General features: G+C 40.6%; 5 protein-coding genes and 23 non-coding genes across 30 annotated transcripts; 24 read left to right on the forward strand and 4 right to left on the reverse strand.

Annotated features, from left to right (window-relative positions):
- Window positions 1-164: 164 nt before the first annotated feature.
- LOC139662001 (methylenetetrahydrofolate reductase (NADPH)-like) lies at window positions 165-16,830 on the reverse strand (the record flags this gene model as incomplete). The annotated part of the gene is given in 11 exon segments (XM_071540603.1): window positions 165-197; window positions 200-266; window positions 1,140-1,322; window positions 1,951-2,131; window positions 10,535-10,669; window positions 12,038-12,288; window positions 13,215-13,408; window positions 13,529-13,639; window positions 14,291-14,529; window positions 15,686-15,948; window positions 16,754-16,830. Coding segments are annotated over 10 exon segments (1,642 nt in total), but the record flags the coding sequence as incomplete, so codon positions are not given.
- Window positions 16,831-19,412: 2,582 nt separating this feature from the next.
- Window positions 19,413-59,112, forward strand: clcn6 (chloride channel 6). Of its 3 annotated transcripts, XM_071540604.1 has the most exons (23): window positions 19,413-19,507; window positions 23,756-23,815; window positions 23,949-24,014; window positions 24,422-24,487; window positions 24,598-24,664; window positions 26,256-26,362; window positions 28,715-28,841; window positions 31,089-31,156; window positions 31,509-31,567; window positions 34,929-35,061; window positions 37,617-37,730; window positions 38,211-38,377; window positions 39,997-40,081; window positions 42,272-42,452; window positions 43,758-43,911; window positions 45,312-45,468; window positions 45,706-45,812; window positions 47,992-48,178; window positions 51,449-51,609; window positions 53,369-53,525; window positions 54,873-54,980; window positions 55,514-55,639; window positions 56,821-59,112. In XM_071540604.1, exons 1-23 carry the CDS (start codon window positions 19,433-19,435, stop codon window positions 56,899-56,901), a joined length of 2,613 nt encoding a protein of 870 aa, XP_071396705.1. In that variant the 5' UTR covers window positions 19,413-19,432; the 3' UTR covers window positions 56,902-59,112. The 3 variants fall into 3 exon arrangements, with proteins under 3 accessions (XP_071396705.1, XP_071396706.1, XP_071396707.1); XM_071540605.1 differs by lacking the exon at window positions 23,949-24,014; XM_071540606.1 differs by lacking the exons at window positions 31,509-31,567; window positions 34,929-35,061 and having other exon boundaries at window positions 39,997-40,114; window positions 42,323-42,452.
- A 3,921-nt stretch (window positions 59,113-63,033) lies between these two features.
- Window positions 63,034-65,386, reverse strand: nppa (natriuretic peptide A). The gene is made up of 3 exons (XM_071540609.1): window positions 65,270-65,386; window positions 63,489-63,807; window positions 63,034-63,113 (listed from the first exon to the last, which is right to left on the reverse strand). Exons 1-3 carry the CDS (start codon window positions 65,378-65,380, stop codon window positions 63,109-63,111), a joined length of 435 nt encoding a protein of 144 aa, XP_071396710.1. The 5' UTR covers window positions 65,381-65,386; the 3' UTR covers window positions 63,034-63,108.
- Window positions 65,387-69,806: 4,420 nt separating this feature from the next.
- Window positions 69,807-75,002, reverse strand: nppb (natriuretic peptide B). The gene is made up of 3 exons (XM_071540608.1): window positions 74,988-75,002; window positions 70,880-71,008; window positions 69,807-70,175 (listed from the first exon to the last, which is right to left on the reverse strand). Exons 1-3 carry the CDS (start codon window positions 75,000-75,002, stop codon window positions 69,807-69,809), a joined length of 513 nt encoding a protein of 170 aa, XP_071396709.1.
- Window positions 75,003-76,049: 1,047 nt separating this feature from the next.
- On the reverse strand, window positions 76,050-77,152 carry nppal (natriuretic peptide A-like). Its single transcript, XM_071540610.1, has 2 exons — window positions 77,069-77,152; window positions 76,050-76,355 (listed from the first exon to the last, which is right to left on the reverse strand). The coding sequence occupies exons 1-2, from the start codon at window positions 77,150-77,152 to the stop codon at window positions 76,050-76,052; spliced, it is 390 nt and encodes a 129-aa protein (XP_071396711.1).
- Window positions 77,153-116,769: 39,617 nt separating this feature from the next.
- On the forward strand, window positions 116,770-116,888 carry LOC139662014 (5S ribosomal RNA). The gene has a single exon (XR_011696624.1). It is a non-coding gene; the product is annotated as a 5S ribosomal RNA (ribosomal RNA).
- A 182-nt stretch (window positions 116,889-117,070) lies between these two features.
- On the forward strand, window positions 117,071-117,189 carry LOC139662018 (5S ribosomal RNA). Its single transcript, XR_011696627.1, has one exon. It is a non-coding gene; the product is annotated as a 5S ribosomal RNA (ribosomal RNA).
- Window positions 117,190-117,370: 181 nt separating this feature from the next.
- Window positions 117,371-117,489, forward strand: LOC139662027 (5S ribosomal RNA). The gene has a single exon (XR_011696636.1). It is a non-coding gene; the product is annotated as a 5S ribosomal RNA (ribosomal RNA).
- A 166-nt stretch (window positions 117,490-117,655) lies between these two features.
- Window positions 117,656-117,774, forward strand: LOC139662028 (5S ribosomal RNA). Its single transcript, XR_011696637.1, has one exon. It is a non-coding gene; the product is annotated as a 5S ribosomal RNA (ribosomal RNA).
- A 166-nt stretch (window positions 117,775-117,940) lies between these two features.
- LOC139662029 (5S ribosomal RNA) lies at window positions 117,941-118,059 on the forward strand. The gene has a single exon (XR_011696638.1). It is a non-coding gene; the product is annotated as a 5S ribosomal RNA (ribosomal RNA).
- A 181-nt stretch (window positions 118,060-118,240) lies between these two features.
- Window positions 118,241-118,359, forward strand: LOC139662007 (5S ribosomal RNA). Its single transcript, XR_011696617.1, has one exon. It is a non-coding gene; the product is annotated as a 5S ribosomal RNA (ribosomal RNA).
- Window positions 118,360-118,541: 182 nt separating this feature from the next.
- On the forward strand, window positions 118,542-118,660 carry LOC139662015 (5S ribosomal RNA). The gene has a single exon (XR_011696625.1). It is a non-coding gene; the product is annotated as a 5S ribosomal RNA (ribosomal RNA).
- A 182-nt stretch (window positions 118,661-118,842) lies between these two features.
- Window positions 118,843-118,961, forward strand: LOC139662016 (5S ribosomal RNA). Its single transcript, XR_011696626.1, has one exon. It is a non-coding gene; the product is annotated as a 5S ribosomal RNA (ribosomal RNA).
- Window positions 118,962-119,143: 182 nt separating this feature from the next.
- Window positions 119,144-119,262, forward strand: LOC139662008 (5S ribosomal RNA). Its single transcript, XR_011696618.1, has one exon. It is a non-coding gene; the product is annotated as a 5S ribosomal RNA (ribosomal RNA).
- Window positions 119,263-119,428: 166 nt separating this feature from the next.
- Window positions 119,429-119,547, forward strand: LOC139662009 (5S ribosomal RNA). Its single transcript, XR_011696619.1, has one exon. It is a non-coding gene; the product is annotated as a 5S ribosomal RNA (ribosomal RNA).
- Window positions 119,548-119,728: 181 nt separating this feature from the next.
- LOC139662010 (5S ribosomal RNA) lies at window positions 119,729-119,847 on the forward strand. The gene has a single exon (XR_011696620.1). It is a non-coding gene; the product is annotated as a 5S ribosomal RNA (ribosomal RNA).
- Window positions 119,848-120,029: 182 nt separating this feature from the next.
- Window positions 120,030-120,148, forward strand: LOC139662024 (5S ribosomal RNA). The gene has a single exon (XR_011696633.1). It is a non-coding gene; the product is annotated as a 5S ribosomal RNA (ribosomal RNA).
- A 182-nt stretch (window positions 120,149-120,330) lies between these two features.
- LOC139662019 (5S ribosomal RNA) lies at window positions 120,331-120,449 on the forward strand. The gene has a single exon (XR_011696628.1). It is a non-coding gene; the product is annotated as a 5S ribosomal RNA (ribosomal RNA).
- A 182-nt stretch (window positions 120,450-120,631) lies between these two features.
- LOC139662025 (5S ribosomal RNA) lies at window positions 120,632-120,750 on the forward strand. The gene has a single exon (XR_011696634.1). It is a non-coding gene; the product is annotated as a 5S ribosomal RNA (ribosomal RNA).
- Window positions 120,751-120,932: 182 nt separating this feature from the next.
- Window positions 120,933-121,051, forward strand: LOC139662020 (5S ribosomal RNA). The gene has a single exon (XR_011696629.1). It is a non-coding gene; the product is annotated as a 5S ribosomal RNA (ribosomal RNA).
- Window positions 121,052-121,232: 181 nt separating this feature from the next.
- Window positions 121,233-121,351, forward strand: LOC139662021 (5S ribosomal RNA). The gene has a single exon (XR_011696630.1). It is a non-coding gene; the product is annotated as a 5S ribosomal RNA (ribosomal RNA).
- Window positions 121,352-121,532: 181 nt separating this feature from the next.
- On the forward strand, window positions 121,533-121,651 carry LOC139662026 (5S ribosomal RNA). The gene has a single exon (XR_011696635.1). It is a non-coding gene; the product is annotated as a 5S ribosomal RNA (ribosomal RNA).
- A 182-nt stretch (window positions 121,652-121,833) lies between these two features.
- Window positions 121,834-121,952, forward strand: LOC139662006 (5S ribosomal RNA). The gene has a single exon (XR_011696616.1). It is a non-coding gene; the product is annotated as a 5S ribosomal RNA (ribosomal RNA).
- A 174-nt stretch (window positions 121,953-122,126) lies between these two features.
- On the forward strand, window positions 122,127-122,245 carry LOC139662022 (5S ribosomal RNA). Its single transcript, XR_011696631.1, has one exon. It is a non-coding gene; the product is annotated as a 5S ribosomal RNA (ribosomal RNA).
- Window positions 122,246-122,421: 176 nt separating this feature from the next.
- Window positions 122,422-122,540, forward strand: LOC139662011 (5S ribosomal RNA). The gene has a single exon (XR_011696621.1). It is a non-coding gene; the product is annotated as a 5S ribosomal RNA (ribosomal RNA).
- Window positions 122,541-122,721: 181 nt separating this feature from the next.
- On the forward strand, window positions 122,722-122,840 carry LOC139662012 (5S ribosomal RNA). The gene has a single exon (XR_011696622.1). It is a non-coding gene; the product is annotated as a 5S ribosomal RNA (ribosomal RNA).
- Window positions 122,841-123,021: 181 nt separating this feature from the next.
- Window positions 123,022-123,140, forward strand: LOC139662023 (5S ribosomal RNA). Its single transcript, XR_011696632.1, has one exon. It is a non-coding gene; the product is annotated as a 5S ribosomal RNA (ribosomal RNA).
- Window positions 123,141-123,321: 181 nt separating this feature from the next.
- On the forward strand, window positions 123,322-123,440 carry LOC139662013 (5S ribosomal RNA). Its single transcript, XR_011696623.1, has one exon. It is a non-coding gene; the product is annotated as a 5S ribosomal RNA (ribosomal RNA).
- Window positions 123,441-123,564: the final 124 nt, after the last annotated feature.

The following is a 123,564-nucleotide window of genomic DNA, read 5'->3' on the forward strand; positions in this document are numbered from 1 at the left end:
GTCAGGTTACGGCCCTGGAGAGATTCAATAAAAGAGAACAAGATGCGTCATTCGTTATTACTGCAAAAAATAAAATCATCAAGTGGCCTACTTTAAGGAATATTTATCATCATACCATGTATATGTATACACTATATGACATGTCGTTTTCTATAAAAACTTGCCTGGTACGTTAACAATGTGGTAGTTGACACGGGCTCATACTTCTTCAGCACTTTGAGGAGAGCGTTCACATTTTCACTGGAGGTAAAGAACTCCAGATAGGCCTGTTGGATATGCAAGAAAAAGATTGAGGCTAGGTTATTAAGTAAAATCAGGCCTGTCAATTTCACCTAAAAATCAAATTAGACTGAACGGTAAACTAGCGGTAAACTTTAGGTAATACTGACACATGAAAGCAGGGCACAATGAATGGACAGTGCTTTCTAAACAGATAGAGATTGTAAGATTTTAGTTGGCGTTCTACTGATTATTGCCTTTTACTGAATCTAAATAGCTTCCAAGCATAGCTTGGAGAAGAAGTTAAAAATAAAAAAGAGAGAGAGAGAGAGAGAGAGAGAGAGAGAGAGAGAGAGAGAGAGAGAGAGAGAGAGAGAGAGAGAGAGAGAGAGAGAGAGAGAGAGAGAGAGAGAGAGAGAGAGAGAGAGAGAGAGAGAGAGAGAGAGAGAGAGAGAGAGAGAGATTTTTATTTCTGAGGTTGGCTGACAGCATTGATATGCCTCTCTTCCAAAATATATAGGGTATCCAGCATCAACACATGCAAATTAGTTGAGTGCACACATCCCAGCAGGCAATACAGCAAACCAATAGTGAAGAAGAAGACAAAATTATTTTGCTATCTCCTTTTTACTGTAATATCCTATCCTATTCACCTCTTCAACTTGGTCTAACAATGCTGTGATGCTGGGCAAAGAGCTACCTGCATTTAACATTTAGAGCTTTTACAAATATGGTCCTGGTGGCGTAATTTGGGTGCCCAACTCTTCAAACACATGTACATCTTCTGTTTTAGGATTAAATCCATTCTCTCCCCTTCTCTGTGTGTCTCTGTCAATCTTCCTATTGTCTTAATTAGGAAAAATAGTACATGGAGTGCACTAGCCACTCCCCAGAAGAAACAAAGGTAACTATGGTCCTACTTTTTGAAAGACGTAGCCTCCAGCAGGTCCCCAGCCTACTATGGCGTCTGAAGAGGGTTTGCCGTTGATATTGGGCTGGGAGTTGATGGTTAGCACCCCTCGCCTGTTGACCTTCTCCAGCTCATCTTTCAGCAGGTTAGTCTCTGGAGCCAGAGGCTCGTCGTTCCATGGCAAACACATCACCTATAAGGAGAAACCATACATCTTAGCCAGCCTGTTGGTACCAGCATGGAAAATGCCAAGGGCTTCCTAGGCGCATAAAATGACATACCAAGAAAATTTGTAGATTATTGCTTGAGAGTTCTGTGGAAATTACTACCAAATTGCAGGATATAATTGTTGGTTTGCGCTAAATAATGATAGGTCTTTCCACTAAGTCCGATCATTTGGCTTCAAAAGACTCAGATTATGCTGCATGAGCTGTATGGAGTCATTTTATGGTAATTTTTTGCTCTTTCTGGAACTCTAAAGAACTGGATCCCAATGACTTCAGTTGTTTTGGAGTTGTGCTGGCAACCTCCCTGTGGACTAACAAACTTCACTTGTGTTTCAACTGGCATGAGGGTCAGTAGATAATGAATGAAGTTTCTTTTTTGGGTGAACTATTCCTGTAAGACTGAAAAGATTGGACATCACACTCTTGAACGACTAGCATTCACAGGTTTTTTTCCATTTTGCGTTGTAAAGAGGTAAACAAAAAACGTTCAGATCTGACTCGTAAAAATAAATGTCAATGACGCCGTTTCAGGAATTATTATTCATCATCATTCTAAACCATCCAGTAGAGTATCCCCTGTTCCATCTTTCCTACCTTGTGTCCGCTGCGGTTTGGCTGGGCTGTGATGTAGCTGGTGAAGACCTCATAGACGCTGGCCTCACTGGTCAGCTCCTCACCCCACATCTGTAGCAGCGCGTCCTTGGATGACTTGCTTTTCAGGTAGAACAGGTAGTAGTCGTTCAACTCGCCAAAAGCCGGAGATGAGGAATTACCCCTGAAGAAATTAAGTGGTACACTTTTTAGTCTCCTTTTGACAAAATAAAGTATGACGCAGAATTTTACACTAGTAAATAAGGGAATAAGGCTTTCAGAACAATATTTTAATATTCAAATTTAAGTCAGATGTAAAAAAAACAAAAACCCTAACCTGCCCGGCGAATGTGTCGTCAACTGCATTTTCATTTATTTATTTATTTACACAATTGATCTGAATGCATATCTTCTACTTGCCTGCTAGTTTGCTTTTAGTGCACATATGCTTGCCATTTCATTTATGCATGGAATTATGCATGCATTCAGAGAAAATGTAAATCACCCTCCCTTCACAGTTTGGGAAAATGCACAATTTGATTAGAAAAAAAAACTACCTCACCTAGAAAAAACGCTACCTCCAAAAAATTATATAATATAACCTGAGAATAAATTAATCTAAATTAATTAATCAGCTCTCTCCTTTTTCTTGTGGTTCCACCACCTCTCTGGAATCCAAAAAGACGGAAATCCATTGTAGTGATGGAAAACTTTAATCCCTGCAGTCTGTGGGATGATGAATATCATATATGCTTCTGAAATATCACTAAAATAAAGAGACAGTCAAGACAGAGCTTGGATGCATGAGAAACTCTGAAGATAAAGTGAAGAAGATGGACAACATTAAGAAAGCATAAGTACTAGTAGCCATAACATGATAGGATATGCAGTTTCTGTCTTAGTCATAAGATAGATTTCCATGTTTCTTTACCCCAACTGGTATACTTTCTTTTCTTTTAGAGCCACTGGCAGATCTTTTTGGCTGTTTCAGAAGCAGACTTTGTGGCCTGCTGTAATTCCCTGACTATGAATCCTTAACTCCCAAAGTGAGCCCAACCCAAGTGTGACACACATAAACGTCTTGTCACAATTTGTATATTTTTATATAGTATTGGTATGTGGTATTGTTTGATTGCACTGAGCAATCCATCTTTCATTCATTCCTGTATGGCATTTATAGTGGCTAATGTATAGCAGTGTTCGTCACTAGGGGGAAATGTTGGCATATATTATCAGCGTCGGTCGGGTTCTCAGGCAGAGGGGAAGAACGCCTGAGATACGACAACGTGTCCTTTCTTATCTCTCTACTTATCCTGTTTCTACAGGTTTGTACATTTTGTGAACACAATGCCCCCTCACACATTTAGAAGAGACCCATAGCTAAGCCTGGGTGCGTTCTGTTGTAAATACGATCTCTGTAAATGTGTTTTTAAGACAGGTAAAAGTCCGATAGCATCTATGCTAACTAGCTAACGTCATTGGCTTATATTGTGGGGAAATTAATGGTCGTAGAACTTTGGTAACGGTCAAGAAAAACAGGGTAATTTGTGACCAAACATTAATGTTCTCTTTTTGCAGTAAGAGTATTCTTATTATTGTTGTTTTATTGTAAATGGATGGCTACCTGACTGGTATGATGCTAAATACTGTATATAATCATTGTTATGCTAGGTTAAGCTAGCCGGCTGGTTGCCTGGTTGCCATGATTACAGGCACAAACTAATGTCCACTCCGGTGCTTTATAGATGGACAGTGATGCAGCTTTTCTTTAGTTTCATTTTGTAATTTGGTGATTTAATTTTCGTTTTTATTTGGTGAAACCCCCAGGCATCCTCATGATTTTGTATGGTTGTAAATACAGTATAAATTATTTGCAAATCTTCATAGCTATTAGGCTCATATGTGGAGCTTATATTGTTATATGACAAAAAAGGTAATTAACTAGTGAAGCAGTCAAGTCCATGATATTCATCCTGCGGAGCAGATCCAGTGATCACTGAAACAGGGGCCAGAACAACGTGGTAGAGAAGAGCCAGGGAACTGCCTGTGAATGTCCAGAGAAAGAGGAAGGTGACCAGTGGAACAGAGGGGATCCTTGCATAAAAGGGAGCACTGCAGCACCAGGGCATCTGACTACAAACAATAGGGCCACCGGAATAAAGGACTAATCTGGAACATCAAGAAGAATTTGCATGAACTGTCTGCCACTGAGGTCTTCTTGATTGACAAGGACGTCGGTCCAGTCAACGGTCAAGATCCAGATAAGTTCAGCAAAACAGATGAAGAGAGTTGTATTGATCATATTTGTACTTTTATGCAATCTGAGGTTTTGTTAGGTTCTGAAGATGGGGGTCTGTCACAGTTGATGTATTTGAATGACATAATTTGTAATGCTGTCCAGAAACATACCGTTGATATTGTTACACCATCTGTTGTCACTGAGGCAGAGGTTAGACATCCCACATCATTTATGCCCATTAACACAGCACCCACCAATGACACCACATCATCCATTGAGCAGCTCCAGGCTATGTATAAGGAGATTGGCAGAAAATTGCATCAGTGTAGATTAAGCCCTACATCCTCTGCACCCACCACACACAGCCCACTGACACACAACCACCTATCTGAACCTACACCACACCCCAGCCATAGCACCTTGGTCTCCTTGAGATCTGTCTTACCTACAGTGATGAGAGTTCAAGATCCATGGGGGACAAGTTGATGATCAAAATTCAGACATTACCTACACCAGTCTCTACACCAGTCTTTGAAATTTCCAGGTTTGACAACCCTTAGCACGCTTCTGATGATCTCCGATTCACTGAAGCCTTCTCGAATCCCCTCATCAATCTGCTTGCAAAGACATGCTCATGAACAAAGACAACATGACAATTACTGAGCTCAAAAGGATTCCTGCAGTCTCACCTTGGAGACAAGGGCAGTGTTGAGCTGTTTCAGGAGCTTATGTGTGCCAAAAAGAGTGAGCATGAGTCACCCCAGCAGCTCCTCTACAGGCTGATTGATCTTAAACAGAAGATCGTTTTTCTTTCAAGACAGGCCAACACTGACAGGAGATATGACAGGAGATATGACCCAAAAACTATTCAGGAACTCCACCTCCATTCCATCTACCAGGGGCTTGGCTACAAATATAATGGCATCCGTAGGGAGCTAAAACCCCTCCTCACTAACAGCCAGGTTTCTGACGAGGAGATACTAAGAGAGGTCATGAAGATGACCAGTGATGAAAGTGAACGACAGTGGAGGCTAGGTCAAACTTCCTGCCGCAAAGTCACTCATGCCCACAGCGCACAGGTGAAGACTGTCATGAACAGCAAGAAATGGCGGTAAACCACAACAAGACTATCCAACAGCTTAGTGCACAGATCGAAGCCTTGACTAGCATAGTGGCCTCCATGACTGAAGGCCGGCAGCCAGTTCCCACCTGCTCAGACACTAAGGCAGCCACCAGTGGCATACGCATACTCATGTCCTGTCAGTCAGCCAACTTCCGCCAACCATCCTCCAGCCAATGGTCCTCCAACCTCCAGACGAGGAAGGTTGCCAGCTTGATCCAGATAGATTGAGCAGGATCTGCCTAACTGCGGCCATTGCTTTGTGTGTGGTGAAGTGGGGCACAGGGCAATTGGGTGTCTGAAGAGGGCCAATCGCTCGGGAAACAAGAGCCAGTCTGTGCAGAGGGGTCAGTGTCCCACCTCGCATCCCAAACTCCAGTCACACACTATTCCACAACTGAGTCCAGAAGCAAACTTAAGCCACGGGGTGCTCCTTCATCTTGTCCCTCTACAAATGTCAGAAATACACACTACACTACTGCACCTCTGGTTGGGAAGAAGTGCCTGTTGAACTGCTACATGAATGGATATACATATACTGTTGTATAATGGATATACTGTTGCCCACCTGCTAAAGAATGCAATGGCCATTGACGAGGAACAAGCAGTGGCTTACATAGGTTTCATTCAGGCCCAAGCATCCAGTCCAGACAATGACAACCTTGCAGCTACCAGAGTGGGAAAACTAGACATCACTGTCCCACCTGGTCAGGTCACTTATGTACGGTGCAGAGTTTTTCCTGACTTCACTGGATCAGATCCAGTGGTGCTGTTTGAGTCAGCAAAAGACAGCCCACTGTTGGAACAGCTAAGTGTTGGGGAGTGTCTTTTGGAAATTCAAGGTGCCCAACATCCTTACATCCAAGTGCCAATTGAAAATCATACCAAACATGAAGTCACCCTGCCAAAGAGAGCCACACTTGGCACCATCCAGCACATTGCCAAAGTCATCGAGACTGACTTACCTCAGAGTGAGACGTCCTGCACAGAGGTTAACAGCATCCAGTCCTCCATGTTATGCGCTAATGGTCCTCCCCTACAACTGTGGCATCTACCTGTTGACCCAAGTCACCTGGAAGAGAAACAGCATGAGATGGTGACCAAAATGCTATATGGAGGAGTCTACTACCTTTGCCCGCGATGCCAACAACATCAGTTGCATTCCAAGCCTGCAGATGGCAATCAACCTTAAAGATGATATTCCTGTTCAGAGAGCCTACACATCAGTGCCTAAACCATTTTACAAAGAGGTCAAAGAATACATTCAGGACTTGCTGATCAAGGGATGGATTGTCAAATCAAAGTCACCATATGCTGCGCCTGTCATCTGTGTCCGTAAAAAGGATGGGAGTCTCCATCTATGTATAGACTACAGGCTGTTTAACCAGAAGACAGTTCCTGACAGGCACCCACTCCCTCGCATACAAGACCTGACTGACACACTGGGTGGCTAGAGCTGGTTCTCCATCCTTCACCAAGGTAAAGCATACCACCCAGGCTTTATGGCAGAGGACTCCATGCACTTGAGAGCCTTCATCACTCCATGGGGACTGTATGAGTGGGTCAGGGTCCCTTTTGGCCTATTGAACACTCCAGCAGCCTTCCAGAGGAGCATGGAGGAAATGCTGGATTCCTTAAGAGACGAGTGTTGCATACCCTACCTTGATGACGTCCTGTGCTATGCCAAGTCCTTTGGAGGAGCATGTAGAGGGACTCAGAAGTGTCCTGAGGGCCCTTCAGAAGCATGGTGTCAAGCTCAGGCCAGAGAAGTGTGAGTTGTTCAAGAGGGAGGTGCGGCATGTTGGTCGCCTTGTCTCAGCTGAGGGTGTGAGGATCGACACCAGAGACCTGGAGGCAGTTCTCTCACTGAAAGAAAAGACACCTCAGACTGTCGGTGATGTCCAAAGGCTCCTTGGGTTCCTGAGCTATTACAGGACCTACATCCAGGACTTCTCGAGAATAGTCAAACCCCTCTATGAGCTACTCCAGATAAAGACTGCAGCAGGACCACATCTGAAACCACACAGAGGAAAGGTTAAAGGCCCCCAGCTGTCCTCTAGAACCCCTGTCCTGTGGGCCAGTGACCACCAAGGGATCCTAGAAAAGCTCATTAGCTCACTGACAAACCCACCAGTATTGACCTACCCTGATTTCACCCTGCCTTTCACAGTCCATACTGATGCATCAGGGAAGGGCCTAGGAGCAGTCTTATACCAGCGACAAGATGGGAAGTTGAGAGTCATTGGCTATGGTTACAGAACCCTCTCACCCGCTGAAAAGAATTACCATCTCCACTCTGGGAAGCTTGAGTTCCTCACGTTAAAGTGGGCAGTGTGCGAGAAGTTCTGGGACTATCTGTTCTATGCCCCACACTTCACTGTCTTCACTGACAACAATCCCCTGACTTATGTCATGAGTACTACAAAGCTCAATGCTGTTGGCCACTGCTGGGTTGGAGAGCTTTCTGACTTCAGGTTTGATGTCAAGTGCAGGCCCGGAAACATAAACATTGATGCCGACACCCTGTCCCGCTGTCCTCTTGATATCCATTAGTTTGTGGCTGAATGCACAGAGGGATTGTCACAGGAGGCAGAATGTGCTGGAACTAGGGTTGCCCAGAGGAAAGACGTGGCCTGGATTGCTGCTATTAACATTGCCTCACAAATGCTACTCCCAGCAGGAACACACAGACAGCATTCAGTATGCCCACAAGGAAACTTATGCATGAATGGAACAAGCTGCACCTGAAAAATGGCCTTCTGTATCGGCAGACCCATGAGAGACACCAGCTTGTCCTTCCTGATAAGTTTAAGCAGACCACCCTCAAATACCTCCACGATGACATGGGCCATGTTGGCACAGAGAGGGTGCTCACTCTGGCTAGGGAGAGGTTCTACTGGCCGTTCATGAAGAAGGAAATAGAGGAATATGTCACACGTAGATGTCCTTGCATTAAACAGAAGAAACCTGTCACTCATGTCCGAGCACCCCTGAGGAGCATAACATCAAACTCACCCATGGAGCTTGTTTGTATTGACTACCTGCACCTTGAAGCCAGCCGAGGAGGGTATGAGTACATCCTGGTAGTAGTAGATCATTTCACCAGGTTCGCTCAAGCCTATCCCACAAAGAACAAGCCTGGCAGGACAGCGGCTGAGCGGATCTTCAATGACTTTATCCCTCATTTTGGTTATCCTTCTAAGCTCCACCATGATCAAGGCAGGGAATTTGAGAATGAGCTCTTCAAGACTCTCCAACAACTGTCTGGTGTTGGCCACTCAAGGACATCACCCTACCATCCCCAAGGCAACCCTGCTGAGAGGTTTAACAGGACCCTCCTCCAGATGTTGCGGACACTGGCAGACAAGGAGAAAGAATGGTGGAAAGACCATCTTCCCCAAATCATACATGCATACAACTGCACCCAGCATGAAGCAACTGGGTTTTCACCCTTCTACCTCTTATATGGCCACCATCCCCGCCTCCCTGTTGACTTGTTGTTCGACCTCATTGAAGAAGGAGAAACAGTCTCACACCAGGGCTATGCCGAGAAGTGGGCAGGAAGAATGGCAGAGGCATATAAGATTGCCTGAGAGAACAGCAAGCAGTCCAGTTCCAGATGCAGAGCTTACTATGATCAGAAAGCCAGAGGTGTAATCCTCCAGCCAGGAGACAGAGTTCTTGTCAGAAACCTCAATGACAGGGGAGGGCCTGGAAAACTTAAATCATATTGGGAGAAGATAATCTATGTGGTCCAGCAACAGGTTGGAGATAACCCAGTGTACAAAATCAGCCCAGAGTCTGGGGAACGCAAACACCAAACTCTCCATCGTAACTTGCTTCTCTTGGTAAAGGACTTACCCGTCAATCCACCTTCATGCCCAGCAGCCACCACAGTCCCCAAGCCACCTAGGGAGAGAAATAGACAACGACCAGTCACTAGCATCAGAGACCAGTCACGCAGCTGTGACAGCAATGATTCTCCCACTGAAACACTCAGGAGGTCTAATAGAGAGAGAAGACCAAGAGAACTGTTGACCTACCATTCCCTGGGACTGCCGTCATTCCAGTCACATCCCACAGTGAACTCAGTCATGGCTACTACACACCATACACCCCATACTCACAATATCCTGTTTCGCCACCATACTTACCTTACCCACTTGCCACCCCAACACCTCCCACACTCTACCCATTTCACACATACTTACCTTTCACACATCCAATCCACGTATACTGAAGAAGGTGTAACCGAGTTTATTCCTTTCATATGCCTCATCTACTACATCTTCTCATGACAGGAGTAACTATGAAGGTAAACAGTTAATTCAGTATTGGACCCAACACTAGGTCAGGTTTTAGGCTGGTATTGGTCCCGATTTGTTCACCCTCATGTACAAAGCCAATTTGATGCTTACCGTGCGCTCACACCAAAAGCGCCTGACGCTCTGGTCTCTGGCTGCTCACTGCAGCCCATCGCCGGGAGGCGGGTCGTGGGTCGAGGTGCTGCAGATATCAAGTTTGGTTTTGCCTGTCCAATATCAATTTTGTAGTAGAGCTATTCGGCAAATTAACGACTTCCCCTGATTATTTATCAAGCAAAACGTTACCTCGTCTATATTTCCAAACAACACTTGTTTTTTTAAATGCTGTTTGACTCAGCTATTGTGCGCATGTAAGGATTCTGACCTGGTTCTTTGCTCTCAGTACACAGACAACAATGGATCATAAAGCTCCGGGAAACTGGAGACAGCAACAATCAGTTTCTACTCCTTGTCGATATGGAACAAATACCTGATATGAACTTCAGTACATAGCAAGATGTTACAGCGGGGAGAAAATCAAATCCCTATTGGCAATTGGTTGTAGATGCCTCCATATTCCAAACTACGCTCCTTCCTCGCTACACTTTCCCATTTCCTCCATTGTCGCTGCTTAGTCTGAGAAACTGCTTTGGCACATCTTGCCACTTCCTCCTGAAGATGTATTTGCTCCATTACCCGCTTCTTCTTTTCCCCAATGGTGTTGTTACAGGTTTGCTTGTAGCAAGACCAAGGCCTCCATGACCCTGTTGCCCTTATCCTACAATAGCTGTATGTCCAAAGAATCTTTTAATGTTTGGAAGGAATGTAATATAAATGATGTGGAGCTTTTGCTAGCCTAAAAAGGTAGAATCTGTTAAATTTTTTTTTACAAAATTATGTAGAGTTATGAGTAATGAAGCTTACCATCTGCCATTGGGGAAGTCGTCCCAGTCCTGGGTTCTGTAGATGTAGCTCTTGGGTCTGGAGGCCCAGAAGATGGGTCGAACATCCTCTATCTTCCGTTTGGGATGGGCACTCACTGCCCAGGGAAGAGGCCGCCTGGCAAAGAAAAACGTTAACTCCTGTCACAACTGAGAAAACAAGGTCTAAAAGTCTGGAATATTTAAACAAAGTACCAACATGCACTATTTAATAGTTTGAAAGAAAATGGTTCCAGAACAATCATCTGGAAAAGTATCCTAAGACGATGCTTTTTCTTGTGAGAGTAGCACCACAACAGCTTACAGTTTCCTGAAACTATAGCTCAATTTCTCAAAACTCTACACACAAAGCACAGCAACAGTTAACCTTTTGCCAAAACTACACAACACTGACTTTTTCCATCAAAATGATTCACACAGGCCTCATATGAATAGGTCTTATTGAACATTGATTTCACACTGGTGCGATAAATTTAAAAACACAACCATCAAAATACTGTATATACGTTTTGGCCTCATGAGGTCATGTTACATATTCAAGTGTATACTGTAAAATTTGAGTTGAGTGAAACGTTGAGTGTTGTTGTTACAGTATTGTGTATGATACAATGCACATTTACTGTATTGTCCTGCCAATGAGGTCCAGTTGGGCTGCACTCACAACACAGGTTCCATCATGAGTCATACTGAACATTGTTAGAAGTGTTTTTTCATTTTCCTTATCAGTGCAATTATGTATGAGTTTTGCCAAAATAGATAACAGTTTTGTTCTCAAAACTCTGAGAAAATGCTTAGACTGTCAGTCTGGACAATGGATGTAATGATCTGTTATCATATACGAAATCAATGAACAAATCAAAAAAGGTAACATAAAGCAAATCTTTATTTGTTATCTCTCTGTGCTGCGTGTTGCTCCATTGTTTTCCAACACAGTAGAGGTCACCTGAGGTCTCTTTTATGCTCTGACAGATACTTGAAAAGTTTAGCCAATTGAGTTTGAGCTGGTGTGGCGTGAGTGAGACCAATTGGTAATTAGAGTTTGGCATTTGAAGGCCAGTGTTTTCCATGTGAACAAACAAGGTTTGATTATGAAAATTGTGCTAAATGATGAGATTTTGTGTGTCGAGTTGTGCAAAAATGTGATTTAGAATTGCTATTTCAGTGAAAACAAAGGAATTGTGCTTAGAGTTTTGCAGAAATAGTCTTTTTTGTTGACACATGAGCTTCAAGTTTTCACCATTGTGTGCATAGTTCCAGTTTTAGTGTGTAAACAATTGAGAAAAACTGTAACAGTTTCTAGCTTCAAACGGGTGTTCAATCAAATTTTCTTTTCAGGACAATTTATTCAGATTTAAGATACTGTAAATCGAGAGGTTTTTTTGACTTTACAGAGGTTCCAATTTCTTTCCTAACACTTCATAATGGAGTAATGACTTTTTCCTGAAAAACTCAATGTCTCATAACAACTAAACAGAGGGTCACCAACCTGGGGTCTTCTATCCACAAGCCCAGCCGCCGGAGAACCTCCATGGTGGCGACCTCACGATTCAGCGTGTAGAAGTGGAGGCCGGGTACCTCGCCGCTCTCCAACAGCACACGGCACATTTCCACCGCCTGTTCGATTCCGTAGCTGCGGATGGCAGCGTCGTTGTCCTTGATGGGCTCGATGACTTCGGTGATCTCCTCTGGTACCTCAAGCTTGGACAGCTTGACAAGCTGGCGCAGAGACTGGTATCCCTGGGGCGGAGAAATTTGAACACAAGAATGGTCTATTCTAAAATCTATGATCAACAGACACAGACCTACAGAATATTGCCTTGAGTTTAAGGATACAAATGCACTAATTTGTCTGCAGATTAGAATTTCTTGAATTTACATTACTTATCCACGTGTTTCTTGGAAAACTGCCTCATGAATAAATGGCCTGCAGCAGAACTGTAATTTATCACACCACTTACTAGGCCTGGATCGATATTCGATATTATCAAATATCGTGATATTTTGTGAATATCACAATATTTCCCGCGATATCGAATATCTACGGAAGCATAATGCATTCACTTGAGAAAAAAAAATTTGCCCTGTTTTTCTGAATTAACAAGATAATTATCTCAGAATTCTGAGAAACGTTTTCATGGGGAAAAAAATAATTCTGCTCTGTTTTTCTGAATTAATGAGAGAGAAGAGAAGCTCTCATTCCTTCTTGAGAGCTCGATTTCATGGAAGCAAACATGTCCCGCCTGTTTAGTTTAATCCATTTGTATTTGTAAAAAGCAAAATAAAACTGGATTAAACTAAAAAACAGAGCAGAATTTTTTTTTTCTCCATGAAAACTTCTCTCTGAGATAATTATCTTGTTAATTCAGAAAAACAGGGCACATTTTTTTCTCAAGTGAATGCATTACACTTCCATAAATATCCAATATCCGCGATATCCGAATAATTCAACCCCCGTGATAATATCGTATATCGCGATATTTTGGCGGGACAGTATCACGATATAAAATTTGGGATATCGCCCAAGCCTACCATTTACTAGCCATCATTCATTTATTTGATTAGGCAAATATGTGTTTCTAAGCAAGGGTTTCCAAGTATGACCACACCTGCCCTTCAACCTGTGAACTTTGATCCATTTTTTCGTCCCCGAAATAGCAGCTTACCTGGATAGGAAAAATTCCAGGCAGGATGGGACACGTGATGCCAATCGCCCTGCAGTCTCGAACGAACTTGAGGAATGTGTCGGCCCTGAAGAAGAGCTGGGTGATGATGAAGTCCGCTCCGGCGTCCACCTTCTCCTTCAGGTGTCTGAGGTCGTCTTCGTAGCTCTCCGCCTCCGGGTGGCCCGTGGGGTAGCCTGGACACAGAAGATCACATACAGGACAGACAAACATATTCAAAATCGCTTCCTGATATCCTTCGAATGGAGTTCCAATGAAACGATGTCTACAGTTGTACACGGAGGCGGAGAACGTACCAGCGACACAGATGTCGAAGTAGTCGTCGAACTCAGAGCGGATGTGTTTGACGAGGTCTGTGGCAAAGTTAAAGCCTCCCTCCTCTTCCTCCCAGTCTTCTCCAATTGGGTCTACATAGATATCAGAACGACATACACATCAACTGGCATTCATATGTGACAAACAATAAAGATAAAAGTAATCATAACAATAATAATAATAGCGGTGTTATTACTATTTTTTTCCTTTCTTAATATTTCTTACATGCAGATTAGGGCTGAACGATTTTGAAAAGATATCTAATTGCGATTATTTTGACTGATATTGCAATTGCGATATGATTTGCGATATCAGAGGGAATGATCATTTTTACATCATTATTCTCATTTTCATTGAAAAACGTATTGAAATGACTATGGTGTGATTTTTGCGGGGATCTGTACCAAACAAAGATGTTTTCTGAAGTCTGTAGAACATGATGTGTAGGCCAGGACATCTCTGCAGCACCACAATATTTCATTTAAAATGGTATTTTGACACATTTCACCTTTAACAAATATTGCGCCTCCTGCGATTTGAAAATTGCAGTAGGCCATATTGCAATTTCAATAAAATTTTGATTAATTGTTCAGCCCTACTCTAAAGTTATAAAGCTGTAGAAGGCCTTGAACGAATTAATTACTAAAATGCACAAGACTGTAAGTCAGTGTCAACCCAAATCTATTAGCACCTCACTCCCAAAACAGCAGCCCTCACACCAGACTCCTGCTGGCTCCCCCTACCTCCTCTCAGGGCCATGATGTTCTTCAGACCCAGGTGCTTGGCTTTGGCCAGGTAGCCAGTGATCTTCTCTTTGGTCTGGTTGCAGCAGGTCAGGTGGAGGATGCTCTCCAGGCCGCAGTAGTTCACCGCCGTGCTTGCGATCATCATGGAGGAGGTTTCCTTGTCCGAGCCCGGGTCCCCCGCCGGGTGCCAGGTGATATCGATGAACAGGGGCCCTCCGGAGCCCATGCGGTCAAATCTGAAGAAAAACGAGGCGCTTAAAGAAATGATTTTAGACAATTCTACAGTGTTTAGGGATAATAATGTGTTAATAAATGTATGGACAACAATCCTTGGGTTTGATCCTGGCAGTCTCAAAAGGAAAATCAATTTCCCTCTTTTCCGGTCTTCCAGCTTAATCAAATGTTGCAGCAAAAGGCTTGATGATGACAAGAAAAACTGAACACATTACACATTTCTTAGATTGCTGCACTGGCTTCCAGTCAGCATTAGAGTTGACTTTAAGATTCTGCTGGTCTTTTAGCTATTCTGGTCCCAGAGGACCTGAGGTATGTACAAACGCTCCCTTCTATTAAAAGCAGCCTTAAAGCTTTTCTCTAGTCTTTGAATAGTTTTTTTTTTATCCCTGTACATGTGTGTTAAGGTTCTTGGACAGGGATTCACTATGTAATATACAGTATGTATATGCAGTGGTGGAAGAAGTATTCAGATCTTTGACTTAAGTAAAAGTAGCAATACCACAGTGTAAAAATACTTTGTTACAAGTAAAAGCCCTGCATTCAAAATCTTACTTAAGTCAAAGTACAAAAGTATTAGCATCAAAATATACTTACCGTAGCAAAAGTAAAAGTAGTCATTATGCAGAATGGCCCATTTCAGAATCATATACATCATGTTACTGGACTATAATTATTGATGCATTCATGTGTTCATCACTTTAATGTTGCAGCTGGTAAAGGTGGAGCTAATTTTAATTACTTTATATACTGCTGGGTAGCTTAACCTATAAAAAATATATCAGAATTTATTAGTTGATTTATAATTTGTATTAATAATCTAAGTCTGCAAAGTAACTAGTAACTAAAGCTGTCAAATAAATGTAGTGGAGTAAAAAGTACAATATTTCCCTCTGAAATGTAGTGGAGTAGAAGTATAAAGTAGTATGAAATGGAAATACTCAAGTAAAGTACCTCTAAATTGTACTTAAGTACAGTACTTGAGTAAATGCACTTAGTTACATTCCACCACTGTGTATGTGTATTTCCCCCCATATCATATATAATTTAGGTATGTGATATGATATGGATGATATGTATTACTTTTGTATGTGCTATGTTCTGTTTGTTTTTATGTCAAGCAAACTGAGTGTCTTGTGTCATTTTGACTGGACGTGCCTTGAGATAAGGTTCACAGCTCCACTGGCGGTGCGGGGAGGAAAGAACTCCAGGGAGAACCAGGGGTCACCGGACTCCATCCTCCGCCGCATCTTGTCCCGAAGCCTGTCGGCCCTGTCTGCGTCTAGCACCGGCGTGGAGCACCGGGAGCTCTCCTTGGAGCTCTCTCCGCCGCTGTTGCTGGCCCCGCTGGAGTCGCTCTTGCATGTCTGCCAGCTACCGTCCACTCGCTGAACCTGGTTCACCATGATGGCTAATGTGTACTAGGGAAAAAAGAAGGGAAAAAAAATCCTCATTCTTGTGCAGTTACCAAGATATCCTCGATACTCGAACACTCTTACATACTCTCCATGGGACAATGCCTCACGCCAAACTACATTAAAAAAATCCGGCAGTTTAATGTTGCCTTGCTGGCAAACGTAGAAACCGTATAAAGCATGACTTAAGACATTTTACGGATCCATATGTTCTTCTGGTAAATTCGGTCAATACATAATCCAAGAAGCAACTATTTATTTTTAAAAAGTGTCAACATTAAAACCCTCCACGCCGTTGACGTTACTGCTCTCCATGTGATCGTGGGAATAACAAGCGAACCAATTCTAAAAGTTGACTTCTTACTGAAATTACGTCCTGCATCTATATGCCGAGTCCACCAGAAGACCATAACGACTCGTTAAGAGTCTTAAATCATGTTCTACGCGGTATGTAATTTCTTTGTTTTAGCTTGGTTGCTGTTCTGTCCCAAACACAGCGATAATGTTTCGGGGCCGTTTACTTACTAGGTCTAGGACCACCTACTAACATTAGGTGTTCTTTTTTTTACCTCGCACTCACACACACGCAGGCAAAGTAGTAGCAAATGCGTTTTTTTTAGAAAAGCAACTAGCTATCCTGCTAGATCTGTTAACAAAGCAGAACTAAATAACGTGCGACGCTAGCTCGGTTGGAAATACAGTGAAAGTGAAATACAGATGCACGTTCTACCCTGTAAACTCCAGCCACGCGTACTCTGTTTATGCTGGGAGAACAAAGCTACCGAGACGCAACGTTACCGCCTCTACTCACGTTTTCCTTGGTAGTCAATGGTTGTCTTTTCGCTGCCGGTGCCACAGGATGTCTTCCCCCGACCGACTGCTACAATGCTGCAAGTTGCTATCTGATGCTCAAAAGCTACTTAAAGCGCCGATGCTGCATTCAGGTCCTATGGGAAAATCCGACGTTACGACTCAGCAAATAAGAGCAACGACTTGGAAGTGTTGACATTTTCACTTTTTCCACACTTAACACACGCGCACTTACTGATACACATGAATTCACGTTAGACCAAAAATCCAGCAAGAGTTGTGATCACACAGCGACTTATGTGATGAAAATTGTTTATTTTGTTGGTAAATACGACTAGAAAATATTGTTCATTTCAGCTTTCAGCTCGTAGCCTATTGGGAACTCAGTTTGGCAGTGGACCTCTACGTCTATGACTTTACCACAAGTACATGTTTGTGGCCACATAATGAAATATACACTTCAACTAAAGCTGAAGGCTGAAGTGAACTGTATTTTTTAGTAGCATTTACAAGCTGAAAGCTGAGGTGAACGGTATTTTTAGTAGGAACGCCGTCTTTCCAATGGCACCGGAATGCAGCAGGAGAATGTGTGAACCTCTATGGTGGGAATCTAGCCTCACTTCTCTAAAGGGGGTCAAGTCGCGCGATGTTTTACGCATAACGATGAGCTCCTTGCTAACCCGTTTTAGCTTAATCAAAATGGCTTTTCTTTGCAACTTCTTTCAATGCTAGTAGGCATTCTAACATATTCAGTGTCTTTTAATGTATTCTATTTGAGCAAATCGAGGTAGGTTTATTTTAGAAAATGGCCGCATGTGTAAATGTCACGCAGCTTTGACAGTTTTGAGTGTTTTTTGACATTTTTTTGCCTTTCGGCGTCAGGTACTCTTGTCACGTGATACTGTGGGGAGACGCTGATGCTGCATTCAGTGCCCTAGAGAAAGATGGTAGATACAAATTTCGTACTTGAGAATACCGTTCACCCCAGCTTTCAGATGGTAAATACTTGAAAATACCGTTCACCTCAGGTTCAGGTTTTGCGGTTTATGGGTTTGGAGAAGGACCCCAATAACCCAGACTTAATAAATAAAATGAATCAAATATTTTATGAATGCTGCAAAAACACTTAACAATGGAGGTAATAGCTGTGTCAAAGGCAAGTCCAAGTCAAGTCCATGTCATTAATGTCAAGTCTCAAGTCTAAATGTAGAACAGCAAGTCAAGTCAGAACAAATCAAGAGTCCAGTATCAATTTAATATCTGAAAGAAAACGACATATCTAGGACTTTTCAATGCAATATGGTTTTAATAGGATAAAAACTTGGTAAGAGCATCATGAGTTTGATTTCTAGAATCAGTTTCAACTTCAATAAATTCAATCATTCCATACAAATTCAGAAAACAGAATTTAAATTCAGTCGTCCGCTGGAACAAATCTCATCACTTTCAATCTAAGTCATTTACACAAACACAAGATCTCAAGTCAAGACTTTAGAAACCTTTTCAAGTCATCAGAGTACAAGTCAGAGTCAAGTCCCAAGTCACCAGAACCCAAGTCAAGTCAAGTCCCAAGTCTTCTCTTCATGCATCAAGTCAAGTCTCAAGCAATGAAAACTGTGACTTGAGTCTATCAAGTCCGAGTCATGTGACTTGAGTCCCCACCTCTGCAAATGCTTTATCTGAAAAAACCTCAAAAGATCTCAAGCATAAATATTAACCCTGTACTGAACTACATTTAAAAAGATCTCAGTATTCAGGGAGGAGTGCTCTTATCTAAATCTGAAGGATTGTCTAAATCTATATGCAATCATCTAGATAAACTATTATATAACTTCATAATGAAAAATAAGCCACAGAAAATTAGGAAAGATGTCATCACCAATTGATAAAAAAAAAAAAAAAAATGGTTCTGTGCTCTGTGTTTCCTCTAAAGAATACCACTATAATTTCTCCTATCCTAGATGGCATTTTGACATTAATAGGATTAAAATTTCAGATAAAGCATGTAACAATGTTTCCATAAAAGGGTTATTTTATAGATAAACAATCCCATCTCCAGTCTTTCTCCAGTCTGGAAGTACGTACAGAATTTACCCGTATAATGAATTGATTTCAGTTTATCATTTGAATATTGACAATAGCTGCAGTTTTTGCTGTAATAAAATTTTAGAGTAGTTATTCTGTGAATATCACTATCGCAGTAAATTCTGGAATGAAGTGATAAACAAACCTTTTTATTCATGAACCTTATTTTTTTTATTCATGAATAAAAAATGTCTCTCACTCTATTTTCTGTATTCCAAGTGGATTTTCTCCACTCAAAAATTCAAAAAATGCACCCCAAATATGATAGAATCTTGCCTAATTATGATATACTAGAATAATTCTCTTCATTTTTCTTGAAATGTTATGTTCGGATTTAAGTCAGAAGCTAAAGCTCTTCTATGGACAGAGATGATCAAGAGATGGCAGCAGAGCTAGGAGAGTGGAAAGAAGAGAAGGCACCTGTACAACAAGCTCCTCCAAGTCTCTACCCACACTCCAGCCCAGTAGGTGGCGCTAATACACCATTCAGTTGGATGTCAACCGCCTCAAAACTAAAGAAGAAGAAGAAGAAACGCTGAAGGGGTTTGACAGTTTTTACTACAGGACGTGAAGGCAGCACGAGACAACAACGAAGATGGCGTGTTGTGGAAACAGTTTTTGTTGCCAATGTTGCTGCCGGGAGGGAGAGACGCGTACACCCGAGGAGCTGGTAAGGAAGGGTGCAATTAATATGTAAAGTGCATTATCTCTTAGTTAAATCAAGATGGGACATGTTCGCAGAACTTGAGTCAATGATGAGCTTTCCTTACTGCTTCCTTCTGGCTTGCTCCACCCTCCTGTGTTGTGTTTTCATATTCTATGTTCTGTTGTATTGCAAGCAAACTAACGTTACACTAAATCCGTCATAAATGCATAATGCATAAATGCATACCGGACAAATGGGCATATGTTGGCCATATGCAGTTTCAACCTAGCCCTGATATGTCTCGTTCACTCTAATGAAGAGAAGGTCACGCCAAATTGATTTAAAAAATATTGCAATTTAACATTGCCTTGCTTATCAGAAAAGGTACATGCCTGATAAAACATAGTTTAAGACGTTGTACGACTTGTCATGATCCACTCTTAAATTCGGCATGCACGCTATCCACCAAGCAGCAGTTATTACAATAAATCTTCAACTTTTTAGAATTGATTCCCCTGTTACACTCGCAGTCCTCTCTGCGCCCAGATACAGACGAGAGCGGCAGCGAGCAGTGTGAACCAATTCTAAAAGTTGAGATTTTATTGGATTAAAGTGCTGCTTGGTGGACCACCTGTACGCCGAATTTACTAGAAGACCGTATCGGTTACGGTGAGTTAAGTTATGTTCTGTCAGGTATGTACATTTGCCTAGAAGCAAGGTAACATTAAAGTACCACATTTCTGAACAGACTCCGGTCTGACGTTCTCCACACACGAGAGAACGGCGCGTATAGGGGTCACACTGCCATTATTTGCTTATTACTGGGTTATTTGTGATAGCAAATGTGTAGCTTGTTCAGCTTGACCTGACAAGGTCTCTAGGTTGTGAATTTATTTATTTATTTTTATGTCATTCAATAGAAGGCCTGTATTTTTTGTCCCTTCTTGTCTGACTGTGATATGTTATTCTAGGGCTAACATAATGACATTGTTGATGACAGAAGGCCTGGTCTCTTGGGGGCTGGTGCCAGGTCATTGGGGTTGAAACCCCTTTAGCTAACAATTAACCAGCTGGTAAGAGAACAGTGAGCATGAATATTCTGTCTTTGTCAGGAGGTCCTGAGATCTTGTAGCTGGCTGCGAATCTACGAATCTACGAACAAGTGAAAATGAGCTTAGTTTCAAACTCGCCACCTGTTTTGTAGGGCTGCAACTAACGATTATTTTCACTGTCGATTGATCTGTCGATTATTTTCTCGATTAATCGATTAGTTGTTTGGTCTATAAAATGTCAGAAAGTGGTGAAAAATGTGGATCAGTGTTTCCCAAAGCCCAAGATGACGTCCTCAAATGTCTTGTTTTGTCCACAACCCAAAGATATTCAGTTTACTGTCATAGAGGAGGAAAGAAACCAGAAAATATTCACATTTAAGAAGCTGGAATCAGAGAATTTTGACTTATTTTTCTTAAAAAATTACTCAAACTGATTAATCGATTATCGAAATAGTTGGCAATTAATTTAATAGTTGACAACTAATCGATTAATCGTTGCAGCTCTACTGTTTTGTCTATGAAGCAGACAGGTTAAAGTATGAAACCCAAGTATATCAATTGTATGATCAATCATTCAAAATTTCCAATAATTCCTAACATCAAGGCGAAGCTGATGACAACATCACACAACCGCCAAAAATCAAGAAGACAAGGCAACCTGCTTACGCCTAAATGATTCTAGTCTCAGAGGGGGTAAATCTTGAAGTGTATGACATCCCAAAAAAAAAAAAAAAATCTCTCGAGCACAGACACTCAGACACACACACAGCTCCCCTTGAATGTCTCTCCACACTTATTTTAAGGCCTCCAACAGAACAGCAAGCAAGAATAACAAGTTAAACTAGACAAAACGATTTCCTTGTTCCTTCTTATACCCTAGTGAAACTCAGTGGGACATAGGGCAACATTTTCATGCTCTTGGGCTATGCTGCTGTGGCATGGAAAATGGATTGGAGTGCTCTGAATCTACACATATAGTAATTAATTTCAATAGGATTAAGTACTTGTCCTTAACTGCCCTACAGTGACAGCAGTTCTACTGGTCTACACATCGCCAAATGACAGACATGATATGATGTGTACATATTTAGTGCATTAGAGATTGATTTAGATCAATTTCTATCCATTGGCCAACTTTTGATTTTGTTGGGGCCGTGCTGATATTGCAGCGGTGCGCCACAGACAAACCTATGTATGGGACAGTGATGGAAGAAGTACTCTGATCCTTTACTTAAGTAAAAGTACCAATACAGCAATGTGAAAGTACTCCATTACAAGTAAAAGTCCTGCATGAAAAATCCTACTTAAGTAAAAGTACATAAATATTAGCAGCAAAATGTAGTTAAAGTATTAAAGTAAAAGTAGTGGTTTGGTCCCTCTGACTGATATTTTATTATATATGACATCATTAGATTATTAATACTGAAGCATCAGTGTGTAAGCAGCATGTTACTGTTGTAGCTGCTGGAGGTGGAGCTAGTTTGAACTACTTTCTATACAGTTAGCTAGTTTAGTCCAGTGGTTCCCAACCTAGGGGTCGGGCCCCTCCAAAGGGTCGCCAGATAAATCTGAGGGCTCGTGAGATGATTAATGGGAGAGGAAAGAAGAAAAAACAAAGTTCTGATACACAAATCTGTTTTCAGTTTTTGGACTTTTTCTCTAATCTTTCATTTTTTAACATTTATTGAAATGAAACCATGTGAGGTTTAGAGGGAAAAATCACTATTTGGTGGAGCTGTTAACAACTCATAGACATCTGAAATGTGACCCGACTACACACTGCTTTTTGTAAGACGTCAAAAGCCAAAAATGTTGGAAACCACTGGTTTCATCTTTAACAATGTGTTGTATTTTAAAAGCTTGTTATATTATCCATTGTGTCAAATCTCCATCTGAAAAGTAACTAAAGCTGTCAAATAAATGTAGTGGAGTAGAAAGTACAATATTTCCCTCTGAAATGTAGTGGAGTGGAAGTAGAAAGTAGTATGAAATGGAAATACTCAAGTAAAGTACAAGTATCTCAAAATTGTACTTAAGTACAGTACTTGAGTAAATGTACTTAGTTACTTTCCACCACTGGTATGGGAAAGTCATGCACGCGCATTTCAACAATGGGGAGTCAGTCAGTCAGTCAGTCAGTCAGTTAGGGACAAAGACTGTTGTTGCCTTGCTCGGCAGTCCAGCAAAAAATAAGGTGTTCTAATATCAAGTTTTGATAAACAACCTAGAATAAAAGTGAAATAAATTGCTCAGAAGCGTCAAACAAAACAAAAAAAGTATCAACACAATAGTAAAGGTAGCTTGCTTTTGAGCATTTTGAGAGCATCTTGCCTACTTACTGTGATGTATTCCCTGTTGAAACAGGGTATTGTGGTGTGACATAAGGTGGGAAGGGATCATTCATAAGTGCAAACCAATGGGATATCAGTTAAGGAGAGAAAGACACTTTTATTTGATGGGAAGGGCAGAGGGGTGGTGGTGTTCAAAAATCTATGATGGTTTTATTGGTTGAAATTTGTATCTACGCCTTCTCGTACACGATGAAGTCACCACTAAAGATTTTCCATTTTCCAGGAAGTAAAAGTAATGAGATTATGATATAAAAATTCAAGAAAATTTTTTTTTTTGGCATAATGTGAAGTAGGTGTATGATATGATGGAATGAGCTAAAAAGGTGAAAAAGCAATATTTCATTTCAGCGTAACTTTAAAGAAACGCTAGCTAACGTTAGCTAAAACTTAGCGGTAGATCATAAAAAAAGGCAAGTCAGCTCTTACACTAAACAAAGCCTAACCATAATTGTAATGTTAGTCAACATGCTTTTAACAATGTCGACTTAAACAAAAACTCACAGAGTAAACTAACTTCTAACCTTGAAATCAAACAAAGGTGAAATGAAAATGATAGCTAGCTAGCGGACCAACAAATCACAATACAAAGAAATTAAAACAGAAACAAATACAAACAAAAGAGAAAAAAAAGAGAATAGGCGCTCCAGTATCAAATTTTAAACAACTGAAAGTAAGAGTGAAATAAACCGCTCAGAAGGGCCAGCCAATTTTCCTATTGTTTCCTATTATTACCACTAGTGTCCAAAATTATCTTTTTGGCTCCTGCCAAGGGCTGGTAGACAAAAAAAAAATCCTACCACAAATAATTTTCAGTGGCCAAATTAATTCTAAACTCGCTTAATAAATTTTGAACTTTCCTTCTTTTCCAGGCAATCCTTGGGGAAATCCGAGATGAAGAAGATGAGATTCTACCCAGGAAGGATTATGAGGTGAGAAACTTGAGAGAAACCCTCATCTGGAGAGTTGCAATGAAGCTCTTCATATTTAATGGGTTAATGCGGCACCTGGGATACATTCATATTATTTGAAATTTGTGTTCAGCCTTTGTTTTTGCTTTAATAGAGCCTGGATTATGACCGCTGCATCAATGAGCCCTACGTGGAGGTTCTGGAGGTAATAGACAACAAGGTAAGATAACATGAAATTTTACTGATGCCTGTTGGGAAATTGGGTTATTGCAGCAGTAAATTGTTCTGGGATACAGCAAAGAAAAATAGAATGCAAATAACAATAAAACATATTGGGGGGAGTGTATATAAATATGGACCACTGACAATTCAAACACTGGAACATATTAAGTAAGTAAAGTTTATTGGTAACACTTAACTAACCCTTAACTTACTGTACCCTTATTGTAAAATAAGGGTACACTAAGGGTCACACGCGTGACAATATCCATACCTCATCATACGTGCATAATTAGAACTATGTGTTATCATACGTGTATTAGTCCTACAAGAAATGGATTGTGTGTTATAAGAGAGCCAATTTTACTACAGAAATGATTATATGAAGATATTCTCGTCTGCCAATAGAAAGCCAAAAAGTATGAAGCTGTGCGGTGGATACTGGTGTTCGCTATTGGAGTCACGGTTGGTCTGGTACGTGCTTTTGTGATATCTTGTTTTTTTCTTGCTAAATAAATATATACAGCTTCCGAATACGACATGCTGCAAATAAACAGGGAATTCTGTTTTCCCGTCTCTTTCAGATGGGCCTGTTTGTGGACTTTTTTGTACGCCTCTTCACCCGTCTCAAATTCACATTGGTCGGAAATTGTATCCTTTAAAACGCCTCCAGAAACTTCCCATGTGAAATGGAATTCCCCTGCACTTCAGTGTCAGTATGCCGCTACAACTCAGGATGCTCGGGTATTCTGATTTGAGTTGGCTCATGTAAATAGCACATTGTATTATATCCAATGATCTGCAGAAGCTCTTATGATCACGAGAACTCAAAATACAAAAATATAGCCGCAAGCGGCCATGAAAGGGGTTCAGGTCTTTTCTGAATGCTAGAAATGCCATTCCAGACAAGGCTATTGCATGGTTATTACACCATAGGCCCCGCCCACTTCCACCAATGATGACAAAACTTCTGGTTTTGACTAGTACATCCTCCCTGAACATATATACCAAATTTCATGCAATTTCATCATCGGGATTAGGAGATAGTTTTTTGGCATTTGTGGCGCCCCCTACTGTTCAATCTTAAAACAGGTTTGCACACATGGGTATTGATGATATCTGAACATATCCACCAAGTTTCATGATGATTGGACGATCGGTCATGAAGTTATGACAATTTAGCTGACAGGCCAGGCCCTCTCACAACTTCAAAAATTAATATTTTCAAAACTAAAGTCGATATCAAAAATCCGAAAAGAGAACTTGTAGAACTTGGTCCATACTGAGGCATGTTTATATCCTTTTTTTGTTGTTTTGTGGTCAGCATTTGCTCTGTGAGTTCACATCTTGAATGGTAATATTCAGAATATTCTGATTCTTGATGTATACAGTGATATACAGCAGTAGTTCTCAATGTGGGGCAAATTGATGAATTGTTAAACTTCAGCATTATTTCATTTACAAGACGTTAACACAATTAGAGAATGTAGAAGAATGACTGTTTTGATCACAGTTTCTCTGTTATCTCTCTACCTACAATACAGGGAGTCATGGAACATGGGCAAAATCATATCTAACAATAAAAATATTCTCAGATTTGGGTTCAAGAGACAAAACTTCATCCAATGGGGGCCCATGGCCATAATGTGGACTAAATTAGGGTCCTTGATATGAAAAAGGTTTAGAATCACTGATATAAAGTAGTAGGGCTGTGCAAAAAAATCTTGCAGTATTGCATTATTTTTTTCCATGATACTGTATCGATTTTCCCGCCCCTCATATCGATACATTAAAAAAAAATATTCATGTTTTAAACAGATTTAAAATGTCCTTAAATTTCCCTCAAATCCCTTTGAATTAAATAGTTTTTACTCAATTTGTCCGCTGAGTTATCAATATAATGTGATGTATATATTAGACTACCCAGGTGGTATACAGCAAGTTGTATTTTCAGCTCTATTTTCAAATTTTCTGTAAATTATGTAGAGTATTGCAATGTATCACAATATGTATCGTATCACAATGTATCGTGATACGTATCGTATCGTGACCCATGTATCGTGATACGTATCGTATCGTGAGGTCCTTGCCAATACCCAGCCTTATACAGTAGGTGACTGGGATATAGAGATGCATATAAACAGGGTAAGAGCAACTCTCCAGAATACTAAGTTAATACTAAATAAGTCAAAGAACTTTCCACGATGTTGGTGGTTTCTCTACCTTAACCAAAGCCTTCTAGCTGTGGAGGAGTGCAGTGAGAAAGGTTGCCTTGCTCTTTCTCTCCTGGAGCTTCTGGCGTTCAACATGACCTTCGTCTTCATCGCCAGTGTGCTCGTCCTCATCGAGGTAAGGCTGCTGAGTAGGGTTTTACAATATGCCATCATATTATGATATTTCTGAATTGAAGCTGCCAGTTCCCAAACAACACAACCAGTATGTACAGGGGAAACATGTAGGCATAGCCATTGCTTGATTATGCAACATGTTATAGGCACATCGCCAAAAGTGCTTGAGTAAGCATTTGCTGCATGGATTTCTTGGAATGTGTTTTTACGAACACACCCCTCTCACACTTCCTCTTCTATCTTGCAGTGTTACACAGTATAAATAATAATAGGAATCTTTTCTCTGAGGCACTTCCTTGGCATGGTTTGCTGAAAAAACAGGTTCAAACTTTTCTTACCAGTATCTGTCGATATCTATGTTTTTACCAATGTTTTTACATACTTTCACTTCATCCACACACATTTACGTTGGCGACAGGATCTAAATCAAACTTTTTTTTTTTTTTTTTGAAAGTTAATATGGAAGAGGAAAATTCATAAGTTGAAAAAGCATGTTGTCTCTCTCGTCCCTTTGATATCTTTGGTATAAAGCATCATAGTCTGGCCGGTTTGGTAAACATGACGTCACCTTATTTGGGGGCCATTTGGGGCCGCCAACATGTGAAGTTGCCTTGGGCAGCTTTAACCCACAAACTTTGTTAAAGGATAAGGCTGGTGTTTTTTAATGCATTTCTCACCGTCAACAAATCCTATGAAAATAACAAAATCAACAATGCGTTTGCTCTACTCCCGTTACTTTCTGATTTCCCACGTACCGTTTTTAGCCTTCAACCCGGAAGTCATTGGCTCCAATTTTAAGCTAAAAACCTTTAAATACAACTCACAAAGACATAGTTTACATGTGTAAAGTCGCTAACTGTTGCCATGAAAAGTCAGGTTGTTGTAGTTATTACCAAATCAAATTCAAATGGAAACAAATTCTTCATTACGCCGGGGACTACTTTCTGTGCTATGAAACGACTTTCCTGAGATCGCAAACGTGTTTACAGCCGGCTTATTAAGTTGTTTGAGGAAAAAGTGGGACACGGGACATAGCTTCATTGGGCATCGGCTACATGGACGAGACTCGTTGCTGATTTTGTTATTTTCATAGGATTTGTTGACGGTAAGCAATGCATTAAAAAATACCAGCCTTATCCTTTAATAACAAACTGGAGAATACAGAGTGCCAACTGTTACCTTGTGAATTTTGTGCACCAAATTGATTTTGTGGCACGAAATGCGTTTTTGTAAGTAGTAATTCTTTTCGTGCCTGAAATTCACTTTGTGAAATTTTATTTTGTGGATGAACATGAAAACTATTTTTATATTGTGGACATAATAGGCTTATATTTACAGTACTGTGTAAAAGTCAGAACCCAAACTTTTCTTTATTTAATTCCCAGTCAATCGGCCATTCAGTTATGCAGCACACATTTATTTAACAAAAAAAATTACACAAAAGGCCCCAACACTAAGAATGATATCAGGATTTATATCATCATGATTTAATTTGTCCACTCTTTACTTTTGTGCACCCTACTGCCACTTTAACTTCCATCCTTCCAATATTAAAACCAGCAAAAGTGTCTCACATTGTTAGCACACTTTCCCTTCAAAAGCATCACTAACATTCACACAAACAACTACCCAAACACACCTTAGCTGCTTTGCACATTTTATTTTTCATGTGCATCTAAAATGTCTAAAGGCGATATTTCTGATGAGATTAGATATAAACTTGAGATTAGATAATACACTATAAAATAATACAATACAGTAAGATAATATACTTGCAAAAGGAAGGTGAAAGTCAAAGGAAAATTAGTGAAAAAACATTGCAAGATGTAGAGATGAAAAAATTGATATTGTGCTTAACTGTGGAGGCTTTTGTGTAATTTTGTGCTAAATATGTGTTTCCTGCATTTTTTTTCTGACACTGAAAAATAACTTGCACTCAATGGCTGTTTTGACTGGAAATTAAACGAAAGACTGGTCTCTGAATTTTGTACTGTGAATGTATTTATTTATGTAGATTTATTCATTTTTATAACATTACCAAAGTTTATTTCGTGCTATGTCTCAAGCTAACAGTGGGTGCCCCATAAGAGAACAATAAATCTAATTCATAATCAAGTGATTCACACTCACATCTCGGGTATTTCGCATAAACGTGCCACATCTCTCCATGTGTGTTGTGAAGTCATTATAAAATGGCCTGAAACCATTTCTTCCAACTCTTAAGCATTTTCCTGGGACAAAATGGTCCTAGATCTTTTTTCAGAATGTATATGTGCTATTAGATAGTGCCATATCATACTGAAGCGTGGGATCATAACAGCATGTTATTGTCTTTTGATCTGCCGTTATTCAGCCGGTAGCTGCAGGCTCTGGGATCCCAGAAATCAAAAGCTACTTGAACGGGGTGAAGATACCCGGGATTGTCCGACTACGCACTTTCCTCTGCAAGGCTGTTGGAGTCCTATTCACTGTTGCTGGAGGTATAGTATGTAGTATACTGCTAAATGTGTACAATGAAGGCAAAAGTACTTAAAATATGACTGATATTTAGGGCTGTGCAAAAAAATCGATACAGCTGAGTATTGCAATAATTTTTTCCATGATACTGTATCGATTTTCCAGCCCCTCGTATCGATAAAAAAAAAAAATCATGTTTTAAACAGATTTAAAATGTCCTTAAATTTCCCTCAAATCCCTTTGAATTAAATAGTTTTGACTCAATTTGTCCGCTGAGTTATCAATATAATGTGATGTACATATTAGACTACCCAGGTGGTACACAGCAAGTTGTATTTTCAGCTCTATTTTAAAATTTTCAGTAAATTATGTCGAGTATTGCAATGTATCGCAAATATGTATCGTATCGCAATGTATCGTGATACAATCGTATCATGACCCATGTATCGTGATACGTCTCGTATCGTGAGGTCCTTGCCAATACCCAGCCTTACTGATATTATGATATGGTTATATATTTATCAGCTGACAGATAATTGGCGCAAAGGGCATTTGTCTGTTTTCTGTCACCTGATCAATGGGATGTACAGCCTGTCAGGGCAGTGAGAATAGTTACATTTACATGCGCACAATAATGCGATTATTGCCAATGTTCCCATTAACACAACAGTATGATTAAGCCTTTTACATGATTGTAAAGTTACAATAGTGAAGTGACGGTGTACACATGTTCTGACTGTTCCCTATTAATGCCAGTAAAGCTGAAGTGCTCTACATATTTTACTGTAACTACTGTACTCCAATGAGCATGTAAACTGAAATGGCTGGCTATAAAATGACAGGTGTAGTAGACAAAGTCAGCTTTTCAGAAATTGAGAATGTCCACATTTTTCATTGACATGTGTATATTTTGATATTTTCCAAAGCAGTCTTAGCAGGATCGACAGATATAGTATGTTTTTAAAGGCCAATACCAATATATCTGGATTGAAGTGACTGATAGCTGATAATTTGTGCCGATACTCAATATTGCTGAATTTGACCTTTTTCTTGCCAAAAACCAAGTTCAAAATGGCACAGTTGGAAATGCCAGGTTTTACCAGGACACTGATGATCATGTCGAGGGCTTGGAGCCAAAGGGGTGTAAGTGTGTTATAGTAGATTTTACAGGAGAGCCAAAACAAATTTTGATCACACTTGGATCAGCTGCCGTTACCACATACTAAGCACAATATTTTAACTTTTTGTGTTATCAGATTGAGCATTACTATAAAAACAATACTGCTACAGTTTAAGTTGAATTATATTTGTTAACTTTTTTGAAAATGGCAAAAGAGTGAAATACGCCTTTTTGGCACAAACATTGTCCCAATACAGCCATGCAGAATATGGGCGTATGTAAGTAAATAATTGTAAAACACATTAATTTTAGTACAAATCTAGCAATTACACTTCAATTAACACTGAAATATAAAACAAGATCAGAATGAATATCTTTATCTTGAAGTAATGCTCAGCAACTTTCACCAAGGCCTTTAAAATTGTAGGCTGTATGGAACATATCAAATTGATTGATACATTTTTTCTGTTAAAAACTTTTAATAAACGTCTACAGACATAAGGAACTACTTTTGATTCTAAACTACTACTTTTTTTTTCTTCTGCTAGTATAATACATTTTTGTATGTGTCCCAGGACACATCACTTATTGATGTGTCCCGGGACACATTCAAAGACCTGTAAAACTCCTCATAACACTGAGGGAGAACTTCAGCTACCAGCAGTCTTACTATCAGAGCTTATCTTGACCAGTTCACACTCCTAACATTATAAAATAACATTATGAATCTATAGGATTAAGTATTTGATGGGAATATTAGCATATTTACATCCATCTAATATTGACCTAGAATATTAATTAGGATATGAATAGGATACTAAAAATGATGTGATCATGCTGCCATGCTAGCATTACTTATGTCAGCATGCATTTTCAGTTGACCTAAGTGCTGTTAGAATCCTCTACCCACAATGCTTGTTCAGTGTCAAAAGTGGGGTTTTGCTTTGTGTCAAACAAAACCCTACTTTTACTGTTACGGCTTTCAGTTTTTGTTTAATTAAAACTTATGGGTCATGATTTCAGTTGTGTCCTTTTGGCACTGAAAAGATCTCACCGAGACCTTTCAATTGATATATAATACTCATATTCTCCCAAAATCACACTTACACCCCTTTGGACAGTGCCTCTGACTCTGTGTGTCTTCACTCAGGTCTTTTTGTGGGGAAGGAGGGTCCAATGATACACAGTGGAGCCATTGTGGGAGCCGGGCTTCCTCAGGTACAGAGCCACACATTCTGGATTGAACACCAACAAAGTGCCATGAACAGAACACATACATCTGCAGCAGTCATGTGATTATTACCACCACATGTATTCTTGTATATGCATATGATCACTATCTGAAATATCAGTATTTAGATTTAGAGTTCACTTTGAGATTCGCTTATATCAAGTGTATAATATCAAATACAGTATCACAAGTGGCATTTAGTTGATTCCGCTGTTAAATGGTCGACATCCACTGGTTGGGGATTTGTAAAGCTTACAGATTTATTGAGTGATTCATTTATTAGTGCAATAATGGTCCCATTATGGCTTGAGTGCACTCATCAGATATTACCTTCCTCAGTTTCAGAGCATCACTTTTAAGAAGATAAGATTCGATTTCCCCTACTTCCGCTGTGACAGGTATGGCTGTTGTACACACACACACCAAAATATTGTAAAACGAAATATCCACCTTAAAGTACACTGTTAAAAAAAACAGCTGTTGACGATGTACCTTGCTTTACTGGGCCCATTTTGGTCAACTATTCTTATTTCTGTGGATAACTGGCCAAATGTACTCGACATGACATCAGACAGCATACAGGCGAAGCGATTGGTCTCACTTAAGACTGCTTCCGTCTTCACTGAAAATACTTTTTTGACTGGGAGTCAATGAGTGTTTCACATTCAGACCAATATCTTTTTTCTGCGGCTTGTTTGATTTAGGCAAGATAAGGTCTTGCTGAACTACGGATACTGACATGAGATCCATACTTTAAATTAGGGATGGGGCATAATTTTTGAATTTTCGAATAGTCATTAAATTATAAAAAAAAAATCAAATAGTTTATGCGACTATCGTCTTGTCTTAAAAAGTATATTTTCATAGCTTGCTAGTAGTAAATAGCTATGGCTTGATTAGCCCCGAACCGGTCCTTCTCTTGTTTTAACGTTAAAAAGAGAGAAGCACCGGTTCGGGGCTTGATTAGCCCCTTGATTAGCCCCTTGATTAGCCCCCAAGCCACAGCTACTTAGCCGGACTAGGTAGCTGGCTTAGCTAGCTAGCTCTATGCTAACGTCTGCCTAGCTTGCTAGTTAGCCTGGCTAGCTAACGTCACATCACATTGCTAGCTTGCCTGGGAAGCTAAGCAGGTCTGGCTGTGGTTAGTCCTTGGATGGGAGACCACCTGGTGCTGGAAGTGGTGTTGGAGGACCAGTAGGAGGTGCTCTTCCCTCAGGTCTCATGAATAATATCCCCAATGCCCCAGGGCAGAGACAGGGACTCTGTCCTGTGAGTGAGCACCGTCCTTCGGAGGAGACGTTAAACCGAGGTCCTGACTCTGTGGTCAGTAAAGATCCCATCGGCACTCATCGCAGAGTAGGGGTGTAACCCTGGTGCCCTGGCAAAAATTCCCAAACAGGCCTTCCTTCCATCTTCCATCATGGCCACCTAATCATCCCTCGTTACCTAATTGACTCTTTCAGTCCTCTACTCTCCACTGAGATAGCTGATGTGTGGTGAGCGTTCTGGCGCAAACTGGCTGCTGTGCATCACCCAGGTGGGTGCTACACATCTGTGGTGGATGAGTTGAGCCCCCCCCCCCCCCCCCCCCCCAGCGCTTTGAGTACATAGAAAAGCGCTATATAAATGTAATCAATTATTATTATTATTATTATTAATATGGCTAGCCTAGTTCGCACTGTCCGTGTGTGTGTATGGGGGGTGATCTTCGAAGAATGGTCGAATAGTTCCCAGTGAATATCAAATAGTATTTTTGCTTGAAATGCCCATCCCTACTTTAAATTTGTAAGAAACATCTTTGTTTAGCAGGTGTGGTAATATGATAATATTGGAATTTTAGACAGTTGTACGCTTGTGAAAGGTGAATTCCCCACCTCTACATGTTTCTGCTTTATAGGGTTTCTATAGCTGGAATAGCATGTGCAGTATCTCTCCTTCTCCATTATCTTTGATGATGTTACATGGTATTTGCAGTGCAACTACAATGGTGTTTGATATCAAATCAGGTAAAAGTCGGGTTTTTTTTCAGTCAGAATCAAAGAGTGAGGGCTTCTTTCTAAAGCTGCCATTTTGCACCAACGTTTAACCATCATACAGGGAGAAATCCATCGTAGAAGAGGCAGAGAGGCCAATTTCTCCATCGACAGTAGCCTCAATAGACCTGCAAAAAACACATGCAAAAAAAACGGGTGTTATCTTTGATTCTGAGCTCTGTCTCGTTGAACGAATCAGTTCTGTTGTTAAAAATAGTTACTATCAGTTAAGAACCATTTCCAAACTCAAGCCAATTCTGTCTTTCAATGATATGGAAAAAGTAATTCATGCCTTCATTACATCACGACTGGACTATTGCAATTCCCTTTATTTAGGCCTTCCCCAGTCTTCATTAACTCACCTGCAGATGGTCCAAAATGCAGCTGCAAGGATGTTGACTGGTACTAAAAAGTGCGAGCACATCACCCCAGTCCTAGCCTCTCTTCATTGGCTCCCTGTTCATTTTAGAATTCAATTTAAGACCTTGCTGATTGCTTTCAAAGCTCTTAAAGGTCAGGTCCCATCTTATATCACAGACCTTATTCACTGGCACTCAGCTCCTAGGGGTCTTAGATCTGACAACAAATTTGTCTTGTATGTCCCACGGTCACGACTAAAACTAAAAGGTGACAGAGCCTTTGCAATTGCTGCTCCACGTGGAACCAGTTGCTGTTAGATATTAGATGTGCTCCCTCCATCTCTGTTTTTAAATCTAGGCTGAAGACACATTTTTGTTCCCTGGCCTTTTTGGCCCACTAATCTTTTAATCTGTTGTCATGTCTATAACTCTGTATTTTGTCCCTTGTTGTTGCTTAAATGTGCTCTAGAAATAAACTTTACTTACTTACTTACAATGCAATGCAGCCACAAGACATGTTGTGTTTAGAGGAAGGGGTGCGACTCTCACTTTTTCTCGACTGGAAAAACCCCCGCTCTGCTATTGCTATCACATGCATAACCCACAGCTAAATGCAGCAAGTTCACAGCCCTTCTTTGGGGCTGTCGAAGGGCATTCTGAGAAATGTAGGAAATTACTAACTGAAGTAGAAGTAGAACAGGCAGGCTGAGGGAAAGGGGGCACATCAAAATAGTAAAAGAACTCCTGAAACGCATTGAACTTCACAGATTGATGATATGTAACAGGAATCAGTGGACTTTTCCTTAATGCACTGCAGAATGATTGTTGGATATTAATATTAATATAAAGACAGTAGACAGACTTAGTGTTTGGCTGAAGTTTGTTGCTGTATTGCGGTTTGTGTCAGCTCAGCTTTTTTTGTGTGTGTACATAGTGAAAAAACTACCAAAGCGACACTTTGTATATTGATATACACAGTGGTTCTCAACGTGGGGTCCGGGGACCACCAGGGGTCCCTGATGGGGTTCCAGGGGGTCCCCAGCAAATTGATCAATTGTTAAACTTCACCATTATTTAATTTGCAAGAAATTAACACAATTAGAGAATGCAGAAGAATGACTGTTTTGATCAAAGTTTCACTGTTATCTCTCTACCTACAATATAGATAGTCATGGAATTCTGGACAAAATCATATCTAACAATAAAGATATTCTCAGATTTGGGTTCGAGAGTCAAAATCTCATCAAATGGGGGTCTAATGTGGCCCTAATGTGTACTAAATTTGGGGTCCTTGATATGAAAAAGGTTGAGAATCACTGCTGTACCATACTGTGCTGCCCATCATATTCTCTTAACCTGTTCTCCAGGGACAAGCGAGACTTTGTGTCGGCGGGGGCTGCCGCTGGAGTGGCTGCTGCCTTCGGTGCTCCCATAGGTGGCACTCTCTTTAGTCTGGAGGAAGGGTCCTCTTTCTGGAACCAGGCCCTCACTTGGAAAGTGGTATGTCACCTTATCCAGTGAGCTCCAAGAGGGCCCAGGACATTTCTGTTCCCCATGCAAACTCAATTTAGTTGTCAATTTTACCTCACTTTGTGTCCCTCAGTTATCTGCCGATTCATTTCCCACAGTGGCCTTGTATTGTTTGTAGTCGTAGCAAGGTGGGCCAGGCAACTACTCATTACTTATTTCAAAAGTAATGTTATTACTTTACATATGAATCTCTTGGAACAGTAATTTGTTACACTGCTATATTACTTTTCCATTACTCATCCTCTCTTCTTTCCAAAATCAGGATCAGTCAGTTTCCTCTCCTGTGAATGATCTGGATGTTGATGTCCAATGTTCTTGTTGTCTTTTTACTGGAGGAAATCAAAGTAATGGGAATACTTCCACCAGACAGACATTTTTTTTAAAATTTCTCACTAAAGTAGCGGGAATACTTACACCCAGAGAAAGTCAACTTTTTTTTACCATTACTCAGGGTTCCTACCCGGGTCTGGAAAGTCTGGAAAAGTATTAAAAATGAATTTGATCATTTCCAGGTCTTGAATAGTTTGGGAATTTGAAAAAATGTCTGGAAAAGTATGGAAAATGTTGTGGTTCAGGTCCGATACACACATAATTCTAGCTTTTATGGTGTTGTAGACCCACTTTGAGTCCACAGTTTTTGTTGATGTGAAGAATAATGTTCAGATAGAGGGACGCTCTTATTACCCAGCCCCCGTCAGCATGCATTATATCAAATACCGACCAAAATCAAATCCAGTCAAGAACATAGGGTCTGGGAAAAATGTGGAATTTTAAAATGGAAACCGTGTAGGAACCCTGCCAATCATCTCACATATTCTGATATTTGTCACTGTGAAGAACAATCTTCATCTATACAGTGATATGACCTAGTTAGCAGGGGCAAGATGTCTATCTGCGTAAATCATATTGAACACCAGACAAAATCTTCAAAATAAATCAAGGTCTGGAAAAAGTATGGAATTTTTTTAATTGAAAATGTGTAGGAACCCTGATTACTTATCAAAGCTAGCTTCGGTTGAGAGGACGATTAGAGGAGGCAATAACAAAATGAACAGCTTTTTTGGTCAGTAACTGTAATACTATTACTGAAATTTAAATTAATTAATTTGTTACATTCTTCATTAGTGGTGCAATGACATTACTGTAATGCTTTGCTGAGAAACAGGGTACCACCCAACACTGATTGTTAATGTGCTACTGTTTCAGTTTGGGAAACCTGTGTGTGGTGGGTGTGTCTGATTTTTGTACAAAACCATGTGCCAGAAACACTGTGCAGTGATCAATTTGAAGAAAAAAAATATTATTTATATAGTGCATTTCAAGTGCTTCACAACCATGGAAAATAAATAGGAATAATTGACATACGGGTAGAACAATGAGAAACAATGGCTGCATTTTAGAAACCTCGAACCGAAGATTGGAAGATCAGAAGAAGATCACAGTCTTTCACTGCATGAGGAAGACGACAGAGCAGCGGTGGATGCTAGCTATGCAGCCCCATATAGGAATGCAATGGGCACAATTCATAGAGAGCTGAGGAAATTTAGAGAAGAGCTTTTTGGTATGTTGCTCAAGGTTAAGGCTCGGTTCAAATAGGCCTCCTAAGCAGGGTTTCAGTTAGAAAAAATTGGTGCCGGTCCACATGTCCTGGAAGATTTCAATGTCCCGGACAAATGGGAGAAATTCCAGTCAAATATTATCTGTGTTTATTGAGCTTAAAAACAACTGATAGGCAGGCTATATAAAGAATGACATCATTAAGGAATGTAGATTTATAATATTTTTTATTGAAAAGTAGGCTACTTTTGCTTATTATATTCCAAATAAAGGGTTAGACTGGGAGTAGAACTCAACCTGTTGCTGTAACTGAGTCTCAGTAAAACAAGGAGTACAATGTTCCAATAATTGTGCTTAGAGGGAATTATTTTCACCGGACATTATGACCGGAGAGATTTAAATATGTCGGACTTCAACAGATTTTCACGGTAAAAAAACGGTAATTACCGGATAACGGAAACCCAGCTCCTAAAGTGTTAGAGGCAGGCTTAATTTGCAGAGTTAGAGGACCAAGGGTAGGCCAGATTAAGTGCACTCAGGGCCTATAATGAGGACTTGTGTTTTGACATTCAGTCCTACATCTTCTAAACAGTTATGCAGAGAGCCCAACTTAGTTAATTCAATCGGTTTGACTGAGAGATACAACTGGGTATCATCAGCATAGCATTGGAAAGAGATGCTCTGCCACCTAATTAAGTGACCCCGAGGAAGCGTATAGACAGGGAGAATAAAATCAGTCCAAGATTTGAGCTTTGTGGCACACCATAGGTGATCAAGGACTGTGTATATAGCTTTCAATAGACACAAGGAATTTTATATCTGTCAAATAGGAAGAGGACCAATGTAGGACAGTCCCTGAAATACCAACCAGCTGCCTCAATCTATCAGTGACAATGCCATTTTCTACAGTAATGGATAACATTAAGTATTAAGCATCAAGTATGATGAGCTGCGTTTCCCTTCCCCAGCTCTTCTGTTCCATGTCGGCCACTTTCACCCTCAACTTTTTCCGTTCGGGAATCAACTTCAACAAGTGGGGCTCCTTCCAGGTCCCCGGCCTGCTCAACTTTGGAGAGTTCAAGGTAAAAACCCACTGATTTACTGCTGATGCCATTGCTCAATTTTTTTGTGTGAAGAATATACTGTGAGATTGTGGCTCTCCATCTTGCGTACATGTTTTTATGCACGTATGCATTACACATACACACTAGGGTTCAAACAATATGGGTTTTTGAAGGCCGATACCGAAGTTTTTGAATTAGAATTGCCAATGTTCTGTGCAGGTATTCAATATCTTTAAAGTTGACTGTTTTCATGTAAAAAAAATCACAAATATTCAGTGTTTATTCATTTTCATTTAGACATGTGGACCCTTAAACTCACCACTGAAACCCAGGATCAAAATAATAATAATAAAATATATTCATGCATGTGTGGAATCTGGTGTCATATCAGTCATATTTTTTTTTTAACAAAAGGCAAACGCTGGCCTGATATATTGACACAGTGATATGTCATTTCAACCCCAATACAAAACTCCCAACACCTTGGTCAATCCCCAGTGTCCAGATGGTGATAAGAACTGCCACCTGTGGACAGTAGTGGACCTGGCCTTCTTTGTCCTGATGGGCGTGGTGGGCGGCCTCCTGGGGGCGCTCTTCAACTGCATCAACAAGAGCCTGGCCAAGTATCGCATGAGACATATCCACCCCAAGGCCAAGTTTGTTAGGTGATTACAAGCACACATACACACACACACACACACATAGGCCCTCAATTGATTAATGTATTCCATTCTTAAAAGGGTATCATCCTATTTTGTTAAAGATTCAGATCAATACCAATGAGTCACTGATTACTTGGTCAGGTACTAATAGGTCTGGCAGGTGGGGGTGGTGGTGTGGTGGATGTGTGGGATCTTTAAAGGTTATTACAGTGAAATATTCATACCATTTCTTTTCTAATCATGTCATTTTAATCATGTAATTATTCTCTTTTAATCAGGGGGTCACTTTAATTTAATTATAATTTATTTTTACCAGAAATTATCCCCATTAGAGAATGTACAAGAGTGACTGGTTATCATAGGGTTCACCCTCACCACTGTTACCTCACCATTTACAGTGTAGACGATTCAGTACTCAATCACAACATGGGTCCCTATGGGATTAAATCTGATCAAATGGGGGTCCATGACTCCTCTATTTGGGGTTCCATGACATGAAAATGTTGGAGAATCCCTGATCTAAGTTTATTAGATATGGTAAAAAAAAACTGCTTGCATTTGTTTGTAAGAATTGACCGGATCATGTGACTTAAAGGAATAGTTCACCCAAAAATAAAAATTCTGTCATCATCTACTCACCCTCATGCCAAATGAAACACAGGTGAAATTTGTTAGTCCATATAACACACAGGGAGGTTGCCAGCACAACTTGGTAGCAGCCTTTTCCAAAACAACTGAAGTCAATGGGGACCTGTTCTTTAGAGTTCCAAAACAAAAACAGCCAAACAATCACACTGTGAATAGAAAGACCTATACACCATTATTTGTTGCAAATCAATCAGCTGTAGTTAAGATTTACACTAAATTATGGTGTAAATATACTGTAGGTCTTTTTGGAACTCTGAAGAACTGGTCCCCACTGACTTCAGTTGTTTTGGAGAAGGCTGCTATGGAGTTGTGCTGGCAACCTCCCTGTGTGTTATATGGACAAACTTTACCTGTGTTTCAACTGGCATGAGGGTGAGTAGATGATGACAGAATTTTCATTTTTGGGTGAACTATTCCTTTAAATGAATGAATAACAATATATTTAATGAAGAATTCCCTTTGCATGCAACCTTCTCTTCAACATCCAAAGGGATTGTTGAAACCAAAAATATATTTTTGAATCAAGGTGCAGTGGAGCATAGTGTTGTGGGTCCTACGTTTTCTCCTTATCGTCCACTTTTTTTGAAAAAACTCACATGAAAACTTGGCACTCCTGTACATTGACTTGTTAGGCCCCCATGAGCACCTCTCAAAGGAAGTCTGCTAATGCATGTCATTTGTGCAGCATGTAGCCAAGTGGTACCAACTTTACATTAGTTGAGCATGTATCGAAAAATGTATGTAAATATTTTTTTATGAATTGTTTTTTTTTTAATATATATTGTTTGCATTATATAATACCTCTTCTGAACTTCTTTAATTATACCTGTGAAAATACCATCCCTACCAAAAATACTAAAACTAGAATGAAAACGAATTAAAAACTAAACTAAAACTAAACATCAAGCTGTATAAAAATAAAAACGAATAAAAAATCCAAAGCTATAATAACGATGATCTCTACCCTTTTCCAGGGTTCTGGAGAGCCTGTTGGTCACCATGGTGACAACAGTGGTGATATTTGTGGCATCCATGACGTTGGGCGAATGTCGTGACCTGGCCTCCCCCACAACCCATAACACCACAGCACTGGTAAGCATCTCCTCTCTCTTCTACAACATACAGTATGTAGTGGGAATGTCCATTTTCACATGGTTTACTATTCAGTGCATGTTCCAAATGACTATTTGAATATTCAAATATTCAGTGCTTACCAAAATTTACAATGGCTAAAGCAGTGGAGTGTTTACTCTTTGTTTAGCCAGTTGAGAACAATGCCATTTGAACTCAGGCGGCACCAAGTAACTGCTCAAGATTCAATTCAATTCAATTCAATTCAATTCAATTCAATTCAATTCAATTCAATTCAATTCAATTCAATTCAATTCAATTCAATTCAATTCAATTCAATTCAATTCAATTCACTTTATTTGTCCCCGAGGGCGAATTGCAGAGGCACGTAGAGTAGTACAGTTTACAAGAAACAATTATCAATTAACAAGAAACAAAGAAAAACACACACATAACATACAGTGCAACGGTGCTAATTTAGAGGTATGCATTGTATGGCATACAGTGCAAAAATAAGATATACCCATTATGATACTAATATAATATACTCATTATGATACTAATATAATACTAATAGTAGTGCAATAATAGTACAGTGCAATATACACAATATACATGATTATATACATGATTTTCAGACATGATGTCTGAAAATGCAGGTCTCAGTCCTCTTCCAAGTGAACTGCCATGCTGTTCATCAGGTATGAGAACATAATCCAAACCAACTACAGGAAACAACCCCAAAATGGAATGTTTTATGAGTATAAGGAAACTGATGTTGACATTTCACAGCAAGCAGTTCCTCATGCTTAGAAAGCCTAGCATAACAAAATGAAGTAAGGGCAAACCGCATTCTGGACTGATACTCCTGGTCGGCTATTTATTCATGTGCATGAACACCACAGAGAAGGTAAATTATCGCAAAGACCACAGACAAGTCCATCATGTGAAGTCACAGGGACTGGAGTCCAATGTAGTGGGATAACAAGCCATGGTTCAGTTGCAATTAGGCAGTGTGAACCTAAACGAACCAATACAAAAAATGTAGGCTTTCCCACTCTGGTTCAAACCAAAGAAAACTAGAAGGGCACTCGGAGAGCGCAGACCTCCGCCAAGGTTCGTGCTATTATTGCTTGTTCGTGAGTCGGATCCGGATCCGCTCCAAAATTTCATGGGTTCTTCCTTGGCCCATGCTACACCCTTCCATGAAGTTTTCATGAAAATCGGGCCAGTAGTTTTTACGTAATCCTGCTAAAAGACAAACAAACAGCACCGAAAACATAACCTCCTTGGCGGAGGTAATGAACTGTAGGCGTGACTGCACTCTCAGTTCAAATGTTGTCGTGCTAGTTTGGCTAGTTCCATCTTCCTGGTCGGAAGAAATAGCTGGATGGAGCCATGCTACCTTGTCCTTGACTTTACAGTTTGCCCATGCCAGCCTTTAGTGTGGCTTTGATAAAGACTAGCGGAAGATGAGGACAAAACAACGGCAAAGAGAGGTAAAGGGTTTTGTAAATGACACCAGAAGCCCCCTAGTGGCTGGTGTATTCCATAGCTCTTACTCAGCCATTTAAGAACTGCATTGTTACTATCAAATTATTTTAATCTCTTAATCTTCGTATCTCACTATTTAAAAAAAACAACCAAATTACAAAAGTCAACGTTGATCCCAAGCAAGCAGGTGTATATTCAGGTTTAATGACCCATTGCTAGTATTTACATTCATCAGCTCATCATATGGTCCTGCATAGCTAAATGAGTTAAGCATAGCACTAAAACTGTGAGGATTAGGGGTTCAATTGCCACTGTGGTCCGGTCATACTAAAATGACTAAAATATACATACTAAAATATGTGTTCACTCTTGGAATTGTAAGACATTTTTAATAAATGTCCATCAAATGGCATATTTCAACACCATGTTGCAAAGTTAGGATTAACGTTCCAAACCAGACCGGTTATTTCTAGTTAAATCTGGTCCCAGTTTAACTCTCCTTATTTGGATCCAACAATGATAAAAGCAGTAATGTTGAGCATTACTTGTTGCATGTTATGTGGGGAGTTGGTCATAAGTCATGATGTTTTTTTCCTTCTTTTTCTCTAGCATTGGGGGCATATTTCTTGCTGTACTGGCACACCTTGCTGAATGAAGTAGCACTGCATTGTTCTTGAAATAAAGAGCTCGAAGACATATACGGAAATTGTTGTTTTTTTGGGGGGGTTTTTTCAGATGACTAACAGTGAGGAGGTCAACTCTACCATCCGCCAGTTCTTCTGTCCCAACAAGACCTACAATGACATGGCCACGCTATTCTTCAACCCCCAGGAGGCTGCCATCTACCAGCTCTTCCACCAGGATGGTGAGATGGACTGACACACACACACACACACACACACACACACAGCTATGTTGGTTAAAGCCTGAAATTATGAAATTCCCCCTGAATTCCTCACGACTGGTACTACAAGACATTGTTTTGTGGCAATTTTTTTTTTTTTTGTTGATGCAGTTCAGCCATGGTGGCTATCGCTGCTCATGCTAACTACCCAGTTCTTCTTCTACTTATTACAAACAAACCGGAAACGTAAAACGCATCACTTCCTGTTTGCCAGAGGATTTTTCCCAAGAAAGACCTACCCAACACCGGCTGTTTAGAACAGCAAATGTAAAAGCTTTCATGAACTGAGTATAGGTTGAATCATTATTGTGTCAATTAATGATAGAGAAGAAAACTGGACAGTTATCTATATGAAAATGTTGCTGATTATTCATTTAAATCAAATTGATTTACTGAGCACTTGGTACAAGAACTGACAATATGTGAAAACAAAACCCCTGCACACGCAGCACCATCAGCCCTGGGAGGTAGAGGTCTTCATGGGTCCAAAATGACGGACCCGAACCCTAATGGACCCGGGAAATTCGTTCCAAGATCCGATTGGACCCGATAATTTAAAAAAATATATATATGTACCGACCCGTTTTTGCCCGAGATAATACAGACCCGACCCGGTGCATGTCCGAGAGTGTGATCAATTAACCACACTGAACTGGAGAAAGTGGATGTCATTAAGATCCTGGGTATCTACATTCAAGCCAATTTGCAATGGTCTGAGCAGGTGGCGCATATCTGTCAGCCAATGCCTCTTCCTCCACCGACAACTAAAGCACTCCTTCCCACCATCCCATGTCCTAGGTGATTTGACAGTTGCACAGTTGTTTATTTCCACCAGAAAGTCCTACCTTTCAAGACATATGCCCATAATTGATACGCTCAGAAAATCTCAGAATGGGGCTTTGAATCTGGTCTGACTTTCTTCGTGTCCAGTCTTTGTTATCTGGTCTACTTGAGTTGGGAATATACTACTCAGTGACTGGTCATGAAGAGTAACTAAACCCCACCCAAATCTGCGGTGAAGCCTGACACCTAATGGTGAAAAGTAGGGTACTGAACTGGCCTTCTGCTATTGGCTGGTCTTTGTGCCAGGTGATGTCACCTTCCATAGAGTACAACAGGTGGTGACATCAACTGGCACAAAGACCAGCCAATAGCAGAAGGCCAGTTCAGTACCCTACTTTTCACCATTAGGTGTCAGGCTTCACCACAAATTTGGGTTTGGGGTTTAGTTACTCTTAATGGATGGCTAACTGCCTTTCCCCATAGGTACCTTCAGCCCCGTGACTCTGTCAGTGTTCTTCGTGCTGTACTTCCTGTTGGCCTGTTGGACCTACGGTGTCTCAGTACCTAGTGGCCTCTTTGTCCCAGCACTGCTGTGTGGGGCATCGTTTGGACGTCTGGTAGCCAACCTCCTCAAAATGTAAGACAAGCATTTTCATATTGTTTTGAGACTTTTGAGACTGGAGGTGATTCCTCCATGAAATCTCTGGAATATCATGGCACATGGAGATATTCCAGACAGGGAAAGTCAGGGACTATCAGAGATTTATTTAGAGACTATTTTCCAAACACATTTATTTTATTAGATGGTGGACTTTTCCCCCCTTAAAAAATACAACATTAACAAACCAGGAATGAAGAACATTTTAGGTCATGGAAGTGCTCCAACTTAGTAATGGGTGGGGCCCCATTTAAATGTGCAATGGGAAAATGTTGGAACACAAACATACATATCTTCCACTGGGGATGTTTTCAAAATGTTGGAAGTACATTGTCGTGAAATTTCATTGTCAACAAATCTTGACTTCCTCTTCTGTGCACCGGTCATTGTTTACAGTCCGATTAGCAACTTGAGACACGAGAATGGAGTCGGAGTTGAGAGACGACGTCTCATATGCAGATATCTGTTTATAGAGATTAGCCGAAATGAAGTCTGGACCTAAAACACCTACAAAAAGTATTGATGTTTGTGTATTGTGTGGAGAAACGTTTGACTCTCGCGTCTCAAGTTGCTAATCGGACTGTACAATGACCGGCGCACGGAAGAGGAAGTCTTGGCCCGGATGTCCGCTGGCTACACCGGAAACCCCAAAATATTGGCCGTCACCCCCAGAGTCTAATTGTCGTCAGACCGATAGACGATGGTTTCCGACATTGTGACAACAGTGATCTGCGCTGTGGAGTGTGACGCAAAAACCACACGAATCTGACCAATCAGACTCAGGTATTGCCATGTATCAGATATGTATTGGATCTAGGACCACATATTACTGTAGGCCAAATCGGAATTAAAAAATATCAGATTCCATGTGTTTTTTAGTGTTCTCACTGCTCTGAAAACATCAGATCCGTCTGACATGTAGGCCAAAAAATACGATTTGGGCACCTGTAGTGTGAACGTAGCCTTTGACCCATTTCCACTGCCAACCTCTGCTGTCACAGCCATGCTTTTGAACTCTGCTCAGCCGCAAGTAATGATTGTTAGCCCTCACCATCTTGCAGCCATGCCTAATAACTGTGGGTGACAGCTTGTTGGCCCGGGTCTTTATGCACTGTAGGCACGACATTCTCACTCTGCATTCCCTCGCCCCCCGTTTGGTTTCCCTCGGCCACTTTTCTCATCATACATTCATGCAGTGGATGAATGGAAAAAATACAGGATGTAATACATGTTTGTAAACCTCCCAATTAATTTAATAGGTCATACAATGTTTTCCCCATCCGCTGTTCACCACTGACTTTGTTTTGAGTGATGGTGTAAAAAATCCAGTGACCTCCACATTCCTAACTGGTTCTTGCTGTCTGTCTGTCATATGTCAGAAACCTAGGAATGGATATCTACTCTGGGACCTTTGCTCTGATTGGTGCAGCCTCCTTCCTCGGGGGCGTGGTCAGGATGACCATCAGTCTGACTGTCATCCTCATTGAATCCACCAATGAAATCACATATGGACTGCCCATCATGATAACGCTGATGGTATAACGAGAAGTATTTATTTCAACATATTTTATAGTCATTGTCTGTTAATTCTCTCATTTAAGATGATTCCATGTTCAGATGATTCCAACAATGATAAAATGCTGTCATTATTTCTTCATTATAGCTTTCCCTTTTTGTCTTGCATCAATAGTGATAAACTTCTAGATTCATTGACAAACGTGTAGTCTATCATTCACTAATGTATTACATGCTGGGTTTATGTGATATTATCAGGTTGCCAAGTGGACAGGAGATTTCTTCAACAAAGGCATCTACGATATCCACATTGAGCTAAGAGGAGTGCCTCTGCTGGAGTGGGAGACAGAGGTGGAGATGGACAAGTAAGACATTTCAGTCAGAGACACTTGCATCAAAGGAGTTTGGAGCATTTGTAGCACAAATGGTTATGCAGTTGTATTTGGCGGAAAAGACTCTGCTGTTGAGAACGTTCCCCAAATGAATCCAAGCAGCATGCGAGCGATTCTGCGGGGAGCGTAATAAACCATAAACCCCCCAAGGCATAGTAGACATATATCATTTAATAATATGGAAACCAACATAAAACCGGACATAATTCGGAGATAGCTTGCACAAGCATCCTGTGTACAGATAATAGCAGGAGGAGGTTGAGGGAGTTTGCATTGACTTTGGTCAGCAGCAGCAGTGGCGTGAATGATCAGCAGTGTGAGCGGGGCAAGAGGCTCCAATTGCATCTGTGTGGCGGTTTGCTGCTACAAAGTGTTGAACAGGCAAATCATGTAATTTTCTGCTGCTTTTGTATTGCCTTTCATAACGTTACATTGTTGTGATGAGTTAGCATACCGTATTTCCTCTAATAGTGGCTGGTAGTCAATTTAAAGGGGGGTCACCGATAATGGCCGGGGCCGTGGTCGACACGAACAAATAAAGGCCGGCCCCAAATACAGGCCGGGGAAAAAAACAAAGGAAAAAACAACGGTGGATACCGGTAAACTCCTGGTGCCTATTACAATGTAACTGTAGTTTGTAGTAACGTACAAGTGCCACAAGATGGCAGTATGCCACAAGACGGCTCGGCCAGCGGAAGTCTCTGGAGCGTGCCGTCGTCGATTACCATAATTATCGGTAATGCATTGCAGTAACAAAAAAACGGCTACCTAACGAACCTCAACAGAAGCAGATCAGAAAACAAGGAGGCTTCATACTAAAATATGAGCAAATATACTTATGTCTGTCTCTAATATAAGCCTGCTTCTAATAAAGGCCTGGTACCCTCTGCAGTTGAGGTAAATAACGGCCCGGGCCAATATTAGAGGAAATACGGTAGCTTGCTGGCGAGCACACGTTAGGTAGCATTAATAAAAAAAACAGCAAAAACTCCTCACTCCTTACTTCAGAGCTTCAACCATCAACCAATGCAAATGTTCTCCAAGCATTGTTTATTCCTGTAGTCAAATAAAAGTTGTAGTGAGCCTTGTTGCCGTACTGATGTAGATTGACTAGACTAGATGTAAATTAAATTACATTTCACTTCTCACTCCATCTGTCAGGGGTGTTATTTGTTTTGCTGCTGCCGCCAGCTTATACAATTATGGCAGTACTCTGCGCCCTTGCCGCTGTCTGCCCATAAAGTTACTGGGAAGGTACTGGGTGCCCTGAAAAGAGTGCACCCATATACAGAAAGGTTAATTAGGTGCAGGGGCACCTCATTGTACCAATGGGCCACTCCTGGCGCCGCCTCTTGACTGAAGCTCAATTACCGTCCCACCATAATTACCACAGTAATTTAAAAAACGACAAAATGCCTTTTTTTTTTACTGCAATCACAAATGATCTTTCTATGTGTCTCTCTTTTCATACCTACATACTGTGTCTACATTGGTTTGCCAACATTGGCTTTTCCTTTGATATGGTAGATATGATGCAGCTTGTTTGATTTATTGTAAAATGTATCAGTTTTACATTGGTTGTCTATAGGAAGCCCTTAACCTCGGTTGATTCAAATTTTGATTGGATCCCACACAAGTATGCATGAATATGTTATTGTTATTAGCTTTTTCTACCCTGACAAGAATATGATTCTGGTGGAAACACTGAATTCTGAATTTTCTGGACTTTTTTGGCATGGAAATATTCAAATTTAAAGACACTCAATATCAACTCAGAAGGAGATAAATCAGATGCGCTTCTCCTAATTTTGACAGGGTGCTTTGCTACAAACCAATCACAGCCAAAGAATTACCCAAAGGGAAAGCTAGGGCAAGGACAGCACTCCAACTGTGAAAAATGGACTCAGTCACCTCCATTCTGCTGAGGAAGGCCACCATAAAAGAAAAATGGACAGAATACAAAAGAATTGAAAGAAACCAGCAAAATGAAAGTTGTTTTTTTCCCAGTTGGAGTGCCGCTCCTGCCCTAATTTTTCTTATAGGCAATCGTTTGACATTCAGCGTCAGCAGCTTCTATCCAAAGGTATTAGTCTTAACCTTCAGAAACCAATACTGGGTGAACCCTAACATCTTACTCCCACGTCCCTCAAAGGCTGACGGCCAGCGATATCATGGAGCCCAACCTTACCTACGTCTACCCCCATACCCGAGTCCAGTCTCTGGTCAGCATCTTGCGTACCACCGTCTACCACGCCTTCCCTGTGGTCACTGAAAACCGGCAGAACGAACGGGACTTCATGAAGGGCAACATCCTGGTCAGCAACAACATCCGCTTCAAGGTACGTCCCGTGCGGTTTTTACATTTTTAGGCATTTAGCTGACAGCTCATATCCAGAGGGACTTACAATGAGCGAGGAGGGGTTCAGTGTCTTGCTCAAGGACACTTCTACGGGACAAATAGCTGTTGATGGACGCACTGACATCTCTCTAGTGACTATATACACCCTGCCACCACACAGCCACATTGCAACAGTGGGCATGGGGAAAATGTATTTTTTTAAGCAGAGGTGGAGCAATCCACTCCCCTTCGATGTGTAGGCTTTTTTCCAGACAGTTGTGAAGAGGACAGGTAAGAGGGAATTTTTGAATTCCGGGTCATGCTCTGCAAGCTTGTCTTGTCTTCATAAGTACAGTATATTCTGCATCAATGGATGGAACAATTTGGTGACTTGGTGGTCAGAAACTAGCCCGGTAAGACCATCCTGATCAGGTGACCTCACATTCTGTTTCGCTCCATGAATCAGTCTGGACTTCTAGCTGCCCACATCGATTTCCTGAAATTACAATGTGACCGGGCCAATCAGGGACTGCGTTGTAGTTGATGATGTAACCGGGCCAATCAGGGACTGCGTTGTAGTTGATGACGTATAAATACCGGCCGCCGCTGGCAAAACAGTAATGGCGTCTCCCGAAGCAACGAGCGGTAACGTTAACGTAAGTAGAGTAAACACAGCCATAAGTGCAGTTATTGCAGAAACAGACTCAATAACAACAATTAAACAAGAACAAGAGTATGCACTAGCGGAGTTTCTGATTGGCTGAAGGAGTTTGTCTGCCAAGGCAAGTACTCCCGCCCACTGAAATCGATGTGGGTGGCTAGAAGTCGAGACTGATCCGTGGAGCAAAACAGAATGTGAGGTCACGTGATCAGGATGGTCTTACCAGGCTAGTCAGAAACACTGTCCTATAACCAGAAGGTCACAGGTTTGAAGGTTTGCCATTGTATCCTCCACTATCCAAGCGCCCTTCTGCAAGACACTGAAGCCCTACCTGCTCTTGGCTGAGCCCTGGCTTCTGACTACTGAAATGCGCACATGTAAACACAACTAAACTGGAAAGGCTCTATCTGTATTATTAGATGGGCTAGGATGATCGAATGATGTCAGTCCAAGGAAGCTGACGAGCTTTATACACATAATCCGTTCATTGCCACTGATCATAGCGCAGAATAGTCAGAGATGGACAAAGAAAGGGTCCAGATTAAAATATCACAGGTATTTTCTATTCTACAGACAAAACATTACGGAGGGTAGACTGATTGATTGATTGATTTTATTTGACAGATTTTAAAATGCACATAGGTTTGAAGGCCCTTAGGCCACAACCATGCACATATAATAAAATTGCCGAGGAATTCAACACACAATAAAGTCAAGAGGACTTATTTTCATTGTAGTCCTTGTACTGACACAGACAAGTTTCATGAAGATTGGACACAGTCAATTATTTATCATAGCCTATGATTGAAAGTGCTAATCACTTTATAGAACTTTGTAGCATTCTCCATTAAAACATAAATCAGTACCAAATCACATGGGTCAGAAAATTGCTGCTGCACCCCCAGGGGGCCACAAGATCATTTTGGGAGATGATTTATGGGATAGGAAAAAAACATTTCTACCATAAAAATGAATTATCATGCCTATTTCTTATACTTTTTTCTCTTTTTTTTTGTTTTATAATTTTTTTGTTTTATATTTTATAATAGTTTAAGCCTCTAGGCCTCTACTCTGATAATTAATCAAATGGAACAACCTGAAAAGGGAAAATCATTCTTTGGTTAAACTGTTCACCTCTCTCCATATGCAGCCTGTGACAGGGGTCACAAGTGGACATCACTTTGTTTTAAGCGTTCACAAGCCAAAAAGGTTGAGAACCACTGTCGTATAGGGAAGCACTTGCACCTTATCATCAGTAGAGGGATATAGAGGACCGTGTTAAGAAGGACTGACTCCAGCCTCACATAACAGAAATAAGTGACAGAAATAAGTCAGAGAGTATCACACAGGTGACTGTACCCATTACTTGAGTCAAAGTATTAATGCTCCTGGCCCCGAACGTCACACCAAACTCCATTCAATAATCTGGTAATGTAATGTTTCTCAGCAAACATCCACACTTCATAGCACATGACTTCAGACATTTATGAGTCGTTGGTATTCACTTTTCAATTTGGAATGCACCCAATACATCGAGCAGCACTTTATTTCACTAAAGTTTCAACTTTTAGGATAGGTTGGCCTGTTATACATATGTTATTCATATATTTCCATTTTTGGGTGAACTATTCCTTTAATCTTCTTCTATCCTAGTGGGTGGTAGCGAGCAGTGTGAATAAATTCCAAAAGTTGAGATTTCATTAAAATAAAGTGCTGTTCTGTGGATCACTTGTATCCCGAATTCACCACAAGACCCTTTAGATTTGCCTTTGCATTCTTTATTTCTCCTAACAGGTGATACAGCACCAAAGGCAAATTTAAGTGAAGAGGCCTAGGGTCCTTGTCTCTATAGGAACACTACACACATATTAAAGGAATAGTTCACCCAAAAATGAAAATTCTGTCATCATCTACTCACCCTCATGCCAGTTGAAACACAGGTGAAGTTTGTCCATATAACACACAGGGAGGTTGCCAGCACAACTCCATAGCAGCCTTCTCCAAAACAACTGAAGTCAGTGGGGACCAGTTCTTCAGAGTTCCAAAAAGACCTCCAGTATATTTACACCATCATTTAGTGTAAATCTTAACTACAGCTGATTGATTTGCAACAAATAATGGTGTATAGGTCTTTCTATGCACAGTGTGATTGTTTGGCTGTTTTTGTTTTGGAACTCTAAAGAACAGGTCCCCATTGACTTCAGCTGTTTTGGAGAAGGCTGCTACCACGTTGTGCTGGCAACCTCCCTGTGTGTTATATGGACTAACAAATTTCACCTGTGTTTCATTTGGCATGAGGGTGAGTAGATGATGACAGAATTTTCATTTTTGGGTGAACTACTCCTTTAAAGTGCTTATTGGTAAACTTGATATCAGCTTGCTTTCTCGAGGTTGAGAGTGACTCCTTGGAACACACAGATTTTTTTAGATGCGGAATACTGCAGGCATTTGAAACGGTAGGAATTGTTTTGCTTATCTCAAACAATGGCCTTCAGTTTGGCCGTGCGTGTTCGGGTGGGCCGGCGTCTCGTGGCTCAGTGTGAAAGTCTTTTCCGTCACAGCAAAACCGATATATCAGTCCACGCACCTGCTCCCTGCTGTTCCGTGTAGAAATCCAGTGTTGTGACGCGTGCCGGGGAGCAGCGGCGGCGCTGCCAGTCCATGAAGTCGTACCCGTCCAGCGAACTGAGGAATGTCTGCGACGACCAGGCCGCAGTGGTGGAGCCCGCTGAGGAGGGAGAGGACATGCTGCAGCAGATGTTGGAGAGGAGGTAGGGGTGACACACACACACACACGCACGCACACAATCAGTATCCATTTTATAAGGTATACCTCTCCGTTTCGGCAAACAGCTTGTGCCTCCAATTGAAAAGTCACATATAAATAAAGCACGCAGCTAGGGTAGAGAGGTTCAGTTACTGTTCACTAAACGTGGGAATGGACAAGACGCTGATTTAAGCCACTTTGAACGTTGTTTGTTGTTTGGTTTTTGGTCTACAGTTTACCAAGAATTAATCCGTAACCAAAAGATGAAACAAATCTGATTTCAGTCCCTATAATTTAAGCTAAGCATGATGGACTTGTCTGTGCTCTTTGCTGTAATTTATCATCTCTGGGGCCGTATCCACAAAGCTTCCTAGTAGTAAGAGTTGGTCCTAGTGGTGAAATTCTAAGAAAACTCTGAGAGTGATGACGTTTTCTAAGAATTTCCCCTTCAAAGTAAGACTAAATCCTAGTAAAGATAAAAGCTATTCACAAAGCATCTTAGCCCTTAAGAGAGCTCCTAAGGTGGAAAACTTCTTAAGGAGAGGAGAAAATGGCTGAAAGACGCAGAAAAGACGCATTAATGCTATTGTTATAAAGTCATCACAATGTTAAGATATTTAGCAACAGGCAAACAGTGCAGCAGTGATAATTTAAGTTTATGCAACCACATAGTAGAATAATCACACAAACAACACAGCTCCTTCACAGACTCATATTGTGACGAAACCTGTTTAATTCCCACTGGAATCCATTCGCCCATTCGCCCAAATAAAGGCATAATGCGTCAACCTGTGAGGACCGTACAAGTATTAAAAAGTACCGTTCGTATGGTTTTCAAAGATTTTGTCCTATGAGCTCTATTTTTATTTTATTTTTGATAGTATAAGCAAACCATGCGTTAATATCGAGTAAATTGTGTTTTCTCTTGTGTGATTCCTTGTGTTCATTCTGGATGACAAAAAGAGGCGTGTTGATTTTTCTTGATCAACCAATGACAGCATCCAAAGAGAGCATCACACCTAGCAACGGGGTCAACCACACCTCCTCACTGAGATAAAAGTTCTTGTCCATTCCTTGCTCAGAATTGCTCTGAGAACTTTCCTAAATCACTCCTAAGCTAGGACTCCTTGCTGAAGAATTTTAGGCTGAGATAAAACTCTCTGAGAGGATTCTCAGAATGTTTGTGGATACGGCCCCTGGTCTTCACACCAGGTGAGAACACATTAAGAAATGGCTGAATATGAGCGTCAGTACAGACTGCGGTTGTGGCCTGTTATGCTGTTATGCGAGGCTTTCCAAGTATGAGGAACTGCTGGCTATCAGATGTCAACATCCATCACGTTATACCTATAAAACATTGCATTCTGGGGTCGTTTCCTGTAGTTGGTTCAGATGAGGTTCTCACTCACTCTTGGAAGAGCACCGGAACCCGCAGTGCAGTTATTTGGTGCCGCCCAAGTTCGAATGTACAGAGCCCCGGAGGTGAAATGGACATAAACACCAATCATCATCATGGGCCAGAAAAATCAGACTCGTTCTCTGCTTAGTGTTGCATTGGCAGCATCCTCTAACAGGCCAAAGCAGCCATTGTATCGTTGTACACAGCCATTACTCACACTATATATTGTGAAGCACATGAGCAGGTCTAGTTTATGATGCGATATGTGCGTTATTCTTATTTCCACATTGCTGTATGATTTGGTGACATGTAAACCTATTTACTCTCGCTTGTTTGTTGTGTCTTTCTTGCTGTCCATGTGCAGACATGCGCCCTACCCCAACCTGTGCCCCGACCAGTCGCCCAGCGAGGAGTGGACCATGGAGGAGCGCTTCAGACCGCTCACCTTCCATGGGCTCATCCTACGATCCCAGCTGGTCAACCTGCTCATCCGGGGGGTCTGCTACGCCGAGAACCAGTCGGTCAGTCACACAAACTTAGACGTGAGGTGTGAAGCTGCCGATAGCTGATACTTTGCACTGATAGTCTACGCATGAATTAAATATTTTATTCAGGGATTCTCTTAGTTACAACAACACTGCATAACCACAGAGAAAGGGAATTGACTTCATTCGCAGTGTCACTGCGAATTGCGGCTCTTGCTTCTACAACTTGCGTTGTACTTTTATTGTACGCATCTTCCTATTTTTAAAGGAGCCACTTATAGGTGGCGGTTAGTGTACTGGCCTCGCTAGAGGTCCCTGTGCCTAGCTATCCAGTCAGCTTAAACATCTACTCAAATAACTCCAGGTGAACCAGGATTCCGTTTCTGAAGTTTACTTGTATAGTTCTTTTTTGTAAAACAACAAACACAAAATGACATGTTGAAATTACAGATATGACAAGCTAAGTATTATACAGCAAGTATAAATTATCACAGTAAATAAAGGTAAGTAGGCTATGCTAACAGGTAAGTATAAAATTAGCATAGATTATTAGCTTAGGTTAGGAAACTATCTTAAGTATGTTAGCTTAGCTGCAATCATATGTCATCAACTAATAAAATAAACAATTCACCATAAACTCTTGAAATATGCTGTTTTCTACATCAATACACTACTAATTAACAAATCCACTTACAGACAATGTGTCTAACAAGTCTCGTAACGATGGATGGAACAGGATTGTGGAGACACCATCACATGGCTGCCACATGGCAATACTGACACTAAATGAACACTACTACCTGTCTTTGTAGTAGACTGCACTACTATTAACTGCCACCAGGTGGCTCCAACAAACCAATCATGCAAGACCCACGCAGTGTCCAGAACAGTTAGACTTGTAATATCTGTGGAGAGACATTCAAGGGGAGCTGTGTGTTGCCTTGGGTCTTCTTGATTTTTGTCGTTTATGTGATGTTATTAGCTTAGCCTAGATGTTGGGAATTATTGGAAATTTTGATTGTACAATTGATATACTTGGGTTTGATACTTTAACCTGTCAGCTTCATAGACAAAACGGGTGGCGAGCTTGAAACTACCACTAAGCCAGTTTTCACTTGTTTCTGTATCTATTGCTAAAAGCTTGTGATTCATTTGCCGTGATTCGTGCTGGTTGGTTCAATTCAAAGCTTCAGTCTCTTTACACTGGGATTTTCTGAAATGTCTATGGACTAAATGAATGGAAAATTTACTTCCGGAACCAAGGCCACTGAGGAAGGGAGTGGGCACATTTCAGGGTGTGTTTGTAAAGAATCCCTGGTCTAACATATTTTAATTGTCATTCTCTCCATCCAACTGTCCGTCTCCCCATGCCTTCCAACACAGAGCGCCACTCAGCCCAGATTGTCCTTTGCAGAGATGACTGAGGATTACCCACGTTACCCTGACATCCATGACTTGGACCTGGCGCTGCTCAATCCCCGCATGATAGTGGTATGACCCATTCTGTCAAACACCCACAATGAATTATGTAGAGCAGTGATTCTCAACCTTTTTCATATCAAGGACCCTAATTTAGTCCACATTAGAGCCACACACCCCCATTTGATGAGATTTTGTCTCTCGGACCAAAATATTAAATATTTTTATTGTTGGATATGATTTTGTCCAGAATTCCAAGACGGATAACAGTGAAACTATGATCAAAATACATTCTTCTACATAATTGTATTAACTTCTTGTAAATTAAATAATGGTGAAGGTTAACAATTCATCAATTTGCTGGGGACCCCCCTGCAACCCCCTCAAGGACCCCTGGTGGTCCCCTGACCCCACGTTGAGAACCATTGATGTCGAGTACTGTCTGGATTAGAATAGGACGGAGCAATTTGAATGTCAAAATTTGATATTCAATCAAAAATACAAAATCAGTTGCTATTGTGCAGTATACATCTCTAATTTTAGGATATTTAAGTTTTCTAGTCTTTGATGTTGTTGCTATAATTCTACGATGGTCATGTTCCCAGGATGTCACGCCCTACATGAACCCGTGTCCCTATACGGTGTCGCCGAACACCCACGTTTCCCAGGTATTCAACCTGTTCAGGACCATGGGCCTGCGACACCTACCAGTGGTCAATGCTGTGGGAGAAGTAAGTATCACTTTGAAAATGAGTAGCTGCATTCCGAAATGATAAAGGTGTGGATTCGACATTGGTTTTTGAAGGCTGAAATCACAATTTTTTGATTGAAGCTGCCGATATTTTGCACTGATAATAAGTATATTTAAATTTGATTATATTCATGCCACAAATTATACAAGTATTCACTGCTTCCCCCATAATGTTATTATAGAGTGGGATCCTCTGTTTTCCTATACTGCCAATTTCTAATTTCAGAACATTCATCAAGTTCTGGAACTTGATGAACAGAAATAAACAGAAAACAGAAATAGGCTGGTTTTGCCATCTTTGTTTCTTTACTTTGGTTTCCAGATTGGTCTTAGGGCGTTTTCACAACTGCGCTTTTTGTCCGGTTAAATCGGACTCTGGTTCGTTTTCCCCCTTGGTGCGATTTGTTTAGGCAGGTGTGAACACAGTAATCGCACTCGGGTGCGGACCAAAACAACCGCACCAAGACCCTTTAGACGAGGTGGTCTCGGTCCAGTCTCAAACGAACTCTGGAGCGGTTCATTTGTGGTGGGAACGTGATCTGACCTTGATCCGACCCAACTACCAGGTGTACTCAATTTACTCTGCAAGTTTGAGCTAAACGGCTCCTGTAGCCAGATATAGCAGGTATAGCAGGTATAGCATTTTCAAGACGTTTCCTCAAAGTGCCTTCGGCATTCTGCTGGGACAGTTTTGCCTGGTATATTGCCAGTTATGAGTTAACAGTTTAACAGTTATGAGCAAATGCCAACTCTGCCGTTGCTCCATGTTGCATAGCAATGTGCACTAGTCCAGAACACAGGACCTTCTTCCTGTATTTACTTTCTTGCTCCCGCCCCAGACAGATCTGACCAATAAGCGGAGTGAACGTTCTCATGTGGTTTGTAGTGATGCATTTTGGTTCACTTGGATTTTTCTCAGTGTGAAAAGAAACCGAACCAAGGGGGAAACGCTCCAAGTTTGCAAACTCATCAACTGATTCGGACCAGAGCAAACAAACTATAGGTGTGAAAACGCCCTTACATTCAATTCCAGGTAGCATTATAAAAATGTTAAAAAGTATTAGATTTGGCTTTCTGAAACCTGCAGATTTGTATTTGTGTCTCTCTAGTGTGCAGTGGATTATGTTGTCTAATGAGACACTTGTTTGCCATCTCTTTCAGATTGTTGGGATAATCACAAGACATAATTTAACCCATGAGTTCCTTCTGGCCAAACTCCGACAGCACTACATCACTGTTTGACCTGCCTCTATAATGAAGTGTTGACGTCTTGCCGTCCTTCAAACACAAACTGTGTTTAACCTGGTCCTGAGCCTTTATCTCTGTCCATTCCCAACGCATGTATGCACTTCCAAACAGATACAATATATACATAACCATATACACATTCTTAATGGTACAAAGGGGGAACACGGCTCGCTGATAAGCGATATCTTTCCATCTTTTTATTTACTTGGGTATGAAATTTCACTTTTCAACATGCATAGCAGCATCAGTGTTCAGGAAGAGTCAGCCTTTAGCATTAGCTGCTCTGAGGATCCAATGACATAACTGGAAATCAGGTTTCTCCCTGGCTCAATATCAATAATTGTAACAGAAAAAAATACATATCAATAAGTAGACACAGAGCACATTACTCATTTATGGACACAGGAATGAGTAATAATACCTGGATTTACTTTACTTTGCTTCTATATATACACTACTATGCAAAAGTCTTAGGCATATGTCAAAGATATCCATAAAGCAAAGATGCTTTAAAAACTAATGAAATGTTTCTGAATATCAAAAATTTACAATAAACAGCTGTCTACTGACACACTAATGCAGAAGACAAATAAACATCTAAGACTTCTAAGAAATGTATGTAAAAAATCTAGGGTGCCTAAGACTTTTATATACAGTATATATATATAAGTAAGCAAGAAAGAAAGTTGATGGTCATAATTACGGACCACCGAAATGGCCAATATTGACGGTTGACGCTTCATGAACACTTACCATGCATTCACACTGTGCGCAAATTTGTGGACGGATTGTTCCATTCTGATCGATTGCGGGCGATGTGAGAGGCTTTGATAGCATCTATGTAGTGGTCTCGTGCATCGAGTACAACGTTACATTGTTTTGATGAGTAAACGTCACTAGCTAGCAAGCGCTAGTTCGATGGCATTAATCGAAACTGAACAGAAATAACTCAATAAAATCACTTTCGAGCTTACCGTCAACCCCAACGATTGATGCGGCCATTCTCCAAGCAGAATTTTGGGGACGTTTATTCCCGTAGTCCTTCAAATAAAAGTTGTAAACAACTGGGAAGCTTTGAATGGCTGTAATAAACGTCTCGTCCATTTTGCGCTAGCCACCGGAGCTATTGAAGCAAATCGCACTGATAGGGGAAACAAAGGAGTGCAGAAATCTGATTGGCTGTTGATGCCCAATGATCGCGAAGAGTTCAGCCGCAACTTTTCTCAGCCGACAAGCTTGTTGACCGTCCACACATTGGCCAAGTTTCCATGGTCTTCAAGTTCTTCACAGACTTGCTCCCAGTGTGACTGCGTGGTTATAGAGGTAGGGGTACAAAAAAAATTATGTTCTGTGCTACTAAAGTGAAATATTGCTTCAAGAGGTCACGTTCTCTTTACTACCGTCATAACTGGATCTTTCCCTTGACCTTGGCTGACTACATTTTATCATTGTTGTCACTGTAGCACTTTTATTTTTGACTTTGTCTGTACATTTTGTTTACCGGGTATCTAAGTGGAATGCACTAAAACCAGGTCGCCATCCCATTATGGCTTGCGACTACTGAGAGTTTGCTTCTTGATCATGTCAGTTCATTCAGTGTTGAGCAAAACATTTTTAAACGCCTCAAAAATCTGTAATTACCCAAATTTATTGTACTTGTAATATATAAAGGCCCATATTCATAAAAATCACCACCGTGGCAGTAGACATTTTCCCTAATCATAAATGGGGTTTATTATATTTATAGATGGGACAAGGCAGTGTAGTTCCAACTTGTGATTATCTCCATTAAAAAACTTTGATAAACAAAATATGGCTAAAAGCTATGTTCTTTGCCTATGTGACAGATCTAGTTTGCGCTCCATTGTGTTTGCACATGGGTGTGGATGATCACAAGGGTGTTTAATATGCAACACTTCATTTACATATTGATTTTCATTGGCTTTCACAATAACGCTATGGTAAAGTGTCTCCGTAGCAGTGGCGAATTACCGCGCCGCAGATTTTGCGCTGCACAATGCTGTTACTGCTGAGTTTTATGAATATGGGCCAAAGTGTGGTAGGGGAGAAATATTTTCACCGATATTCAGCCAAATCCAAGTGTTTAAAGGATTAGTTCACCTAAAAATGAAAATCCTGTCATCATCTACTCACCCTCATGCCAGTTGAAACACAGGTGAAGTTTGTCCATATAACACACAGGGAGGTTGCCAGTACAACTCCATAGCAGCCTTCTCCAAAACAACTGAAGTCAGTGGGGACCAGTTCTTCAGAGTTCCAAAAAGACCTACAGTATATTTACACCATCATTTAGTGCAAATCAGCAACAAATCATGGTGTATAGGTCTTTCTATTCACAGTGTGATTGTTTGGCTGTTTTTGTTTTAGAACTCTAAAGAACAGGTCCCCATTGACTTCAGTTGTTTTGGAGAAGGCTGCTACCAAGTTGTGCTGGCAACCTCCCTGTGTGTTATATGGACTAACAGATTTCACCTGTGTTTCATTTGGCATGTGGGTGAGTAGATGATTTTTTGGGTGAACTATTCCTTTAAAGTGTGTTTAGGGGAAGGGCAATCTTCCCTTTGACAATCTTGGGGTATGCTGACCAAGATTTTTTTGTGTAGTAATTTTGGGCATTTAAAAGCACCAACAAATGAATAAAGGACTAGATTTTGGGGGAGACAAGCTACACTACATTTTGTATCAGAAGAAACTACCTATTTCAGCTTTCAAATCCTTGCAGTCACTACTATTAATTTCTAGCAAAAGAGTATATTTCTGGTCAATTTTTCCAATGCATAATTTCATTGTGACTCCTCAAAGCAAAGGGACTAAAGATGTGACTCAAAGCAAAACTAATAAAGGATGAACAAAATAGCCAACAAACTATTATTAGTATGCAGGTAGAAGGAACTGATTTTTTTATTGATGGATATAAAACCCAGGTTAGGTTGAGCAAACATGATGGCACATATGTATACATCAAGCATTCCTTATATGTATCATGTCTCTACCTATTGTTTTATTTAAGAGATTATTTTTTATAAAATCTTTATTTTTATGATTTGCTGACTGTGCTGTGATTGTTTCAGTGACGTACGATTGCAGTTAAAAATGGACCACGGCTGTCCAGGAAAATATTATTGTTTGTAGTCTAGCCATTGCTCACCTGTTATTTTAAAAGTGATTTTTCTGTATCATCTATCCTTTATAAATACTATAAATGGCAATGTCTCTGTGCAGGTGGTATGCATCACATGAGATTAAGACAAACAATGGACAAAATTATATATGTCCTACTCTGAAGCCAGACTTGAGAGACTGTTTTGCCAAATACTTTTTGTGACATGCCTGTGTTTCATATATCTATAATGGAGATGTAGGCATTGATGTGTGCTTGTTGGGGAAATTTGTAATTACTACAAATATAAGAAGCAAGCTCATGGCAAAATACTGCTCTCATAGAACAAAAAAAAGCAGAAAGACCTCTGTCTTGTGCCTTTATTATTGTTCAAATAAAGGTCCTTCTGTTTTGTCAACCATACAAATGGTGTATGCAGCCTTTTGTTATTCAATAGCTTTTTTAAGCTTTAGAACTTGCATAACCTGTAGAATTATAATTGTCAATTGTGCTTTTAATTTGACCCATCCTGGGGTTCACCCTCACCTTCCCCACACTTATTCAGGCTCAGACTCATTCCACAGAGTGTGAGCTTGACATGCATGTTCAGGCTGGGTATCTACTTTGAAATAAAGGTGCTGAAAATGGTTCTTCGGAGTGATCAGTGGTGGAAGTACTGAGAGCTTTTACTTAAAGTAGCAATACAACAATGTAAAGATACTCCATTACAAGTAAAAGTCCTGCATTCAAAATCTTACTTAAGTAAAAGTACATAAGTATTGGCAGCAAAATGTGCTTAGAGTATCAAAGTAAACATACTCATTATGCAAACTGTCCCCATTTAGAGAGTTATATTTTTCATAAATTATTGGAATATTAATACTGTTTTATTGACATACATGTACATGTAATCAGCATTTTAAAGTTGTCAACGTGAAGCTAATCTTAACAATTTAGCTATACTTTTGGGTAGTCTAATCTATAACAATGATATTTTATAGTTATTTTATAAAGATGATCAAATGTTTTAAATATAATATATTGATCTGAAAAGTAACTAGTAACTATAGCTGTGAAATAAATGTAATGGAGTAAAAAGTACAATATTTCCCTCTAAAATGTAGTGGAGAATAAGTAGAAAGTAGCATAAAATGGAAATACTCAAGTAAAGTACAAGTACCTCAAAATTGTACTTAAGTACAGTACTTGAGTAAATGTACATAGTTACTTTTTACCACTGGGAGTGATGTTATAGAAGAACCATTTCTGGTTCCACAAAGAAGACCAAGGTTCTTTAAAGAACCATTTCATTTCACTCCTTTGCTTAGACACCTGCAATGTGTTTTTGTTTATCTGCCCTTGTATTGCCTCATTTGCAATTGCACAATATGTACTATCTATGGAGGAGTTGGGTTATTTTCCACATGTATGCCATCACCCACCATCCAATAACTAAGAATTAAGAACCTTTTACTTTTAATGAACCATATACTGTATGGTTCTTTGGGATATTAGAAGGTTTTTGAAAGGCCTAACCTGGTTCCAGTTCGCACCTTTATTTTTCTGTGTGTAGATGCAGGACTTTCTACAAGGTCCAGGTCCTAGTTTTCCACACTTGTCTGGCCCTGGGAATGTTGCCCACCTTGATAAAGTGCCCATTTAGTAATCCAGTCAATCTTAACCACAGTGGAAAGAGACCCTGCACCTGTCCTTATCACTGGGATCAGGCCATTAATGCTGGCATGGAAACGGTGTCCCACACGGCTCTATTCTGGTGTTCTATTAGTTTTCCAAGACATTATGAAGCATCGTGTGAAAAACTGAGTCAGATTATTTCAGGTTTGATTACTTTGTGTTCTGTTAAGTTGCTCCTCCCGAGGTTGGTCACCAGCTCTCTGGTTGGCTGTCGCCATCTGTTTAAATGCTTCACTGTGTGAAATGTATTACCGGAGTTTAATTGATCTCCATGATCTTCATAATCCAACTTGACAGGGCTGCGTGACATTGTTTTACTTATAACCCACAGTGACGTCTCCTTCTTGCTAGCTGTCAGAATACATTTACTGCACATACATATCACAATGGGTGCATCACTTTCATATTTTATGAATGAGTCACCGCCGCTATCTCAATATGTCTATTTTTGTCCTGCAAATACTGGTTTGGAAGCAAAGCAAAAAAAGCGTCAGTATTTTTCGCTGTCTGAGCATAGCGTTAAAATTTAAGTTTTTTCTGAAGAACACTTAGTCATGTGAGTATTTTTCCTTACTTAAAACATACAATTTAGTTCAATTAAATATTGGTTTCAGTTTCAAAGGTTTAACACTAAATCTAAGTATTTGATTCCAAGGTAATCTTTTGTTTTCTGGTTATTTCATTGTCACAGCTATTACATTGATTTTTTTTTTTTTTTTTTTTTTTGTAGCATTTTCCTTTTATTAGCGTTAAGATTTAGTTTACATTAGATTCTATAGTGAAGAAAGACCCGAAAGATTTGAGAGAGATAAGGGGATGACATGTGACAAAGGTCCCAGGCCAAATCCGAACTCATGACGTCTGAGCGTGATTATTTTTTTTGCCACCCAACATCTCTTGTTAGACAAATAGATGCTTGTACAACTGGTGTCACAGCCACTTAACTGCATGACACCAGTTGACAGTACAAGCAGGAAAGACTGAGAATAGACTGACTGATTCCTTTGTAGACAACTGTGATTTCTACCTAAAGAGAAAACAACTGAATTCTTCTAATGAAAAAAAGATATTTTATTTTTTGTTAGCAACCCACATACATGCAGTTATGTAGTCAGTTCATATCACTTGAGGTGTTAATGTTATACAGTATTATATATCACCTGTATGTACACAACAACTACTGTGTTTATTTCATCATCTTACTAAATTGGAAACAGAGTCGGCAGAGCCCATTTGTTGTTTCAAGCATAGGTATACATAGATATATACAGTTGAACTGTAAGTAATGAAAGTATACAGTGACAGTTAGACCCATCTCTTTATCCAGATCTTCATTTGGAGATGGTAAAACTGTAATCAAAGGTGTGTCCCAAGAAACTGTCGGCCTACCCTGATGGAAAAAACACAAGGAAAAAACACAGGAATTTGTAATAAATTCTTGGTCTTGAAGTAGCTTCAAATTATATTGTTATTTTGTTGTGTTAGAATTTCTAAAGGCAAAACATCAACCAAAGGAATGAAAAACACAATTGTTGAATATTAAAAACCAATATGTTTTGTCTGGAATAGCCTTCATCGGGATGGCAGGATTGCATGTGTAGTTACTATGCATTTTGACTCTGCATGCAAAAATACAACACACAAACATGCTGATTTTGTCATTCCTTTTGTTACATTTCCTAACCATGTGATCAGGATAAACTTTTTGCCTTCATGCTGCAGTATCGTACTTAATTTCCTTTTACCCCCCCCGCAGCAGTCTTACCTCTTCCGTTGTTGCATCCCAGACCGCTCGCGTTTCCGATTCGGTCCATCCTGGCTCCAAAGCACCCGGACGAGCGACTCCTGGTGGCCATCAGCAGGTCCTGCAGCCGACTCCTCTGACTCGGGATCCGACCGCGGCCCTCGGCTGGCAGTTGGGGTCTTTCTGATATCGAAGGACGTTGGCCGCCCTCCTGGTCTGGGCTCCATCCTCGGGCGGCCTGGCTGCGCTCAGGCTCTTGGTCTGTCCCTTCATAGTCGGCTTCAGGGTCCTGCTCTTGCGTTGCTTCAGCCAGAGTCTCTTCAAATCGCTCCAGTAAAGACTATTAAGGAGAGATGAAGATGGGTTTCAAGGAGAGAATGTTACAGTCACAACCCAATACTCTGTCAGCATATTTTGGACAAAGCAGACACATGGCAAGGCAAGGCAAGGCAAGGCAGCTTTATTTGTATAGCACATTTCATACACTGAGGCAATTCAAAGTGCTTTACAGAGTCATAAAAAATACAGTAAAGGTAAAAAATGTACAATTAAAAAGTGCAAAAGTACAGACAAGAGAACCACAAGATAAAAGACTTAAAAAGTAAACTAGTGCAGTTCAAATCAAGTGAAATCGAAAGATAAAAGAAAAGACTTTCTTTCTTGGCCAGGTGCTGAGATTTCTGCCCTTCAAAACTCACTTTCGGGGCCCGACTCTGATTTTGGATTCACAAGACGTTCAATACCGGAGGACAATGCTAGGAAAATTATGCACATTACGTACACGCATTTTACTACATAGGCTAAAAATATTATCTATCTATAGATGTTGCTGGGTATTGGTCGCTGATAGAGGTCGATAAAGGTCCTAGGTTACTTTATGCCCCTTTAAATCCTAATGACATGGTTCAGCTTCTCAGTGTTTTAGTTCTTGAGATGTTGGAGGCAGAGGTTGATAGTATTGTTGTTGGCACAAACTTCCCATGCACCACATTTTTAGACTCAATGTTTCAAACATGGTTTACTTCACAGGTAAACTAGGAATGATTTGTTAAATATATGTTTTTTGATAGGTATGTTGACTTGCACTAGCATTCATAACAAATTGCAAACATTTTTTTTTCCCATATCTCAATTACCAAAACACTGGTACAAGTGCTTGTTGTTTATGATAAAAGAGAAACTGGGGGCAGAGGTATCCTAATATGATAGAATATCCTAATCCTCCTTAGAGTATATTCTACTGCTGTTATTTTGCACGCCCTCATAATGCTGTAATCCATACTTTTCATTCATGCATTTCTATGTACCATGTTATAATGTTGAAATCATCGGTTGCATTTGTTTAATACCCCTGTTTGCTTTATTCTTATTTATACACTATCTTTCTTTGCTGGATCCAATTGCTATTTTGCTGCTGCAGCAGCACGATTTGTAAGTCCAAGTTAAGTCCATAACCAGGTCCAATTGAGTTCGAGTCAAGATCAGGTCCAAAGGGGGTCAAGACCAGGACCAAGATTGCCAATAAACAGTACATGTCTTTCCATGTCTTTCATGTCTTTCCTGTACTGTACCCTTCAACATCCAACTAAAGCATAGGATTTGACTGAAAAAGTTGAGTCAATGTCCAATAGCAGTTAAGACCCAGAGAAACCCAAGTCCAAGACATCAGAAAAGTGAAATCAGAAAATGCTCTTATCTTTTACGTTAGAATACACATCTTTAACTATGGAGCTATACAGCGTCTCCTGTCTTTAATGTGCAGAAAGCATCTCTCCTCTTAGGGATGATATCTTGTTTCTTACCTTAAGCTGGGCTAGATCACTGGTAGAGTAGGATCTTCCCAGTACATGGCTGGTAACCAGTGTGTGTTGACATAGCAGGGCCAGCAGGCCCCATAGGACCGCTGTCCTCATGTTGTCCTTTAGTCCTTTAGTTCGCTGTGGCTTGATCTGCTACTACTAGTGATACTACTGCTACCGAAGCAGGCTTATATACATATATATATATATACACACGCACACGCACACACACACACACACACACACACACACACCCCATTCAACAGACAGTCAGGTGTCAGTGGCTCATCATTTTGTAGATTGTCTCAAGTGCATTCTGACACCTCCACATGATAACACGGCTGGTCATATGTCCTTTTTAAGTGCTGCTTGGGTGGTGGGTGATATGTGTGTGTGTGTGTGTGTGTGTGTGTGTGTACAGTAGTGTCTGTGTATTGTCATGTTTGCCCGCCAACAGTGGCATGACCTCAGGAGCCATCTTAGAGCTCTGAGCTCAGACATGGTGTGTAGTGACAGGAATGCTTCGAAGCCTTCAAAATACCATAGTGGGCTAAAAGCGGGCTCTGCCGTTCCATGTTTAGAGGGAGGCGTTTTCCCTGAACATGTTTTCGATTAGAGCAAAAAGAAAACAACGTCAAATGTGATTGAGATTATGACTCAATCATGTGTTTTATTCTCGTTGTAGATTGTGTCTGTGATAATAGGCGATGAAATCATTCCATTAATGTGGAGCAAATATGTTATAGTTTCATTAGTTTTGGCTTGCATTTTATTTTCAAATGTGTTTTCCACAAATTCCACATTTTGAGTGATATGCTGAAGTATAGTTAGGGATAGTTTTGTTTGTTTTTAATGGTTAGGGTTAGGATTATTCCCACATTACAAGTACTACAAGTTAGCAGGATAGAAGTCTCAAGCATTTAGACCATAATAGGACACTAAAATTCTTCATTGAAAGCATGTAGTGCTGTAAGTCCTACAGCAACCATGTTTGGCAGGTGGGCTCCTGTGGCCCCCCACTACTCAGACAAGGCAGCCCACGCATATTGTCCAGATGGTGGCGCTATAACAAGCAACTTTACATTTTGGCCAACAACTTCTGAACAGTGTGTCGTAGACTGAAAATTCTTGTGTTCCTAGATTCTTTGGAAGGTGCCGAGTCCAACCCATATATCACTTTCAATGTCCACCATATTGTATTGTCCACCATTTTTAATTATTTAAAAAACACTTTTTTCGCAACTCATCCTAAGCCATTCATCCGATTCACACGAAACTTGGTGTGAATCTTGAGGCTATTGATAGGTCAAATGGTTTGGCTTTTATCGACCAATACACTTTTAACGGAACACGCCCTAACACTAAATTGGCCATAACTCATTAACCATTCATCTAATCAAGCCAAAATTTGAAACACATGTTGAGAAGTGTTGCGTGAACACAGCTACAAAAGCATTTTGAACTGTACCACTAGTGAGTGCTACAATTGCAAAAATCCATGAAATTTGGTCATTATTGATTAAAGTGGGTGTGGCTTAATGCACAAAAAAACAAATCTTCATAGGTATTAAAGTCACAACTTCAGAAATTCATAAAAAATCAGTCATGAAAAATCATGTCCTAGAGAGCTGAAATTTTCAGGACATGTCGGCCTACCCCCGATTCTGATGTCGCCCCCCTCTGTTTATAGCAAAAACTGACGGTGATCCCACAGTGTTGTCCTAATATTCTTTCTGAGGCTTTCAATATGGGACTAGCACCTATAACCTCTCACTTGTCTCTTTGTTTTATTTCCCCACTATGATACACACCAAAGTGGAAGATGACAGAGTGGTAAAGCTCAGGTCTTTGGCCCACGAGGTTGTGAGTTCAAGTCCTTGATGTACAATAACCGGTGTGAAGTTTCATGAAAAGTAAATTGACTTAGTATTGTTTTATTCGTTAATGGAGAGCTCTACAATGTTCTATAAAGTGATTAGCACTGTCAGTCTGTCAATCAATCTATTACAATACTTCTCCCTTTGGTTAGCTTCTCCTCAGTAAACCTGCGACAGCAGTTTGGCTCAGTAGGTAAAGCATCAGCCTTTCATGTGGAAGGTTGTGGGTTCAAATCCAGTCTTGTCCCTCTTGTCCTTGTCCTTGTCCTTGTCAAGAACAAGTAATAGAATGTCTGGCCATTGTGTGTAACTTTAGCAATGCAGTTGCAATGAGAAGATTAACTTGACTTGTTCTTCTTATTCTATTCTATAAAATATGAATTTGTTACAGTACTATGAGCAGCCCTCAATTTTTGCTGAGGCTATATCTGCTATATCTGATCTATTGGAAAAGTAGCAACAATTACCATTTAAAATATCTATTCTCTAAAGTTATACAATGCATTGCATATTATTATTATTATTAATAAAAAAAAGAATTCGGAAAACAGCATATTTACACACATTTTAAAAACTGAATCAGATATCTGCAGAAATGATTAAGGGCAGGGGATGCAATTCCCCTAGCTCTCAATATTCCCCTGTCTCCCCTAAATCTCTATGTATTCTATTCACTGTTAGAGCCATTTTTCAATTTTACACGTGTAAGCGTCACGCTTCCTTTGAGAATTTCATAAGACAAAATGACTGGTATAGGCTTTGAGTTGATGATGATCGACTGCTTTTTAATATGACACCCCAATCTGTCATGATAGCAGAAGTCAGACTGTTATTGCCAGCAGCAGCAGCAGCAGTGGGGCTTCCAATGTTGAAATGAAGCCTCCGACTCCAGAAGGAAAAAGATAGGAGTTTTGTTTCATGATCAGTAAGATTTTCAAGAATTAATGAACAATCCAAAACTTCTTGGCACCTTTTGCGCTCTCCAAGGTGCTGAAATCTTGAATGAATGGCTAAGTCACAGTTACATGTGCACACACAATAATGCGACTATTGCCAATACTCATTAAGACAAAAGTGCGATTAAGCCATTTACATGATTCTATAGATTGAAACCTCCCCTGCTGAAGGTGTATCCATGTTCTGACTGGTCTCTATTAATGCCAGTAAAGTCAGAGTACTCAACATGCATTTCTGCGATTACCCTTATTCTGACTATAGAGCATAATCACACATCATCATCAGAGTGTGGTGTTTCCATGGGTCCTGCCTTACTTGCATTATTGTCTTATTCCCATTACAGTCACATTTTTTGCGTGCATATAAATGTGGTCACTGCCCCCATAGAAGCCTAATAGCCATGCATGTTGATGCTAGAGGCAAATTTAATCTCTTTGTTGCCTCTTTTTGGATTGATTGGTTCTTCAATGAAAACTGAACAATTATATGCAATTGTAAACATTTATTAAATCATTCAACGGCATATAAAGAACAATCTCACATCAATTCAAATAAATATACTGGTAAGCCATGAACAAAATTCAATAAATACAAGTAAATAAATAGCCTTTCAATAAAAATATCCTTTGGTAGAGACGTTGCAGTTCCAGGTTTTAGATGGTAAGACTTCATCTTGTCTTTGAGTCTGTTAGTGAATAAAACAACAACAGCATTATTAAGACCATTCATATTTTCCCACTGATTCAAAGAACAGTTTGTCTGTCTGTGTGCAGGAATGCAGTGGAGAGTGAGTTTACCCACATTTTCATTTATAGAATAGAGTTTAGAAACTCTTTAGGCTGACATAAATGTGTGTGAGGTAAATTCGTGACCTTGGTATTATAAGGTTCTATCTGACCTTTTTGTCAAAACTGAGTTAGTCACATGAACATATTCTATGAGTGCCTGTTGACATATGTGTGGTGTTATTTTTTGAAAATAATCATTTTTGAGTCTGTAATTTCTAAAACAAAAGGACCCATCTCCATTTAACTCCATTTAACTAATGGATGCAGATAGAACCTTATAATTCTAAGCTCACAAATTGGTGGTATGCATAATCAAAACATAAAATAAATGATGTTTTTATAGTTTTTTTTTATATTGGTGGTGGCTTGACTGGAAGTCATAGTTTTCCCACCTTATTATTTAGCACTACATCACTGGCTAGATCAAATAATTTGTTTTCTTAATGGGTTTCGTATTGGTTCTCAAGCATCTTTTTGCCCTGAAAAGTAATACCAATACAATCACCTCAACTTGGAGCTACTGTAGCCTGTAACTTACTGTATTAGAGTTACTGCAACTTACTGTTTCAGTACAGTACTGTTAACTTCCTGCATTGAAGTTACTGTAGCACTGTAACTTACAGCAGTGATTCTCAACCTTTTTCATATCAAGGACCCCTCATTCAGTCCACATTAGGGCCACGGACCCCCATTTGATGAGATTTTGTGTCTCAGACCCAAATCTCAGAATATTTTTATTGTTAAATATGATTTTGTCCAGAATTCCATGATGATTTGTATTGTATTATATATTATCTGTAGAGAGATAACAGTGAATCTATGACCAAAACAGTCATTTCTACATCTCTTTTCTTGTAAATGAAATAATGGTGAAGTTTAACAATTCATCAATTTGCTGGGGACCCCCTGGAACCCCTCTCAAGGACCCCTGGTGGTCCTCGGACCCCACGTTGAGAACCACTGACTTACAGTACTGGAGTCACTGTAGCGCTGTAACTTACTGTATCTGCCGACAGTATTGCAGCCCAGAGAGCTCATGGAGCCAATCCTGTCCATCCGTCGCCCGAAGCAGCCAGAGTTTTTCCTGGAGTTGTCGTTGCGGACGGCCTTCAGGTTCTTGGCCGAGAAAAACTCCCTGATCGTGGCCTCATCCAGTCCGGTTTGGGGCTGCTCCGCTTCTGCGTTCTCTTCCATGTTCAGGTTGGGAAGCCTTTCCCTCTCAGCAGGGACTCTCTGGTCCACCTCAGTCTGCTCAGGAATGGACTCTTCTAGCCTGTGAAGGAGCACCTGCAACATCCAGATAGAGAAACGTCAGGCTACAAAAGTCTTAAAAGTCTTAACTTAAAAGTGAATATTTAATGATGGTATTCATTTAGAGCTAAAAGGGTTAAAGGGTTGTCAAACATTTGCAGTAGTAACACTTTACTTTAAGTGCATTGTGATGCATTACAAGATTAAGACCATTAGAAGCATAAACCTTCTCTTACATTATAATCATCAGATAAACATCATCAGACAAACATCAGAAATTACATTACACATACACATACACAATTTAATGTCATGTCATGAACTATACAGTTGCATCATGCTCTTACATTTATCATGCAGCTCTCACAATGTGCTTATAATGCGTTTATAATGCCATATAATGACATTTGAGCACCACTTCAAGCAAAGTATTACCATATTTTCACATCACAGACCCCCAAATGGACACATATTAAACCACAGACCCCCATTGGATCAGATTTTGTCCCTTATGGGAAAATTTTAGTTGTTGATTTAGTATTGAGTTGTACAACTGTCTACAGTCTATGAGAGGAGATAACAGGGGTTAGAGTGACACCTGTGATCATGGTAGTCATTCTTATCCATTCTCTAACTGGGATCATTTCTAGTGAACTGTAGTGAAATTCAACTATTCCTCATGTGGCTGCCACCTCAAGGACCCCTAGGTGGGTCCCTGAACCACTTCTTTAGAGACTTACCTTTAAGATGTCAACATCATCATCGGTCAAGCCGTTGCTGTTGATGGGATACCCACTGAGATGCTGCAGGTTTAAGAGCAGGAGGAGGCTGTAGAGAGGAATGGAAGAAAGATGCATGTTTCTCAGTGTCTGTCCTGGTGGTGGATGAATGTTCTTTTTGCGTCTTTGCTTGGTAGCTGTTTGTATGCTTGACCCCACAGCAGCAGCTACTGGTCTTTTATACTTCAGTTTGACACGTAGAGCTATGCCAGGAATTGGACTCGCATTCCTGACACCTGATTATGATAACGCTAGCTGTCGGAAATTACTCCTTTTAAAGCTTTGTCTCTTAGATATGGGGCATAACTATGACATAGTCGCTTCCATGGGCTACTTTGGTTTAGAAACATGCTTTGACCCCACATCCCCCCCACCCCCCCAGCGTGGGACATTGTTGTCACTGAGCTACGGGAAGTCAGCGATTAGTAAACCAACAGACACCACCGAATTTAGTAACACTAAATTCGGTGGTGTACGTGCTTGTGGCAGTGTAGTGGTAAAGAGAGCCAGCCTTCAACCAGAGCAGAGCCGGCCCAAGCCTTTATGGGGCCCTGAGCAGAATTTGATTTGGGGGCCCCGCACCGCCCCGGCGCCGCCAATACTATTGACTATTGTCAACGCTTGATCATTTGCACACCTACTGTAAATCTAACACACCCATTATCAATTTTATTAGTTGTAGCTGTGTTGCTTACATCATACCAATGTCAGCCTGGCATGTTTTTACCCGTCTATGGTTTTTAATCTTAAAAGGTAGCAAACTCATAAGAGTGGTCTGGTGTTAATTTGCACTTTAATATTCAAAGTGATACAGTACTAAGTGGCATACTGAAAGTGGTGTACTGAAAAGTAACAAAATAAACCAGCAGACAATGCCTAAATGGTCTGTTATTCTTTTTTCTTTTAGTTACCTTGTAGGGCTATATTTTATTAAATAAGGAAATTAGTTTGGTTGTACTGTTCAGTAACTTGCAAAATAGTCTTAAAAACCGACATGAAAAAGAATCCCTGGATCGTGATCCTGCCTGAAAAAAATGCCATATTTTGCCATTTTGCCATATCGCCCAGATGCCCACCTGTAATGCAAACATACCTTTATCTTTCTGTTTTTTCTCATCTTCTGTTTTCTTCTTCTTTCTTTTCTCTGCTCCAGAAGGATATGTCCTTTTTTGCAACATTACTTTTTTTTTGCATCGACGCAGAGGAGAGGACTGTAACCTGCTTTTGTATGATTACCATTGACATAATACAATATATCACAAAAAAAACCAAAATTTCAAGCGCTCTTGGGGGCCCTAAGCAGCCACTTAGTTCGCTTATGCCTTGGGCCGGCCTTGAACCAGAGGAACCAAATAAATTCAAACCCCCACCCTGCTGAAGTGTCCTTAGGCAAGACACTGAATCCCTACCTAGAGGTGCCTAGAGGTGCTGTTCTGCAGCTGATGCTGACCTGTGACCTTCCTGTGGAGGAGGGCAAGAGAAGCGACTATTTCCCTACAGGGAGCAATAAAGTATCTCATTACATTCATATTATTGTGTCACTGCATCTAGGTAGGTAGGCCTATTTTACATACAAATGGTATTTACTGTAAGAACCTTAAAGTTTTGCTCACAGACTTATCCCACATTATGTTTTTTGATAAAGTGTTAGACACTTCTTATGGTAAACTACTGTATATTTCCCTTTGCCTCCCTTTTTCATAAATCCAGTCCTTTTTTTTTTTAGTTTTAACATTATTTTCCACGTGTTTGTAATGATTTTGGTGAAGCAGTCAAATTTTGTAAGGTTTATTCATATTATTGCAATCATTGGTAACACTTTACAATAAGGGTCACTAAGTTAAGGGTTAGTTCATGCTTAATAAGCATGAACTAACCCTTAATTAACAGTTAACTAATGTGTCTGGTAATCATTTACTAATGGTGTTCATGTTAACTAAGGTATTAATTTATACATTATTTATAAACTATTAAATAATGTATAAATTAATACCTTAGTTAACATGAACACCATTAGTAAATTACACATTAGTTAACTGTTAATATTAAGCATTAACTAACCCGTATTAAGCATTAACTAACCCTTAACTTAGTGACCCTTATTGTAAAGTGTTACCCAATCACTGCATATTGAAAAGTGGCTTTATGACCAAAACATTCAGAGACATAAATTCAATAGACCTCCAACCACTGTAAATTAAGTCTTAGTCTTAGTCTTAGTCTAAGACTGGTTAACCAGAATTAAAACGGTGTGGTTTTAGGTCTTTGGAATGAAACCCAGAATTTCATTGTAATGTAATCTTTATCCTAAGTAATGTAATATTTTCACTTTTATAATTGACAGTGGTTTTTATACATTTGTATACACTCATATGGTTTCACAAAAACTATCAAGCTACATTTGTGTGTGTTAATGGAGAGAACCTTGCATCAAGATTAATTACTGTAATCCAAGCATCACTGTATAAATGATCAGTGTGAGATTAGCAGTAAAAGCAAGTGGGGCTCGTTGCAGTCTAGTTGATATCTACTATTACTTCAGTCAATGTTGGTCATGATATTTAAGGATTTTTTTTTATTAAATTACATGTTCCTAGATGTGAATGTATAATTGTGTGAATGTAAATCACTCTTGGTAAAAACTCTTGGTAAATTAAGGTTTAACAAAGATGCTGGTCTCATAATTCCCCTCATACATTTTTTGATACAATCCAAAATATACTACAGGTTGAAACGATAAATGGAACAATTCCACTCAAAAACCAACATACCATAGCCTACATAAGAAGACACAGAGCAAAACACTTACAAACTAATTTATGTAACTGCATTATCATTATCATAGAAACTGCACAGACTTGCATAGAGAACTATTTCATATATTATGCAGACAGACCAAACTTTTAGATTGTCAAACGCAAAATAATATGTATGGCTCAGAAATGCATTTTTGAAATACTGCCGTCATGCACCAGGCTCATTTCAGTCAAGACAAGATGGTCCCGTTTTACTTAATGATATGCTTGGGTGTTAGAATCCTTAGGGCTATTAATAATCTATATATTTTGTATCCATTTGGCCAAAACACATGAATAAAATAACATGTTTTTAGTAATTTGACCAAGATACATTTCGTGTCTTTGCCATAGGCACAGAAATTGTTGAATGTCATAAGCAGGACTGTGCTCACTTCCACGTTTTGTTTTGTTTTTTTCATTCTTGGTACCTGAAAGACAAGTGTATTAGCCTACAAGTGCATTAATTTATGAATAAACAACGCCAACCATTTGTGATTTATCTTTCATAAGTTATTGTGTGATGGTAAGAGTAATTTTGTCACTAGCAAAGAAATATTTGCGCTGAATGGAGCTTTATTTAACACCCGAAAGCCGCGCGTAAAAGTACTTTTACGCACGCGTTTTTACGCACGCGGGCAGCCAAAGGGACTTTGGGCACTATAGCTGTTTCGTGCAGCTGTATCATGCTTATAGAACGGGGTATGCTTTCATACGTAAAACAATAACAATACCAATAGATTAACCATGTCAATGTCAATATAATGCTTTTTTTTCTAGATGCTTTCCAATCCGGTGATGGAGCCGAACTGGATCCAGTAGTCCTTGTCCAGCCAGAACCTTCAGATGTAATGGACTGTTATTTTAGGGTTTACTCTGAGTTTTTTTTTAATAACATGTAGTCTTTTCTAAGGTGGCAACATAGACAGTTCTTACCATAACTCCTTCATGTTAAACCGACTGACATATGGATTTCCCCATATCCCAGCAGATGCCAGTATTTATCAGAGACTTCATTCCATTGTGTTTTATAGCGGGAATGCCTGGTGTCTCTTATATAGAGCCGCTGCATTGACCACAGCAGAGATGTCAGCAAGCTATAGAAACAAAGTATGTCCATTTGGAGTGATGGCAAAACTGTGCGTAATTGTCTCGCTGGAGCAAACAATACTTAGGAGTCTGCATAGCCTTATTACTGTATCATTGTCATCTAGATCAGTAGTTTTCAATCAAACTGCGACCCAAGAGTATGCAGGTTTTCATTCCAGACTAACACTACAGCAGCTCATTTCACTGATTCCCCCACTTTAAAACTGACATCAAAACTTGATTATGAAAACATGATATGTCTGTTTCAAATCTCACACATATGGACTAAGTTGCAGTGTATTGCATCGTTAAAGTTCAGCGGAGGTGATGCATTTTCAGATGATGATGATGATGATGATGGTAATAACATCCCCACCCCAAAAATAACCCTAAAGTAAAGCTGAATTCCAACCATTCATAATTAAATCCCCTTCGACACTGAAAAAGAGTCCTTCTACTTTGAAAGGTGCCATCAGCATTTATGAAACAAGAAATAAATTCAACCACAAACTCAGATGTTATGCAAAATATTTGTTTTTACTTCAATAGTCTATTTCAAGCCAAGGCTACTTTATCTTACAAGGAAATAATAAATAAATACATTTACAATAATTTAGCAACAGTTCAGCGTTTTAATGTGGGGAGAGAAAAAAATGAAATCATAGTTCTGAATATGCCCAAATGAAAAGGAGAGACTTAAATAACCCCCCGCCGCTATAACGCCCTTGTAAACTCTCAGTCAATGCTTGGTGAGTTGCAGAGGTGGAGCTCCACTGTCTGTCTGGTCACGCTGATCTGCAGGAAAAAAAAAACCCACGTCGTCCACACCTGGTGACAAAAACACAAACCTGTCACAACACCAGCAAAGATAATTTTTTTGATGCATTTCTAAATTTCATCTTAAGTGGATGTCAAAATGCGTTTCATGAGGAAATTTAACAACCTTCCCCAGAAAAAAATCATTGCAAAAGATGATAGAATTCTACCAAGAATACACTTTTTGGAATGCGTAAAACAACCCAAATGTCTCTCTTGGCTTATCTTTACATGGGTGTTTAAATAAAAAACGTAGTTAAAAGTTGCCTTACACATCTTTAAAACCAAACTAGAGACATATATGGCATCTAAGATTCCATCAAACTCCATGAATTCCCCCTGTATGCTCCAGCAATGAATGAAGTCTATGCAAACAGGAGATTAAAAAGCTATCTTTCATTTCTCTGATTTCTACCTTTTTGTTTTGCGGTTCAGCATCCCAGCCCGCTGAAGGAGCCGATCCTCTCTAACCGGACCCCGAAGCAGCTCCTCAGCCCGCCCTTCTTGTACCGGCTCCACGAGCGCTTGGAGGTCCTCATGATGTCCTTGAGGAGACGCACGAGGGCGTTCTCCTTCGCCGCCAGCGCCGAGTTGGTCGGGTCGGAGTCCCACGGGTGCTCCTCCGCGGCGCCGAACGCCGCCTTGGCCGCGCTCACGTCTCTCCCCTCGACCTCCATCTCTTCGGAGGAATAATACGGCGCCGCGTCGCTCTCCGCTTCCAAAAGTTGCTTCAAAGTCTAAGGGAAAGAGACATAAAAAAAAAATAAAAAACGTGAAAATGATCAATAAGACAGGCAGTTTATTTTCCACTGCTGTAGTGGAAAATAAAAATGATGGGTTAATTATAACCTCCGGTTACACTTCAAGATATATTTTAAGTTACGTATTTTATGTTATTTTAAATTACTTTATTAAGTTACTTTAATTAAATTACTTTATTATTACAAAGACATTGGCATCCCGTCAAATAACCACCAATAAAGTTCTAATTCATTCCTTTATTCCCCTAAAGCAGTGGTTCTCAACCTTTTTCATATCAAGGACCCCTATTTAGTCCACATTAGAGCCACAGACCCCCAGATTTTGTCTCTCGGACCCAAATCTGAGAATATTTTTATTGTCAGATATGATTTTGTCCAGAATTCCATCACTATATGTATTGTAGGTAGAGGGATAACACAGAAACTATGATCAAAATAAAGTTTAACAATTCATCAATTTGCTGGGGACCCCCCTGGAATGCCCTCAAGGACCCCTGGTGGTCTCCGGACCCCACGTTGAGAACCACTGCCCTAAAGACCCTATCTTCATATAACTTAGCCTACATCATTTATAGTCTACAATACCTACTATAAAGTTTAGTCTAAATTTACATCATAGAGATTTACATCAGGCAAAAAAGGTGGATAAAATCTATTCTGCAGATAAAAGATAAGCTAGGTAAACTTACCTGTAGATCAGAAACTGGTTTGGCTCCGACTAAATTAAGCAGTAAAAGTACAGACAAACAGTAGAAGGAGATATTTGAATTCATTTTCTTGTGCAGTTTCCTCTGTTAGGATCAAATGGCGCGCGACTCAACCTGTACCCCCTCCTCTGTCTCGTGCCCTGCCTGTGCTCGTCAACGGTCGCCAGGTGCCGCCTTTATACACGGACCTGATTCCGTCACGAGGCCTGGGAAAATTGACGAAGGGTGACTAATATGCTGCGTTCACGTCACGTGGGAGTAACCCGTCGGAACGGCTTGACGGTTAAAAACGAGGACTTGGGAGGTGTTCGCGGGTTCAAACTCGTTCGAAGCTGACTCCTGATCAGCTTTTTCACACTTGACACACGTGAACTTGGTGAGAATACACTTGAGTTTATGTTTTATAGCAAACCAAAAAATCCAGTATGTAGCTGTTTACTGTCTTGGCATTTTACGAGTTGTGCTCACAAAATGACTTATGAGATGAAAATTGTGATGAATTTTATCTGAAATTAATATATCATGACGACATAGTTCCCAAGTAATATCGACAAATAGCCTACTCTGTGTGAATGAAAATAATTTGACTCAAAGCTCCACCTGAATTGACATGTGATTAACACTGTGGCACCAAGAGAGCAACCCAATTACAGGTTAAGTGTCAAGCCTCACAGGTAGCAGTGGATAATTCCAAGTGGCTTCCAAGTGCTGAGTTGTGGTGTATGGAAGCCCATTTCCGCCAGTGTGATGAACAAAAAAAAGATCCTGTAAGTCATTATAATGAGAAACTTTCTCAAAATAATGACTTTGTATCTAAAATAATGACTTTGTATCTCAAAATAATGAGAAACTTTTTCAAAATAATGAATTAGTATCTCAAAATAATGACTTTGTATCTCAAAATAATGAGTTAGTATCCCAAAATAATGAGAAACGTTCTCAAAATAATGAATTAGTATCTCAGAATAATGAGAAACTTTACAAAGTCATTATTTTGAGAAAGTTTCTCATTATTTTGAGATACTAACTCATTGTTTTTAGATATTAAGTCGTTATTTTGAGAAAGTTTCTCACTATTTTGAGATACTAAGTCAAAATATTGAGAAAGTTTCTCATTATTTTGAGATACTAAGTCATTATTTTGAGAAAGTTTCTCATTTTGAGATACTAAGTCATTATTTTGAGATACTAAGTCATTATTTTGAGAAAGTTTCTCATTATTTTGAGATACTAAGTCATTATTTTGAGATACTAAGTCATTATTTTGAGATATTAAGTCATTATTCTGAGAAAGTTTCTCATTATTTTGACTTACAGGACCGTTTTTTTCCCCATCACACTGGCAGAAATGGGCTTCCACAGTGGTGACAAAATCATTGGACCAAATGAAGTCATTCTAGCTATTCTTGTCTGGCCCAGTCAAGGACAATGTTTACCTGCTCTTTTTACGTCATTTGAAGTTAGTGTTGTTCATATTTGCTCGGAAATCGTTAACTAGCTCTTTTTTTTAAGAAGTAAAATGTGAGGAGGAGCACTCACCGCTGTCACTGATGTTGCATGTCGCTGCCTTTTGCAGTGTCATTATTCTGACTAGCAAAAAATGTATAAAAACCACAGTGATATTCAACCATGTGTAGCAAACAGACAGACTCTAATGCATGTAGATAGACAGTGCACTCAGCCAATCACAAATAGTGACCAAGATGCAAATATGCTGTAACTACTCAAGAGTGAATGGTGAAGTGTTGAAGTCATTTATTTCAATTCAACATGCTTGCCTCCCGCGTAACAGAAATATAAGTTTGCAGAGTGACAGAGGGTACAGTGCAGTGTTGTGTTATATGCTCTCTTTCAACAAAAGCTGCTCCAAACTCTAAGGCAGCGGTTCTCAACGTGGGGTCCGGGGACCACCAGGGGTCCTTGAGGGGGTTCCAGGGGGTCCCCAACAAATTGATGAATTGTTAAACTTCAGCATCATTTCACTTACAAGAAGTTAACACAATTAGAGAATGTAGAAGAATGACTGGTTTGATCATAGTTTCACTGTTATCTCTCTACCTACAATACAGATAGTCATGGAATTCTGGACAAAATCATTTCTAACAATAAAAAATATTCTCAGATTTGGGTCCAAGAGACAAAATCTCATCAGATGGGGGTCCGTGGCTCTAATGTGGACTAAATTAGGGGTTCTTGATATGAAAAAGGTTGAGAATCACTGTTCTAAGGGATAGAAAAAAAACCTTGTGTTAATTAAAAATTTGACAACTTTAAGGTATGTCCTAACAGATTTAAGTGACTTAGTGGTAAATAAAAAAGATGGATTAACTATGACCTCTAGTTGGTGACCATCATAAGGCAAACAACAACAGTATAAACAAACATCAATCGTACTTACTGGAATTCATATTCAGATTATATAATAATTATATCCAATTATATTCTCAGAAAAGCTTTGATTCTTCTTTGCTGCGTGTTTCTTTCTTTCCTCTTAAAAAACCCCATCATCTCCGCTCACTGTCAAGTCGCCACTTTATTATTGGAGATACTTACAAATCAGTTCCAAGAATATAATTCCCACTCTCCACAACTCATTTTTCACTTTGACAACGTGTTAAAGGCACCTCTGTCTCTCTCTCTCTCTCTCCTCCCTCTCTCCCAGATCGCCTTTTCAAGTTAAATTGACTTTGGCATTTGTTTTGCATGGATACTGCGTACTGTCCTGTGATATTAATGATGAGGATAAAATCAGCAAATTGCCAATGCCATTGTAGTCATGGACACAGAGAATGATCTGTTTACCACTACTTCAGGCTACTGCTATGTAATGGTGATGGGATAAGCTCCGGGGCTTGTTGCTGAAGCTTAAAGCACAGTATGGAGCATTATGCCATAACACAACCTATCATTTTCAATACATTTTTCCAATGGTCACTATGATTCAATATAAAGGAGTGATAAGAGTTCACAGTATAGCCTTAGGTATATGGCATTGAACTGAGTGGAATTCTATTTGATTTTGTGCTGATCTAAAATGACGCAGGATTATGAGGTGTGTCATGTTAATATATTTTGGTAGCCTGCTTTTTTCATTGGCGTTTCATCATTATGATATTTGTTGAAATCACCCACTTAACCAACATATTGTCTTTGCAAAGATGATATTTTAGATCAAAAATAATATCCCAACTTGGGTTGCGGGGTTACTGATGGCAGGCGGCACTGAGTTGGGTTGAAATGCAATATTTTCTGAAATTCTCCTGCTTCCCATTAAGATGGCTCAAATGTGACAAAAGATTTGTTTTCTTCCACCCTCAAATACCCCAGTAACGATGTCAATTCTATGTTTACAACGTCAACTATGGGAGAAACAACAACAAAACTACAAAAACCCACACAGCAGGGCTTTTATTGTGAAGCGCTCATAGGAAGTGACAAACAGTGCAAACTATAGTTTTTCCGGGTGCAAGGTTACGGTTGTGAAAAGGCAAACTGCTCAATACTACAAAGATGCAATACAATCTGAACCAACAGGTTGATGTTATAAGAGGATATAATAAAAAAATTCAAATATTCAAATTCAGTTGAAATATACTTTTGTTATTGTTGTGCTATTTTGCCAGGATTTCACGTTAACTCCTGCATTCTTCTATTTAAATTATGCTTATTGTAAAGTAGAGTTTATTGAGATGCCACTGAAATAACTTGTTATATAGGTTATGAGCCAAATATATTTATTTATCTAGCAGGTGACATCAAATGTTTTTTTTTTTTTTTTCCCCCATTTGGCCTCGAAATTGATCTACAACCATACTAACCAATTTTAAAAAAAAATCAATATTAGCACCAAAGAGCTCAAGCAAAGCCGGGAATCCCTTATTTGGCCAAAAGACTATGTGTTCGGATGAGAATATCAGGCTATTATTTTGATGCTCATATCCACCGATTTCTTTGTGATCCGGATGATCCTATGCATCAAATGAATCTGTATTACATCTGTATACAAATTAGTCATTTGAATAACACTGTATCGACAGAATTACACACACCTGACCGCCTGAACATATCAAATGTATTTTCAGCAAGTATTAGTCTGTGTTATGGCAAGGTTGTATACTGGCTCAAGTAGTGCTGAAAGCAGAACTGTGGTTGATCAAACACATCTGACAGATTAAGTGTGTGGCAGGTGTAACCATGCTTTTCTCACGTCTCATAAATCTACCATGGTATCACAGACCCCCAAATATACACAGATTTGGCCATGGATCCCCATTTGATCAGATGTAGTCCTAGAGACCCATATGGGAAGATTTTAGTTGTTGCTGGTTTAGCGTTGAATTGCAGAACTGTCACTCAACACTGTACATGGGGAGATGCAAAAGACTTTGCAGTCTTTGCAATCTCCTGGAGGTCCATTGGAGATAGTAAATTATTGCTGTACTGTAGCTATAACAACTGGGCTAGAAAAAGAGAGATACCTGAAAAAGATTGTGGTGTGGATGTAGGTCAATTCTGATAAGTAAAAGTGTCTGATAAGGTAGACTTGTTCCTAGATTACTGTGACACAGTAAACTGACTTGTCTTTAGCCCTAGTCTAGGGTGACCACATTTTCAAACCCCCAAACCGGGACCCTTAAGTGTCCTGCACGTTCATGCACGCGCACATGTATGCGCTTATGCACGCACCATAGGTGTTTTCATCAGGATGGGGGACAATTATTTCAGCGCTTAGCACACCTAGTGACTGCACCTTTCAACACCATGGACAGCACCTCAGCAAACCAAAAATGATGTTTTGTCTCCAAAAATCCACCAAAACATTCAGACGTGTGGTGCATTGTTTATGTTTTTTGATTGGGTTAGGTAATAATGAGCGGGACAGAACATGATAAACATCTATGTAAGCGCTGAAAACAAGTATAATACTATTATTATTATTTTAATTGTGGTGAAAACCGGGACAATTAGGTAGTGAATGTTGAAAACCGGGACATTTTAGTGTTTTACAGATATTTGTCGGGACTAGGGACACCCATCTTGAAACCGGGACAATCCCGGACAAACCGGGACGTCTGGTCACCGTATCCTAGGTTACTGTGACACTGTAAACTGTCTTGTCTTTAGCCCTAGTCTCTACTCCAAAACACTCAGAGTTGTAGCTTGAGAAGACTCAGCTCAGTTAACCTGAACAAACTGTTAGCTAGCTAACTAGCCAGCAAGCTCATTTAGCAAAGCAACCAATATTGTGACTTCTAGCCACTGATTGATTGACTGATTGATTTTATTGGATACAGAAGACAATGAATCCAAGGGATAACATGTAAAAGTGAGAACACTTATTTCCAACATGGTCCCTGATGTCAGAAAAACAGGACAGACATACACACATACACACATAACATCCATAGAATCCTCTAAAACAAGCAACAAAAAATCCAAAGACACGATCGCATTGCATTGTGGTATACAGGAGAAATTGTAGGGCACATCGTCCGTTCATTACAATTTGCAGTATATTGTGGGTATTTCATAGTGAACTATATGGGGAACCAAATTAACCGCTGAGAACTCGGACACTCACTATGTAGTGCACTATTTCTGTACTACCATACCACCTACCATCTTAAACCATAGGGAAATTGATTGAATCCCCCTCAAGGACCCCACTTTGGGAACCACTGCTATACACGGTAATGTGTGATATACGTAAGTATGGGGTCTGACGTCAGTGTGACTTTTAACCTACTATATTCCTCTCATTTCAAAATTCTATTCCTCAGTTCAGCGAGCTCCGTCGTTTAGATGATGAGGCGCTTATGTTCTAATTAAGGCCTTTAATGAGGGGGAACCGGTGTGAAGGCGGATTACACATTCTTCATCTGAGTGACAGTTAAGTGGTTGAAATGTCAGGCGGTCTAACCGACTTGCTGGGTTGTGAAAACCACCAAATCGCATGTTTCAGTTGTAAAGCTTTAGAAACCTACAGGCAATTTGCAATAAATTGTGAACTGATGAAATACTGTTACAACCTGTCCACTTACAACAGAGCATGGTCATAATAACCCACCCGCTCAAGCTAAATTAATACGAAACAGTATTTGAGTTTGAGATTGCTTTCATGTGGATGCCAGGGGGAGGGAGGATTAGGGCTGGGCGATATGGTTGAAATCAATATCATGATAATCATAAGGATTTTTCTCGATATCAATATATATCACGATATGGTTCATGTATGCAAAATCACGTTGAATAATCAAATGAATTTTCATCTCATTGAACCGAATGATAATGTTAGGTGTGGTGTCAAACAAAACTGAAATTTTCAAATAATATTCCTACCATACCTCATTTTATGAGAGTTTTTAAGTAAAATTTGCTTGTCATCATCAATTTAGACAGAAGAAATGTGTGTCACGATCATGATATGATTCCACTGAAAGATGATAAACGATAATATTGAATTATCGCCCAGCCCTAGGGAGGATATCAACTCAGAAAAGGGTCAAATAAAATCTGCAGTTTAATAGTATGTAAAATTATCTAATACAAACAATTCTTACCAACAGAAACTGAAGTTCAGAGTTCAGGCAATTTTACTATTTTAAGACTAATACCAATACCAATATTTTTGGCTTGAATCTGCCGATAGCTGACATTTGCGTTGATATCTATTTATCTGGATATCTTTAAATTTGACCGTGTTCATGCCCAAAATTTAAAAAAAAAATCCAAATATGTTATATAAATAAATAAATATGTATATGTAGTGTTTTGTGGTGTGGAAAAGCCTCTAAAACAGCATTTAGACCATGGAACACAAACTCTACATTGAAACCCAGGTTAATAACAATACCAACAATAATAATAAAACATATTCATGCACACTTTTGTGAAATGTGATCAAAATATGTTATTAGAATCAAGACAGATTAAGGGTTTCCCATAGACAACCAGTGTAGTATTTAGGGCTGAACGATTTTGAAATAATATCTAATTGCGATTATTTTGACTGATATTGCAATTGCGATATTATTTGCGATATTAGAGAGAATGATAATTTTTACATCATTATTCTCCTTTTCATTGAAAAACGGGGATCTGTAGCAAACAAAGATGTTTTCTTAAGTCTGTAGAATATGATGTGTAGGCCAGGACATCTCTGCAGCACGACAATATTTAATTTAAAATGGTATTTTGACACACATTTTGCCTTTAACAAATATTGCGTACCTAGTAGTATTCATCGCGATATTTATGTAATCAATCAAACTGCATCATATTGGAGCTGAACAAAACTGATTGGGCCATATCTGGTTTTTAAGGAAAGTGCCAACGTAAGGCAAACCGAAATGTTGGTGTAAACCTAATTCAAATAGTCACTGGACATCAAGGCAAAAAGAACCATAAGCGAGTGGGTCACTTTCTGATCTGGTAGCTGTTATGGCCACATATGACAGTACTACAAAGTCAAGTTAGGAGAGCTCCTATTCTTGCCAGAAAAAAAAAAAAGCCTGGAATGTTCTCTATTATATTCTGCCCTGAGGCCTGAGTCAATTTGGCATGATAGCCCTTGAGTTGAGAAGCTGGTGAAATGTCAATTAGTCGCCCTCCACCTCCACGCGATGTGCTCAGCTTCACTGGGTCCAGGGCCTAATCGCTCATCATTTACCCCTGGCCCCCGTCTTGTTGGTGGCAGGGCACTCTTGGGGGGTGGGGGGGGTGGGGGGGGTGTTGGGCGAGAAAGCCGATGCATGCAAATAAGCATACAAACACACATTTGAAATGAGCACACAGACGCCTCTCAAACAAACATGGAAATATCAGATATCACAAAAGCATAGCAGCTTAATCTGGAAGTGGACAGCTGCTGAATTCACGTTGCAATGTTCACACCCACCTAAACTAGGTGCTGTAGCCTGCTTTTACTCAAGGAGTTCAACCTCCTTTTTTTTCTTTTCTTTTTTTTTCTTTTTTATTGATTTTTAAATTTAACAAACACATACACACCTCTCAACATAAACAACAGAAAAACAAAAAACCCCCAGAAAAATCCCACCCCAAACCAACAACAGATGCTGCAATATCTAAAAGTTAAATAGAAAGGAAAAACAAGTTAAAAAATAAATAAATAAATAAAACATTTAAAAAAACAATAATACTAACCCAAATAACAGACTGGGAGAGTTCATAACCTAATTCTTTCTTGGTTTGGGGCAGTACTGTAGTAGTTTAACTAAGAGTTATTTTATAAAGATAAAGATGAGTGTAACTGTTATGTATGTATTTGTGCTTGATGTCACTGTTTTGGTCATCTTGGGAGGATGGGTGATATGTTGGGGAGTGGGGGAGGGATGGGGATTACACTGGAATTATTTCATATGTTGATTCTGTGATTTGTAAAATGCAAAATTACAATAAACAGAAGTTTAAAAAAACAAAAAAACAATAATAAATATACATAAATTGTACAGGAATACGACAGATGGAGCAATCAGCCATCGCCTTCCAGGGACCAACAAGTAGGTCAAAGTCTCTGTAGGAAAGAATGCAAAGGTTTCCAGAGTCTCCAGAATTTGTCCGATTTCCAATTGATTTGTCCAATTTCTCCAGAGGGAGAAGGGCCAATATCCACATAATATCATAATATCACATAATATCCACATGCCGACTGTAGGGACCAACGCAGCAAGATACACCTTTTAGCCAAAAATAAAAGAATTATTAACAGAGATTTGGTGTCTGTATCAAAAAGACTGTCCGGAGTATGGTTTAACAGGTAAAAAGAAGAAGTCAGTGTAAACCGTTTACCGGTAACCTCCTGGATCACAGACTGGACCTCTTTCCAAAATGTCTGGATGCGGTCACAAGACCAAAACAGATGGATAAACGTACCTTTGTGTGTTTTACATTTATAGCAGAGGTTTGAGCTGTTGGGGAACATTTTCTGGAGGCGAATAGGCGTAAAATAAGTCCTATGGAAAAATTTTAACCTCCTTTTTAACACTAGAACTACCAAGGCAGTCATTTTGACCATTTTTAAATTTTGCAATGTAATAACTTTGCTGAAATAAAACCCATGTAACTATAGGACCCTGACTTTTCCTTAATGTGTGTATATTTTATTATAACATTGTTATTTTATTAAAATTACAAAACACAAAAGAGTTCTGAGTATTTCTACCTTGAATGGCCAAAACGGTCATATTGACCGTATGCATTATAGATGGTGTATAATTTCAGTGTTTGCTACTTTTTCCCGCTCTTGAAGATCCACGTCACCGTTGCCTAGCAACTATTTTTTCTAGCTGACTGTTTTGGCCATTTTGGGGTATATGCCTTTCATACGTGTCCATAAAGGTTTTTACTATGCATTGAAATGCATATTGGTGATGTTTTTATAAGTTATTGTTCCAAGGATGAATGAATTTGTTTTTATTTTACAAAGAAAATAATAGAATATTGATCTAATTCGAATTTGTATCTGTAATTACAATAGCAGGTTCTGTGGCTGTCGATTAACTAATACATTTTGACATTCATTCGAATTAAAATTTTGTGTCCTGATCTTTATTATTACCTATCCTAACATTACAGATCCATTTATTCTTAGATTTTCTATTGATTATTGAAATTATATGCAAATAATGTATGAACGGTCAGAATGACCGCTACGGCCATTCTAGTAGTTATAGAATTCCATAAGTGGTATCAAATTGATGTAAGTTATATCAAAATAATGTCTTTTAAAGGAGAAAAAGATTTAAAGAGAGAAAAAAAAGAATGATTTACTGAAAATCTAATTGACTTTCATTTCAATTGGTGGTTGTTTTTCTTATGATTCCTTACTGAAGATCATAGTTTACCCACCTTTTAATTTATCACTGAGTAATGAGTGCTCAGTTAGCTCAGTGTCTATTTGTGTGGGTTAGTGTGACTGAAGATGGCACCTTTCTAGTAATGTTTGACTCGAGGCAGAAGGTGACGATTTTTCCTCCATTTCCTTCTTCTTTCATCAACGTCCTGCTTGGACCACAACTTCTCTAATATGACACACCATTCAAATATGCTAATGATAACACTCAGGATAGCAATAACTGCATCATGGCTATGACACATTTGCTGACGCTTCAACCCAAACCTTCATTCCTTGACACTTCAACCTATTTCAACACAATGCGCAGCAATATGTGATGTATGCAGGGAATGTGGCACCTGATAAGTGATGGGACATAGGGACGGACAGTCGGTCATAGATATTCGCATCTAAGCCTTCCTGTCAGCACTGTTCCAGCACTTCCTCCCTTCACTAGATTATCTTATCACCAACACATTGCTGAAAGAATACCCAGCTATCCTTGCCTAACTGTCTTGCCCAAGCAGAACATCATCTTAACTTTCTATGAAACGTAAAACAAAAGCCTTAAGTGTCATTTTTGTAATTCTAGTCAATTAAAATATAGTGAAATTAAACTAGTCCTCATTTTGCTGGAGACCCCCTGGGACCTTCTCAAGGACCTCTACTTTTTTGTGTATTTATTTTCATGTAATTTTAACCTGTAAAATGTAATAAAAGGCTGGATACATTCCAGACTAATGAGTCAAACATGTAATCAAACCTTTTAATGTAATACATTTCCAATGATGTAATCAAATATTCAGATTGATACTGTATTTCTATTTGCTAATGTAGTGCACTGGCAATTATTATGTTGTAAGGGGTGTCACCATTTTCTTAAAAAATATAACATCAGTCTTAATACATTATGTTCCAATTTATTACATTACATCATCAATCCATATAGATATTTTATTACATTTTGACCAATTATTAAATTATCCATCAGTTATTACATTATCAGTTCCTACAAAGGTTTTCCCAAGTTTACAGTTGGAACATTGAAAAAACATATTTTATTGTTGTTGGTAGAACTCATTCAATAGCTTCAGGACTACACAGAAGCTATTGTAAAAGCCAGTTGTCAATGATCACTAGGTTTTGACTCCCTGAGAAATTAAATGCTGCTTCTAAATTTTGTTCCTCCCTTGTGTGTTAACGCACAATTTTCATGTGTCTCCAATGTTGGGTTTAAATGAAGTTTCTGACCTCAGTGTGGGGTCACTGCCCACAAAGGTTCTTGCTTTCTTTCCTTTTTGACTCTTCCTCCAGTTCACAGCTCATTCATTTCCACTTTTAGCCAATCATTGACATTCGCGCCAAAAATAGCTGTCGAAACTTGACTTTCTAGAAACAATGTGGCAAATCCGGTTGACTTGTTAACCTGACGGCGGAGATGAGATATTTGAAATAGAGCAGGGCTGTGTGTTATGTTGAAAGATCATGCATTTGATGTTATGAGGTAGAAGGAGAGGAGTGGAGGAAGATTTATCATCTCAAAGGTCCTCAAAAGAGGCTTGTGTTGAGCTCATACTGGAATGGCATTTGGAGGCCATAGAAGAGGTCAGGGAATAAATGACAGCTAGTTCAGATAGCACCTACATGGCGTCTCTTGGTGGCTCAGCACAGTGGAGCACACACTGGTGGAAGAAGTACTCTGATCCTTTACTTAAGTAAAAGTACCAATACAGCAATGTAAAAATACTCCATTACAAGTAAAAGTCCTGCATGAAAAATCCTACTTAAGTAAAAGTACATAAGTATTAGCAGCAAAATGTAGTTAAAGTATTAAAGTAAAAGTAGTGGTTTGGTCCCTCTGACTGATATTTTATTATATATGACATCATTAGATTATTAATACTGAAGCATCAGTGTGTAAGCAGCATGTTACTGTTGTAGCTGCTGGAGGTGGAGCTAGTTTGAACTACTTTGTATACAGTTAGCTAGTTTAGTCCAGTGGTTCCCAACCTAGGGGTCGGGCCCCTCCAAAGGGTCACCAGATAAATCTGAGGGGTCGTGAGATGATTAATGGGAGAGGAAAGAAGAAAAAAACAAAGTTCTGATACACAAATCTGTTTTCAGTTTTTGGACTTTTTCTCTAATCTTTGATTTTTGCTGAAATATTGGATCATTTGAACATTTATTGAAATGAAACCATGTGAGGTTTAGAGGGAAAAATCACTATTTGGTGGAGCTGTTAACAACTCATAGACATCTGAAATGTGACCCCGACTACACACTGCTTTTTGTAAGACGTCAAAAGCCAAAAAGGTTGGAAACCACTGGTTTCATCTTTAACAATGTGTTGTATTTTAAAAGCTTGTTATATTATCCATTGTGTCAAATCTCCATCTGAAAAGTAACTAAAGCTGTCAAATAAATGTAGTGGAGTAGAAAGTACAATATTTCCCTCTGAAATGTAGTGGAGTGGAAGTATAAAGTAGCATCAAATGGAAATACTCAAGTAAAATTCAAGTATCTCAAAATTGTACTTAAGTACAGTACTTGAGTAAATGTACTTAGTTACTTTCCACCACTGGGAGCACATACCCTGTATTTGTGGTATTGTGGGGTCGACTTCCACTTATGGACTTTGTTGCATGTCTTCCTCTCTCTCATCTGTTTTGTCTCTCCACACTGACGTCTAATAATGGAGAAATGCATTGAAGGTTGTCTTTAAAGCTGCACTATAGGCAAGATCTTAGCCTAAATCACAAAGTGGCGCTGCAAAAGCGAAGACCCTCCCATGCTCACTAATTGCGACATGAGGCGAATCTAGGGCAAATTTTTCAAACAGTTACCTCATGGAGTCGGCAACATGCCAAGTTGCCTAGTGCAGCTTTAAAAACAGAGATGGCACCCTTGTATTATATAAAACAGTGATTCTCAACCTTTTTCCTTTCAAGGACCCCTAATTTAGTCCACATTAGAGCCACAGACCCCTATTTGATGAGATTTTGTTTCAGACCCAAATATGAGAATATTTTTATTGTTGGATATGATTTCTGTATTGTAGGTAGGGAGATAACAGTGAAACTATGATCAAAACAGTCATTTTTCTACATTCTCTAATTGTGTTAACTTCTTGTAAATGAAATAATGCTGAAGTTTAACAATTCATCAATTTGCTGGGGACCCCCTGGAACCCCCTCAAGCACCCCTGGTGGTCCCCGGACCCTACTTTGCGAACCACTGATATAAAACAGCAAACGTCTTGTATACGAAAAAAAAATGTAAGTCTATTGCAAGTAAACTTCAGTCTAATCTTAACTATCATGTTGTTTTAGGCCAGTGTTTCTCAAACTTTTTGGCTTGTACATACCCTTATAAGGCTAGAGACTGAAAACTATTCAGTATTTCACCTAGTTTTATGTTAACCTGCCTCTCTAACCTTTAGGCTAATGGGGAAATTGTAATCTCTTCTTTCCCAGTGTTATCCACACCTTGCTAGTGGGTAAAGTTGCACCAGAATACCATTTCAACCTTCATGGTCTTCATCAGCCCTCCCTAGTCCTGTTCCGGATCTATCCCAGACTCCCACGGCATTACATCATGCCTTCCCCTTCCCGCTGGCCGTGGAAAGACTCGCATGCACGTGTTGTAAATGTGATCCCTCTTGTGCCACCTTTACAGAGATAAGGCTATTTTAGCACTCAGGGATGGGGTTGCATATATTTAGCGCATATATTTAGCGCATATATTTAGCGTTAGTTAATGCTATTTTTAACATGCGCTACCAGTCAAACGTTTGGACACGCCATATTTTTCTTCATTTTTACTATTTTCCACATTTTAGAATAATAGTAAAGACATCAAAACTATGAAATAACACAAATGGAATTATGCAGTGACAAAAAAAGTGTTAAGTCAAATCTATCTTATATTTGAGAATCTTTAAAGTACCCTTTGCCTTGATGGAAAGGCAAAGACTTTGGAAAGAAATTCATACATAGGCATCAACTTCACTATTTATATTTGTCTAAGAAACACATTTCAAACATTTAAGCATAAGCTTTTAAATGTCTTTAAGATAATGAATATACATGGTACATTCAATCAGGTGTGTCCAAACTTTTGACTGGTAGTGTACATCACTTAAATAAGTAAAGGCAATGTTTGGAGATATATTTTTTTCTGTATCTGTATTATAGTACTTTTACTGGTCTTTACAACTCAATGGACAGTAGTAAAGACAGTAGTATCTGTCTCAAATATAGTGTAAAATATAGCTTAATTTGTATGCAAATCTCATGTGTAAGTCGCTTTGGATAAAAGCGTCTGCCAAATGTGAAATTGTAAATTGTAATTGTAGCTTAATGAAACATATTTGATCCAAATGAAATGTTGATGTTCCATATAGGATTTGTACTGTATAAGGATTTGTACTGTAGGTGTCCACTCCGAAGTTGTTAAAATGAGCCATATACCATTGCCAGATAGTCTTTGTGATGGACCCTAATTAAAACTTTGTTAAGTGATAGCTGTGACAAGCTGTGTCTGAGCTCTTAATGAATTGTCATCAACACCGTGCCTCCAGTCCAATGCTCTGGAAATGCCCTTTATTAATTTCACACTTTCTTTTTGTGACTTTTAATTAGTTTTATCTGTGTTACATGTATTGAACCTTGAGTCGTTGAGCTGGACTGCTCTTTTTGCCGTTATGGTGTGCTGTGTAGTTCTGAATGTGAGAAAAAGAGAATGAAATGTATTGTCTGTTAACATCTACAAGAATGTCATTACTATGTAGTAACTAGTAAGTATTTTCAGTGGAGAGTTTTATGTCCCATGATGGTCTAAATGCTATTTTCTGAGGCAAAAATAAAATTCTGGGGGAAACACAGAATTCTTGTCTTTTGTGGAATTTTTAGAATGAAAATGGTCAAATTTAAAAATATTGAACATTGACACAACATGACGACTAGCTGCAGTTTCAATCCAAAAGTATCGGTATTGGCATGAACCTTCAAAAACCCATATTGGTTGAACCCTACCGTCATGTCATATGTAGGCTACAGATCGATGTGTGTGTGTACAACAGGTCTACAAAAGATCTGACTGGAATCTAGATAATCTCTTTGTCCGCTGATTAAGTGTGTTGTGTACTTCATCAGTTTATCAATATCCAGAAACTCCCTTTTTTCAATTACAAAGCACTTCATTTTGAAGCAAAGCACTGGACAAAACAACAACATAAGATATGCATTTCAGTGTGTAACTCTAAATATGCCTCCAAGACAGCTATCAACACAAATTCAAAGAGCTGCTTACAGTGTCATTAAAACCTCTTTAGCGCCCCCACCCACCCACCACTTGCCCCCCGCAACGGCCTGACAGATATCAATGGCTTTACCTCAGGCTGCAAGAACCCCCACAGTTGCTAAAGCACCAGCAACAATGTAGAAAAAAAAAAGATAGAAATGCTTTGTCTACGTGAATGCCGAAAGTCTTTTCAGTCATTTTTCAAAAGCCCTTTTCTGCTGCTGGCAGGAGAGGCCGGTCAGACTCGCACACAAATAATAAAGGTGAAATGCTAATGTGAGCCCAACAAGTCCCTTGGAAGCCATTTTGAATATCTCCAGGGAAACTCAATGATTGCATGAACAACACCTTCCGCAGTCCAGCTATGAATAATGAGGGACTAATTTGAGTTCTCGTACAAAGGATGTACAATAAGGTCATTATACCTCCACCGTGGTATTTCTTATTACTCATGCGTGGTCCAACCTAAATTGACCATGGAAATGGGCTGTTGCTCTGATGTCAACTCCAGGCAATGGATTCTGTTGAGCTAACACTCTGGAGAAGGTTATTCTACAGTCTAGGGATGATCGGAGGACCTAAGAGACAGGGGTGTTGCAAAAGTGCAAAGAATCAGAAATAAACTGAGGTGAAGACCTTGCAGAGTTCTACGGAGCCCCTCTGGGGTCACATGGTAGAAAAAAAAACTCGATGTGTAAATCCGTGCGAACGGATTTGTAAACTGTGCGAACGGATTTGTAAAAAAAAGCTGTGAAACTCTAAAAACACAAAGCTAAATCAATTTCACTAATTTCACTATCGTTAAAGTGGATACAGACAACTTTTCAACATTCCCCCCGTTGTCCCCCCCTAGTGTTTCCAAGTGGTATTGTTGTTTGCGCCGCTGTCGCAAAGACAACTGGATCGCTTTCTGTTAGCGCCTAGCTCCCTGCAATAGAACAAACCATCTGTCTGCTTATCAACTCCTTGATCATAACACAATATAGTAACTTTCACCACTGCTCATTTTAGAAAGGCCACTGCAAGAAAACATGTTCTTTGTTTAGATTATCAAACCGACAATGGATGGATCATTTGTTTGTTTCTGGCTGATAGCGTTAGCGTTAGCTAGCGTAGCGAGCGTTAGCAACATGGCTAACGCTCGCTAATGCTAGCAGCCAGAAACAAACATAGTTAGATGTTTGTTTCTTTTGCTCTTTTGGTTCTGGCTTCCTTGTAGCTCCTGGTTTGTTTTCTGGCTGCTAGCGGCAGCTACCAATAGCTTCCGGGGAAAACTATCCTATTCCTCTTTTGGTTGCGCAATGGATGACGCACTTCCTTTGTGCCATAAATCGAGCCTTCATTCTCCTGGGAGATCATACCCGGTGGCAGACAGAATTGCATAGTGAAAGCGAGGTTTATAGGGAACCAATCTAAACGCCGATGGTGTCATTATTCTATAGCCATTACACTGTGCAATCAACATTTACTTCATAATGATAAGTTAAAGCAAAAAAGTTGTCTATAGGGTCTTTAAATCTGCCGTTAAATCTAGATAACATTGAACTTACTTGGTGGATGTGGTCACCACGGCCCATGCAAGGCAGGTCCATTCGCTGAAGAACAGAAGAGTGCATGTAACCATGCGCACGGATTTGTAAACTGTGCGAACGGATTTTCACAATCCGTTCGCACAGTTTACAAATCTGTTCACACGGATTGTGAATCCGAGGGCACGGTTTAGAAATCTGTGTGCACAGTTTACAAATCCGTTCGCATGGATTTACACATCGACTTTTTTTTCTACCATGTGACCCCAGAGGGGCTCCGTAGAGTTCTATAAACCAACAGCAAGATTTCGAAGTGGATTGTGTATTTGACAGGAAGCCAGTGAAGAACGCCAACAGAGGACTGACATGGAGCTTCGGTATTTTGAATCATTTGCAGCCGTGAAAAGCCTTTACAATACAGGGAGTTGTTATAGTCCAGTCTATAAGAAATAAAAGCATGGATAACCTTTTCCAGGTTGCTAAAAGAAATAAATTATTTCATTTTAGAGACAGTTCTCTGTAGGAGAAAGCAGGACTGTATTTCTTAATTTGCGGTCACAGTTGAAAAATCATATAGCTTTCTGGCATAGGGCCTCACATTTGCTATTATTTACCAAAGTTACTGCAAATTATGTTTACAAAGCCAGATTACCAAATATGACTATTTCTGATTTACTAGAGAGATAATTTGTTGTTAGTTTGCTGTTCGAAAGAAGAAGCACAAAAAGGGGCCAAGAAAAAGATAGGAAAATTGAGAAGGGCAAAAAGGGAGAGAGAAAGAAAGTGAGTCGCAGCGATGCAGTCATCACGCTGACCCCCCTTGTGACAGTTTTATTATCAGAGCTGGTATGCAACACAAGAGTCATTTCCCCTAATGATCTCAGCCACCTTCCACACCTCAGGACAAGTGAGTGTGGCTGACATGGGCGGAAAGGGGGAGGAAGGCAGGGAGAAAGAAACAGGAAGGATAAAAGAGGAATATAAGGGAAAGGATGGAAAAGTTTTATAGATCATTTGGGGGAACATAGAAAAGGGGCTTTCGTTTGTGAAATTATCAGTGGATTATTTTGCCTGTTATATTGTTGATAATGGTTATTGATGATAATAAAGCTCTTCAGATTAAATTCAGTTAATTGGAATAAATCAGGTTTTTTTAAAGAAATACACCAAGTTTTTGGGAGATTTGCCTTACCATTTACCTTTAGAGCTGCCATAAGTTCTCGTTTGTGTTTTGTGTGTGTTAGCATGGACCCTAACATCGACTGTCAACCCTGTTCCTCTAATGAAAGTCCCGTATAAAATAACGGACTTCTCCATAAGCTATATGATTTTCAGGAAAGGGACATCATTTTCATGGGAAAACTACAGTGAGAAAAGTAAGTTTACCAGCTCTATTTTGTCTGTTTGAAGTCAAAGAAAGAGGCTGACATAAAGAATGAGGAGGGTTCTGGTATAAGAGAAGAAAGCTTGAATGACAAGTCAAGAGAAGGATTTTTTTTTTTAGAAGAGAGTACAGTGGAATGGCTGTGAATTGACTCTAGAAAGTAGAGGAAGAGGGAGCGAGTGGGTGAGATATTGAGAGGGAGATTAGGGTGTCTTGATGTGACAGGGTGGCATGCCAGTGACCCATCTTAAGTTCAGGAGCTTGTCTCATTAAATTTGACTGATCAGTCATTTGGTCAATTCTGTGTGTAAGTATAACAGATGGAAATTGTATTAACTTCTGAGGGCACTAGACTGTAGCTGCAATCATGTCTTTTATAGCAGCAGACTGTTTGCACTCATTGTCCCCCACCAAAGGGGGGACTATGGATCGGTCTCCGCCGTTAGTTAGTTAGTTAGTCACACTGTAACGTTGACTTTGTGCCGCTAGGGGGCGGCATTGACAATGAATGGGGACTCAGTAGTAAAGCAGGTCACACAGTTAAAGTTATCATACAATGTGGGGGACAATGAATGGGGACTCAGTGGTAAAGCAGGTCATACAGTTAAAGTTATCATAGGTAACATAATAGTCTACACACGCTACACACTTGGAGACATCAGACTGGGTTGATGTGTTGAAGTGAGAGTCAATGGAGAATTTTTGGGCAAACCTCTAACCACAAGACACTGTAGTTATTGTACAGTTGTTGGACTGTTGTACTGTTATTGCATCATCACTGCACTACCACTGTGCCGTCAGTGTTGACTACTTATATCATATTACCACTTACCTACTGTGCAATACCATATATCACTTATCATTTATCATTTATATTATTCATAACACTCACGCTCCTGGTGTTGTATGTTATATTGTATATTGTGTTATAAATTGTATTGTAGTGTACATTGTGTAATGTACAGATTGTATTTATTGGGTATTGTAGTTCTTATATTTTGTACTGTATTGAGTAAAAACAGGACAATTACAGTTACTACATTTCAAGATATAACTTGTAAGCCTAATTCTGAGGAGAGTAGGCAACAGAAATATATGGTCAATCTGTCCTTTCATTGTCCCATACGAAAATGCTTATACAATTTCACTCATATTTCAAGTACACTCAGCAATCACTGACTGACCCAAGGGTGGAACTACATCACTGGTGGGGGACAACATGTTTACTATTTGCTTGTTTATCATTGGTAACGGATTACCCAGAATTACATATACAAGCATTTTATGGAGGCTTTGTATTACATAGACAATTTAAATAATCCCACATTTTAGTAATCTGATATGATAGTAGGGATCTGGTTTCCATCACTACACACATCTACACACACATTCATTATGCACTCTGTCAATCAGGTCATCGCTCAATTACCTCACAAGTTAAAGGTTAAAGTTTTGTGCTTATTGGCTGGCTTTAATTGTGGTAAATGACAGCATGGCATTCAAACAGTCCAGGTTGCATGAGAGAGCCACTCATAAATATCACCTGTGTTGCGTTAGGATTATCAGGGTCAGTTACAGTGGGAGTGGGGTGGGGGGGGGGAGAACATTTTTTAATTCTCTAATAATCACCCTGAGTACTGTCACCGTTGTCTTTCCTACATTCTCCACTGTGCTCTCTATGAAGCTGTATAACATCACATATTTGGGGTGACAGAAATGCTTCCCTCGGTCTTCTGGCTATATAAGATAGTGGTGACTATTAATTTACACTGACTGAACCACCAAAGGAACAAGGCATCACATTTTAAAGCTTAACTTCAGTGGTATTTCCCTTTAAGTGAATCATGCTATGCTGTACCTAAAGACACCTAGATGAAAAGGCTGTTGCTTACTGAGATATCTATGGAAGCCCGTTTCCACTACCTGGTAAATTATTATTTTTTTCATTAAGTGAGAATTTTTTCTCAATAGTATTACTTAGTAACTCAAAATTATGACTTAGTATGTCATTATTATGAGATGCTTAGTGTCTCATTATTATGAGATGCTAAATCATAATTATGAGATTATGAGAAGGCTTCTCATAATTGTGAGATAGTATCTCATAATTACGAGATATTAAGTCATAATTATGAGATACTAAGTCATAATTATAAGATATGACTTAGCATCTCATAATTATGAGATGCTAAGTCATAACTATGAGATATTAGTCATACTATTGAGAAAAAAATCTCACTTGATGATGGAAAAAAAAAAATGTGCTGGATTTTTTTTAACAGGTGGTATCTTTAGGCCTCGGGTATTTTCTGTACACATCTGCATTGTTTTTGTCAAAAATGGTTAGTGCTTAGCTGCACCTGAGGTGTTATGGGTATCAGTAGGTCTCCAGTCTGTCTATGGCCACTTAAATGCTTTTGCACCTGTCCATGTTGTTTGGGGTACAAGACACACAGGGCTTTCATACATCACTGTCTGGGTTTACAAAGTTTTTTTTTTCTGGGCGGCTTTGCACACATTATACATCATACATTTTACACTGTGGAGGTGTGTTGCATCTCTTATTAATATTAGTCTGACAGCCAATACATAGGTAACACAGGATGTAGGTAACTACATGAATAGTTGCCAGAAAATGTCTATCAAAGAAAGTGGGATACAAATAAATGCCAGTAAAAATACGTGTATATGCTTTCCACAAAGACAACAAATTAGATTATACAGAGTTTATAAATTGGGATTTCTATGAAACAAATGATCTATAGAGAATTATCGTAGAAGCATTGGACAATAAGATCTCCACGAAAAAAAATCCTCTCCTGACTCAGCTGCTGTCTTTGTACTCCAAGTGTGTGAAGCATAAATGGATTAAATGGACAACTTTCTTGACATAAATTATGCATACAACGCTTCATAATGTTAGCATTTATTGCTTTTCATGAATACTATGATGCAAGCTCAAGAATTCAATTTCCAGCTATTATCTATTTTACAAAGGCAGTGGACATGTATTACAATTCTACAAAAACTACTTCACAGATATGTACTGTAAAAATCCTAGCTATCAAAAAGGGACAGTTGCGCAACTAAGGTATGGCATACAGAAAAAGAAAAATGAAAGTACCATGTGTTCTTTTGACACACTTTGATGCACTCATGGCTTTGCTTTTAAACTGAAAAGAATGTTCAATCCATCTAAGTTACATTTTTGTGTAACTGCTTCTGAGTAGGCCTGATTCTAGAAAAGCTTAAGTAGCTCTAGCAATATACAAGCTGCTAAGGGTTAGGTAAACAAGCTTCACGCCCCTTTAGTTGCTGGTGGCTTTAAACTATGACACTGGGTATTAACCCTAACCTAACCCTAAATTACATAATGTAATGTAACCCTTCCCATCTATAGGGTCACCCTCTGGACTGTCTCTACCCTCTGGACTGTCTCTAAATGTCTTTTGAATTGGACCAAACACATTTCCATAATTTCCATCATGAAGAATGGTTATGGTTGTGTGTAAGCCGGAACAACATTCATCAGTTCACTGTTTTACCCACATGTGTATTTTTGTTTGGTTGCTACATGTCGTTACTGGCTGACCCTTCAGAGAAGCACAACCAGCATGATCCCTGGCATGTGCCATTTTTAAATGGAGTGGAAACCATGCACACTCGGGCCAAAATTGGTTCACTGGCACACCCTTGCGGACCTGACCCATTGTTTGAATTCAATCATCAACACCCATTGTTTCAAGTTTTTTTTTTCCTATTAAAAATATCCAATAGGGATGAAAAAAAAAGTGATGTATCCTAGTGTCATATGCCCAAATAAGGGATTCTGGATAAAACTGCAAATCCACATGCTCCCTGGCTGCAGTTACAGCTATAGGACGCTATGCCATATAACGCCATATTGGATCTCACACAGAGCCACACCCTTCACCGTCAATTTACAGACATCTATACCTTCTTCTATCCTGCAAACCTTAACGGTAGGTCACGTTATTACCTGTGGTATGTGACTAAAAGGTCAAAAGTGACCATGTGTGGATCTCATTTACACTGGATGGGTTATTTGTGTGTGTGTGTGTGCAAGCTGGCAAATATTTAATGGCACCTCATGTGTATCATTTTTCCATAGGTTTGGTTGGTAAGATAGGAGACAAGGCTATTGGCCACCTGCAATAAAGGGCGACAATAAAGATTCACACATTTACATGCATGCGAACACACACACACACACACACACCAACAAAAAGTTACAGGAACTACCCAGTTAACAATCATAATCTCTATATATACAAAATATGCAAATACTTCTGATCAGTGTTTGCACCCAATTACACTCATCAAAAAAAATTAAAACCTTTATCTCCAAATAATGACTATTGCCAATACAGCACCAGTTAGGGATGACTTTTTATCAAGTAGTGCCCTCTTGTGGAGCTTTGAATACCTTACACTAATACTAGAACAAGGATTGTAATTTACATTATAGCCTATTATATGTAATATACCTGTAATTTATATTTATTTTGTGTCAGTAAAAGTTTGTTTATGTATAGAAATGTAAGGTTTATTAATGCATTTGTAATTCCATGTACAAAGATAACTTTTCAACAATCTATGTCTATATACCAACAATTTATGGAGGGAAAATAAATTATACATTGGGATTTTTATACAATTTCTTGTGAAATAGTAATCAAATTACATATTATCATTATTACATATATTATAACATAATAAACAGGATCTGATGCTCTCTTGTGCAGCTAATCAAGGGAAAGTATCAATGAAGAAACCTGATTTTGGGTGTTAAGGGGGGGGCATTTGTTTAATTAGGCCAACAATAGGATCAACACACACACACGCGCGTACACACATACGCACACGCACACACACACACACGCACACTGAGGCTTACACAATTTTACAGTTGATAATTTCCAAAGTCAGTAACATTAATGGCACAGCTGATACTACTTTAATCAATAATCAAAATATTTAATGTGGTATACTAATTATCAGGGATGTAGTGGAGGGTAAAACCATTTAAACTCAGTTTTATCCACCTTTTTATTTGCACAATAGAGTTTACCACCTTTTTAGGCTGACAGAAATCTTCATGAGGTATATTCATGGTATACATCATAGTAAGTAAGTAGTAAGTAAGTAGTATCAAACTGATGTAAGTTATATGGAGATAGGGTCTTTCAAGGAAAAACAACCATCAACTAGAATACATTTCCTGGAGAAAATTGGGTTGAAAAAAATGGCCTTGCTGTAGAGTTGCTAGGGTGTTTCTAGGCGGTTGCTAGGGTGAACTAGGTGGTTGCTAGGGTGTTTCTAGGGGGTTGCTAGGGTGTACTCGGTGGTTGCTAGGGTGTACTAGGTGGTGGATGCTAGGGTGTTTCTAGGTGATTGCTAGGGAGTTTCAAGTTGGTTGCTAGGGCACTTCTGGTGGTTGCTAGGGTGTTTCAAGTTAGTTGCTAGGGTGTTCTAGGTGGTTGCTAGGGTGTTATAGGTGGTTGCTAGGGTGCTTCTAGGTGGTTGCTAGGGTGTTTCAAGTTGGTTGCTAGGGTGCTTCTGGTGGTTGCTAGGGTGTTTCATGTTGGTTGCTAGGGTGTTTGTAGGTGGTTGCTAAGGTGCTTCTAAGTGGTTGCTAGGATGTTTCTAGGTGGTTGCTAAGGTGTAGTAGGTGGTTGCTAGGGTGTTTCTAGGTGGTTGCTATGGTGAACTAGGTGGTTGCTAGGGTGTTTCTAGGTGGTTGCTAGGGTGTACTAGGTAAGTGATTCTAGCTGTGTGTGTGTGTGTGCGTGTGTGTGTGTGTGTGTGTGTGTGTGTGTGTGTGTGTGTGTGTGTGTGTGTGTGTGTGTGTGTGTGGTCTGTGGCCGACTATACACATACTGGTACTGGCACATACTGGTAAATGAACTGGTACTGGTGGCACGGTGGTGCAGTGGTAGCGCTGTCATCTCACAGCATGTCATCTGAAACGCCTACCTGACACCTGACCAAGACCTGTAAGATCTGACCAAACGCCTAACGTCACACCAAGATCTACCATAGACTTACAATGGTCACACAGACGTTACACACAGGTGTGGCGCCAGGCGAAATGTCTTCAGTTAGGTGTGGCGTACATTACACGTTTTTTCAACATGTAAAGGACGTGTGCACTACACCTATTCATGACCTTTCACGATATTTATATCTACCTTGTTCACAACCTGTCTCCGTACACTGGAGAGGCTTTAAAGGCTTACAAAAGTACGGACGCCTTCAGGTATTTCACTGCAGGATGGGTAAACGAGCCAAAAATACTCCATCTACAAGACAAGAAGATGTTCCTGATAACAGGCAAAGTAAGATACTTTATTACATTATTTCTTTGGCAATCTAAATTAGTTTGTTTACAGTAGCCTACCATTTGATAACATCAGCCAGGTTTACAGTGGTTTCTTTCACACAGCGGTGGCCTCACTATGGATAGCGGTGATAGTGTTGCTGTGTGGTTTATCCCGAATTAATTAAGATTAATTTTGATAATTGTGATATCAGCTACAGACATACAATCGTCAAGAAATCAACCTGAGTGAAACGGGCAAGTTCAGCTACGGTAGCTAGCTAACTTTAGGCCATTTGGGCTAGAGCTACATTTAACAACATTATGACATTAATCTGGTCATTATGTGTGCGCAGAGCAATCGTAATAGAAAAGATAGGCTTGAAATAAATAGATACATACCATATACATGGATGTATGAATACAAAACTCTATACATACAAAGGATTACACTTTTCCGATCTTCTCCTACAGGAGAATCATTCACAAAGCCTTAATATTGCCCCCACTCTTCCATGGCTGGCTGTTCAGGAGGATGGAACTGTAACGATGGCACACTGCACTTGCAAGGCAGGTCTGGGAGAGGCATGTTGGCAAGTCTTGGCAGCTGTGGGGGTGAAAAGTGGACAGGCATGTACTGACAAACCTTGTGCGTGGGATCAGCCAAGTGAAGATGCAGTCAGGAAGGTCCAGTACGCTGAAATCGGCAAGATAAGCTTTGGCATGAGGAAGGCCTGCCCTGCTGTTCCATCCAACTCTACCCAAACACCATCAGAGGAGGAAGTCCAGTCCCTATTCCAACAGCTATATCCGAGAGATATATCCCAAAGATGTTGAAGCTGGACTTACCACCACCTCTGCCAGCCTTGTACGAGAAGAAAATGATTCAGTTGGATCTGCCAATGCTTCTTATAGAGAGCTCCAAGACATTTGATCAGCTACATTTAACAGAACAGCAGGTGTGTAATTTTGTCAATAGGTCACAGTACAACTTGGGTGAGCCATTTACAATGGATTTCCTCTACAATGCTTTTTACACACATTTAAGGACATTTAACACTGCACCAACTGAGTAAATTTCACTTAACACATATATCACTAAGTACTGTCTTGCTTTCCAGTGTTTGCTGACAGAGGAGGAGACCAGAGAACAGGCTAAGAGTAGGGTTTGGTATGACTAGAGAGCAGGGCAAGTGACAGTGTCAGTCTTTGGTGAGGCAGTAAGAGCTAAGCAATCAACATCACTGATAAAAAAGGATCTGTTATCCACGCTCATGTCAGTTCTCCACAGAGGCAACAAGGTAGGCCTACCTATAGTAATAGTCGAGGCAACACAGATATTTTAAGTGTTTGAAGAGCTCATATATGAATAATGCAGATCAGGGTGCGATTTGTAAAGAAAACTTCTGGGTGTGTAATGGCTGTGCGTAAAGACACAATGGCTGATTTGGTACTGTTAAGAGAATGCGCCTGGCCGCAGGTGATGGCCAGCTATGGTGTGCTAGTCAGCATGTTTATGGACAGCAGGAATTCTGATTTTAATATACCAGTACGAGAATGGCATTGAATAAAAAAAAAGGCTGGTTGGCTAATCTACAACAATAATTTAGTCTATAGGCTATCATTATGCCTAATTTATAGCCTATTCAGTTGTAGCCTAAAGATGTATCACTTACTATTCCTTTAGGAAAACAATTTGTTTTGATGACGGACCTCCTTCTTTTATCCACATATCTGAATACTTAAGAAGGCAGCTTCTATAATCTGTGTGTGAGAACGGAGAAAACCTTTTTTTGGTTTTTTGGAAGCTGTTTGCGCCATCTACTGTCAGATTGGAGAATGTCGTGTATTTTATTCACTGACACAATAAAACATAGCAGAGAGGGGGGAAACGTGCCCCCACCGGTTATTAAATGTAATGATCAGAGGAAGGGAAATGAAAAGCAAAAGATCCCGCCCCCTGATGCAGATATGTAAATACAGGGATATAACTTAAGTATTTAAACCATCTCCATTAACCCCTATTTAATAAATTTTTTTTGCTCTATCTTATACTGAAAAGCGCCAGCCAAAAGCTACTGGCTTGGTCAATTTTCTCGGGCATATGTACTTTTCACAGAAATAAATTCAGTATATAGCCTCTAATTATCGATTACTTTTCAGATATGGAGTTTCAAGTGAACCGCTTGCGAGAGCGAGGTACCAGGCTTTAAGGGAGCAGAGGCATGCCGAGTTTTTCATGAGACCCTCAGGTCTTATCATCAACCCAGAATTCCCACGGCTTGGTGCCTCACCTGATGGTGTACTCTCCTGCTCATGTCATGGCCGTGGCATCCTTGAGATCAAGTGCCCCTACCGCATCAAGGACAGCACCGTGGCAAAGGGATGTGCAGATATGTCATTCTGCCTCAGTAATACTGATGGGAAAATGGAACTGAAAAAGGAGCATCATTACATTCATCAGGTGCGAGCCCAAATGCGCTTTGCAGAGGTGGAGTTTTGTGATTTTGTAGTCTGGAGTCCATGTAGTAATAAGAATAGAAAGAAAATAGAATAGTAAAACAATAGAATATAAACAAGTAATGGGAATGGTTCCCTGAAGGATGGTGAATTGGTTCCTCACAAGCCCAACCACTCTCTCCACATGGATCCGTACAGCTGCAAGACCCCTGGTGGACTCAATTTCAGTTGGGTGCAGTTGGGACTTCCCCCTTGTGAAAGCAGGTATCTTCAGGTGTACATATGCCAAGCCTACCGACTCTCTGACATTGAAGCCCCTGTCTGCCAGAACCATATTCCCTGGGGACAACTTCTCGATGAAGCCACAGTTCTCTGTGATGTGCTTGTCACTGGTGCTGCCTCCCCAGCCTTTGGAGACAAAGGAGATGACTCCCTGCGGTGTAATGGCAATCAGGTACTTGGCAGTGTTATGGTGCTTGTACTGGGAGTACGTTTGTGCTCGTGCTCTGAGATTTTTGGGGTTTCTCAATGAATATTTCAAAACTGTCAATTATTGCAGTACAATTACTAAAGCCATTCCGGAAGCAAAGGGGGAGACTAATTCTTATCTGCTCCTGGGTGGGCCAAATTATCAATGATGACAATCTCACTGACATCACATTCAAAGTGTTGTTAAAAAGTCTACTCTACTGATGAAACACTAAATACTAGGGCTGTCCCGGATACCATTTTCTGGGATTTGGAGCTTCGGTAGTAATCAACAGCGAATATTCGAAGCTTCAAACTGCTTGGCTTTCCATACACAGGCAACAAAAAAGATCAACAGAGAAATGTCTTGCTGCTGCTTCTCTTGAGTTTTGTTCAACAAATTTGAAACTGACAGCTTGAATTTCAGGTCGTAGTTTTTTCTCTGTTCCACCATGGCGATCAGCAAATGTGACTGACGTTTGAATGCAAGTAAAAAAAAAAAAAAAAATTGCTTCGCAGCGTCAATGGCAACCGGCTTCTAATTGAGACCGGCCTTAATTTGTCAAAACGTGTAGCCACACCCGGCCAGTATAGGGGACTCGGCTTTTAATTGAAGTTTTACGGTATAACATAAAGTTAGAGACAAGGGCTCAGACAAGCAAAGTTCTCTAAGTTGTTTTTCTGTCTTTCTCAGGTGGTGGACTTCGGCTTTCAGTGAATCACATTCCCCTTTCAGAGTTTTCATGATGGACACACATTTTGGATGATTGCACGGTGGGACGTCATCCAAGCTTCCAGCGTCAACTTCCACAGTGGTGTCCTCTAATCTCTCTCTTTCCAAATCCTCCCTTTCTGATTCCTCTGTCATCATTGCACTGGACTGTTCCTCAGTTTGCCTCCTTTTCCTCTTCATGGCCTGCCTTGCCTCAGGCCTTGCCTTCATGCCCCTGTGCACTGTACATCACGGTGTGCTTCTGAGGAGATGATACATGAGCGAAGATGGAGGGCACAAAGTCTGGGCTCAGTGGGTTGTCACTCTTTCCTGTAAAAACATATAGCAAATGTATCTGTGTGTTGTGTCTGTAGCTAACCACACTACCATACTAGTGGCTGAATAACACCAAGAATATGACTCGTATCATGTCATTCACTAGTCCAGATACAGTAATCTTTGGTTGTAAAGGGTCCTGTGTCAGCCTTCACTAGATGTGCCTGCCAGCAAATGATAGGTCTATTAGATTAAATCTGAGCTCAAGCTACACTGCTGTGACTAAACCAATGGTGTAGATAGAAAGTTAAAAGGACACTTGCAACATTAGATGGCAAGTTTGTGGTAACTTAAACTTAAATGTAATTACTGGGTTAAGCTTCCCTTTTGTCAAAGGCTGCTACGACGTGCTGGCTCCATGCTAACGGAGATGGCACATTGCAGCAGCTGCAAGTAACAAAATGAGGCTGATGAGAGTTGAGAGCTAAAAGCTAAAAGAGCTAAAATTTGTAAAACAAATTAGTGTATATAGTCCAAAATATTTGACTTTTTTTATACTGTAGTTATTGGTTATTGTTATTGGTTTGATATTCTAGCTAGTCTCACACACACACACACACACTGGCCCTCATTTACGAAAGGAACGTACGACAAAAAACTGGGCGTACGGTCATTTCCACACAAAGCTCGGCATTTATCAATTTGGACGTGAGCGGAGGCTACAATCAAATCTCACGTCAAGTCTCAACTCATGTACGCAAGTTCTGGAGTCAGCGTGGACTTGCGGTGCAGCAGAGTAAATCTGGCTGAGTCGGAGAACTGTTAGGATTAGACCATATAGTATTCTGACTGGCATCTAAGCATATGCAGCCACATATTCATCACTTAAAAATATGTAGCCTATGGCAAAATATTATATTTTGTAAAGGCCTACAGTTTATGTGTCATACAGCCTATCCCTAACATAAATAGGTATTTTCAAATTGTTTGCAATTAACGGGGTTAACAGTTTTCTGATGTAAGATTAATTTCTCTTTCATTTTGAGATAGCCTACTTGTTTGAGGTCTGACCATTTTTTCTTCACCTAAATGTAAAGAATTGCAATGCAAACTATTATATTAGGCTACTATTAGGCTATACATATCACGGATGTAGGCTATAAATTAAATATTCAAACCTCAGCTGGAATGTCGACGGCAACGCTGTTGACCGCAGCAGTGATTTCTTTCCATACTGCATTTTTCCGACTTCCTTTGATGACTTTTCAGGCTGCCAAATAGAACTAATTGGTTCAATTGGACTTGGCGACGTTAGAGTTTCTATTTCGAGGTCGGAGAAGTTTCTCTTCTTGGACGTAATTCGCCTCTCCATGTCGTAAAGTCTGGGGGCGAGGCCTCTAAACCGAGAATATTTAGGGGCGTGATATTTAAATGACGATTGTTTTCAGCCTCCACATTTATCAACGCCCGATCATTCTTACGCTGGGATTGGCGAGATACGAACGTTTCATGAATCACACGTGAACCCTGTCGTAAGATGATTTCTGCGCTCGGATCTGCGCTGGTTTCTACGTTAGATTGATAAATGAGGGCCAATGTCTGTTTCTGTGGAAGACGCGTTCGCTTCTCTTCCATTCACACTCAAAGCCAAACAGAAATCCATTATTCTGTCACTAATCAATGGAGAACATATTTTCGGTCTCCTTCCCACCGGGTATGGGAAAAGCGCTTGCTTTGGTGTCTTCGGAGAAGTAATGGATAAGGTAAGACATTTTATAGACATGAATGAATTGATTGATGAATTGTTGATATTACATTGTTACATTCAATTCTAAAATTATAAACTATGAATAACTCTTCACATGTTTATGGCAAACTATTTTTATTGCTTGAATGTTGCAATGTGATGATGTTAATTGCTAAAGAAAATATTGTTATATGAAATATACACATTTCAGGTGCATCCTGGGGCACAACATATTGTGCTTGTCATCAGTCCACTGAACCTTTATGAAGGACCAGGTGAGTCGCTGGACTGACCTTGGCATCAGGTGCGCTGCAGTCACCAGCGAAATTTCAAAAGAAGACATGCAAAGTGAGTAATAATAGCATGATTAATAGACAGCCAGGCTGATTTGTTTTAGCGGTTTTAAGGAAAGCTTAACCTGTGTATATGTTTTGTATTTAAGGTGTTCTGGACTGCAACGTGAACCTGGTGTTCATGTCCCCCAAGATAGCAGTCGCAAAGTCATGGTGTCACGGGTAGGTGTGGTGAGGACCCAAACGCAGGACAGCGAGGCAGGTGATGATGAAAACCCCAAGACTGGGTGTTTACTGAACATACAACAGGTGACACAGGAAACCAAAACAAGAACTCTCCACACAAACAGACACAAGTAAGAGAACAATGAACCGACCAAGACTGACTGGGGAACAAGACTAATATACACATGGGGGGTGATTACAAATTAGACACAGCTGGGGCAGACAGGAAACAAGGTACACGTAGAACTAAGAGAACTAGACAGGGAAACAGACAAAGAAATACAAAATCTAGACAGGGCAAAAGCCAAAACCCTGACACATGGTGGGGTTGGCTCAAGGACCACAGAAAGAAGATCTGCCTCTTGACACTGGATGAGGTCCACTGCTTAACCAGCTGGTAAGATAAATATGAAAAGTCCTGTAAGATTAGTCAAGCCCAGAATCTTAAGGCAAACCCGTTGGCCTTCAGGCTGTCCAACCCTGGAGATCTGAATAGAGTAGATCAGGTAGAAGCAATTTGATACCATTTTTATCCAGCCAACCAGAAGGCAAGATAACATAATCTGCTCACATCTGTGCAGTTATCTGAGATCTCCCGGAGTGGCAAAGGCTTGGTGTTGGATTGGGGTTAGGTCTGTCCTGAATGCATTATTAGCCAATACAATGGTACTGATATTTTTAAAATATTCAACTGAATTATTGTATAGAAAGCACATCAATAGCTGCACTTTAGAAATAAGTTACACTTAACAGCCATCTGGCATTGCACCATTTCCCCTCCTTTTCTTTCCTTACACCAGCAGTGTACGTATGTCCCGTCCTCCTCACAGTCCATGCAACAATACCAGTCTCCCTCTGGAGCTTTGGTGAGACCTGCACATGACAAATGTAGCCAGCCAATGTTACAAAGGGCGCTGCTGCACTGTACCATGGTCTCTTCTTTGTCTGCAAATACATACAAAAACATGATAGAAAACAGTTAGGTAATGACATGACAAATGCAATTCTTTATGATGTATGTCTAAGTGTTAAAGTGAAATCAAAACTAACATAACAAGTTAGTTTTGATTAAATTAAAAGGTTATATACACAGACCAGCAATTTTACCAAAAAACTACATCAATACCCTCTTTGCAAGTGCAGTACAGGAAAGGTTGTTGTCCATCACTCTGCAGAGGCTGCAACCAAGTTGATTTGTTCTTGTTCAGGTGGCATCCAGGCAAAGTCAACAATCTTGTTGGCAATGCATTTCAGCCAAGTCACTTGGTCCTCCAGTTGCGTTGGCAGGTCTACTGGAACTTCATCTACCGTAGACATTCCACAAATTGTTGTGGCCAGCAGAGTGATGTAGGCAGATGTGGCAAACTATATTAAACATAAAAACATATATATTTTTCAATATAGGTATATTAAGAATATTTGCTACCATCATCACCAAGTAGTTATTGTATTAAAATGTTATGCTTTTCAAGTATATAAGTAATAACACTATAATATTTGTTTTGCTAATAATTCCAAATATTTACTCACTTCCACCATGTCCCAAGAATGCTGGACATTTGCTGAAACTTGCATCTTTAAAGACTTGTGTGAAAAGAAGGTCTTCAACTGTGAAAGGGTCCCTCTTGCAGTCTCACTGTCACGCGAAAACAAGAGATTCATACTGTCCTATTGGACAGAAAAAGGAGAATGTTATCACTGTGCACTCAGACTACTGTCACAGTGAATGAAACATGTAGACTTCATGTAAGAAATTCATTTTTTTGATGGGAACACTGTCAATGTCTTAATCACTACTAAACATAAGTATAATAACATAATATAATACTACTAAACATAAGTATAATACTGTATACATTGTGTGCATAGCAATTGCTACAGCGGACATTTTTAAGTATTGACTTTACATTTAAGTAGTTTTTCTATTAGTTAAATCACCTGTAGCAGAAGCATTTCTTTATGAAACTCTTGTGTTGTAACGATCAGTCCTTCCAAGCGTTTAGAAGGAGTCCGGCCACCATTCCTAGATCTCTGGCAGTGGATCATTCGTTCTACACTAAGCCCATCCCCACAACACAGTATAGGCATTGGCGACTCATCCACTATGGGAACAAACTGATGTACGTATTCCATTATCTCAATGGCTCCAGAGTTGGAGCTGGGGTTTGATGACAAAACGCCAAGGTTTACCTATGTGACAGCAAGAGAACTGAGTAAATTAAATATGTTCATTCAACTTACCATTTACCATCCAATTACTTCATAAAAATAAATATAAAAAAAAGATCAATATTATATTTAAAGAATCTAGATCTTACAATGTTGCTTTTGCTGTTCATCTCCTCTGTGAACCTGTGTGGAATGTGCTGGGTCACCTTGTGATGGATTTTTGACATTGGAGTGAGGTTGTCAACCAATATTCTCATGACCAAGATCACCATGCGCTCACGCAATGAGTTGAAGACCTTTCAGAAGAGAGACTTGTGAGCTAACACTAATTGAAACCAAAAATTTCCATCATTGTATTACTTGAAAAGTACATCATTATATCATCATAACAATACATTTTATAATTATTTCAGTCACCTCTGGTGTTGGCAGCAGCGCGTTTGGTGAGACCTCAACGGCTCGGCATCCCGCTCCTTGAATTTGACTGAAGCTGACTTTGTTCTGGTGGCCGAAGCATAAAGCAAACAGCAAGAACTTGTTTGCATGGTCCTTTGACTGGTGTTTCCCATGCACAAACATCTGGGGACCATAAACAATTAAGTCAGTATTATTTGTCAGTATGAAGTGTACATGAAGTAGCTCCATCTTGGTCTATGCTCTTAGAACTCTTTGCAGATAACAGGTCTGGATAGAGCATGAACCCCTTGGGGTGTATGCACACCTGTTTTTAATAGTTTGCTCTATCATAGGCTACATTTATTTCCCAAAGTAATGTACTTTATGATGGTGTGTGTTGCATTTTCAACATACTTGGACATTGTCCCATGTCACCGAGAATGTACACGTGGTCTTGAGTCTAGCAGCAGAAGAAGACAAATCTAGCCTCCTCCTGGTAGGTTTTGTCTGAAACAGATAAACTCTGGTGTTAAAAGGAATGGAGCAACAACAAAGACAGAGCTATGTGTAACACAACATTTAATATTAACCTCTTAAAAGATTCCAAAACTCTGATACTGTTCTTAGGGCAATTTAAACATATGAGCCAGTATGATATTGTGACAAAACCTCTCTATTGTTAACCCCCAATAATTACATTTAATTATGTCAATATAATTGATACTTGGAATTACCTCTGCTTTTTTTTCTCCATTGTTTTATTTTGTCATCATGGCCAAACCGCATCTTATCTATGGCACTGATTCTTAGACACACACCCATGTGGTTAAGGGTTTTGATGACCTTCTGGCTGAAGCCTTGCTTCCACATTTCAATTCCCAGGCACGTCTGGATGAACTTATTTTTCTTGTTTGCTGTGAATAGTGCAATTGCTAGTGTCATTCCGGTCCTCTGATCCAGCAATCGTTGTGCTTCTTGCTCACATTCATCTCTGAAAAACATGTAGATAGGTAATAATTAAAAAGACATCTTGTTTCTTCTGTCAACAGTAAATTATATAGAATCATTTAGATACTGGGTGGCGCCCATAATCTAAGGGCCTAGTATTTTAATTTTGGGTAAGTCATCCCTTTAATTGCAAATGCAGCACATTTCTCCTACTTCAATCACAATAACAAATGGAGACAAGTGAGTAATAAGATAAACCTTGGGTACCCATGCACGGTGAAAGACCATAAAACATTATGTCATCGACTACAAATGAAGAAACTCTTACACAGTATATTTGGTAAACAGTACATGTACATACAGTACAATGACCCTGTGAACGGCCCGCCTCCAGGGCGGAGTGTTTCATGACTACCAAGATCTCCAGGGGAAACGGCCATTTAAAAAAAAAAATATATATATTATGCTTCACAAATGTTACTTTAACAGTAGTAGTAAAAACACATAAATAACAACCTTACCTCATAATGATCTTTCAACCTCTGTTTAATGGTCCTTGAATGGTTCTTGATGGTGGGAATGTGGCCCTCAAATATGCCATCAGGAGCGCGTGCCTTCTCGTCAGCCCAGTCCAGAACACCATCCCACGTAAATGTGGATATTACCTCTGGGTCAGCTTGTTGTTTCATGGGCCCATTCACGTCCTGAGACAGCTTCTTTCTCTGCATAATAGAATAAAAGCATAAAAGGAAATATAAAAATATAAATCTAATATTAAAAAAACATGAGAAATATTAAATACATATTTCAGGCAGACAAACCTTACCTCTTGCATAATGGCTTGTCTGCAGGCTGTTATCATATGGCGCCTGACATGCGACCTTAAAAAGAACTGGAAAGCTGGCAAATATTGACTGTTGGCCAGGTAAAATTTGGCCTTGGCCAATGGGCCACATCCAAAACTTTGAATTGTTTTTTTTTTGGCTGGATAGGTGGGTGAGTTGGGTGGTGTTGAGCGTGCCCATCTTGACAGGTGAATGGGATGGAGAGAATCCAGATGTGGTTCGCTTCTTGGGAATCGGCGAGCATGGATGTTGTGCGCTTCTTTGCAACAGGGGATTTTCTTGGAGTGAGAAGTGTTCTTTTCTTGCCTTTTACTCTGGTTCTGCTTCATAGCATAGATAGACATGGTTGACATATGAATGCTTCTTGTTGGGGGGAGGCAGCAGGAAATACAGCTTTGGCTGTGTGATGGCTTGCTACTTTAAGAATTGTCACTCTACTATAGCCTTTGGGACCTTTAATAAAGGCTGTATTACAGCCACTACAAAGCTGTGACATTTGTGTGTGTGTGTGTGTGTGTGTGTGAGACTAGCTAGAATATCAAACCAATAACAATAACCAATAACTACAGTATAAAAAAAGTCAATAAATATTTTGGACTACATACACTAATTTGTTTTACAAAAACTACAGCACTTCTAACAAAAACTAACCTCAAATAAAGGCAACAACAACAACCCCCACCTCAACACTAAGAAAGCAGAACCCTATCCAAGAAAAGCTAAAGTAAAATAAGAAAAAGCTAAATAAAAACTATTAAACTACACTATTATAAATAACTGTCTAACTGTTGAAATTATGAAATGATTGGAATGAGAAATGTGTGTTACTGTGTTCTTATCTGTTTTCTGTTTTCCGCTATGTCTTTGCGCTCAAGTCTCCCCGAAATTCGATGTGTTTTTGACCTTACGTCACCTGGAATGACCTATGAGATTTCACTGGTCGATACACCAAAACAATTGATTGGGCAGAGTACAGACACCTGACAGAAGCCAAAGAGCTCATCCATTGCTATGTGACCGATGCGCTACACCCTCCGAACCGTTAGATGGCGCTGTGGAGCAGTTGAAACCCGCAATTACACAGCCGTAGGCTGGTTTTGAGAGAAATGACAGGCTCGGACATGACAAAAACTTACCTTGCGAGGCAGCTGGATTCGCAAGATCACGATCACGCGAGAATCCATCTTGCCAGGCTTCAAGTTATGCGTTTGTGGCCGAACCACAGCGGTGCGGACCAATCAGCGTCCTATGAGGGCAGCTGGGGGCGTGGCTTAGGTGTGGCAACAGTGAGAAGCGACTGTTCGTTCACAACAATGGCGGCTCCTAAAGAGGCTAGCGTAGATGCTGCTATAACAGTTGTTTCTGAACTGGAGAGTATTTCTTCATTGAAAGAAGAGCAAAGAACGGCACTGAAGGCTTTTCTGGATGGAAAAGATGTTTTCGCTCTTCTCCCGACCGGCTTCGGCAAGAGTTTGTTTATATGGTTCGTTGATCTGATTGGTTGAAGTTAGCCCGTGATAGACGGTGATAGACAGATGGTTCATCCAATCACCTGCAAAGTATTTTTTGAAAGTGCCTGCCCTTTTCCAAACAGTTTCCAGTGACGACTTCCCAGATGGTTCTGTGTAACAAACCATCTGGCAAGTCAGGTTAGACAAAAACCCCGCTGTATTCAAAACTACGGAATGCTTAAGAACACAACCACTGCGGTGTGACGGACAACAACCGTGGCTTTAAGGCAAGTACTGTATGTTTAATTGTTACATGTATGGAGAAGTAGGGTCGCTATAAAGGGAGCTCCCAGTGGTTTTAGCCCCCGCGCAAACTGTTGAGGCTCGGTTGGTATCCACTTATCTCTCCTGATGGCTGCTAGCCACCAGTCACCAGCAGTTAGGTGTTGGAAAAACGCCTAACCTACGATCTGCACTCATACGCTACACCAGCACTACACCTGCCTGAAAAACTGTCTCACACACACATGCTTAGGCGTAAGAGGATCGCGCCTCCTTTGATAATGATCTACTAACCAACTAACGCACGTCTGCCTGCCTAGTGTCAGTAGTACATGGTTTAACGATGTAGACTTCAAAATAAAAGTAAACTGAAGGCCTATTCTCTCACTGTGTTTTTTGGTTTGCCACTTCTCATTTCCCCATAGGCCTACAGTATACTCTAAATATACTTGTTTACTTGTCAGTACAGTATCCATTTGCTGTAAGTGTACTACTAGCCAGCGACAAACGAAAATGGCATCCCCTTTTCTTTCTTTCATCTCAAACTATTACCTATTTTGTAATAAGTAGTGGTAAGGGCACAGTGCTTGTTTAAATTTGTTTACTCAATAACATTTAATATGCATGTTTATACACAATCTATCTTTGTCAGGGTATACTCATACCAGAGATCGAATGGGAGGAGAGTAGATACACGATTTAGCCTCATCCCGGGGCCAATGTCCCCGCACTGGACAGTCCTCTATCTGATCCTGAAATGATGCAACTGCAAGACAACATTGATCCATTGCAACAGTCTGAATGTTTCGGAGTGGATATATCTCAACTGTCCAATACATTGAAAGGTTACTTGAGGCGTGTAACAACGCATTATGTAATAACACTGCATTATGTAATAACTTTGCAATACACAGTCTGAACGCAATATGTAATACATTTCCCCACATTTTGTAATGAATTATTACATATTGCGGTGGTTATTACAAAATGCGGGAGTTACTATTTTTATGATGAAAATGTAATAATACAGTGCATTATGTAATAACCATCTTTCTTTCCATTGTGGCTACTTGATATGTAGTTTTTGCAAGTTAAAACTGAACTGTAGATTAGAAATCCACTGCAAATCAGTGTGTTGTTAGGCTATATGCTGTGGTTGTTTTTCACTTAATTACTTAAATACTTAAACATAATTAAAGATAATAACTAATAGTCGAAATGTTCATCCATAGTGTTGTTGACCACTACAGTATGGTACATGTTCTTTGCCTAAACATACCGTTTTACTTGAGGGTTTCTTGCATACAATTTGTGAAACGAAAAAGGAATAAAAAGAGATACAAAAATATTTTGTGATCAGTGTGATTCTAATAGTCTGCAAAGTCAAAGTCAGTAAACATAGGTATATTACACAGCTTCACAAGTAAAACGACCACAAATAAGGCGGCTAGGAACAAGAAAGGAATGTTTGAGCCAAGCTGACACGGAGATAGGCAATGTTTACAATGAGAACTAGTTACTAAGGAAAATCGTCAAGAAGGCCGCTAGGTGCTCTGACCTAGATCAAACTTAAGGTTACAGCAATACCGTGTGGTCAAGAGGAGGCATTGAACTCAGAATAAAAATAACTATTTGTAAAGAGCTATCATTCACTGTACTACTTTAGTGTTGTAAAAAAAGGTCATTGTAAAAGTTTAACAGTGACACTGGACAAATAGACTTTTCCAAAAACGTCTTTATTTCTGAAACATGTGCGAGGGGTACAAACTGTTGGCATAATTTGAACCAAATATCTCTGGTGGAACTCACTCTGCATAAACTAATGAACTCGAGAGTGCAAGATAGCCGCCACAGCCATCTCCAGACAAGTACACACCAGTGGCTTGATTGCCTAGGATCATAAAAGATATGATCTTTACATGATCCTAGCTGATTGCAATGCGACACCAACCTCTGTCAAAAAGCTACTTAACGACTCGAACTTGGACAGGGGGACCCCCTCCTGGTCCATCCAGTGAGTAGCTTTAAACAGCACCAGCGCTGCTTTGTCCTGCTGGCTGGTCACCTTCACCTGACTTCGTTCTAAGTCTCTTTGCAGAGCAGGAACATTGAGGCAAGCCTGATGTTCTTTGCTTAAAACATGGCGAGTGAGGGTGGAGTGCTGATAGTTGGTGCATTTGTTTGATTTGTGCATAGACGTGCCGGTTTTGTTGTAGTACAAATGTCACAGTACATGAAATTGTCATCCAAGAAGCGCAGCCATTTGAATGTGGTGAGCCACTGCTTGAGAAAGGTTCGCTTTTTTTGGGAAGAGGGTGCAGAAGATGGCAGCTCATCTGCAGCAGTTGGCTCATCAGGCTCAGTAGAAGTAGAGGCGGAGTTAGGTACAGGCAATGAGGTACTCTCGGTAGGCTGAGCAGAGGCTGAGGCAGGGAGGGGGGCATCAGAGGTAGATTTAGTAGCAGAAAATATACCTGCAATTAGAGGCGTACAGAGATGCCATTATCTGTACAGTAATCAGTAACTTTTGCCTGTTTTATTTTATTTTATTTTCCCCCTATGCCTACTGTAGCCGCTGTGCGTCTTTCAGCGAGAGAGATGCCCATAATTTGTTGCAGCATTTACACAGTTCTCACTTACTTGTATTTATATTTTTTAGCTGCAATGTCCACATTTTTCTATTTTTATTTTAAGTTATTTTTACTTATCTGTATACTGTATATTTTTAACAGAAACACAAAAGCACAATTTTTCTTTTATTTTTATTTTTCTTTCTTTTGTATTTTTAAGTTAATTTTACCTACTCCTATTTATATATTTGATTGCAATGTTGCAATGTTACACAGCTCTGGTTACACATTTCTTTATCCGCTAGCTAGCTAGCTAGATGCAACATGTTGACTCCGCTTGTTGTTTGGGAGCCTGGCCTTTGCGCTCTCCTTCCGCTGTTTGTTAAAGGTTGGTCTTGCCATCTATAAAAGGCCCTTCTGTTAGTCCGTCTGTGGCTTACGGCCACACCAACCTGTGCGCGCCCGATCTCGTCAGATCTCGGAAGCTAAGCAGGTTCGGGCCTGGTTAGTACTTGGATGGGAGACCGCCTGGGAATACCAGGTGCTGTAAGCCTTTTTTTTCTCTTGAGACAGGGCTCCGGATTGCAGAGCTGACAAGCGGCAGCGCTTGCTAGCTAGCTGCAACATGTTGCCTCCGCTTGTTGTTTGGGAGCCTGGCCTTTGCGCTCTCCTTCCGCTGTTTGTTGAAGGTTGGTCTTGCCATCTATAAAAGGCCCTTCTGTTAGTCCGTCTGTGGCTTACGGCCACACCAACCTGTGCGCGCCCGATCTCGTCAGATCTCGGAAGCTAAGCAGGTTTGGGCCTGGTTAGTACTTGGATGGGAGACCGCCTGGGAATACCAGGTGCTGTAAGCCTTTTTTTTTCTTGAGACAGGGCTCCGGATTGCAGAGCTGACAAGCGGCCGCGCTTGCTAGCTAGCTGCAACATGTTGCCTCCGCTTGTTGTTTGGGAGCCTGGCCTTTGCGCTCTCCTTCCACTGTTTGTTGAAGGTTGGTCTTGCCATCTATAAAAGGCCCTTCTGTTAGTCCGTCTGTGGCTTACGGCCACACCAACCTGAGCGCGCCCGATCTCGTCAGATCTCGGAAGCTAAGCAGGTTCGGGCCTGGTTAGTACTTGGATGGGAGACCGCCTGGGAATACCAGGTGCTGTAAGCCTTTTTTTTTCTTGAGACAGGGCTCCGGATTGCAGAGCTGACAAGCGGCCGCGCTTGCTAGCTAGCTGCAACATGTTGCCTCCGCTTGTTGTTTGGGCTCTCCTTCCGCTGTTTGTTGAAGGTTGGTCTTGCCATCTATAAAAGGCCCTTCTGTTAGTCCGTCTGTGGCTTACGGCCACACCAACCTGAGCGCGCCCGATCTCGTCAGATCTCGGAAGCTAAGCAGGTTCGGGCCTGGTTAGTACTTGGATGGGAGACCGCCTGGGAATACCAGGTGCTGTAAGCCTTTTTTTTTCTTGAGACAGGGCTCCGGATTGCAGAGCTGACAAGCGGCCGCGCTTGCTAGCTAGCTGCAACATGTTGCCTCCGCTTGTTGTTTGGGCTCTCCTTCCGCTGTTTGTTGAAGGTTGGTCTTGCCATCTATAAAAGGCCCTTCTGTTAGTCCGTCTGTGGCTTACGGCCACACCAACCTGAGCGCGCCCGATCTCGTCAGATCTCGGAAGCTAAGCAGGTTCGGGCCTGGTTAGTACTTGGATGGGAGACCGCCTGGGAATACCAGGTGCTGTAAGCCTTTTTTTTTCTTGAGACAGGGCTCCGGATTGCAGAGCTGACAAGCGGCCGCACTTGCTAGCTAGCTGCAACATGTTGCCTCCGCTTGTTGTTTGGGAGCCTGGCCTTTGCGCTCTCCTTCCGCTGTTTGTTGAAGGTTGGTCTTGCCATCTATAAAAGGCCCTTCTGTTAGTCCGTCTGTGGCTTACGGCCACACCAACCTGAGCGCGCCCGATCTCGTCAGATCTCGGAAGCTAAGCAGGTTCGGGCCTGGTTAGTACTTGGATGGGAGACCGCCTGGGAATACCAGGTGCTGTAAGCCTTTTTTTTCTCTTGAGACGGGGCTCCGGATTGCAGAGCTGACAAGCGGCAGCGCTTGCTAGCTAGATGCAACATGTTGACTCCGCTTGTTGTTTGGGAGCCTGGCCTTTGCGCTCTCCTTCCGCTGTTTGTTAAAGGTTGGTCTTGCCATCTATAAAAGGCCCTTCTGTTAGTCCGTCTGTGGCTTACGGCCACACCAACCTGTGCGCGCCCGATCTCGTCAGATCTCGGAAGCTAAGCAGGTTCGGGCCTGGTTAGTACTTGGATGGGAGACCGCCTGGGAATACCAGGTGCTGTAAGCCTTTTTTTTCTCTTGAGACGGGGCTCCGGATTGCAGAGCTGACAAGCGGCAGCGCTTGCTAGCTAGATGCAACATGTTGACTCCGCTTGTTGTTTGGGAGCCTGGCCTTTGCGCTCTCCTTCCGCTGTTTGTTAAAGGTTGGTCTTGCCATCTATAAAAGGCCCTTCTGTTAGTCCGTCTGTGGCTTACGGCCACACCAACCTGTGCGCGCCCGATCTCGTCAGATCTCGGAAGCTAAGCAGGTTCGGGCCTGGTTAGTACTTGGATGGGAGACCGCCTGGGAATACCAGGTGCTGTAAGCCTTTTTTTTCTCTTGAGACGGGGCTCCGGATTGCAGAGCTGACAAGCGGCAGCGCTTGCTAGCTAGATGCAACATGTTGACTCCGCTTGTTGTTTGGGAGCCTGGCCTTTGCGCTCTCCTTCCGCTGTTTGTTAAAGGTTGGTCTTGCCATCTATAAAAGGCCCTTCTGTTAGTCCGTCTGTGGCTTACGGCCACACCAACCTGAGCGCGCCCGATCTCGTCAGATCTCGGAAGCTAAGCAGGTTCGGGCCTGGTTAGTACTTGGATGGGAGACCGCCTGGGAATACCAGGTGCTGTAAGCCTTTTTTTTTCTTGAGACAGGGCTCCGGATTGCAGAGCTGACAAGCGGCCGCGCTTGCTAGCTAGCTGCAACATGTTGCCTCCGCTTGTTGTTTGGGCTCTCCTTCCGCTGTTTGTTGAAGGTTGGTCTTGCCATCTATAAAAGGCCCTTCTGTTAGTCCGTCTGTGGCTTACGGCCACACCAACCTGAGCGCGCCCGATCTCGTCAGATCTCGGAAGCTAAGCAGGTTCGGGCCTGGTTAGTACTTGGATGGGAGACCGCCTGGGAATACCAGGTGCTGTAAGCCTTTTTTTTTCTTGAGACAGGGCTCCGGATTGCAGAGCTGACAAGCGGCCGCGCTTGCTAGCTAGCTGCAACATGTTGCCTCCGCTTGTTGTTTGGGAGCCTGGCCTTTGCGCTCTCCTTCCGCTGTTTGTTGAAGGTTGGTCTTGCCATCTATAAAAGGCCCTTCTGTTAGTCCGTCTGTGGCTTACGGCCACACCAACCTGAGCGCGCCCGATCTCGTCAGATCTCGGAAGCTAAGCAGGTTCGGGCCTGGTTAGTACTTGGATGGGAGACCGCCTGGGAATACCAGGTGCTGTAAGCCTTTTTTTTCTCTTGAGACGGGGCTCCGGATTGCAGAGCTGACAAGCGGCAGCGCTTGCTAGCTAGATGCAACATGTTGACTCCGCTTGTTGTTTGGGAGCCTGGCCTTTGCGCTCTCCTTCCGCTGTTTGTTAAAGGTTGGTCTTGCCATCTATAAAAGGCCCTTCTGTTAGTCCGTCTGTGGCTTACGGCCACACCAACCTGTGCGCGCCCGATCTCGTTAGATCTCGGAAGCTAAGCAGGTTCGGGCCTGGTTAGTACTTGGATGGGAGACCGCCTGGGAATACCAGGTGCTGTAAGCCTTTTTTTTCTCTTGAGACGGGGCTCCGGATTGCAGAGCTGACAAGCGGCAGCGCTTGCTAGCTAGATGCAACATGTTGACTCCGCTTGTTGTTTGGGAGCCTGGCCTTTGCGCTCTCCTTCCGCTGTTTGTTAAAGGTTGGTCTTGCCATCTATAAAAGGCCCTTCTGTTAGTCCGTCTGTGGCTTACGGCCACACCAACCTGTGCGCGCCCGATCTCGTCAGATCTCGGAAGCTAAGCAGGTTCGGGCCTGGTTAGTACTTGGATGGGAGACCGCCTGGGAATACCAGGTGCTGTAAGCCTTTTTTTTCTCTTGAGACGGGGCTCCGGATTGCAGAGCTGACAAGCGGCAGCGCTTGCTAGCTAGATGCAACATGTTGACTCCGCTTGTTGTTTGGGAGCCTGGCCTTTGCGCTCTCCTTCCGCTGTTTGTTAAAGGTTGGTCTTGCCATCTATAAAAGGCCCTTCTGTTAGTCCGTCTGTGGCTTACGGCCACACCAACCTGAGCGCGCCCGATCTCGTCAGATTTCGGAAGCTAAGCAGGTTCGGGCCTGGTTAGTACTTGGATGGGAGACCGCCTGGGAATACCAGGTGCTGTAAGCCTTTTTTTTCTCTTGAGACGGGGCTCCGGATTGCAGAGCTGACAAGCGGCAGCGCTTGCTAGCTAGATGCAACATGTTGACTCCGCTTGTTGTTTGGGAGCCTGGCCTTTGCGCTCTCCTTCCGCTGTTTGTAAAAGGTTGGTCTTGCCATCTATAAAAGGCCCTTCTGTTAGTCCGTCTGTGGCTTACGGCCACACCAACCTGTGCGCGCCCGATCTCGTCAGATCTCGGAAGCTAAGCAGGTTCGGGCCTGGTTAGTACTTGGATGGGAGACCGCCTGGGAATACCAGGTGCTGTAAGCCTTTTTTTTTCTTGAGACGGGGCTCCGGATTGCAGAGCTGACAAGCGGCAGCGCTTGCTAGCTAGATGCAACATGTTGACTCCGCTTGTTGTTTGGGAGCCTGGCCTTTGCGCTCTCCTTCCGCTGTTTGTTAAAGGTTGGTCTTGCCATCTATAAAAGGCCCTTCTGTTAGTCCGTCTGTGGCTTACGGCCACACCAACCTGTGCGCGCCCGATCTCGTCAGATCTCGGAAGCTAAGCAGGTTCGGGCCTGGTTAGTACTTGGATGGGAGACCGCCTGGGAATACCAGGTGCTGTAAGCCTTTTTTTTTCTTGAGACGGGGCTCCGGATTGCAGAGCTGACAAGCGGCAGCGCTTGCTAGCTAGATGCAACATGTTGACTCCGCTTGTTGTTTGGGAGCCTGGCCTTTGAGCTCTCCTTCCGCTGTTTGTTAAAGGTTGGTCTTGCCATCTATAAAAGGCCCTTCTGTTAGTCCGTCTGTGGCTTACGGCCACACCAACCTGTGCGCACACGATCTCGTCAGATCTCGGAAGCTAAGCAGGTTCGGGCCTGGTTAGTACTTGGATGGGAGACCGCCTGGGAATACCAGGTGCTGTAAGCCTTTTTTTTCTCTTGAGACGGGGCTCCGGATTGCAGAGCTGACAAGCGGCAGCGCTTGCTAGCTAGATGCAACATGTTGACTCCGCTTGTTGTTTGGGAGCCTGGCCATTGAGCTCTCCTTCCGCTGTTTGTTAAAGGTTGGTCTTGCCATCTATAAAAGGCCCTTCTGTTAGTCCGTCTGTGGCTTACGGCCACACCAACCTGTGCGCACCCGATCTCGTCAGATCTCGGAAGCTAAGCAGGTTCGGGCCTGGTTAGTACTTGGATGGGAGACCGCCTGGGAATACCAGGTGCTGTAAGCCTTTTTTTTCTTGAGACGGGGCTCCGGATTGCAGAGCTGACAAGCGGCAGCGCTTGCTAGCTAGATGCAACATGTTGACTCCGCTTGTTGTTTGGAGCCTTTGCGCTCTCCTTCCGCTGTTTGTTGAAGGTTGGTCTTGCCATCTATAAAAGGCCCTTCTGTTAGTCCGTCTGTGGCTTACGGCCACACCAACCTGTGCGCGCCCGATCTCGTCAGATCTCGGAAGCTAAGCAGGTTCGGGCCTGGTTAGTACTTGGATGGGAGACCGCCTGGGAATACCAGGTGCTGTAAGCCTTTTTTTTTCTTGAGACAGGGCTCCGGATTGCAGAGCTGACAAGCGGCAGCGCTTGCTAGCTAGCTGCAACATGTTGCCTCCGCTTGTTGTTTGGGTGGCCTTTGGCTCTCCTTCCGCTGTTTGTTGAAGGTTGGTCTTGCCATCTATAAAAGGCCCTTCTGTTAGTCCGTCTGTGGCTTACGGCCACACCAACCTGAGCGCGCCCGATCTCGTCAGATCTCGGAAGCTAAGCAGGTTCGGGCCTGGTTAGTACTTGGATGGGAGACCGCCTGGGAATACCAGGTGCTGTAAGCCTTTTTTTTTCTTGAGACAGGGCTCCGGATTGCAGAGCTGACAAGCGGCCGCGCTTGCTAGCTAGCTGCAACATGTTGCCTCCGCTTGTTGTTTGGGAGCCTGGCCTTTGCGCTCTCCTTCCGCTGTTTGTTGAAGGTTGGTCTTGCCATCTATAAAAGGCCTTTCTGTTAGTCAGTCTGTGGCTTACGGCCACACCAACCTGAGCGCGCCCGATCTCGTCAGATCTCGGAAGCTAAGCAGGTTCGGGCCTGGTTAGTACTTGGATGGGAGACCGCCTGGGAATACCAGGTGCTGTAAGCCTTTTTTTTTCTTGAGACAGGGCTCCGGATTGCAGAGCTGACAAGCGGCAGCGCTTGCTAGCTAGCTGCAACATGTTGCCTCCGCTTGTTGTTTGGGAGCCTGGCCTTTGCGCTCTCCTTCCGCTGTTTGTTGAAGGTTGGTCTTGCCATCTATAAAAGGCCCTTCTGTTAGTCCGTCTGTGGCTTACGGCCACACCAACCTGTGCGCGCCCGATCTCGTCAGATCTCGGAAGCTAAGCAGGTTCGGGCCTGGTTAGTACTTGGATGGGAGACCGCCTGGGAATACCAGGTGCTGTAAGCCTTTTTTTTTCTTGAGACAGGGCTCCGGATTGCAGAGCTGACAAGCGGCCGCGCTTGCTAGCTAGCTGCAACATGTTGCCTCCGCTTGTTGTTTGGGAGCCTGGCCTTTGCGCTCTCCTTCCACTGTTTGTTGAAGGTTGGTCTTGCCATCTATAAAAGGCCCTTCTGTTAGTCCGTCTGTGGCTTACGGCCACACCAACCTGAGCGCGCCCGATCTCGTCAGATCTCGGAAGCTAAGCAGGTTCGGGCCTGGTTAGTACTTGGATGGGAGACCGCCTGGGAATACCAGGTGCTGTAAGCCTTTTTTTTCTTGAGACAGGGCTCCGGATTGCAGAGCTGACAAGCGGCCGCGCTTGCTAGCTAGCTGCAACATGTTGCCTCCGCTTGTTGTTTGGGCTCTCCTTCCGCTGTTTGTTGAAGGTTGG

This window comes from Centroberyx affinis, unplaced genomic scaffold, assembly GCF_046629955.1.
Source record: "Centroberyx affinis isolate AG114_WGS23_722 - 3 ecotype Tasmania unplaced genomic scaffold, CSIRO-AGI_Caff_v1 ptg003696l_1, whole genome shotgun sequence".
In the NCBI taxonomy this organism is placed as follows: Eukaryota; Metazoa; Chordata; class Actinopteri; order Beryciformes; family Berycidae; genus Centroberyx; species Centroberyx affinis.

Coding starts and splice junctions, on each gene's coding strand:
- clcn6 (XM_071540604.1), top strand. CDS start 19,433: ATGGCGTGTTGTGGAAACAGTTTTTGTTGCCAATGTTGCTGCCGGGAG. Junction 26,363..28,714: donor GTGTGCTCGTCCTCATCGAG/GTAAGGCTGCTG, acceptor GCCGTTATTCAG/CCGGTAGCTGCAGGCTCTGG. Junction 28,842..31,088: donor CCTATTCACTGTTGCTGGAG/GTATAGTATGTA, acceptor GTCTTCACTCAG/GTCTTTTTGTGGGGAAGGAG.
- nppa (XM_071540609.1), bottom strand. CDS start 65,380: ATGAGGACAGCGGTCCTATGGGGCCTGCTGGCCCTGCTATGTCAACAC. Junction 63,808..65,269: donor GTGATCTAGCCCAGCTTAAG/GTAAGAAACAAG, acceptor TCTCCTTAATAG/TCTTTACTGGAGCGATTTGA.
- nppb (XM_071540608.1), bottom strand. Junction 70,176..70,879: donor ATGATGTTGACATCTTAAAG/GTAAGTCTCTAA, acceptor TGGATGTTGCAG/GTGCTCCTTCACAGGCTAGA.
- nppal (XM_071540610.1), bottom strand. CDS start 77,152: ATGAATTCAAATATCTCCTTCTACTGTTTGTCTGTACTTTTACTGCTT. Junction 76,356..77,068: donor AACCAGTTTCTGATCTACAG/GTAAGTTTACCT, acceptor TCTTTCCCTTAG/ACTTTGAAGCAACTTTTGGA.